The sequence below is a fragment of the Garra rufa genome, chromosome 5 (genome assembly GCF_049309525.1).
Source record: "Garra rufa chromosome 5, GarRuf1.0, whole genome shotgun sequence".
Taxonomy (NCBI): domain Eukaryota; kingdom Metazoa; phylum Chordata; class Actinopteri; order Cypriniformes; family Cyprinidae; genus Garra; species Garra rufa.
This window is the reverse complement of record NC_133365.1, coordinates 27,846,290-27,990,468: the sequence shown is the minus strand read 5'-3', so window position 1 is coordinate 27,990,468 and position 144,179 is coordinate 27,846,290. Positions and strand designations below refer to the sequence as shown.

The 144,179-nt window shown below is 38.2% G+C and overlaps 2 protein-coding genes, 2 non-coding genes and 1 pseudogene across 8 annotated transcripts; 3 read left to right on the top strand and 2 right to left on the bottom strand.

The window, feature by feature from the left end:
- The first annotated feature begins 35,548 nt into the window (after positions 1–35,548).
- LOC141335050 (uncharacterized) lies at positions 35,549–45,012 on the top strand. Its single transcript, XM_073840325.1, has 2 exons — positions 35,549–36,617; positions 41,314–45,012. Exons 1-2 carry the CDS (start codon positions 35,912–35,914, stop codon positions 42,309–42,311), a joined length of 1,704 nt encoding a protein of 567 aa, XP_073696426.1. The 5' UTR covers positions 35,549–35,911; the 3' UTR covers positions 42,312–45,012.
- A 6,877-nt stretch (positions 45,013–51,889) lies between these two features.
- Positions 51,890–108,736, top strand: ltbp3 (latent transforming growth factor beta binding protein 3). Of its 5 annotated transcripts, none has more exons than XM_073839729.1 (30): positions 51,890–52,557; positions 76,883–77,031; positions 77,261–77,375; positions 78,340–78,506; positions 78,615–78,720; positions 79,541–79,627; positions 82,432–82,551; positions 82,643–82,804; positions 83,338–83,451; positions 83,553–83,566; positions 83,726–83,795; positions 83,941–84,027; positions 84,133–84,258; positions 84,908–85,033; positions 85,135–85,263; positions 86,436–86,555; positions 87,883–88,005; positions 88,231–88,353; positions 94,893–95,012; positions 95,099–95,227; positions 95,323–95,493; positions 95,734–95,817; positions 95,909–96,037; positions 99,317–99,454; positions 103,614–103,754; positions 104,048–104,176; positions 104,419–104,580; positions 107,229–107,318; positions 107,408–107,539; positions 107,671–108,736. In XM_073839729.1, the coding sequence occupies exons 1-30, from the start codon at positions 52,317–52,319 to the stop codon at positions 107,820–107,822; spliced, it is 3,756 nt and encodes a 1,251-aa protein (XP_073695830.1). In that variant the 5' UTR covers positions 51,890–52,316; the 3' UTR covers positions 107,823–108,736. The 5 variants fall into 5 exon arrangements, with proteins under 5 accessions (XP_073695830.1, XP_073695826.1, XP_073695828.1 ...); XM_073839725.1 differs by having other exon boundaries at positions 104,018–104,176; XM_073839727.1 differs by having other exon boundaries at positions 82,625–82,804.
- On the bottom strand, positions 99,517–99,589 carry trnam-cau (transfer RNA methionine (anticodon CAU)). The gene has a single exon. It is a non-coding gene; the product is annotated as a tRNA-Met (tRNA).
- Positions 108,737–109,658: 922 nt separating the features above from the next.
- On the bottom strand, positions 109,659–109,731 carry trnam-cau (transfer RNA methionine (anticodon CAU)). Its single transcript has one exon. It is a non-coding gene; the product is annotated as a tRNA-Met (tRNA).
- A 13,914-nt stretch (positions 109,732–123,645) lies between these two features.
- On the top strand, positions 123,646–128,014 carry LOC141334811 (uncharacterized; annotated as a pseudogene).
- The last annotated feature ends 16,165 nt before the right edge of the window (positions 128,015–144,179 follow it).

Below are 144,179 nucleotides of genomic sequence, written 5' to 3'. Positions count from 1 at the left end.
GAGAAAGCCTGGCCCATACTTCATACTGTACAGTAAGTGTGCACTCTAATCAAGGTCACATCGTTTGATTTTCTATATTGACTGTGGCCTTATTCTGTCAGTTCATCGCATGGCAAAGATTTCCTACATATGGTTTTGCTGACTCAATCTAGATTGAATTGTATTTCACTGTTCATTTTCATTGCCATATATCAATATCAGTCTGCCATGTATTCAGTTGCTAATATATTCACTGGCCTTGAAATGTTTGTGGTCCGTAAGATTTTTTGTTCTGCAAAGATGCTTTCAATTGATCAAAAGAGACAGTAAAGACATTTATAATGTTGCAACAAATTCTATTTAAAATAAATGCTGTTCTTTTGAGCTTTATTTTCTTCAAAGAAAAAAATAAAACTTATCGAACACAAACCTTTAAACAATAATTTTAGTTAAGAATCACTTCATTTTCTTTCTCCTACACCAGTTAAGTATTAAGTTAATACCTTTATTTAACAAGGATGCTTTAAATTGATCAAAAGTTCTGTTCTTCTGAACTTTCTATTTATCAAAGAAACCTGAAAATTCTACTTAGTTGATTTCAACATAATAATAAAAATAATAAATGTTTTTGAGCAGCAAATCTGAATATTAGAATGTTTTCTGAAGGATCATGTGACTGGAGTAATCATGCTAAAAGATCTCAGGAATGAATTACATTTTAAAATATATTCAAATTGAAAGCATCTACTTTAAATAGTAAAAATATTTCAAAATGTTACTGTTTATGCTGTACTTTGGATCAAATAAATGCAGGCTTGGTGAGCAGAACAGACTTCTGTAAAATAACATTACAAATCTTACTGTTCAAAAACTTTTGACTGGAAGTGTATTTCACAAAACTGTTACATTTGGGTTGTGGTACTATGGTTGCTGTGTGATACTTATATATTAATGTGCACCTGAGCTATTGAATAACTTTTATTGGCAGATTAGTTTTCTCTATTGAGAATTTTTTCTGAGAAATCTAGCATTGGTTGTGTACATTTAGTCGGTCGTCCTATTTTCCCAGAAGTCCTGTATTTCCCTGGGTATCGGTCTTTGATGTGTTTGCTAGTGGGATGTTGATAATTAGCAGTGGTAATATCTAATTAAACAGGGAGAATAATATTAACCAACCTTCTCACCCCAATAACTAAATGCCATCTGGTGACCAAACATGGAACTACATGTTGGTATTCAGAAGGACAGCAGGAGGCACAAAAAGGCAACTATCCCTGGTCTTGGCATTTAAATTGGCATGAATGCCCACAGAGCATAATGAGATACACAGTAAGTGAATTCTTTCCAAGCTTAAAGTCTAAACTAGTAAGCTTTTTAGACAAATACTGTATCCAGGAGCAACCTAGCATTTAAAGAGAAGCTGTTTCCCATGTGAACAGCACCTGCACTACCTTCACCAACCCATAGGGGTTAAAATCACTGAAACGTGTACTCACAATCACACTATTAAAATTATTTGTGTTCTCCTGCTTATAAAGAGCAATTCAGAATTGCTAAAACTTATATACACCATTTTCATAGTCTTTTCTCTCAGGTCTGTTTGCTTTTTCTTACCCTGTCTGTGACAAAAGAGCAGTGAAGCATGATTGAGATTGACTGAACTGGGTCTGTGAGCTGTGTGTGTGCCAGCATGTGTTTGCACTCGCTAAACAGACTGAAATAACTCTTGATTATCGCTCCAGTCAAACCACTGCGGTTGTCTATTTTTTATAATTAGCCTCTCTTGACTCATATTTCCCTAAAGACTCAATGCATTGATAAGAACATTAGATCATTTCTGCTCTGTACAGCTTGTGTTTGGTGTGTGGTGAAACCTGTTTCAGTCAAACAGCAGCTGTTCGAATGTGTAGAGTTTGATTGTCTTATCTAGTATTCTATATCATCCTTAGTGGTTTCCTTTCACTCCCTGTCTCTCTGCATTTGGCTCCTTTGACTATAATCCGAATGAGAATCCTCGCTGACAATGTAATATGTTTTTATAGTGAGGTCATTAATAATTACCTTTGTTTCTATTTTGTTCGCATTAAAATTGTGAAATTACACTGTGTACTCTAGCTAGAATAACAGCAGTGCATTAATGCTAAGTAGGCCTATTTTACATTAGTGAATCCAAGAAAATCACTTTGAGGTCAGAATGTGCATATTTAATTGCCAGTGGTTTTTATATGACTAGACATAGGAAATGTCTACTAAGAGCAGTGAATAGCTCTAACCTCATGCACAAACTCTCCATGACCTGTCGAAACTAGACTGTCTGCCAGCTGCCTTAATAGAGTCTGGACAAGCTTGCGATTTTATCAGATTACAGTTTCTATGCTGATAACTTTCAGGAATTTTATTGCTCAATTCGCTGAATTACAAACCAATGCAATGTGTTACACAACCACATCCTCTAATTTGCGTTGAAAGAAGTATGTAGCTCTTTAAGCAAAAACATTCTAGCCAAGTGTCTTGAAAAAATAATTTTGCATAGGTTTATGTAAGTAAGTAATGAAGGGCTAACTGATTGCCATTATCGAAAAATAAACCACATTCAGATTCTGATGTGAAACTGTGGTAAAAAAAACATACCGCTAAAAGGTCCATAATTTAAATACTTTTTTTTTATAAACAAATGTTCTTTTAAATAACAACGACATTTAAAGCCATGAACAGTATTAAATACCTTAATTAGTATAAAAGCCTTAATTATTAAAGATGTCATAAATTTGGGCAAGGAAAGACAAGAATCGCATTAAGTGTGCTAGTCGTTTAAAGCGTGCCACACGGACCGTTTATCCTCTCGGATCACAGTTCAAACAGCAGCGGAGTGCAAATTCACAAGAGCAGACGCGTTTACTAGCGAGCTCTGAACAGCGCTGCAAGATCCACAAGCGCTTGAATTTAATGAAAAACACAAATGACTTTGCGACTTAAACAGGCAAAAAACAGCGCTGACAAACAGAAGAGACACTGCGCGACGATACAGTCAGTAAAATTTATTTTACACTAACTGCACCATGGTATTGCGGCAGAAATGCGGAATATTATATAATATTAATGTAGACATGTATTAACTGTAAAGAAGTAATGTAATATAATTATAGTATCTATCGCGTTTGTGCATTTATACTAAATGTATTCAGACCACTGTTCTTTATACAAATACATAGAAAATATGTAGTTAATTTTTATACCATGGTGTTAAGGCGCTGTAGGCCTACAGTATGTGTGTGTTTTTACTGGTTATCATGTATGCTACTAGCAAGGGTTCATTTTAATAACTCAAACAGTCAGAATAATTAAATTTCACCATATAAAAATGAGCTTGTTACAAATTTTACAGATGTTATTGTTTTTGATGAACATTATCTGAGCTGTAAATCATTATAGAGGTTTAATATGTTACTAGACATTGCTTTATCTCGCGCATTCAATATTAATTCTATTTCTGCAGGTCTTAAAAAAGGTAACAAAAAGCCTTAATTTTGATTTTAATAATCAAATATCATGTGGGCCTAAATAGTTAAATAAAATTCCTTTCTTGATATTTGTGTTTTGAAAAGGAGGGCACTGCATAGGGCCCAGAGGTTGAAAGGGGCCCAGAAAACTCAGTACTTTCTGACTAGAGGCAGTTCTGGACCCTTTTTAGATTGTCATCAACTTTTTTTATTTTTCTTGTTCAATTTGCCCACTGAACATAGTTGTAGCTCTTATTTTTGCACTCTCAAAATGCACCAAATTAATGAATTTAACTTTAAAATGTAAAAAAAACTTCTCCAGGGGGGCATGCCCCCGGACCCCCCTAGAGGGATACACATTCACCCACCACTGGATCAGTAAATCTTACATGACCATGATGTGAGCCCTCAACCATTACCCCCTGATGTTTTGGCTTAGGCCAAGTTTTTTATTTAAATCCTACAAACAGAAACTCAATTGGAAGTGTGTCAGTATAAAGGATCTGTGCATTTATTGCATTAACAATGTCACTTGTGGCTCTTTATTAATTGCTTTAGATATTTGTGTATATTTGCTGAAGAAGGTGATACATGATGTTGGTAAGTTTGAACTCATTGTAGTAAATATGTTCGGTGCATCAAAAATCATGCTTATTAAGATACCAACAGACATGCTAATCCAGCACAAACGTGCATGAGAAGTCACCAAAATGAAGTAGGCTATTTAAATCTCATAATTAAATACAAAATGGATGGGAACTGAAAAAGGTCCACTTTTTGAAAAAAAAAAAAAAAAAAGACCCCCCCCCCCCTTCTGCTAGGCTGGCATTTTTACAGAAGTTTAGAATTGTGAAAATAAATGTGTCTTCCCAATCTATGGTATTTTTTTGTATTTATTTGTGTGTGCGTGTGATTTGAAAAAATGACCTCGGTATTTGAAAAATCCTGGCTACGGCCCTGCGTGGGAACTTTTTCGCGAGACGCGAAATACGTACCAGTGAGTACATACGTACATACGTATCACTGCAGTTTTTTAACAAAATGAACTTTGGAAGAAGTGAAACAGTGAGCACTTGTAATTGTACACAGTTTACTACTACACTACTACTACTACAGTTTTGTTTTCCGGACATAAGGAACTTGCTTGGTAGATCAGCTGGCACGGAATTGAACTTAGGTTTAGGAATCATTGGGTACAAATCCCGTGAAAAAACATGACTTACGATTAAAGAGCTGAAAGGTGAGAGATTTGAAAACAACCTAAAAAGGCATGTTTGCAATTGTGTTTTTTACGTCACATTTGCTTTTGTTCATATTACTGGGGTTCGTTTAGGTGTAGTGCAGATGGTACATTATTTTAAAACGTCACGGAGCTTTAGAGTTATAGACACCTAAAAAAACAATGTCAAACAAAACGTGGCTAATACAGCTGTGGCCAGAAACTAACAATAAATAAAATGTTTTACCTGTTAGATTGTGTCCCCTATCCCTTACTTTTATCAGAAAACACCATATGTACGTTCATCTGTTCCAGGGAAAAAAAACAAACATTTTGCATCTCGTGAAAAATTTCCCACAGGTAGGCTACGTTTTCGCTATGAGACCAGGTTGAAGATGTGGGATGCCATCGGTCACATTTGTATGCAACAAGATTGTGAGACAACAGTGTGATACGAGAGGCATAAAACATTGGTATCAGTTACCCGGATGAGCAGACTGATAAACAGCGTTGCCTTGGATAATGGCAACCATAAGTAAATCTTAAAGGGGTCATCGGATGCCCATTTTCCACAAGTTCATATGATTCTTTAGGGTCTTAATGAAAAGTCTATGGCTGTATCCGAAATCGCCCCCTATACCCTATTCACTATTCCCTACATTAGTCTACTCATACAGTCCACTTGAAGGAGTGAATGAAAACGAGTGAGTGAATTCGGACACTAAGTGCACCGAAAGGACTGCCGCTTTTGCATAGTTTGTTTACTGTTTAATAATCATTTGAAATGGGCAGCTCCAGTAGTAAGATTAAAGGATTTATCTTGAACTCTGTCACGGAAATTATGTAAACCTAGTTAAACAATTTAAGAATCAATTCAGAATGAACTTTTACCTGTTGCACGCTGTATTACGGCGTGGATGAGCGCGTTGTAAAATGAACGGATGGATGATTAAGATGCGGCGCCATCTTCTGGTGAGACGCGGGTTAGGAATTCAATTGGCACACGACTGTCATACTGCATTATGGGTTATCTCTAGCTGTTGAGTGTTCATCGGTTGTACAGTACACTCGTTTTTGCGGTGCATTGTGGGATTGAATAAGTGCACTCGAGAACGTCCACTATGGTTTCGAACACCACTTAAAATGGCTGTCCCCTCAAATAGTGCCCTATTTGAGAGTATAGGGGGCGATTTTGGATACAGCCTATAATATACTTTGGTTAAAAATGATCAATAGTAGTGTAAAAAAAAACTTTTACACCTTAAAGCCTTTTACCTTGTCAAAATCAGCTCTGCAAAAACTCAGCTTATTTTAAGACATGATCCCTTTAAATGCCACTAAGCTCTGCTTGCCCTGCCCCTCTCTGGGATTATGAGACGTAATGTTTACTTTAGCCGCATTTAGCAGCGTTTAGCCGCATTTAGTGGTGAAACTTGCCAACAAGCACATTATTCTTATTATATAAGGCCATTCACAAAGATGCATAAAAAAACCTTTACACTTACTTCTACTGTGGATGAAGCTGTATCAGGAACGATTCGCACAAACATAAATGCATATGTCAGAATCAGCGCTTTCCTTTTAAAAACGAAAGTAAGGTTTTCCTCTGCGTCTTCAGCGGCTCAGATGTCGGGAGTAAATGAGACTGCTATGTTCATTATTACATCCAACAACAGCACACCTCAATTGCTCAATCAGAGTCAAACAATGACGGTCAGAGTCGGACTGTTTCAGCTCGGTGAGGGCGGGTCTAAGGTAAGGCGCTCATGTCAATCTACTATTGTGGGAGCAGCCTCTGTCAATGTGTCGTCACACCGACAAGAAGCTGAGAATGACCTGATTTTAAAAAGGGGATATTACTTTTAAAGATAAAAAAAAATACCACTGGGTGGATTTTTATTGTTGTAGGGTGGTTGTGTACACAAACTACCAACACACATTAATGTTCAAACAACATGTAAAAATTAGTTTTGCATCTGATGACCCTTTAAAAGGATAGTTCACCCAAAAGTGTAAAATTCTGTCATTAATTACTCACTCTCTGTTCTAAACCAATAAGACCTTCATTCATCTTTGGAACACAAATTAAGATATTTTTGAAGAGCTTTCTGACCCTGCATTGACAGCAATGGAACTGATACATTTAAGGCCCAGAAAGGTAGTATGGAGTGATGGGAATAATGGCGTTATAACTAAATGGCAGTACTAGTGGCATTACTTTTTTCAGTAACGAGTAATCAAATGAATTAGGGCTGAACAATATCTTGCATGCCATATCCAATGTGCATCTTGTCAATAAAGCCGGTTCTGTAATCAGTAGTATATCGCCGTCACCTGTGCATGTTCAGATAGAGCAGCGCTTACTACACAAAGCCGTAATTCACTGACAAGATTACATTAATTATTTAAACGGGAAAAACTGGAGCTTGCGTTGGTATCATACAGATTACTTTATCAGAGAATATTTTCAACATGACATACTTCATTTAAAAGTAGACATTTCAAGCTCTCTATCCATGTAATTCTTATGTCTGTAAAGTAGGTATTCACTGAGATTTAGGTTGTTTAATTTAAGTGAATGTGAAGAGAGGTGATGGAGACCAAGACGGCAGAGAGCACACCCTATTTGTTTATTTTCTATATTTTACAAAAGTACATTGTTCTGTTGTCATTATGACTATACACAAAGAAAAGTAAAGACTTTGCCATTTCAAACGATACCTTATTCTTATCAGTGGGAAGTTGAAGCGGCCCCAATAACATGATATTTAGCCCCTGGAAGGTGTCTCTCACATTTTCCCACAGCAACATTAAAATAGTGTAGATTAGTATACTGTTTTATTAATTTAACATATTTAATATTGGGGGCTTCCAAGTTTTTTTTGACATATTTGATTTTTTTTTTTAAGTAGCACAATAGTTACTTTCCTTGGTAATTAATTACTTTTATGATGATGTAACTCAGTTACTAACTAAGAAGTAACTAGTAACTATAACTAATTACTTTTTTAAAGTAACATGCCCAACACTGGTAAGGACATGGTTAAAATAGTCCATGTAACATCAGTGGTTCAACTGTAATGTTATGAAGCTACAAGAATACATTTTAACAATTTCTTCTCTTACGTGTTGCGTTATGATTGTACCACAATGCGTGCATGTGCATTCCTTTGCTTGTAAACAAGGCACAGAGCATTCAGGTTCTATGTCATGCATTGTGGTACTCCTGTGAACGTGCGTCCGCTGACACGGAAGAGAAGAAATTGTGGAATAAAGTCGCTATTTTGTTTTCTTTGGGCACAGAAAGTATTCTTGTATCTGTATTACATTAGGTTGAACCACTGATGTCACATAGACTATTTTAACAATGTTTTTACTTTCTGGGCCTTGAACTTGTCAGTTGTGTTGCTGTCTATGCATGGTCAGAAAGCCCTCAGATTGAATCAAAAATATCTTTATTTGTGTTCAAATATTGTGTTTAATATAACTGGTATGAGGAACACTCATCTGAACATAGTAGTTGTATTACCTTTACAACCATTAACTCCGCTTTACTGTTATGGCTCTCTAGAAATTAAACCTACATTTGATGTCTAATGAGAAATGTTTTAGCAAAATGTATTAAAATTATTCCTATTCTGTTGTGCTCTGTTCGACACACATCTTGAGAACTCTGTGAACTTTACAGAGACTTGCTAGCTTTCAGAACCAGACTGTATAAAGAAAATAATCAATTCCCCTATGGAGAAAATTTTTACATCCGGATCATGACTACTGCACTCTGTGTGAGACTGAAGTAAGCTGAATGTAGCAGGCAGAATGTGCTCTTAAATTATTTCAGACTTCTGATGACACACAGCGCCGTTCCAGTGTAACACTATTAAGTGCTGCGTAACGGGGACAGGATGTACTTCATAAACCAAACATCACAAACCATAAAGTGTTAAACAACAGGGCATTTCATAAACACACCCTCACATAAACTAAACATGCAGTCATTGAGAAACTACTGCCCCAAGTTGCATCCTTTTCTACTCGGCGTCACTGATGAATCAGATATAATAAAGCTCAAATACACAAATAGTGATGAAAACACACATCACACTTATTTCATTGTCCCAGCAAACACACCCTAGGTCTTGCGGGATGCATGACATGCGTGCTTGTTTTTCTTTGCAGCTGCTCCCTTTGCAGCTGCTTTCAGCACACCAGCTAATCACCACCAGATGTGATGGAGAGAGACAGAGACACAGAGAGAGAGAGGTTGAGGAGCATATGTGTGTGACATATTGGATGTACAGAAAAATGGAGAGGAAGATAAAGACAAGAGAATGACAGAGGAGGAAGGAAGTGAAATGGGACGGTAGAAATGCTCTCTTGTTCATCTAAAAGAGACAGAAAAGATTGGAGGATTGTGAAGAATAAAATGAGTAGTACGTTTACATATGTGACCCTGGATCACAAAACCAGTCTTAAAGGGATAGTTCACCCAAAAATGAAAATGTGATGTTTATCTGCTTACCCCCAGGGCGTCCAAGATGTAGGTGACTTTGTTTCTTCAGTAGAACACAAACAAAGATTTTGAACTCAAACCGTTGCAGTCTCAGTTATTTAATGGCAGTGAATGGGCACCAAACCTTTGAAAGTAAAAAAAAAACATGCACAGACAAATCCAGATTACACCCTGTGGCTAGTGACGATACATTGATGTCAAGAAACGATCATTTTGTGATCGTGATATCATGAACAGTATTAACAGTAACAGTAGTAGCGGCTATTCACAGATTTGTCTGTGCATTTTTTTATTTACTTTACAAGGTTTGGTGCCCATTCACTGCCATTAAATGACTAACAGACTGCAACGGTTTGTGTTCTACTGAAGAAACAAAGTCACCTACATCTTGGATGCCCTGGGAGTAAGCAGATAAACATCAAATTTTTATTTTTGGGTGAACTATCCCTTTAAGTAGCTCGGGTATGTTTGTAGCAAAAGCCAAAAATACATTATGTAGGTCAAAATTATCTATTTTTTATGCCAAAAATCATTCGGATATTAAGTAAAGATAATGTTCCATGAATATATTTGGTAAATTTCTTACCGTAAATATATTTAAAAACGAAATTTTTGATAACTAATATGCATTGCTAAGAACTTCATTTGAACAACTTTGAAAGTGATTTTCTCAGTATCTTGATTTTTTTTTTTTTTTTTTTGCACCCTCAGATTCCAGATTTTTAAATTGTTGTATCTCAGCCAAATATTGTCCTATCCTAGCAAACCATACATCAATGGAAAGCTTATTTATTCAGATTTGGTGTTCCAGGGTCACAGGATTACCTAAAAAATGTAAGGTCTGAAGTTGGGCTGAATTAATAATTTGTCCTTTTAAAATATTGTTTAATCTTTATTAAATTCAGTCAGTGGTGTGCGGTGGTGTTCTGAAATGAGGATTCAAAGGATTCAACAAGTTAATGTTTTTAAGCATTTTATATTTATTCCAAAATAAGAACTCAAGGCAGTAACAATTTAAACAATATATTTTATTTGTGAACTTATGTTCAGCTATTCTTTTTATTAGTTGACTTTTAACTATTTTTGAATTTCTCCAGTCATCAGTGACCAAAGTTAAATATTGGTCAAAGAAACTGAGATTTATGCTGTGTTCCAGGCAGGTTTTTGAGCCCGTAAATCACGACTTCAAACCATGACTCACGACTTTGTAATGTTCCAGGCAAGTCACGCCAAACTGTGTAAACACTGCGTCCGTAGGGGCTGCCATTGTTGTTTCTCGGGCAATGTGGCGTCAGAGCGTGGAACTGGGAGTACATCGATCTAGTACTACTTCATGGTGGGAAGTCACGGGTTTGACTGCCGTTCCAGTGCACATTCACAGGTAGAAGGTTGGAAAAACACGGGTAACGGGTTGCCTGGAACGCGGCATTAAATTAAATTTCACCAAGCTAATTACTCTAATCTAAGTTTGTAAGTAGATTACTTACTTTTTAAAACTAGTCTTCCCAGTAACGGCATTATTTTGTTCATTCAAACTGAATTGCGAACGAGCATGAACACAAGAGGCGGGATTTATTGCATAAACAATCACAGCCGATCAATACCACCGATCATATCACAATGGAGGCATTCTCAATTACCCACCACCAAACTCACATTTAAGAGGGTCTGTTAAAACTCAATGGGCTCAGGGGAGGCAAGAGAGATGCAGATTCTTGCTATAATGTTACCTGCTGGTGTCGCTGTTGGACAATGTGTCTTTAGAAAATTGAGTTATTTATACATGTACTAATGTTATGTTTTGTAATACTAGCATTGTTTTATTTTTGCACAACAAATTTTTTCTCATCCAATATTTTGACAAGACTCAGCCTCCCTTGCCTCCTCTGAGGAAACATCCCTGGCACAGACTGCAGCATTTATAAATGGTTAAAAAAAAAGAAGATTTGCTGGAAATTACTCATCCTCATGTCATCCAAGATGTGGATGTTTCTTCATTGGAACAGATTTGGAGAAATTTAGCATTACATCACTTCCCATTACACCAACGGATCCTCCGCAGTGAATGGGTGCCGTCAGAGTCCTACCAGCTGAATACATCAACACACTAATCCACAAGTAATCCACACAACTCCAGTCCATCAATTTACATCTTGTTAAGCGAACCTTTGCTTCTGGCCAAAATATGAGTTCATAATAATGCGTCCTCCAGCCTCCATTCTGAGGGTGAGCAAGTGATGTAATGCTAAATGTATCCAAATCTGTTCTAATGAATAAACAAACTGATCTACATATTGGATGGCATGAGGGTGAGGAAATTTTCTTTTTAAGATTAACTATTCCTTTCAATTATCCTAGTTTGTTTCTCTATATTCAATTATTTGACTACGCATGTTGTCATGTAGCCTGCTTGAACGGATAGCTCAACCATGCAAAAACCAACTATTATTAAAATATACTTATGAGCCATACCAGAAACAACCACAGGCATTTAAATTAAAAACTAAAAAGACTTATGTAATATTTTGACATGTCCCCCCCCTCCCTAGATGCCCGTGTGTGCAGCTTTCCCACAGAAAAATATTCCCACATGATCGATTCTCTCTGGAAAACACGTGCTGATTATTAAAAACATGTATTTTTAGTATTCATGAAGACTGATCTGTGAATCAGCAGCACATTTTAATGTACAAAAATGGAATGAGACTTAATATTTTATGTTGGCAACTAAAACTGTACAGTATGAGCTTCGTAATGTGCGGTGTGCCAGCAGCTCAGTAGAGATCAGAACTGGATGTGCTGTGGTTATCGGTGTCTTGTTGTGCATGTGTGGACCTGTCCAGTTTTTTTTCAGAGATTATAGAGAAGAAAAGGACATGTTTGACTGCAGGGATCCTTGATACTTGTTTTACACATTTTAGTTCTGAGGGAGCTTCACCATTCCTTTACAAAGTCGAGAAGGAATTTAGAGCTTGAGTTGAGACCCCGTAGGCCGCCTGATTCCTGTATTGTAACAAAATACTCTTGCACCATCAGTGTTTTTAAATGTACTTCATACTGGTAAGAGGCTTGCATCCTGTGATCAAGAGCAGTCATGGATGACAGAAAACATCTCTCAGTTTCCTAACTGTAGTTTGACCCCTGAAAAAGAGGAAAATCCTCCCTAAAAGAATACAAACAGATTTGTAATGTAAATATGTCACTACATATAATACCTCAAAACTCCAGTGGGGATTGTCTGTGTCAATGTATCATCTGCCCGGTGTTTCTAAAACACTTCCTTTGGAGCTACAAAACTCAGAGGAAAATGATCGTGACACTAGATGATTTGCTAATGCGCCATTCCATGTTAAACAGAGCGCTATTGTCACACATACAATTAAATGACGCAGAAATTGACGTGTTGCTTTAAATTCAGGCACTTTAATTTTAAATTTAATAAAACTAGCATGTTAACTATTAACTAAATATAAAGGCCACATTAAAATCTTGGAAAACGTTGTTACTCTTTTTCTGATCCAGATTTTCATTCTTAAAATATTAAAATCTATCACTTTTTGGGTAACACTTTACAATAAGGTTCATTAGTTAACATAAGGTAACTACATTAGTTAACTAAGAATGAACAATACTTCTCCAGGATTTATTAATCTTAGTTAATGTTGATTTCAACATTTACTAATGCATTCTTAAAATCACAAGATGTGTTTGTTAACCAGTGTTGGGGAAAGTTACCTTTAAAAGTAATGCATTACAATATTCTGTTACTCCCTAAAAAAGTAACTAATTAAGTTACTTAGTTACTTTTTATAGAAAATAATGCGTTACATTACTTTTGCTTTACTTTTGTGTTACTTTTTAAATCTGAGCAGGGCTTGCTTATTTGTTTTTAATATAAAAACTTAGATTTTTAGCAAATGTAAAAGCCCTTTCAGACCAAAAAGTGACATGATTAAGCCTAAGACTGAAGGAAAAGTAAATTTACGTCTCTACAGTAGAACTGTAGGAAAAAGAAGTTCAACACTCTTCAGCAATAAGAAAAATGAAGCACAAATGTTAATCTAAAGTAAGTTTTGCTTATTAGTATGGTTGAATTGGATCAACAAAGATCAGCAGCAAAGACATAAGTTAATAAAATAGGATTAAATACATAAAGGTAACAAAAAGTAACTGCCGTTACTTTTTTTAAAAAAACTCAGATTTTTTACTTGTAAATGAAAAAGTAATGCGTTACTTTAGTAGTACTTGAAAAAAGTAATCTGATTACGTAAATCGTGTTACTTTTAATGCGTTAACACTGTTGTTAAAGGGGTCATTGGATGCAAAACTAACTTTTACATGTTGTTTGAACATTAATGTGTTGGTAGTTTGTGTACACAACCACCCTACACTGATAAAAATCCACCCAGTAGTATCTTTAAAAGTAATATTCCCTCTTTAAAATCAGTCATTCTCAGCTTCTTGTCGGTGTGACGGCACACCGACAGAGGCCGCTCCCACGATAGTTGATTGACATGAGCACCTTACCTTAGACCCGCCATCACCGAGCTGAAACAGTCCGACTCCGACCGCCATTGTGTGACTCAGGTGCAGACAAAAATGTCTCAGATTGAGCGATTGAGGTGTTCTGTTGTTGGATGTAATAATGAACACTCAGTCGTCATTTACTCCCGACATCTGAGTCGCTGAAGACGCAGAGGAAAACGTTACTTTTGTTTTGAAAAGGATCGTTCCTGATGCAGCTTCACCCACAGCAGAAGTGAGAATATAGGTTTTTTTATGCATCTTTGTGAATGCCCTTTCTTAATAATGTGCTTGTTGGCAAGTTTCACGTCTAAGCGGCTAAATGCGGCTAAAGTAAACATTACGTCTCATAATCCCAGAGAGGGGCGGGGCGAGCAGAGCTTGTTTGTATTTAAAGGGACCATGTCTTAAAATGAGTTGAGTTTTTGCAGAGCTGATTTTGACAAGGTAAAAGGCTGTATTTTAAAACACTACTATTGAGAATTTTTAACCAAAGTATATTATAGACTTTTCATTAAGACCCTAAAGAATCATATGAACTTGGCATCCGATGACCCCTTTAACATTAGTTAATGGACTTTGAACTAACATGAACAAACAATGTACTGTACTGTATTTTTATTGACTAACATTAACAAAGATTAATAACTAGTGTAATAAATGTATTGTTCATTGTTCGCTCATGTTCATTCACAAATGTTAACTTCTTGTAAAGTGTTACTGTTGGTGACATAACATTTTAAACTTTGAATACATTAAACTTTCTTGTTTGATTACTTGGTAAACATGAGTCATGACTATATTTGTCTGTCTGCTGAAACATTTTCCCAATTGAAACTATGACTCAACAAAAAAAGGATATTACGACGAAAAACCTTGACTAAAGTGCTGTATGACTGTTCGTACGTGTGTACGTGTTAAGGCTGGTGCACAGAAATGTGTGACAGTGCGTAGATTTATGAATGATGTGAATTTTGCCTCTTTCTGTCATTCAGAGTATGAAAAAAAAAACAGACTTCCCTTTGCGGTCAGAGCAGCTGCACCAAAACCTCTGTCATACACAAACACACACCTGTTTCCGGAAAACAGTAAATCTTTTCAGTGGAGCACCAAATCCACAATTCTAGTTAATATAAACTGAACTTTCATTTGAGTGAATATCATATGAAGCTTTTCACTGAAGCCTAAAATATATGCTGACAAACACTTTCCAAATCTCTCTGTAAAATAAAGACCCTCTTGTTCGCTATCAAACCAGCATACCACAGGAAGACTATGACTGTGTGCTGTGTTCAATGTAAGTTGATGTTTAGCTAAAACATGTTTTCTGCTGCTGTAGGATTATAAGAATCTCTTTACAATAATGATAGCCAGTGAGTTCAAAAGTATCAGTTGCTCAACATGAACTCAGAAGCTCTGAATGAATGTGTGCCTGTGTGTGTCTCATCAGGTTTCTGACCTACACATGTAGCTGCAATCACTGTGATTCATTAGAGGCATGTGCACATACTTCACACACATGCTGTCAACCAGAAAGCATATTAAATGAGAAAAGGTGGAGCGATGAGAGAAACAGGGAGAGAGGGGGATGGGGTTAGGAAGAAAAAGGATTTGATTGTTGGGGAGTTAGAGAGAGTGTTGCTGTAGCAAGGGAATGAGAGCAAAGGAAAGAGGACACCAGAGAAATATTGTCAGATTTTAAGATCGTAAAATAATCTCTTTTGGACTACCAATAAAGTAGGTAAGAATTGAATTTTTTTATTTGTATTTACATTTTTGCTTGAGTTCTTTATTCAATACGCTAACCTTAAAGTTTCAGTTTTGCCACAAACAGGCTCAATACAAAAGCCTTTTACTTACTTAGCAAAATACCCTGAAACCCTGCATTCTTTTATCACATGGCTGTCTGGTGTTTTTCTCTTCAAAACTCGTACTAATGGCATCAGTGTTTTTATGTGCTCTGACTCATTTTAGATGAAGTTTATCCATGCAAAAGAATGTTAATCGATACTTTAACCAAGTGCAGCTGGCACCGCATGGTACACACACACACACACACACACACACACACACACACACACACACACACACACACACACATGTAGAAGTTTGCTAATTGTTGTATTTTGCAACAGAGTGATTTGGACGGCTGAGTTGTTTGTATTCACTCTGCTAAATGTAAATTGTTTTCTGGAGATAGCTCCAGAATGTCATTTGAGAAATTTACAGTATGAAGCAGGTTCTGGAGCTCCACTGGCTGTTTACTTAACATTCATTCCTCAGCCAGTTTGATCCCTAAAAGTACTTGATTCAGGTTGACGTGTAGTCACTGTGTTGCAGTAACAGAATGTGCAGCTATCAATGGTTCAAACTGCCTGTATCTGTAAAGGTCATTTACAGTACAATCTTTGCTGATAGAACAAAGGCCTTGACCTAAAACGCTGATATAGACATTCAAAGCACTGTAACAAGTGGTAACAGGCAATTGTTACACTAAGGGAAAACAAATTTTGGTGGCATAACCTAATGCAGTTAGGTTAATTTCACGATATTGAGTCATATTTTTCACTTTAATTTATACGTCTTAATTAGATGTTACGACATGACGTACTTTTTATGTTGCCTGACAAAACATTGTAAAAAATTATTGTGTTACAGTAATTCGATTTGCCAAGTGCTTAAATGTGACCCTGGACCACAAAACCTAGTCATGAGGGTATTTTTTGAAATTGAGATTTATACATCACCTGAAAGCAGAATAAATAAGTTTGTTAATGACAGGACAATATTTGAGATACAATTATTTGAAATCTGGAATCTGAGGGTGGAAAAAGAGAAAATCACCTTTAAAGTTGTCCAAATAAAGTTCTTAGCAATGCATTTAACTAATCAGAAATGAAGTTTTCATATATTTATGGTAGGAAATGTACAGAATATCTTCATGGAACATGATCTTTACTTAATATCCTAATGATTTTTGGCATAAAAGAAAAATCGATCATTTTGACCCATACAATGCTACTTAAGACTGGTTTTGTAGTCCAGGGTCATTAATGTCAATATAGTGGGAATTTTGAAACTGGCTAATTGTAAAAGTGTTAACATTAAGCTAGATTAAATTCTAGCTCATTAATAAAATGTTTATGTATATATTTTACTGTACACTCATATGTCAAGAATTATGGAGTTATTTATGTGCCAAAATTAAACAAACAAATACAGCATTTTGCAAACAAACACAATCTGCTTTGCAAAGAAAAAATCGACTTTCAAACAAACAAAAAGTACTATGCACAAACACAAGTCAATTTGAGAGAAAATGCAGAGGTATAACAAATATATGCATTGTGTGTCGCAAATATATATTGTGAGGAAAACTTGGCTTTCTCACACATGCATCCATATTTTCTCACAAATGCAATGGAGCAACTTCCTCTTGCAAAACAGCAGATGGCGCTATCGTTCAATTTGCTCTATTCTGCCCCCCCCCCCCCCAAGTAAAGTCATGACATAATGATACATTAACAAGTCATGATTTCATGTAACTTTATAAGTAAGTTAGCAATAATGTGCCTTATTTTGCACCAGTACATCCAAGATGATTACTTTATGTTACATATGTTACATAACTCAATATTAATTATAAAGTTACATGAAATCATGATTTGTTATTATATCATTATGTCATGACTTTACTTGGGGGGGCACATAATTGTCTACTCAATATTAATTACTTATTGACTAACATGCAGGAACTAACATGTAATTAAGGTGATGCTGCAGTACTGCATTCATGCAGTAATTCATATGACTCATGTTGTAGTTACGTTAGTTCTTCATTAGTTCTTGATTAATACATGTCTTAACTAATCATTAGTTCATAGTCAAGAAATTACTAGTTCACGTATTAATGCATGATAATTCATGTACTGTTATTGCAAAGTGTTACCTGCTAAATGTTCTGTGCAGCAACAAAAATTCGTGTATATATGGACAAATTACATAAAAGTATATATTTTATATCCCGCGTTCCAGCATAGGTACGGAGAACTGATAAATGTTAAAAAGGCCTAGCTTAAATGTTTAGCCATGCCAAGCCATTACCTGATCAGTAGCGTTAACCATTTTAAAGGAGATATTTTGAATTTCACTGACATCGTGGTAGAGTCAGCATTGTGAAAACATCAAATGTTTAATTATAAATATAGTAAGGCAGAAACTCACCTGCTCTCTTCTCATATTCCTCTGGGACATAGGGGTAAACCGGTTTTTGCTAGAAGGGAGACAGGATTCGCTACTGGGCATGCGCACATCAACCTAACGTTATTATCACACTGTACAACATTAGTTTTTGTATTATAGTAAGGGCTAGGTTTAGGGTTGGGATAGGTGTAGACATTAAAAAAAAAAAACACTAATAGGTAGAAAATTTAATTTCATTGTTAGTTTTCCGGTCGGAGATGTAAACCTTCTAGCCAACACCAGGTAAACCATATAAACACGTTGTTCGAGGTCTTGGGAGAATAGAGTAAATTGACCGATAGCACCATCTGCTGTTTTGCAAGAGGAAGAAGTTGCTCCATTGCATTTGTGAGAAAATATGGATGCATTTGTGAGAAAATCTGTCTGCACACGTGTGAGAAAGCCAAGTTTTCCTCACAAAAAAAAAATATATATATTTGCAACACACAATGCATATATTTGTTATACCTCTGCATTTTCTCTCAAATTGACTTGTGTTTGTGTCACAAACTGACTGGGTGGAGGAGTGATGATTGATGAGGAGAACCGGAGTAAATGAAAGAATAAAGTTTATTGAAACAAAACACTGAATAATGATAACAAATAAACAAAACCGGGAGCAGGAAACGAGCACATGTAACCAAACAAACGGAAGTAACATATACATTGACGGACAAACGGGGAGTGCAAACACAGACTCTAAATACTCTGAAAACAAGGCGTGGTCATAAACAAGATAACAAGATAACGAGGGGGAAATACAAATATGGGCAAGACTGAACTAACACAGACAAAACTAGAAGGGGGAAGACAAGGACTAAACCATTAGAACTAGAAACAGAGGGGAAAAAACACTTGGGAAACAGAACAGAACAGGACAAAACACAGACATAATCCTGATAGTTTGTGCATAGTACTTTTTGTTTGTTTGAAAGTCGATTTTTTCTTTGCAAAGCAGATTGTGTTTGTTTGCAAAACGCTGTATTTGTTTGTTTAATTTCGGCACATAAATAACTCCATAATGAATGGGTAATAAAATTTGCTAATAATTTGTCATGAATAGTTTGATTTGAATTTGAAGCTGCACTGCATATAAAATATTTTATTGTACATTCAAGAACTGTAGTTTTTAAAGTTCACCCACAAATAAAATTTCTGTCAGTAATTACTCACTCTCATGTCGTTCCAAAGTCATATGACCATTGTTCATCTGTGGAACACAAATTAAGATACTTTTAATGAAATTTGAGAGCTTTCTGAAAGCTCAGAAAGCTCTCGAATTTCATCAAAAATATCTTAATTTGTGTTCTGGAGATTTCCGAAGGTCTTATGGTTTGGAACGGCATGAGGGTGAGTAATTAATGACAGATTTTTTATTTTGGGGTGAATTATCCCTTTAAGTTTATAAGTCAGGAACTGTTAATAAAATCAGTTAAAATGATTGAGGATCTATTTCATCCACCCGAGGAATGAGTTGACTCCTCTGATCTGAAGCTCTATTCATAACTGGGATGTGAATGACTGATTTATTTTATATTTTTTTGGCAGAAGTCATGTTCGGGTGTGGACGTCATATCATCTTTCTCCTTCTCATCAAAATTCTGGATCTCTCCTTTGTATCGTCATCATCATCATCATCGCAGAATGGCACTCGACCCCGTTTTCACCCCGATGGGAGTGATTACTACAGTAATTATGATGACATTACCACTGAGCCTCCCAGCTCGTCCTTCACCATCTCTGAAGTCTACTGCAATTATGACTTATGTGTAGAGCATCAGAAAACCTGTCAGGAGCTTGCAGATGCCACAGGATGCCTCTGTCCAGGGTTGAGCAGTGCTTTCACTCCTCCGAGCCCACCGCACCTATCATATCTGTCTCAGAAGGATGGCAAAGATGTTGTGGTGCATTGGTGTGCTCCCACATCCATTGTCACCCACTACATTATCTTGGTGAAAGGGAATGGCAAAGCGATGGATAGGAAGATACAGGTAGAAGTAAGCAAGAGGGAGGCAGTATTGGAGGATGTTAAGGTTGGTGCGCACATATGTGTAGAAGCGGTAAATAAAGGCGGCGCTAGTAAAGAGGACAACCTGTCTTGTGCCACATTTGAACCTGAAAATTCAGGCTCTGGATTTGCGCTGAAGGTGGGCATCATTGGGGGTGTGGTGGGACTCATATTGCTGCTGATTCTGGGTCTGTTGCTGTGGAGACACAAAACACGGCAGAAATCCACAGCAATTCCTAAGACTGAGGAAGTTCTGTAACGTGTATATGTGTGTGTGGACAACAAAATGCACTTTTACTTATCTCGGTATGAATGATGGCAGTTAATGAATGACCCGTTGACTGATCGCTCACTGTGAGTGTGCTGGATAGAGGGAGTGTATGAATGACTCGATGAACATGAACAAAAAGAGGGACGCAGAGACGGTGGACAAATGACTCAGCACATTCTTCTCATTTGCTCGTCAGTGTCTACCAATGCAATTTAGGACAGACACAAATTGCACACTGCTGGTGTGCTGACTCCAACTATGGGCACCGTTTCAAGCCCACTTCCTGATCACAAACACACTTGTGTTACTTGTGTATGCCTATTTACTCATCCTGTATGTGTTTTCAAAGAAAAAGGCTGAATCACAGTTTCTCATATTTAGATTTGAGACCTAATCGGATTAAATGATTTGTACACATTTTAGGTCACTGTGGTAAGAGTTGATCTGTGTAAATATGAATCATACAAAATAAAAGATTTTTGTATTTTTTGGAAGTTTTGGAAGTTTTATTTCCTGAATATATGTATGTTCCCATACCATACCACATGTTCTCAAATCATAGACCTGAATATATTCTTATATCATGTGTTTACCATATACAAAAATCTACACTGAATTCTGAACAGCTCAAATAATTATATCATTATATGCTAAAAGCATATTATATGTACTTTATTAATTTTTAGGGACAGTCACCTGAACCAAAAATAGCATATGACTATTCACTCTACAGCCACAGGGAAATGATGTCATGGCAACACTGATTGGCTGTTGATTGCACAAAAACACACACACTGTTCCATAACCTTTAGCAACTATCCTGAGCCAGTATGTCACAAAAAGGGAAAAATATGCCTATTTCACACTTCTAAGAGCAGTCTAAACAAGAATCCAGCACTGGTAAAGCATCTACTATAATATAATAAGGCATTATTAATCATTTCTGTAGTCAGAATATGTGGTCAATATGTGGTCAATATTAGAACTGGATGGTGCAAACAGGGCATTCCTTACTTTCTGAAAGGTAGGGTAGGCAAATTTTTCCTAAACATATATTTTTTGTTATACTAGTTGAAAGTCTCTTCACGTCCTGATAACAATAAATGATTAATGTGACCTATATATATATATATATATATATATATATATATATATATATATATATATTCTTTCCATCCGAGATGAGGATCGCGTGAAGAAGATGAGTGAAGTGTCCTCAGCTGAACAAAGCTGGTTGTACTTTCGTGTCCTGTTTACAAATTCAACATAAACAGTTAATATAAATGTTAAAATTTATATACATTTTAGGAATTGAATCATCTACCTGTTGAGAGTGTTATATGTTAGATGGTTGAGTGCATAGATATATATATAGAATGACTAGATGTGTTATGTCGAGGTCTAGAGCGTCCGCACAGGTCGGCCATCTTACCACAGGCTGGCTTTCTGGAGGGATCAGTCGAACCTGAGGTAAACGGAGGTAAGGTAAGTGACCTGCACAAACGTTAACACTCTTATCTCGCTGAAATCTTGATGGATTTACAAACTGTTTTCTTACAAACATTATTAACGTGGTTATAATTCTGGATGCTTGAAGATGTTGAAATCGCAGCTTTTCTCCTCAAAAAAAAACCCGACTTAATCATGCAGTTTAGTTGTGTAACGTTATCACGGCTAGCTAACTGTTAGGTATCCTGAGGTAAAGTTAAGGTGAGTGATCTGCACAAACGTTAATAACGTTACTCTTAACTCGCTGAAATCTTGACATTTACAAGCTGTTTGTTTTCTTACAAACGTTATTAATACGTTATAATTCTGGATGCTTGAACATGTTGAAATTGCAGCTTTTCTCCTCAAAAAAAAAACTGACTTAATCGTGCAGTTTAGTTGTGTATCACGGCTAGCTAGGCTACTAGCTACCCAGTAATTTGGGGCGAGGCAGAATAACGCTTTCTTTTCAATATAATACACACATTATAAACATGATTTAACTGAATTTACACATGATTTCCTGTCTGGTCAGTTTGTTAAAACATCTTACATTATGATTTCTACAGGAAATTGCTGACAAGATGCCAGACTTCTGTGCCGCCTATGGCTGCTGTAACCGCCGTTGTCTCGAAACGAGAACCCGAGGGATCACCTTTCACCTGTAGGATATTACAATATTATGAATTATTTTTAGGATAATCGTTAGTTACTTAGTGGAAGTATGTACATATTACATAATAGTATTGCTAGATTGTTTTTGACACAAGGTTTAGAATATTTTGTTTACATAATCACTGAATGTTTGAATATAGTTTTTAGTGTGTTTATCTTATTCTTGAAGTACATACATGCATACATACTTACATACAGTTACCCCCAACATATGATAATCTTGGTATTTACTTGTGTCCTTGGCCTTAAATGGAAAGATGGATTTAAAATGTTGACAATTTATATAGTTTATTTATAGTTCTCTGCAAACCTAAGGTGCCATCATGCCTTCAGTGTGTCTTGAACAACCACACATAAAAGGTTGCACATATTATATTGGTATTTTATCGGATTTGGCTGTAGATAGATTTATGAGTGAAGTTACCAACACAGTAGATTGGCCGTAACACACTCACCCATTTTATAATCACATTCTCTCTCTGTCTCTCTCTCTGTCTCTCTCTCTCTCTCTCTCTCTCTCTCTCTCTCTCTCACTTTCTCACACATACAGACACAGGGAGAGAATGTTAACTTGTATCTATTATTTTGTCAGAATGCACCAGAATGCTTCGTTTGTATGTGAAAATCACAAAAAATTCACCAGCCGCCACTGATCATGAGTTATAGTAATGCTAACCCACTCTATTTCTTCCCCTCTTAACCTCACTTGTGAGGTAAACCTTTTCCAGTCATCAGCCATCCTTGTATTTGATGTCCCACTGGCCCTCATCGCACCTGAAGTCCCAACCCAACGACTGCCCTACCATCTCTTGTTGCTGTCCCCTTGTCCAGACTTCCTGGCCTGCACAGCCTAGCGACCCACAACCTGCCAACCTATTCACTTATCACTTCATCATCACTGTAACAGGGAGTCAGACTGAGACGTGCGGATCCATTAGCAAGGCTTTATTGAGAAGTGTCGACAGGCAGGAGTAAACGCCAGAAAACAGGATCAACGTAGGTAATCCGGGAAACAGTTCAATACTCAAGCAGTGGTCGCAATGGCAGGCAGCAGGAATCAATAACGGGGTACACAGTCCAGGGTCATACACAGGAAATCCAACACAGAAATAAACGCTCAGAATTACGACCATACGGAACAATAAGACTTCGCAGAGTGGCTGTGTGTGTGTGAAGCTTAAATGCAGTCAGTGTGATGAGGTGCAGCTGTGAGCAGTAATCAGTAAAGTGAGAGCAGGTGAATGCAGTGATTAGTGCAGTGGTTTGTGGGGAATGAAGTCCATGATGTGTGGTGCAAGAGTTCATGATGACAGGATAGACCAGATACGTGACAGAGCCCCTCCCCAAGGAGCGGCTTCCAGACGCTCTAACAACCTAATACAACCTGGAGGATGGTGGAGCGGAGGCGGAACAGGGGGAGGGATGGAGGGCCAGGTCCATGTAGGGGTACTGGAACCACGAAATGAGGCGGAGCCGACGGAGGGAGAAGCCATGGTGGAGGAAGGGTTGGCTCCTGCCTGGGGCCGACCGACGGAGGTGGAGCCGGTGGAGCCCGAGGCGAAACTGGAGAGTCGATGGTCCTGGGCGACACAGAGGATCCGGAGGACCAAGGCGGAACCCAAGGCTCTGGCGACCCCGGCGGAGATGGAGGTCCGGAGGTACGCAGCGGAGCCGGAGTGACAGAGGATCGAGGCTGTGCCCACGGGAGGGAGGAGGTCCACAGAGCCGGCAGGACGGAGTGACGAGGCGCAGACGGAGGAGTAGAGTCCAGAGGCGAAGGTGGGGCGACGACTGACCGGGGCGGAGCCGGAGAGACGATGGAGCCCGGAGGAGCTGGTGGGCCGACGGCCGACAACGGAGACGAGGGAGCACAGAGCCGGGGTGGAGCCGCAGGGTCGGAGGGCCGAGGTGGAGTCCAGGACTCTGAGACTGGAGGTGATGGTGAGGGATCCTTCAGTCTGGACACCGATGGAGACTGGCAGTCCCACGGCAAGTCCTCTGCACCGAAGGTGGGATGTGGGTGAGCAGAGGGACTGTCAGGAGACAGAGGTGGCGGGACTGGAGCAGCAGGGAGGGTGGGTGGGAACAGTCCATGCATGAGCTCCGTGACCAGAACCGGGCAGACAGGAATCTCAGGACGACTGGATGGAACCAGCGGAGGCTCTGGAAGACTGGGCTCAACCAGCGGAGACTCTGGAAGGCCGGGCGGAACCAGCGGAGACTCTGGAAGGCCGGGCGGGACCAGCGGAGACTCTGGAAGGCCGGGCGGAACCAGCGGAGACTCTGGAAGGCCGGGCGGAACCAGCGGAGACTCTGGAAGGCCGGGCGGAACCAGCGGAGACTCTGGAAGGCCGGGCGGAACCAGCGGAGACTCTGGAAGGCCGGGCGGAACCAGCGGAGACTCTGGAAGGCCGGGCGGAACCAGCGAAGGCTCTGGAAGGCCGGGCGGGACCAGCGGAGGCTCTGGAAGGCCAGGCGGGACCAGCGGAGGCTTTGGAAAGAAGGGCTGAACCAGCGGAGGCTCTGGAAGGCAGGGCTGAACCAACGGAGGCTCTGGAAGGCAGGGCTGAACCAACGGAGGCTCTGGAAGGTTGGGCTGAACCAGCGGAGGCTCTGGAAGGCTGGGCTGAACCAGCGGAGGCTCTGGAAAGGCGGCCATCTTGCAAACAGGCTCAGGGTTGGCAGCCATCTTGCTTGCAGACTCTGGCATGGCAGCCATCTTGCTTGCAGACTCTGGCATGGCAGCCATCTTGCTTGCAGACTCTGGCATGGCAGCCATCTTGCTTGCAGACTCTGGCGTGGCAGCCATTTTGTGCTGTGGCTCTACCTCACCCACTGTAAACGGAGAGCCACACAACAAAAGAGCCAGATCCATGTAGTAATGCAGAGTCCAGTCAGGTTCAAAATTTGACATGTGGGAAGCCAATGGCTCTGAGAGTCCTCCACGAAAAAAAATCATGAGGCACATCCATCGACGACAGATTTGCCAATTCAATGAAGTCCATAACAAAATCCTCGATTGTCCGCTCACCCTGCTTGAGCAGCATGATCTGTACTATGGGATTCATGCTGGAACCGGATGACACCATAAAGCCGCTGGATCCTTGTGTGAGGCGAAGTCTTCTGTAACAGGGAGTCAGACTGAGACGTGCGGATCCATTAGCAAGGCTTTATTGAGAAGTGTCGACAGGCAGGAGTAAACGCCAGAAAACAGGAACAACGTAGGTAATCCGGGAAACAGTTCAATACTCAAGCAGTGGTCGCAATGGCAGGCAGCAGGAATCAATAACGGGGTACACAGTCCAGGGTCATACACAGGAAATCCAACACAGAAATAAACGCTCAGAATTACGACCATACGGAACAATAAGACTTCACAGAGTGGCTGTGTGTGTGTGAAGCTTAAATGCAGTCAGTGTGATGAGGTGCAGCTGTGAGCAGTAATCAGTAAAGTGAGAGCAGGTGAATGCAGTGATTAGTGCAGTGGTTTGTGGGGAATGAAGTCCATGATGTGTGGTGCAAGAGTTCATGATGACAGGATAGACCAGATACGTGACAATCACTTATCAGGCCCAGCCGGATGAGGAACAGAACCAGCACCACTGGGACACCTTCGTTACTTCGCTAAATTTTTAATGAAAATGTAAAAAAAAAAAAAAAACCATCAAATGTCTCTAACACCTCTGTCCAAACATTGATTTTAATAAATCTTCAAGAATCTTTGAAAAGTGCCTTTAAACAAACTGGTTTACTACCATTTTATGTGTAAAAATATTTTTATTTACAATTTGGAAATATGGACTTTAGTTCTTTGTGCTGTGTTATTGTCATCACTGTACAATGTGGGGATTTCCACATGCAGCGTTTCCTGTATATTTGTTAAGGGAAATCTTGTAGGCTTAGTCTCTGTCACAGTTCTGTCAGTTCATGTCTGTTCTATTGGTTTCTCCCATTGTCTCCCCCTGTCATTTTGTCATCTTTTGGTTTAGCCCTTCGTCAGTGTGATTCCCTGCACCTGTCCTTGTATGATTAGTCACCCTTTATAAGTTTGTCTTTCAGTTCAGTTGATGTCGGTCTTTATTTGATGTTACTGTTTCATGTGTGTGGATTATCCTGCCTGTTCCTGTCTGTTCCTTGAAGAAGATATTAAATATAGTGTTAATTGTTGATCTCGACTTCGTCTCGTTCATCCAGCACGTCTATACCGTAACAGAAAGACCGACCGAAACAGTTTACCCGGCACGTTTTCCCTGCGTTTATTTTTTCCCGTTTTTTACTCAGTGTTTGTTTTTTCGGTTTATCATGGACCCTACTGTTCTCCTGATCCTCCTGAGGCAGGGGGAACGCTCTCTTGAGGACCACACACGTGAGTTTCTCTTCCTGGCGAACCAGTCACACTTCCCGGATAGCAGCCTATGCGTCCACTACTACCTCGGACTGAACTCTACCACCAAGGCGCTGCTATCCGGGGAGGGTCCTCAAGAGAGCCTGCCGGATTTCATCGAGTGGGTGCTGGCGTCCTGCCAATCATCCTGCACTGTCGACATCGTCAAGGAGGACGTCAGCCCCACTCCAGACCCAGAACCCAGCCAACCATCACCCCGACACGCGGAGTTACAGCCCGAGCCCACCGCTGATGGAGAGCCAGAGCCGAGAGCGACAGAGCCAGAGCCTGACCCATCTGACCAGGTGCGAGAGCCGGCATCAACATCCGTGACGGTGGATTGCCACGTGGAGCAAGAGAGGGCGATAGAGAGCCCTGCCCACTGCACCACCGCTGAGGGTGAGATTGGACCTCAATCTGGGGATTTAATTGACTTTTTTTCTGTTCTGGACAATAATTCTGAGGATTTAATAGACTTTGATACCGATTTACCTACCTGTCATGTCCAACCTGTCTGGGAGAAATTCCCACCCACCCTCCCTCTGCTGCCAATGTCTCCGTCTGTTTGGCCACCGCTGTCCCCTGACAGCCCCTCAGCTCACCCTCAGCCCACCACCTGTGCAGTGGGTTCGCCGCGGGACTGCCAGCGTCCATCGGCGTCTCGGCTGGAGGATCCCTCAGCTCCGCCTCCAGCCTCCGAGTCCAGGACTCCGCCTCGGCCCTTCGACCCCGCGGTTCCACCACGGCTCTCGACGCCCTCCTCTACACCGTCGCCCGTCGATCCACCAGCTCCACCGGGCTCCATCGTCTTTTCGGCTCCGCCCTGGTCAGTCGTCACCCCATCGTCACCTCAGGACTCTGCTCCTCCGGCTGTGCCTCGTCGCGCCGTCCCACCGGCTCCTTGGGACTCCTCCTTCCTGCGGGCACAGCCTCCATCCTCTGTCGCTCCGGCTCCGCCGCGGATCTCCGGGACTCCGCCTCCGCCTCGGGCGCCAGAGCCTGTTCCACCTTGGCCCTCCGGATCCTCGGCGTCACCCCGGATCATCGGCTCTCCGTCTTCGCCTCGGGCTCCTTCTCCATCTGCTCCGCCTCTGTCGGTCGGCCCCATGGAGTCGGCACGCCTTCGTCCACCATGGTTCCTCCCTCCGTCGGCTCCACAGTGGGCCGTCATCATGGCTGTGGTCTGGGTCTGTTCCTCCTGCCTTACGCCCCACCCATGTCCTCCCTGGCTCCTCCCTCCGTCGTCGCCCCTCTGGACTGTACTGTCTGTCACCTGGACTTTTGTTTTGGTCCCCCTCCTGGGGTGGCGTCCTCCGCCGAAGCCCCCATGGACATTTTCCTTTTTTTTCGCCCCTCTTTTCTGTTTTGTTTTTCTTTTTCTACGGCGCGAGGACGCGCCTATTCGGAGGGGGGCGTAATGTCAAAGTTCTGTCAGTTCATGTCTGTTCTATTGGTTTCTCCCATTGTCTCCCCCTGTCATTTTGTCATCTTTTGGTTTAGCCCTTCGTCAGTGTGATTCCCTGCACCTGTCCTTGTATGATTAGTCACCCTTTATAAGTTTGTCTTTCAGTTCAGTTGATGTCGGTCTTTATTTGATGTTACTGTTTCATGTGTGTGGATTATCCTGCCTGTTCCTGTCTGTTCCTTGAAGAAGATATTAAATATAGTGTTAATTGTTGATCTCGACTTCGTCTCGTTCATCCAGCACGTCTATACCGTAACAGTCTCCCTATTCTAGAACATTATTCTATTTTTTAGGACATAAGATAATTATTAAAAAGTATTCAGTGTCATAACTACATATTTGACGTTTATAATAAATCAAACCGTTTGAAAATCGATTAAAAATTGAGCACGTTATTGCTATTTAAAAATTACATGTTTTACTATCAACACAATATATTGGGTGAGCGAGCAGCCTGTGGTAAGATGGCCGCCATATGTGGACGTTCGACTCCGTTGGCCAGCAACGCAGACGAGACATCTAGTCATTCTATATATATATATATCTATGGTTGAGTGGCCTACCTCTGTAACTAGGTGGCTTTGACAGTTACAGATTTGAAAAAAAAAGGCGGGAATAAAGATCTGCCAAAAGCAAAGTTTCTTAAGATGATATGGTTCTAAATTAAACTGTAAGGAGGTGGCTTTGACAGTTACAGATTTGAAAAACAAGAAAATGGAAATAAAGATCTGTCAAAAATAAAAGTTTCTTAAGATGATATGGTTCTAAATGAAACTGTAATGAGGTGGCTTTGACAGTTACAGATTTGGAAAAACAAAAAGGCGGGAATAAAGATCTGCCAAAAATATTATAGTTTCTTAAGATGAAATGATTCTAAATGAAACTGTAAGGAGGTGGCTTTGACAGTTACAGATTTGAAAAACAAGAAAATGGAAATAAAGATCTGTCAAAAATAAAAGTTTCTTAAGATGATATGGTTCTAAATGAAACTGTAATGAGGTTGCTTTGACACTTACAGATTTGAAAAACAAAAAGGCGGGAATAAGCTTCTTTTCCATGTTTTGTTCTTGTTCCAAGTTTTTGTCCTAAATAGGCGAGGCGGCGTCAGGAAATTTTTATGTTAGAAACGGTTTCTATTCTGCTACGTTGTGCCTGGAACAACAACATACAAACCATGATTTATGAATTATAATCACAGGTACTGATTATTGCTTTATTCAGTATTAAAAGTGTCTAATGTGAGTTTGAATATTACTTTGCGTAACATTTATAGCCATACTAAAATCAATAATTTAGCCTACCTCAGATCTTGAAAACAAATTTAACCAAACATATGTTAAAACTGTCAACTCATTTGAACCATAATAAAGATGGTATCAGTCACTCAGTATGTAGTTTTAATTATGTTAAAAAGGTTTAATATTTATGATTTAGATTATAAACTTGGAATTGCTTGTCGCTGGAATCTTGTCACGGTTGTTCACGATACACAAAAGAACCATTTCAGTATAATTGAGTTCCTTAAAGGAGAACTCCGGTGTGATTTTGACCTAAAGTGTATTGAATCATGATACCGAGTGTGAACGTACCTTGCATATCTCATCTCGGTTTGTGTCCAGCTGTCCGAAATCTGGGGTCAGTTATCCGATGCTCACAACAGGCTGTCAATGAGAGTCAACAGGGCATCGGAATAGCCATGTAAATAAATCACTGTTTTACGCCATTTACGAGGCACAAAGTAGCTCCACACTTCACTAGTAGACTTCCAAGGGCCTTGACATTTAAAACGAGACATTTATAACTCAGAAAAAGCACCGTTAGTTTATTTACAAGAAGATTTATACAGACAGTACCTGGAAAAGAAAATCCAGTCGCCGCCATCCTGAACTTAGTCACGATAAGTCGAGTGTCGAGCACCAAGGAATTCATCAGGTTATCAACGTATCAGGTTGTAGTTTCCTTCTTGCTCCACACTCGACTTATCGTGACTACATTTAAGATGGCGGCGACCGGTCTGTTCCTGGTGGAAGATGTCTGTATAAATCTACTTGTAAATAAACTACCGGTGCTTTTTCTGAGTTCTCAATGTCTCGTTTTAAATGTTGGGGCCCTTGGAAGTCTACCAATGAAGTGTGGAGCTACTTTGTGCCTCGTAAATGGCGTAAAACAGTGATTTATTTACATGGCTTCTTCGATGCCCTGTTGACTCTCATTGACAGCCTGTTGTGAGCATCGGCTAACTGACCCCAGATTTCGGACTGCTGGACACAAACCGAGATGAGATATGCAAGGTACGTTCACACTCGGTATCATGATTCAATACACTTTAGGTCAAAATCACACCGGAGTTCTCCTTTAAAGGGGTCCTATTATGCTCTTTTACAAAGTCTTAAACTTGTTTTGGGGGTGCACTAGGACATGCTCTCATGCTTGGTGGTTCGAAAAATGCATAAATTTTTTACATAATTTACATTATTACAATAGCTTTCTCCCCAAGCTGGCACAAATGGCTCGATTAGTTCCAGGAAAAGCATAATTGGATCCCTTTAAAGGACTACTCCAATTCCAAAATAAAAATTTTATTAAAAAAGATATTTGTAGAAAACATTCCAGGACCTTTCTTCATGTAATGAACCTTAAAAGAACAATCTTTATTTAGAGTGTACTTTTGGAGCCAAAGTAATAATATTCCAACCATATAGTGTGAACTAAACTGTACTTAACTGTGTAAAATGTCACATTGATAGAAACTTAGAAAAACATTTTTATCCAGAAAAGTAAGGTGACAAATGATAAACAAAAATTTTCATTTTGTGGTATGGTATTTAATGGAGTTACTACTTCTTTATAAAAGCTTTTACTTAAAATGAGGCAGTTGTCTGGAATTTCCAGACTCCTGTTAGGGATTCCTGGGATATTTCAACTTTTTCATTTACCACAGAATCACCATAGATTATATCAAGCAGCAGCACCTTGCCATCAACTCAAGTGCAAATACCATCAACTCAAAAGAGGGCAGCAAAACCGTTAGTAAAGGTACAACAAACACTAGTAAATTGTCTCTGTATAGAGCACTTCTATCATTCTAGAACAGAACAAACAGATCCAGTCAGCCCTTTAACACGTGCTTCACATTATCTACAGTCTTTGTAATCCTCTGTATTTAAGAAAGCTAGAAAATAACTATAATTTATGAGAGAATTACCATAATAGGCAGGAATAAATAAAGTTTAGTATGACGTATTCAGGTCGCTGTTTCACTGGAAAGTTCCATTCTTTATTGTGGTTCGTGTGGCTTAAGAAAACCGCATACATCTCTGGATTTACTTAAAGCATATTGTTTAGCGTTTAGACTTCTGTCAAGTACGAAAACAGAACGCATGCAGAGAAAAGTAAATTAATTAAAATGACAGACACTGATATAGAGAAAATAATTTACAATATTTACATTCATTAAAACCTACATTAAAAATTGTTACACCAGGTGGCGACAAAACCGAACAATTCATTTTCAGAATTGATTTGCTCGAGTAACATTGCTTAATAAACATTTGTTCTCTCTCTCTCTCTCTCTCTCTCTCTCTCTCTCTCTCTCTCTCTCTCTCTCTCTCTCTCTCTCTCTCTCTCTCTCTCTCTCTCTCTCTCTCTCTCTCTCTCTCTCTCTCTCTCTCTCTCTCTTTAACTTTGTTCTCTGTACAGTTTGTTCTCTGTGCAGTGTTGCAATAAAAAACGCACAATATATTCTGCATTCCTGCACATTTTATTATCACACCTTCTCCCACAAGCTGGCTGAGATAGGATCTTTATTCATTCAGTTCGCATTTTTCACATTTTTTAAAATAAATAAATATTAAGAAATGTGTACAGGCTCTGTGCAGAGCTTGAAAGAGACAGATGTAACTAAAACCAGATGTTCTGGTACAGCAGAGCCTGATTCAACCACTGTTAAAAACAGTGAAACTTCTTGTGACTTTTCTGTCGTTTTTCTGTAGTATCAGTCACAAATTTTAATACATCATTCTAAGCTAACCGCAGCTAAGCCAGGAAGTGGGCCACACAAGCCCAAAGAAAAGGAGCGCTGACGCACATCAGCCCTGATGCATAACCAATTCCTGCTTTTAGAAAAGTTCAAAACTGCCCCTGTAAAGGCAAATCAGAACACGAAGTATTCATTGGGAGCTTCCTAAAATGGGTTTCCATGGGTGTGTGCTGCAGTCACACCAGATAACTGAGGCAATGCCAAATATGTGCTCGATGGTGTGAAGCCCAACACCACTGAACTCTGGAATAATGAATCACGGTTTACCATAAGTTAGGGAATGGCAGTATAAAGCCACTTGACCAAATTTATGTAACTATAAAGCTGGTCAAGGAGGAAAAAAGGTCTGTGGCTGTTTTCCCTGCTTTAGTTCCACTGAAGGGACACACATTTTGGAAACACTTCAGCAAAGGAACTTGTCTATTTTAGCATGGCAAAAACAACCCTAGACACACACTTTAAACATATTCCTCATTTTTGTAAAACTGTTGATTTATTGCATCATATATAATTGTGTAATTTACCAAACCATATTCCTTTGGATCAGAGCATTAGAGCTTATTGGCTGGTGTCCACTGGTGAGATATAAAATGAAACTTAAAGCTTTTTGGCTGTTTATACATGTGCTTAAATTGGCACATACACCCTGGTATATGTTTTGTACAACCCAAATGTGATTGTTATTATTTCTAGTTCCTGATATACTAAGATCTGCCACCAGATGCCGCTGCTGCTTCAGCACAACATGACCATTAACACAAAAAATCTCAATAGCAGCATTGTTTCATCACACGAAATGTAAAAGTTACACTAAGGAATTGGAAAAATCTTTAAATGCAGATATGTAATAATGTGGAATACATAGCTGGTTACATTTTTAAATAATTATCCAAGAAACTGAAGGATTAATGTAGTACACATTCACGTTTATTCTTTCCGCAGTCAGGATTTTGTATGACAATTTAGAGAAGTAGGGTGAATTTAGGTTAAAGTGGGTTGTAAGGTTAATTGTACTGTGCTTAAAGGGTTTACACTTTCAGAGCATGACAATGGTTCCTAATTAAAGGGACACTATTTCTCTAAATGATCAAATAGTTTTGTTCAATGCAATATGACACTGGTGGGGTGGCACCTCAAAGTAGGACTGTGTCATGGTGAAAGGTAGAAAACCCTTTGACATAAGATTTTTATTTGTAATTTATAAGGTTGCTCACTAAATGGAAACAAACATTATTGCAACAGCTGCTGTTTTAATCAATACTTCCATCAACAGGGAATAAAATGCAAAGATTGATTTATTTTTATTTGTTAGTTTTCTTGTAAGGTGTTTAAATATTGTAAAGTGGTCCGACCTTTAACCTTCAGGAATTATACCCAAATTCATTAAATAAATTGACGGGTTATTTTAGTTGACATGCATAATTTACTTTTTATAGAAAACTGAAATGAGACTCAGGAAATTTAAGTCAGAGATGGAAAAAAAGGAAAGATAAAATAGAAAGGAAGTTGAGGCATAAAGTTAATCTGTGGAATTAAAAATGAATGGACACAATAAAAATTGTTTAAAGTATTTAAAGAGCAAAGACAGAAAAACATTTTTACGGTTAGCATTTTAAATGATACTCTTATTGTTTAAATTATATTGTAGGTCTATTTGTCGTTGCTTGTGTTATAGTCACAGCTTTAATATATTGTATAATTTAATTTTTTTATTAATATTCTGATATTCAGATTTCCATCAAATGTAATGTCAACACAACACATTGTTTCAGTTGTTTGGAATTCCACACATGAATTGAGATGTGGATTTACACATGATTTATCTTATTCATAACCTGTAGGTTATATATTTTTGGGGAATGTTAAATATGTTGTTAAATATGTTTGTCTGATCATATGTGTTATTAAATAATGTGTTTTTAATTAAGATGATAAATAAGGTATATGGTCCACTTTACCAGACCAGCTGGCCCACTTTACCTGAAAAGAAATTTGAGTACATGACCTCAAAATGTTTATTGGTATATATCTCGCAAATAACACTTTATATGAACTGTATTCAAATTGGAATATTATTACTGGACCTTAAAGTTAACAAAATAAAATAAAAAGTGGCCCATTTTACCTGAGTTCACCCTATGCAAACTACACAGAAACTACAATATTCACATCGAAAGCAAAATAGCATATACTCATCATTCCCTCTTTTGTATAGTCAAAAAAGCCATTCTGCCTGCAGAGTGTCCCATATAAAGCTGGAACTAATAAGTATAGTCCTAGTAACTAGTACTTACAGCTCAGACATACACACTTAAAAATAAAGGGTGCTTCACGACACCATAGAAGAACATTTTTGTTTAAATAGTTCCATAAAGAACCTTTAACATCTGAAGAATCTTTCTGTTTCATAAAAGGTTCTTCGTGGCGAAAGGTTCTTCAGATTATAAAAAGGTAAGAACGAGATGGTTCTTCAAAGAACCTTTGACTGAATGGTTATTAGTGGAACCAAAAATGTTTTTTCTATGGCATCGCTGTGAAGAACCTTTTAAAGCACCTTTATTTTTAAGAGTGTAACCCATTAATGCCCAGATTTCTTCCAGACGCATCAAAATTCATCTACTTGCACAATCTATTATATGAACCATTCGCAGCATAAGCGAAACAAGTTGTAAACTTTACAAGCTGTAAAACATTCACTAGAAAGCATTGGTTTAGAGCAGTGGTTTTCAACCTTTTTGACTCCAAGGCACTCCCTTTGTTCAAGACAATATAGAAAGCTGTCTTATCTAAGCTGATATGTACCTCTGGCACTTTTGTTGTAATTAAAATAATCCAAAAATATGCTATTTATGTTATTTATAAATATTTTAAATAAGATTAACTCAAGTTTAAAGTATTATTTATTATTATTAGTATTATATTTTTTTACAGCTCCCTGGAGGATTGATGAGACCCCCTAAAGAGGGGTGGAGAACTGCTGGTCAAGGTCTTTCTTGAACTTTAACTTGACTTTCATATTTAATTTTTAATGATTTATTACAGTTGATATTTAATCAATTTTTTTGCACCTGCTAATGTTTGATATGTAAACTAAAATGGTGTGTACTGACTAAGAACTAAACAGCAATCCGTTTTTCGTTCTGAAAAAAAATCGTCATTTGTATGCGCTTTGTTTACGCGAGAGTATGTCATTAAGCCGCGACCAGATCTTTGACCAATCAAAAGTCAGGATTGACCCAGCGTTAGTACTGTGGAATGAAGGCTCTGGCTCAGGCGCGTAGCGAAAAAGCGATTCCTACATTATTGCACGTTAACAACTGCGTTGTCGTGAGCATTCAGTGCGGTTATTTATCGAGCTTTCAGTAAACCAAGTTAGCGAAAAGCTCAATTTGCAATAGGAATGTGTGGGCTAGTTTGCTAATGGCAATGCTATTGTAGCTCATCTGGCTCGTCTGTAGTTTTCCATTTCTGAGTGATTAGGAAATACTGTCGCAGCGAGACTCCAAAAGATGACCGTTTCCTTTTGTATTTCATTAATATATCACAGCAATAACTAATGAAATAGGTTTCCTTTTCGTCTGTGTGTACAGCAGAATAATTCGCAATGAACTCAAAGCGCAACAACGGTGAAAACGGGGCGGGCAGAATCAACCCAGTGTCGGTACCAACAGCAACAAACAGCTCGTCAGCGAGCGCCTCTCACCGTAAACAAACTATAATCAACTCATCCCATAAGGGAGAGAAGGATGAGTGCATGCAAAACACAGTCCGGGACAAAAACCTGTCCATCTCCACACTCAGAACCCGCCTTGGACCGACCATCCGGTCCACTCTGTCCGCGGCGGTGGACACCCTTCTGGGTGAGATCGTGGCGGTGCTGTCCGAAACCCAGCGGGAGCTGCTGACCAAAGAGCAAGAGAACGAGAAGCTAAAGGTTCGACTTGAAGTCTCAGAGAGAGAGCTCAAGACATTACAGGAGTGTTTGTGTAGCGCACAGAAATTAATCGATCAGCTTCAGGGACCCTTTGGGACCCCGTCCATGCCGGGACCTCACGTCTACGCCACCGCTGGACCCATAAACTCCAACCGCTTGACCCACCGGAGTGCGCCCGAGACGGATCCACGCTGCTTTACTGGAGCTGAACCCGAGTTGAGTGGCGCTCTGGGTGATGCCATACACGGCTTTGACTCCAGAGAGGAATTCAAGAGCTGCCACCTCTCCATTCAAGCGGATGGGACGGTGACGAACAGTTTTTATGATCCTATATCCGTCCATTCTTCTAACATCTGTTCAGATATGAACAGACCTGGTAAGACAACTGCATGTCATGTGAATTGTTGATGTGCTAACTCAGAAGAATGTAGGCATTAGACAGTGTGGCAACAACACTGGTGGTTTAGAATAGGGATGCACACTATATTGGTTCTAAAACAGTTATCAGCCAATACAGTTGCTTTTTATATTCAATTGTGCGTACACGCAGGGCCGTCCCAAGCTGACACGGGCCCAGTGCGAGGTAGGGAGCAGGGTCCCCCTCTGTCCATTTACCACAGGGCCCGGTGCAACCCTGAGGATGGCCCTGGCTGCATACACATCTCTTTCATTCTATATATTTTATATAGCATGTCTAATATTTATAATAATTAATTACTAAATAATTTGTGAACATTGTTAACTCTACTTTAGCTTTAGCTTCATACTTAATTTTAGCATTTCCAATTATAGAGGGTTTGCACTTATGTCATGATTTGGTCAGTTACCTGAGTACAAGGCCATACTGAAAATACTCAGACGTAAACAACAGCATAGACTGCTAATTCATGCTTTCTAAACCACAGAAAAAAAATATAGAGAAGGCCTTAGTGAGCAGGAAAGGGCGCAATATTTTGACAAACTAAAATTAATTGGTGGTAAAGATACGTACAAGCAGTATTATTTAAGATATTAGTCTAATATTTCACCTGCCTGACTGGAAATGATAAGAACAAACACAAATGCTGTCAAGATTCTTGATCTGGAATTCCTGGTTCAGTTTGGCCAGCCAGAAGCGACAGTTATTTGCACTCTTCTCCTTGATTTGTTGAAATTTTTGGCAGTCTGTATTACTCCAATTGTTTTTTCCGGTCCGGCCGATTAGTACAGCTCAAAACACGACAATTATTGACAGATTTTAGCAGCAATAATCAGCAAAATATTTTTTTGAGTTTCATTTGGTTTAGTGGCAATGTTTACATTCAGTGCCGCCAATATGGCCGATTGATGACGCATCAGGAAAACCCTCTATTAGATTTTATAATTGAAACATTAAATATTATAAATAGTGTTCTTTTAATATTATGTATTTATTGATTATCAGCCATAACCTGAAAATGGTGCTTTAATAGTTTAGAAACTGACAGTTACTCCTGTTTTGTAACTTATTCTGAAATGTTTTATTTATTGTTTGTATAACCATATCAATATTTCTTTGTTTTTTGATATAATTAATAGCCTGACTATTAATCTCAAATAATAAAATCACAAACAGCATGAATGTAACAGCAGTAATAAAGGTGGTTATTAGTTCTTCACTGCTATTTATGAATGTTTTGAGACAATCTGAAGAACCGATAATCCATTTTATTGCTGTTGTTACTTTTAAAATATTAAAAAAATGTCTACCTTTCATGCAAACAATGTCTACTATTCCTAACTGAACATTTTGCAGAGAACAGCTTATGGTTGACTCTACCAGTTGGATAATTGGTAGTTTACAGCTGTAAATACCTATAATTAAGGTGAACTGTTTGGTGTTTAGAATTATAATAATTTTCTCTGTGCAAATTACAGATATCACATTATATACAAGGATTCTAATATTCTTATAAAAAACACAATGAGAAAACCGTTTTACAAATTGTGAAGTTGTCATGCCAACTTTGACAAGTCTCATAGACTGCATTTACACTGGCACAAAAAATATTTTTTTTTTGCTCACATTTTTTTGCTCACATCTGACACATCTGACATATCTGATATCTGACCTACAGTTGTCAAAAGTTTACAATACACCTTATGGAATCTGCATTATTATTTTACCAAGATAAGAGGGATCATACAAAACACATGCTATTTTTTTATTTAGTGCTGACCTGAATAAGATATTTCACATAAAAGACATTTACATATAGTCCACAAAAGAAAATAATAGATGAATTTATAAAAATGACTCTGTTCAAATTTTTAGCACACTCCTCATTCTTAAAACTGTGTTGTTATCTGAATGATCCATAGCAGTTTTTTCAGTGGTAATTGTTCATGAATCCCTTGTTTGTCCTGAACAGTTAAACTGCCTGCTGTTCTTCAGAAAAATCCACCAGGCTCCACAAGGTTCCATCAGGTTTTTCAGCTTTTTTGTGTATTTTGAACCCTTTCCAACAATGACTGTATGCTTTTGAGATCCATCTTTTAACACTAAAGGTCATTGCATTTTCAAATGCGTTTTTTTTTCTTTTCGTATTTGTCATCCTTTCCTATCAAAATGCTTGCTACAGATGCGAAAACGCAGAAAATTTAACCTGATCTGAACTGTTTTTTTTTATGACAAACGGAAGGTGGAGGCAGTGTTCAAATGTGATTGACATAACGTGAGGTCGTATTTATTTTTTTAATGTGCGAAAAATTTGGATGAAAATTTTGGAGTGTGCAATGACCTTAACCCTTTATAGGGCACTCATTGAAATACTTGGAAATTCAAAAATTCAACCCCAGAGTGTTATTGGAGGTTATTACAAGACCTTTAAACTTTTGTGACTTAAATTTTTTTTTAATGTTTTTATGTTGAAAATTAGGTTGAATGAAGTGATCATATATAGTTACTTGCCGGTCTATGGTATCTTTTTCCCCCCCCAAAAAAATGTGTATACATTTTAAATATAAGGCATAAATAAATACATAAAACATATATAATATTCATAGAATATTTATTTAGAAACAATTTACACACACAAAAAAAAAATTATATATATATATATATATATATATATATATATATATATTCTCTCTCTCTCTCTCTCTCTCTCTCTCTCTATATATATATATATATATATGAACACAAAAACGTAACAGAATATTTATTTAGGAAATTAAAAATCTTGCTGTCTTCCTCGTCAGAAGCCTAGATGGGGTCAGCTGGCACAACAAAACTGACTTCTATCCATAGAATTGTTGAGTAGACAGCTGCGAAAGAAAAGGTTTCTGAGTCAGTATCAAGCCCATGTTGATTTGTTTGTGAAAGAAAAGTGCAGATCTACTGAAAACATATAATATTCACATAAATAGTAAATTTATAATAAGAACTGAATAAAATAGCATTAAGTACTGGTGGTACCACCTATTTTAGCAGAAATAATAAACACCAATCTATTGGTACTAAAACCAAAATTACAAATTTTTCACTGTTTATTTCTTGATCATTTCAATAAATGGTTTAAGTTTGACACTGGATTACTGCATCATGGTATACAAGCCTTTGTAATATTCAGTGGACAAAAAACAGGCATAAAAACAGCCAAACTATCACTTGCCTTACTTTTACCTGAACCGGGCGTATGTCTAAAAATGGACATTCTGTTGTGTTACCACAAACGGGCGTATGATCAAATATGATCACACCATTTTTTTTACCACATCGTTCACTAATTTCTAGAAATCAAACGCAAACAACGTCTATATCACCATATAACACAACTATTCAGCTATATAATGTGTGAGTTTCATTGACTTACCATTGTGCATTTCGATGCTTTCTCCGTTTTTGTGGGACAAAGTAGGAGCGTAAATCAGCATTTTCTCATTCCGGAAGCACGTTGAAGTTTGAAACGCCCCAGACAACTTCCGATTGGTCAGATGCCATTGTGTCGCTATCCGTGACGTAGACTAACATCTGTTGATTGGCTGGGACAAATCCATGTGCTTACACGATCTCATACAAGGGAGGCAGACGCTATTGAAAATGTTCGATTAAGTGATCAAATATGGTGCCTCGCCCTATAAAGGGTTAAGGCCAACTGAGGAACTTATGCAGCTATTACAGAAGGTCATGCAGGGATCATACAAAATGCCTGTTTTTTTATTTAGTACTGATTTAAATAAGATATTTCAAATAAAAGACATTTACATATAGTCAAAAAGAGAAAATTATATTTGAATGATAAAAGATGACTCACTGATGTTTCAGAAGGAAACAATGCATTAAGAGAAACTTTAATTTTTGAAGATTAGGGTAAATTTAACTTATTTTGTCTTCTGGAAAACATGTAAGTATCTTCTGTAGCTTCTGAAGGGCAGTACTAAATAATAAATATGATATTTAAGCAAAATAAGAAAATCTTTTTTTTTTTTTTTTTTCCAAAAATTTACACCCCTGGCTCTTAAAGCATTGTCTTTCCTTCTGAAGCATCAGTCATTTTTTATAAATTCAAATATTATTTTCTCTTTTTGACAATTTGTAAGTGTCTTTTATTTGAAATCTTATTCAGATCAGTACTAAATTAAAAATAACATGCATTTTGTATGATCCCCCTTATTTTGGTAAAATTATTAACATTTTGCAGATTCTGCAAGGTGTATGTAAACTTTTGACTTCAACTATACATCTAAACACAAATATTCGATTCCAGTCTTTATCCGTTCAGTCAGATTTTGTGCTGTAAAGCATCCATGACAGCTGTTGTCCATGCTGGGAAATAATAATGGCCACTTGACGTGAATTATATAAATCATTTTAATAGCACGGCCATTCAAAACCCGAGGGTCTCCCATGTGCATAGTAAAGCGATCACTGACAATCAATTTGTGGTGGGAATTAATGTAAACACAGATATTGGTTACCAGTCATGTCTAAAGTGAATGTAAACAGCCAAAATATATGGTCAAAAAATCTGATCTGTGCATTAAGACTTGCAGTGTAAATGCAGCCATAGACCATTTCTTCCTGTGTATTAAATGTGTGATGTGTTCCACAGGTGACATGGTGGAGGACAGCAGAAGACTCACACATGCCAGACCCCAAAACCCTCCCTCACACACTAGCTTTGCTGTTAAAGAGGAGCAGGTTCCTTCCTCTGGACAGGTGTGTTTACGGGGAAGAGAGGCTCCCACAGAATCCGAGCACACAGCACAGAGTGTGTGTGATCTGGCATATGTCCATGTGGTTGAGGAAGAAGGAGGCTCCCGTTCACACCATCACCAATCCAAACCTACACCACCGCCGCCCTCCAGGCCTCACAATGGACCCTCCTCCAGTAGTTCACCATCACAGGGAACCTCCGGACTGAGATCAGCCCAGAGGGATGCTCCTGGCTTGGGTATGACCACTAGCAGGAGCCCAGGCGTGGGTGGATCATCGCCAGAAGAGCCCATACGGCGCTCCATCTCTGAGCTAATGGGAGAGGCACCTGGAGAACGTCCTCACTTGTGTCTGGAGTGCGGTAAGACCTTCCGTCTGATCTCCAGCTTGAAAAAACACCTGAGGATCCACACGGGAGAAAAACCATATCCGTGTACAGTCTGCGGCCGACGTTTCCGCGAGTCCGGGGCTCTTAAGACTCACCTCCGCATCCACACGGGTGAGAAACCGTACTCCTGCTCTGACTGCGGAACGCAGTTTCGTCATCTCGACGGCCTGCGGAAGCACCGCCGCACACATACTGGGGAAAAACCATATGTGTGCAGTGTCTGTGGGAAAAGGCTCAGTCGCCTGCAGCATCTGAAACACCACCAACGCATACACACGGGAGAGCGCCCGTGTTGCTGTCCACTTTGCCACAGAGGCTTTAAAGATCCGGCTAGTCTGAGGAAACACCTCCGTGCCCATCAGGGTGAGCCTGGAGCGGATGAAGCAATGGGAATGGCTGGTTTGGGAGAGGGAGATGGAGGATCCATGGATGATGAGGATATGAGGTTCGGGATGTGGGGGGAAGAGGAAGGGAATGAAGGCGAGCCTGTGGTGGACTGTGTTTAGTCACAGAAAGTTACAGAAAGGGATAGCTCACCCAAAAATGTCATTGATTACTCACTCTCATTTCCTTCTAAACCCCTAAGACATTTGTTCATCTTCACAACACAAATTAAGACATTTTTGATGAAATCCAAGCGCTTTCTGACCCTGCATAGACAGAAACGCAACTGACAATGCTGCCCTCCAAAGGCAAAACGCAGTAACTACGCATTTGGTCAAAATTGAGTTAAGGCTTAAAATGGACTTTGTGACAACTGTTTTGTCTTGTGGCAAAGTCTCCTGGTTCAATTTTGTCCCGTTTCAGAGAAACATTCAGAGAAACAAGAGTGTCAACATGTTTGACTTGCTGTTGTAAAAACTTTAAAGGCATTTTTCTGAGTAATTTGTCAGTGTTCGCGTAGTTACTGCACTTTGCCTTTGGAGGGCAGAATGGTTCAACCGTAATTTACTGATGCTACAAGAATACTTTTTGTGTTAAAAGAAAACAAAAGTAATGACTTTATTCAACAATTTCTTCTCTGGACTATTTTAAAATTGTCCTTACTACAACATTTCAGTTGCTTTGCTGTCTATGCAAGGTCTGAAAGCTCTCGGATTTCCTCAAAAATATCTTGTGTTCCGAAGATGAATGATGGTCTTACGGGGTTGGAATGACATGAAGGAGAGTAATTAATGACAGAATTTTCATTTTTGAGTAAAATATCCCAAATTCTGTGATTTATTTACTTACCCTCAAAATGTTCCAATCCTGTATGAGTTTTTTTTCTTCTGTTAAACAAGATTTTTGCCGAAAGCCACGATTTCCATAGTATTTCCACAGGGATAAAAAAATACTGTTTAGTGACCAACATTTTTTGTGTTCAACAGAAGAAAGAAACTCATATAGGTATGGAACAACTTGAGCTTGAGTAATGATGACAAGAATTTTCATTCATTTGGGGTGAAAAAAAATATAATTTAAGGAACAGCTTTTTTTATTATTCTAAATCAAAATGTGGCGATGACCGTACAACAGATCTTAAATCTTATCCTGGACTTAATAAAACACTGTCTATGGCACACTTTCTTGCAGAGGCAGACTTTTAAACCTATAACAAGCGCATTATGTAACAATAGGGTTATGGTTATGTGAATTTATAATGATGACTCAAATATCCGCTTACTTTCAAGTACATATTATATCTCATGACATCTCAGATGTCACATCATATAGACTCGGACATATAGACTTGCAGCCTTTTCTTTTATTATGTGTATTGTGTTTTAGTGTAGGGGCTGTTGATGCTCCAGTGGGACTAACAGGGTATCACATGATCTGTTACTCACACGTTATGGGTGTTGTCATTGGTGTGATAATCATTTTAATGTGCCCTCTTTTAGAAAAAGAGCTACGATGAACACATTAAAGCCTTAACTGTGGTTTTATTGCACAGGCTCACACACAGATGTGTATCAAGAGCTGTAGTATTGTTTTAAATTTGCGTCTTCACCTTTATATCATTGGGTGTTTGCAAGATGCAAGAACATTCATTCAGTTTAATCTGGGTGTTTGGAGTCTTTGGGGGGTGTTGTGTTCAAGGTGAAGAATATCTCACAGGGTGCTGATCCAAAGAATCAGAATTGTGACTGCCAGGGTTAATTCATCTGTAAAAATGTATTTACGTATCCGACTTAGCTTATGCAGATTGGTTTGAAGAATAAAAGCTTGTCCTTTAGGTTAAGATATAATGAGCCAGCACAGAAATCAAGTAAACTTTAAAAGTGCTGCCCTCTACTGGATATATGAGGGATGGACTGTTACTGCCAAGTTGCTTTTTCGGTTGGTTCTTCTACAAAGATGGAGACACCATTTCTGTTGTGGCCATGGTGTCAGTCTGTGTGGTTTTGTGAATACTTTTCTTTTTTTATATTTCATGAAATGCCATTTTGTACATCATACTTGTATATTCTGTATATTGAATTCAAATAGATTAGTCTTAAAAAATACAAGCCAGAAACTGGAGCTTAAAAAGATCCATGACAAGTGTTTTAACTCTATTTAAACTGTTCACTTTGTTACAATATTTCATTTGTTTCTGTGCCCACGTGTGATGTTGAATTTAGAGATCTTGTTGCAGATGTTTGAAGGTTGTAGTTAATTCAACAAGTTCAGCAAAAATGATTGTAGTTAACAGACAAAAAACTGTAGTGTAAAAAGACTCATTGGATTCATCCTTAGTAAATATCCAGAACAGGATGTTTGATACCATATAAGGATTCATACTTTTTTTTGCTAGTATTAGACCTGTATTTCAAGCTGGTCTGCAACCTTTTACTGTAAGTGTAATGCTAAAATACAAGTTGAGGGACAGCAACACTTCAGCCAAATGGAGGTTTCAAGATTCAAAACAGTTGTTTGTAATGTTTCGTTTCAATATATGGTATGATCAATGTAATCTTTCATTCTCTATAATTGTACTTCATTGTAAAATATAAGTACAGGTTAGTTTTCATAAGAAAACGTTGAAATCTCCTGAGATTTCTTTTGCTATAACATCTCTACTTGCATATCCTTCAATATGTATTTTCTGTCATTATACTCTTTAATTAAGAAGGGCACAGTCATCATCTCTTTTGTCTGTAACAATCAAGTTCACTCATATTCAGAATGATGTACCAACAGTATTATAATCATTTAAAATTAAAACTTTTCAAATGCATCGATTACCAATGTTCTTTTGTGTTCAACAGAAGAAAGAAACTCAAACAGGCATGAAACAACTTGGTGGTGAGTAAAAATGACAAGATTTTTGTTTTAAAAAACAGCTTTTTCCTCAGCTTTTCTTTATTTAATTCAAAACCAAAACGTGGCAATGACTAAAGGGGCCCTAATTGTGCCAAAAAAACATCCGCCATGGCGTTGAACTGTTAATATACGGCAGGTTGGATCTACGACCTATGTTGTTTATGCCAAATTCTGACCCTACCTTCCGAATGTCACCGCAGAAATCGAGACTCATGAGACCAGGCAAACTTTTTCCAGTCTTCTATTGTCCAAATTTGGTGAGTCTGTGCAAATTGTAGTCTCAGTTTCCTGTTTTTAGCTGACAGCAGTGCCACCCGTTGTGGTATTCTACTGCTATAACGCATCTGCTTTAAGATTCTATGCGTTTCATGTTCAGAGATGCTCTCCTACATACCTACACTCTTAAAATAAAGGTGCTTCACCATGCCATTGAAGAGCCTGTTTTGTCTAAATGGTTCCATAAAGAATCTTTAACCTCTGAAGAACCTTTTTATTTCACAAAAGGTTCGTGTAGATTTTAAAAAGGCAAGAAAGTGATGGTTCTTTAAAGAACCTTTGACTGAATGGTACTTTGTGGAACCAAAAATGGTTCTTCTATGGCATTGCTGTGAAGAAACCTTTTAAAGCACCTTTAAATTTAAGAGTGTAGATTTGAGTTACTTTTGCCCTTCAATCAGCTCAAAGTGCTGGTCTTCTTTGACCTTTGGCATCAACAAGGCATTTCCACCCACAGAAGTGCTACTCACTTGATAGTTTCTCCTTGTTGGACCATTATCTGTAAACCCTAGAAATGGTTATGCGTGAAAAGTGGATCAGCCGTTTCTGAAATACTTCATTCTCAAAGTCACTTAAATCACATTTTTTCTTCATTCTGATGCTCGGTTTGACCTTCAACAGATTGTCTTGACCATGTCTACATTCCTAAATGCATTGAGTTGCTACCATATGATTGGCTAGATATTTAATGAGCAGTCAAACAGATGTACATAAATGGTGCGTGCATAATGTATGTATGTGAACAGGGCTCATAAACTTGGTCAAATAATCAGACGGTGTTATGGGTAGGGCCATTTGTGAGGGAGTTTATGGTTGGGATGAAATTAGACATATTTTCCTCTGACTGTATTCATATATATAGTCTTAGTTTACGGTTTTATGAATAGTCTTTCTTTTCTTTGTGTTGACTTGGGTTATGTTGGGGTGAGACAGCCTGACTCACAGACTAAAAGACTAACTTGTATTTTGAATTTTGAAAAAATATGTGTTGGAAAAATCTAAAATATCTAAGTTTCAAGAGAACATCCATTATCATTAGTGCATTAGTAAGGCTTAATTGGTTCTTTTAAGGATCAATATTGAAAGTTATCCTATAATGTTTACATTTTTTGTAGTCATAAAGCCTTTTTATGTGCTCTATAAAAGTTTGGGGTTGGTAAAAATAAGTCTACCAAATATGCATTTATTTGATTAGTAAAAGCATTAATATTGTAAAATATTAGCAGTGTTGGGGTAACTCATTACAAGTAACAAGAGTTACCCAGTCAGATTACTTTTTTCAAGTAACTAGTGAAGTAACGCATTACTTTAAAATTTACAAAATATCTTTCTTACTTTGTTTTCCTATTTATTCACTGACATCCTGACCCTGTGTTGAGAGAAATTAGTCTGCAGACCAGACTTCCTTTACCCTGAAGCTTATTAATTTCACTCTTGGTGTAAAAGGGCCTTTATGGTCACCAAAAATATAACTTTTGGGTTTTCTGTTATTAAAAATAAGTAAGCCCAGCCCAGGTGAGAAAAAGTAACGTAATGCATTACTTTCCATAACGCAATTAGTTACTTTTTATGGCTTAACGCAATATTGTAATGAATTACTTTTAAAAGTAACTTTCCCCAACACTAATTATTACAATTTAAAATAATTATTTTCTATATTTTATATATGTCAAAATGTTTAAACAGCCATTACTCCAGTCTTCTGTCTCACGTGATCCTTTAGAAATCATTCTAACACTGATTTTGTCCTTTAAAAAAACATTTCTTCCTGTCAGTCAACAGATATTTTTGTAGAAATGTTTTTTTTCCTCCACAAAACCAGTTTTAAGTCGCATGGATATACTTGTAGCAATAGCCAGTAATACATTGTATGGGTCAACATTATCGATTTTTCTCTTACGTCAAAAATCATTAGGATATTAAGTAAAGATCATGTTCCGTGAAGATATTTTGTAAATTTCCTACCATAAATAGTAATATATAATTAGTAATATGCATTGCTGGGAACTTCATTTGGACAACTTTAAAGACTTTTTTCTTAATATTTTTATTATTTTGCACCCTTGCATTCCAGATTTTCAAATCTCAGCCAAATATTGTCCTATTGTCCATTAATGGAAAGCTTATTTATTCAGCTTTCAGATGATGTATATATCTCAATTTTGAAATAAAAAAAATCGACCCTTATGACAGGTTTTATGGTCCAGGGTCACACATTTATTTGCTGAAGAAAGGTATTTTATTTTGAGAGAAAAAATGTGATTCCACAGCATCAGCTTTGCACCAGCCAGTTTAATTGGTCACACATCTTTTAAGTATAAAAATGTCTAGATTTGTACCTTCCACAGCTTTAACTATCTGTTGTCAGTCCTGTTTTTCTACCGTTCCCCATCAATCTCTTCAACCCCCAAAGATTTCCGTTGTAAAAATGCCACTGTGCTGTTTTGCCCCAGACGATGATGAGACATCGGTCAGCCAAAGTCTGTCCCACAATTAGTTGATGTTTGGCCAGACCTCTCCTCCCTTCTTGAATCTGAAGTGACTCATGTATCCACTCAGGCGTGATTATAGTCTCTGTGACGTAAGTCAGGACCACTCTGCTCTTTGAGCCCACACCCTGCCTTCAGACCACAGTCCTTGCTCTCCATGCTGCGGTAAGCAGGTTTTAATGTCAAATTGAGGGTAACGTTTGTTGGGCTAAATGCTCGTCCCACTGCTCTGTGTCATCAGACTGTTACAGTGCTTTTTCTGGAATGCATTGTTTTTCATTGACAGAACTAGTCATGCATGTGGTATTGAGGCTGTCTTGTCGTGAGAGCTCTAGATTATTCACTTTTAAAAATAAGGATTCTCTGTTGGCATCTATAGTTACCTGAAGAACCTTTCAATTTCACAAAAGGTTCTGGAAATCACTTCAGATTCTTAAAACGTTCTTCACATGGTTCTTTTTTTAAGAACTGTTAGTCAATTCTTCTATGTTGGGAAACCCCGCTTTTGGAACCTTTATTTTGTAAGTGTTGACATCCTGTTGCTGTTTTTCATGGTGCCAAAAATCTCACTAATTATTGCACTATAGTTTTAATAGGCTTTTTTCTGTAAAGGCACTTAGCAAACATTTTGTTAGTGAGAAATTATATTGACAGTATAATATTTTGAAAGGACTTGTTGCTTTTGAAATGCATTATATCTGTGTGTTAAAAAAATGTAGGCTGGCATGGAGTGCAAGTGTGTATTTTAGCATAAAATTTCGATGTGTGTTTGAGCAACTGCGCATGTCTGTTGTGGGTTTTAGAGCTGCATGCCTATGTGTAGCCAAAAATGTAAGATCTGCCTGTGAACTCAGTGTGTGTGAGAGAGAGAGGAGCTCTCATGCAGTCATTTCCTCAGTGACTGAAAGCAAACATTCTCACTTTTCTTAAAGGAAGTGACTCAACTCACTTTCTCTAACGTTGCCTCTCCATCATCCTACTCTCACAATTTTTTCTTGCCCACTGGCTGATTTTACTCTCTTTAATTTTCCCTCCTTTATTTCTTGTTTGTACACGTCCTCTAAAAAATCACATTCTCTTGTGTTTTCTTTTTTGGAGTCAAATTTCAAAACAATCATATCTTTAAGTTTTCTCCTTATCTGGTAAAAAGAACACACTAGGATTTACCTTGAAACAAGTTTAAATTGGAAATTGCTCGTAATGTTCACAAATAAAAAGTACTGACCTGAATAAGATATTTCACATGAAAGATGTGTACTTATAGTCCACAAGAGAAAATAATAGTTGAATTTATAAACATGACCTAGTTCAAAAGTTTACATCCCCTCGATTCTTAATACTGTGTTCTTACCTGAATGTTCCACAGCTGTGTTTTATTGTTTAGTGATAGTTGTTTATGAGTCTCTTGTTTGTCCTGAACAGTTAAACTGCCTGCTGTTCTTCAGAAAAATCTTTCAGGTCCCACAAATGCTTTGGTTTTCCAGCATTTTTGTGTATTTGAATCCTTTCCATCAATGACTGTATGATTTTGAGATCCATCTTTTCACACTGAGGACAACTGAAGGAAACACAATGCATTAAAACTTTTAGAATTTGAAGATCAAGGTAAATTTGACTTATTTTGTACATTTCTTCATTCTGTTTAAAAGTTCACACCCCTGGCTCTTGCATCATGTTTTCTTCTGAAGCTTCAGTGAGCTTTTAAACCTTCTGTAATAGTTGCATACGAGTCCCTCAGTTGTCCTCAGTGTGAAATAATCAAAATCATACTAACAATGTTTGGGGTCAAACATGGTAATCAAAAGAATGGCAGTTAATCCACCTTATTTTTCCTGTAAGAGTGGGCGTGCCATTGTAAATTTTATGGGTCTGGCTTCCAGTCTCATCTGCATCCTGCTATTTTTAGCTGTACAAAAATATTGCTGCTTGATATTGCAAATTGGTGTCTTACCATGTTATTTTACTGTATTATCTTAATTATGAGCACACTGGTTTGTAGTGCAAACAATTTTACCTTTTACTGCATGTTGTTATTCTCGTTTTTTCCATATAGTGGATAATGAACCGGAAGTCTCACCCATAGGCTTACATCCACGTTAAATAAAAGGTGGATACTTAATTGTATACATACAATAATACTTCATGGAATACCATTACACTATTAACCCCTATGCTTTGCTGGTTGAAGCAGGGCCAGAACCACCACAGACACTGACCCCAGTAATTAGAAATTAATTACCACCAATATTTGAAATTCCTGCACTGCTCTGCTGCACTCCATTGCGTAGCACTCTGTTTGTTGTAATGGATGACTAGAAGTTTGAAACGTTACATTTTGAGGTTGGTGTTCCTCTGCAGTTTAACAGCGCTAATTAATGTAAAAATTACTGAGGTGGTCAATCAAATCAAAGTAGGTGGGTTTACAGACGCTTTGACGTTGAAAGAGAGTGAGGTAAGAAATAGAAATGTTAAATGACAGTGATAATGCCAACTATTTTACATTTTCAGCCTACGTCAGTTTTGAATTGCGAAGTGACATTTTAGGTAGGCCTATACAAATACAGTTGAGGTCAAAAATTAGCTTACACCTCGCAGAATCTGCAACATGTTAATTATTTTACCAAAATAAAAGGGATTATACAAAATCCATGTTATTTTTTATTTAGTACTGACCTGAATAAGATATTTCACATAAAAAATGTTTACATATAGTCCACATAAGAAAAAAAGTTTAATTTATAAAAAATGACCCCGTTCAAAAGTTTACATGCTTGATTCTTAATACTGTTATTACCTGAATGATCCACAGCTGTGCTTTTTGTTGTTGTTGTTGTTGTTGTTGTTGTTGTTTTGTTTAGTGATTCCCTTGTTTGTCCTGATCAGGTCCTACAAATTCCTCAGTGTGAAAAGATGGATCTCAAATCCGTACAGTCATTGTTAGAAAGAGTTTGCTTCAAATACACAAAAATGCTGAAAAACCAAAGAATTTGTGGGACCTGAAGGATTTTTCTGAAGAGCAGTGGGCAGTTTAATTGTTCAGGACAAACAAGGGACGTATGAACAACTATCACTAAACAAACAAACAAACAAAAAACAGCTGTGGATCATTCAGGTAACAACACAATCAAGTGTATGTATGTGAACTTTTGATCAGGGTCATTTTTATAAATTCAACTATTCAACTATAATTATATGTAAACATCTTTTATGTGAAATATCTTATTTAGGTCACTACAAATTAATTTAAAAAAAACATGCATTTTCTATGATCCCTCTTATTTTGGTAAAATAATTAACACTGCAGATTCTGCAAGGTGTAGAACTTTTGGCCTGAACTGTAAATGTAAATGTATGCACATTTTAAAATATTATTTCTAACAGTTCAAAAGGATCACTTCCTAGCTAGAATTAGACCTATAGAATTTCCTAGTTCTTTATGCTTTATAATAAAAAAAACAGTAACCAACAGTGTTAAAGACATGGTTACTTAACGGCCTGAGGTTGAAGCCTGTCTAAGCTGACAACAAGTGCCCAAAATCTCTATAAAACCAGTCAACAGATCAGTCCGACCAAGCTGGAAGACCAACTAAGATCAGTGAACCAGCATAGGCCTTTTCAGCTGAGGTGTTTAAAAAAAAAATATATATATATATATTTTTTTTTTGGCATCTTGCAAGATTTGGAAATCGCGTGTGGTACTGTTCTCTTACTCTGCTCAAGTAGTAAACAATAGAAATTAGTGTTGCGCATACAAAAGTTACGGCACCGGGCACGCAGCTGGCATTTCCACCGTCATTTTTGTTTTTACTGATCGTGACTGCAGCGGAAAATCGCGCGCAACACCGTCATATTGCGCTCGATGAGTTCGAAATAAGGGGAAAAGAAGGTGGCGAGGAAAAGCACCGACATCAAAAATCCTGTGAGTCCCGCTCCTGTACTGCTCTGGCCCTGCTCCAGCTCGGCTGCCCGTGGATTGGCTCTCGCTTTGCCTCTCCTCCTCCTAAACTTTCCCAAACTGCAATACGCACACACGCCATCCACGCAGCGACTGAAAGTTAAGGAGAACTATGCTTTAAGGAATGAGGAGTTTTTCACCTTATTCCACTGCCAGGTTGCCTTCGAAAACATGTAAGAATTTTAAAAAGCCTTTTGGAAATGTCGCAAACGGTCTCGACGCGGATCATCTCTATTTTTTATCCACCGAACCGGACGTAATTTTTCAAGTTTCTCACTTGGAACTGGACAGGAAGGCATCAGGAAAACTTTCTGCGAGAGGGCTTTCATAGCCAGCGCTGCCTGGGAAAAGAACGTGCGCTTGCGTACATTTTCCAAACGCGGCTCCAGCAAAACGTCTTCTGCGGTCGTGCCCGGAGGGACTGCCTGATCCGCTCAGGCTTTTCGTGGATATACCTTGGGTGGTAGCGTGAATGCCCTGTGTTGGCATTGAGGGATGCCAGCATGCCCTCGCTGATTCTCTCCCATCTGCTCCTCATCTGGCTCGCGCTCCCGCGGCTGGCTCTGTGCGGCGAGCGCGCGTCCACTCGCGAGCGCTTCAAAGTGGTCATCGCGCCGCTCATCTGCAAACGGACGTGTCTGAAGGGCCAGTGTCAGGACACCTGCGAGCAGGGCAACAACACGACTCTCATCGGTGAAAACGGACAGTCGGCGGACACATTGACCGGGCCAGGCTTCAGAGTCGGTAAGCTCTATTGTTAAAAGTTTTTGCCACACTTGGATGAAGAAGGACCTTAAAGGTTTAGCTTACCCAAAAATAAACATTTCAAAGTGACTTGAATTACATATTTATGTCGTTCCAACTTTATTTCACAACAGATGAGATTTTAGAGACTGATGTATTCACTTTCATTGCGTATTTTTTCCATACGATGAACGTGAATGGTGACTGCGCCTGTCATTCTGCCTAACGTTTCTTTTTGTGTGTTCATGGAAGAAAATAACTCATGCAGGTTTAAAAATGACACAAGTGTGATTAAATTATGACCAATCCTTTTAAGTTTTGAGTGAACTATCCCGAAATGTACAAACTTTATGGATGAAATATGGCACGTGAGCCTGCAAGTGGAAATGCAATAATAACCCCCTCTCTCTTTCTCCGTCTATTTCTCTCTCTCGCTCTTGGTAATGGTTTCTGCATATTGTCTGGTTGGCAGGGTAGCTCTCGCTCTGAGCTGTATCAGATTGGATGTGGTAAGGCATGGTGCCATAAAGTCTACGCAGCAAGATCTGCACTGCTCACACACAAATTCTCATCTTAAACACACACATACTGTACATTCACATTCTCTTTGTCCACATAAACACACACACTCGCAGTCGACTCACCACTGAAATAGTTTGTATGTGTGTTAGCAAGAGAAACCCCCCTCTGCAAGAGCTGGTGTACCAGTTTGTTATTTCAAGTAAAGAATGCCAGGAGCTGATATGCTTAGAGAGTATATCTATAAGTGTGTGTGGGTATGTTAAGCTCAACATGTTTGTCTGGGTTCTTCATCAGTGTTGTGATGAAAGTGATGGTTATTTTAGTTCTGCCTCTCAGCAGGTTCATTTGCTGTGTTGTCTTTCTTTCTTTCTCTCCCCTCTTGCTCTCTCTAATTTTGTCTGCTGGATGCCCGTGTGCTTTTTGAATGTGTCGAGTCCAAAAATAAATAAATGCGGTAAAAATAAAGGAGGAAGCTGAGTCACTGCTGAGTGAAAGCTACATTTATGGAAGTCTGAAGAAGTCCACACACATCAGGCTCTAAGACTCTGACCAAGAGCATCTGTGGTTCGTGGTGTATGTGAGAGTATATGGATGTGGGAGAGAAGACTTACTTTCTGAATAATAAACATCATGTTTGACCCATATTCTCTGACCTATCAGAATCAAAAACAAGCACAGCTTTATAATTAGACATAGACCAATAATTTGTTTGACAGATTTATTTATTTATTTTTAACAGATATTCATACCTTTCAGTATAATTGTTTATTTGTTATCTTTTGCTTTCATTGGTCGTAAAAGAAAAACAGGAAACTTGGATCATTTTAAATTTGGATTAAAATATTTAAGAAGTAGAAAATAAATCTGTGACTTAGCAGAAATATATACTTAGTAATAGTATTAGTAGTAATAGTATTTATTAGTAAAATATTTATAATGCATGCTTTTTTTTAGTTAAATTGTAATATTGGTTAATAGACACTTTTTGTTGTTTGGGGTTGGTAAGATTTTTAAATTTTATGTTTCTTTTATGTTCACCAAGGCTTCATTTATTTGATCAAAAATAAATTGTAAATATATTGTAAAAATAGTAATATTGTGACAGTAATATTACGATTCAATGAGTAGAAATCTCAAAAGAACTGACTTTGAAATCAAAATCTTTTGTAACATAAATGTCTTTACTTCACTTTTGATCAAGTAATATGTGTAAGTTTTTATTTCTAAAAAAAATATTACTAAGCTTAAGCTTTTTAATTGTCTTGTATATAATCATAAAGTCAGTATTGATCCATATCTATTTATAGTAGTTCTCAAAACCATCTTTATTAGAATGGAAGCTGTAATTTGATTTGACAAAGTTAACTGAAAGTCATTTGTACATCATAAGTGAATAATGAATCACATCCTCACCATAAACTCTCACAGGCTCTTTTGGATGAATTTTGGCAGAATTTTTAGATTACAAAAACCCAACCTTTCTAATCCTAACTCTACACCAAAATGATTTGTCATGTCTGTAATGTGGACACATTCTCAAACTATTTTTCTTTCACACAGGTCCTGTTGTTTGCATGATAATCTAAGAATTTGTCTGTCTACAAGATTATGAGAACAAACAAGAATCACCCACAAGCTCTTTCACAATGCTACCCAACAGTCTGGTTAAAGATTTTGTTGTTGTTTAATTTTACCAGACCTGAATTTTTCTGTTCTCATAAAAGTCTTTTGGGGAATAATACTCTCTTCACAAGGCTTTTTTTTTTAGTTGCTAGCTTAGCCTTGACCAGAGTCCAGGGTTCATGGTGTTCAGTGGAAATAAGCACTGCAGCTACAGTCAAACTGTATAATCATCATCATTATGATAAGCCTTTAGTTTAATGCCAACAGTGAGTTCGTCATGAAGTGTTTTACCTTTTGCTTAAAGCCTGACTCACTTGTCAAAATGATACATATTACATTTTTCTCTGACATAGACTTTATGGTTTCAGTCATGAAATGCACAAACCGTCTGGAGGATCAGGCACCTAACTCACATGTCGACTCATCTTATTTCTTTTCTTTTTGTTAAAGGAATAGTGACCCAAAAATGAGGATTTGCTAAAAATGTACTCACCCTCAGGTCATTCAAGATGTAAATGAGTTTGTTTCTTCATCAGAACAGATTTGGAGAAAGTTAGCATTACATCACTTGCTCACCAATGCATTCTCTACAGTAAATGGGTGCTGTCAGAATGTCCAGAAAGTCCAAACAGATGATTAAAACATCACAAAAATCAACAAGTAGTCCACACAACTCCAGTCCATTGGTTAATATTATGTGAAGTGAAAATCTGAGTGTTTGTATCAACCAAAAAAAACATTAATGTGTTTTTAATTTTCAAACTGTCTGGAAAATATCCTCTATCCACACTTCTTTAGTGAAGTAGTCATCTCACTTAATTCATAAGACAAATATGCACCATTTACAAGCAAAAACAGCCCAAAACAGGGACAAGCAACAAGGGATGAATTTTTTCCACTGGTGTTATTTTAGATTTTGGACTTGTATTTTGGACAGAATGGTTGGTTTGAAATTAAAATGCCTTAAGGATGGATTTGTTTCTTACAAACAAGCAGACATTAATTGATGAACTGGAAGTAGTGTGGTGTATTTTGTGATGTCTTTATTAGCTGTTTGAATCATACTGATGGCACCCATTCACTGCAGAGGATTCTCTGGTGAGCAAGTGATGTAATGCTAAATTTCTACAAACCTGTACTCTCGGATGGCCTGTGGGTGAGTAGCTTTTCAGCAACTTGTCATTTTTGGGTAAACTATTTATTTAATATTTAATATTTACTGACAGTTTCATTAGCAGTTTGTAAAGTACAGAGAAAGTGGCCTCTTTTTCTCTTTTTGTGTTCCTCTGTGTGTCTGTCAATTCCAGGATCTGGGTTTTGTGGTTAGAGGTGTGTAAACCCCAAACCATCCTCCACTTCTGCAGAGTGCCCAGAATGATGCCAGCACGCCACAGAGGCACTACCCAATGCCTATTTCAGTCCTCGTTCGCACACACACACTGCCTCTCTTTCACATGCAAGCGTCACATATTTTCTTGTGTTTTGGTGACTTCTGGTCTTTTCTTTATTTAACTCTGTTCTACGTACAGCACATTCTGTAATCCCTTTTTTATTTCACTACTGTGGAGTGCAGTGATTAGAGTGCACACAATAGTAAGAGCCAGCTTTATTACATAACTAGATACATGAAGTCTTCAGGGCTAATCAGGCTTTATTCCTCCCCTGCTCTCATTTTGGTCCTATGCATGGAAAATCCATGCAGCAAGCCACAAAGGAGCAATTTGAGGGTGGAAAATGTGTCAGAAATCCAGTCGAACATTCCAGAAGCATGCCAATCCTTGTGTGTTTGTGAGCGTATGAGTCAGTGGTCATCTACCATTTGTTGTAAGTATGAAGTGCAGTAGTTATTACTTTGTGTCATCAACCTCTGGTTTTTCAGTCCTTTCCCCTTGTTATCTAACCTTTTGTGAATCATATTTCCCAGTCTTGCTTGTGGAGTTCCCCATGCATTTTGTACGCAGAGGATTGAAGAGCAGAGTGAGATGCAATTGGCATAATTGGTCTTGCCAGTATAAGACTTTGAAACCCCAATTAGAGGTTGTGTTGGAAAGTGATAAGAGAACACTGTGTATAAGTGAGTGTCTGTGTTCGAGGGAGAGGTGGCAGCTGTGGGCTTTTTTAAAGGGCAATATTGAAACTCAGGCCCTTAAACAAGCATTCTGGTTTACTCAGAGTAAACTCACTGCTTTTCACTGTGAGAATGTGGCCAGTTATTTAAAGCAGAGCAGAGGAATGTCTGTATATGTATGTGTATTTGTTATTGGCCGCATACTCTGTAGTTATTCAGAAGTGAAAACATCTGAAGGTTAATGGTAGACAGGGTTTTTATGAGTGATAAGGCTAATTCAATTATTTTTCAATCTTCATTGACACTTCTAGCATTATAGACATCCCCTTCATTGTGCCTTTGTGATGCTCAGTATTTAAAGAAAAAATAAACTTCTGTCATAATTTATTAACATCATGGTGACCGATTGGATGCAGTACATGCATGCTTGCGTTTTGTTTTTTAACCAATTAGACTATACACTTTAGATGTTTGAAAACCACCAAACTGCTCCCAAACCAACCCAAAGTTTGTCCAGCCACCCAAACCAATTTTTACCCACACAATTAAATTCAAAACTGCCCAATCTGGCAACACTGGGCATAGGGCTGGACGATTCATCAATGAATTGAAACCAAAATTCAGAACCTGAGCAAAACTGCCCGTAGGGCTGGAAGATTAATTGGAAAGTAATCAAAACCAAAATTTTAAATCTGAGCAACACTGCCCGTAGGGCTGGATGATTTATTGATTACTCTTCGATTCAATTACTTTATGATTAATCGAAAAGCAATCGAAACCAAAATCCAGAACCTGAGCGACACTGATCATAGTGCTGGACGATTAATCGATTACTTTTTAAAAAAAATTTTTTTATTGAATTTCTTTCTGATTAATCGAAAAGTAATGAAAACCAAAATTCAGAACCTGAGCAACACTGAGCATAGGGCTGGAAAATTAATTGAAAAGTAATCAAAACCAAAATTTTAAATCTGAGCAACACTGCCCGTAGGGCTGGACGATTTATTGATTACTCTTCGATTCAATTACTTTCTGATTAATCGAAAAGCAATCGAAACCAAAATCCAGAACCTGAGCGACACTGATCATAGTGCTGGACGATTAATCGATTACTTTTTTTTTTTTTTATTAATTTTCTTTCCGATTAATTGAAAAGTAATGGAAACCAAAACTCAGAACCTGAACAAAACTGCTCATAGGGCTAGAAAATTAATCGAAAAGTAATCAAAACCAAAATTTACAACCTCAGCAACACTGCCCATAGGGCTGGAAGATTAATTGAAAAGTAATCAAAACCAAAATTTTAAATCTGAGCAACACTGCCCGTAGGGCTGGACGATTTATTGATTACTCTTCGATTCAATTACTTTCTGATTAATCGAAAAGCAATCGAAACCAAAATCCAGAACCTGAGCGACACTGATCATAGTGCTGGACGATTAATCGATTACTCCCCCCCCCCCCTCCCCTTTTTAAAATTTATTTCCGATTAATCGAAAAGTAATGAAAACCAAAATTCAGAACCTGAGCAACACTGAGCATAGGGCTGGAAAATTCATCGAAAAGAAAAAAAAAAAGGCTATTGATTGAAAAGTAATCGAAACCAAAATTCAGAACCTCTAAACAATGTAATTTCCCCCTGTCGGTTATTTAGTTTTTTAAAAATCCTGTTAATACTTTCCCATTAAAAACATACAAACAAATGTGTAGTCTGCGTTATACAAACATGTATTAAAATTGCGCTTGCTTCTTTTGCAGGGTCTCACACGTGAGTGACGTGTTTAAGACCAGATAAGATGCAGAGTTGTTTTTGATCCCATTAATTTTTATTGTATAGGCAAAAACAGTTCTTCAGAAAATCTGAAAGTTAAAGTCATACAGGTTTGCAATTACACCAATGTGAGTAAATGATGACAGAATTTTTCGTTTTGGGGTGAACTGTATCCCTATAGAATTTTTCACGGATGAAAATGTGGCTGTGAGGGGTAGACTACAGTCTTTACAATGGTACACACTGTATAAAGGTACTAGATCATGTAATTTTTCAAAACTGTTTTTATGAAGTTTTAGTCAACGAAAGTTTCTTTGAAAAGACATTTTGTCAGCAACAGTACAATCCATTGAACACACTGTGCTTCTATCCCTCACAGCCTTGCTTTCATTCCTGTCAAAAATAAAATATAGCACTACCCTGACTAAGGAAAGGCCAAGGTGTTTTAATATTACTGGTTAATAACAGCACAGACTAAATCCACAGACTAATCATAGATCAGCAGGAGGCTGTGATGTCAGTCGTTATGTTTGGACCCCTGTTTTTACTTAATCTGCCATTGCAGGGACCCCCTCTTTTCGGGAGCCCGGGACATCATTTGTGGTTTTCTCTTTCACTGGTGCCCATGCAAACAGAGACACCAAAACATTAATATTTTCTCAGTCAGACTAAATCTTACAACTTCAGTTAAACACGGACAGATAAAGTACCACATCAAGACTCTTTTGATCACTCTGGATTCACAGTAGCACACTCAGATAGGTACAAATAGTCTCCAAATACATTTATTTTAAACTTAAAAAAAAATTCCAATGAGTCATTTCATCATAGTCTTAATGTATAGAATAAAAGTTAGTCTTTGCAATGTCTGGCCATTTTTCCATCTGTACATGAAATTTTCCGTAATATTCCATTCCAAATGTCCCCTTTCTCTCCATAAATACACAAATACCTGTCAAGCGCTGATGATGACATCACAGTCACAGTCTCCCGCCGGCATTCCATCAGTCCACGCTGCCTGAATTCTCACATCTGTTTGGCTTTCAGAATCTGGAACCTCTGCTGTTGCCAAGGTTATGACACGTTCTGGCCCCCATGCCACTATGTATAAGAAGCTTGCAAGACGCTGTGTCATAGCAGGAAAATGTAAACATTTAGATGAAAGACAGGGGTTGCCCTGCACTGGTTTGTGTATGTTTTTTGTAAGATCTGTGGATGAAAGGTATTTTGAAATATATTTGTAGCTCAGGTCAGACTCTTGACAAAAGTGGAGGTGCTTTGAAGTAAGTTGGCTGTTTTGGAGAGCTGTGTGACCCTGGACCACAAAATCAGTGTTCAGTAGCACAGGTATATTTGTAGCAATAGCCAAAAATACATTGTATAAGTCAAAATGATTGATTTTTCCATACATTTTTTGTTGAATTCTTTTCATTAGGATATTAAGTAAAGATCATGTTCCATGAAGATATTTTGTAAATTTCCTATCAAAACTTAATTTTTGATTAGTAATATGCATTGCTTAGAACTTCATATGGACAACTAAAAAGGAGATTTTCTCAGTGTTTTGATTTTTTTTGCACCCTCAGATTCCAGATTTTCAAATGGTTGTATCTCGGCCAAATATTGTCCTATCCTAACAAACATACATCAATGGAAAGCTTATTTATTCAGCTTTTAGGAGATGTATAAATCTCATTTTTGAAAAATTAACACTTATGACTGGTTTTGTGGTCCAGGGTCACATTTGTGCTTATTGGAAGTCAAACAGCTTTTAAAGGTGTCATCGCATGCCCATTTTCCACAAGTTGATAGGATTCTTTAGGGTCTTAATGAAAAAGTCTATAACAACACCCTTTTTACCTTGTCAAAAACAGCTCTTTTTACACTGACTCTTTTTGGAACATGTCCCTTTAAATGCTAATGAGCTCTGCTCACCCCACACCACTCTTCCATGGGGTGACGAACAGTTCTCTGACTGATAACTTTAGCCACAGTCATTCATACGATTCATTAAAAAAAGTATGCTCACTTCTGCTGGAGGTGAAGCTGGATCACAAATTATTTGTGCGAACATAAACGCATTCGGGCAGATTGGGAGGCGCATTCCCTTTAAAAACTAAAGTAATCCTCTGCGTTTTCAGCAGCTCAGATGTCGGGAGTAAATGACGACTGGTATGTTCATTACTGCATCCAACAACAAAACACCTCAGTCACTTAGGAGACATTTTTGTCTACTTCTGCTCCGGTGAAGAAACAATGGCGGACTGTTTACAGCTCACTCAGGATTAGAGGTCGACCGATGTATCGGTTTTGCCGATTAATCGGCACCGATAGTTGATTGGCCGACCTATTGGTTATCGGCAAAAATCCTTGCCGATAGTTTTTCCGGGTTGCTTCTTTGCTGAAGCGGCTCAGCTCCGCTCCGCTCCGCTGTCATAGAGTATGAGAGGTTAAGCCCCAGACCAATGTTTAATGTCAGGATTGTTACCATATATTTGTATTGATTTATATCCAGCTGGTGATATTCTTAGCCAGCAAAGTTGCAGATTTAAAGACATGACGTGAGAAAGCAAACTGTGTTCATTCAGCCGACCGAATCCTGCGAGTCACAGCACGCCATAGTTTTACATTACAGATCTGTCCCAAATCATTGTTAATGTTGATAAAGACTTGACCCTGGGCTGGAAGATTGAGTATTGTGCATTTAAGCAAAATAATTTTTTATTTCTGTAGCTCTAATAATGTCTGTATGCTTCATATAGAGCTATAATTTATGTTTTAGCCTTTTCGTCAGGCAGCGGAAAAGCATGGTAGTTACGCACTTTATTTTACAATGCCATTTTCCTGTTCTTATTTTATTTTAATAACTGATCAACAAAAATATCTATTAAAAATTAAGATAAAAATTATACAAAACGAAATTCGTTTAAGAAGGGATTTTCCACAAATAAAAACATACGAAGTGGTCAAATTGTGTCTGACCCTCTCCAATTCTCCCGGCGTATTGCCGTCCAATTCATACCACGTCCTTTATGACATTTACAAATTACACAAACTTCTTTCGTAATTAACACATTAAACTGAAACAAAACAAATAATATTTAAACATAAATGTAAAACAGAAACTAAATTGTTTCTGAAATGGCTGCAATTAACGATATAGATCGTACTTTCTCTTTCCGTTCGATCTGTTCTTTAATCTAACCTTTGCCGCTTTTTTTTATCATTCTTGAAGTAAACATTTGCCTGTTTGGTGATTAAATAAACTGTTTTAGATTTCTGCTTTAACTACACAACGTGTCCTGTGTGTGTTTGATACCTGCAAGCTATCCGTTAATGCAGCGCTGCACGTTTGTCCGGTTTCATTAAGGGTGGGTAAAAAAAAAAAGGATTCTCCGATGCATCACAATCCTCTCTTCAAGGAGCTTGTGTTTTTCCCGCATATGGCACATGTGCGCGCTAGAGAGGCGGCGGGCTACATTGCACAGGATTTGCACTGTGAGCTACATGTGCATTGTTAAACAGTGTGAACTTTCAACCGCAGTTTTTTACTTTACATTTGCCTTCATTTCTGCCGTTTGTAATGTAGTAGGCTACTATTAGGTGCACAAAACTCGCGCACTGACAGACTTTCACTTGTGCTTTGGGTTTGTTCGTCCTAAAAAGCTCGATTGCGGATGCGGTTAAATGCACTTGCATTTTCGAATACTTTTATACGAAACTGATGTACAGTACACACAGTCAGTTATGTTTTCAGAGCAGGACAAAACATTTGATATATCGAAATAGATCTGTGCATTCGTTTTAATGCAGCCTGTTAAAGAAGCTACTGTCTACGATCTCATCAGCAATAATCAAATGATAAAGAAAAAAGAACACATTTTAAATAAGTAATTGTTTAAAAAAGTAGCCTGCTTATATAATGGAAAAATCAATTTGATGTAAAATGTAAATGAAAATGTAGCCATGTGCAGTAATATTGAAAACTGAGAATGTGATGCATGGTTATATTTAGTTGATATTGAAAATCGTAATTAAATTGAATCTTAATTTTAAGATGGCAGTAGGCCTACGGACATACAGAGATTCCAAATATAAACAAAAGGCATAAAACCTGCAATTTTACATATTGTTAAAATGTAAAGATTCACACCACTTTACAATGAGCCCATTTGTAACATCAACTAAGATTGATGAAAGCTGTAGAATAGAAGTGTTGTTCCTTGTTAGAGTGTTAATTTCAACATTTACTGTAATATTGTTAAATTTTGAAGTTTATTTTGTTAACATTAATGAACTATGAAATAACTTTAATGATCAATATATAATTAATATTAATATTTTTATTCATTTACAAAGTATGGTTTAGTATTTTTTTTTAAATAGTACAGCACTATTTTAGTTGCTGTTCAGTATCCATTTTCAAAAACTATCGGTTAATTAATCGGTATCGGCCAGTGTGGTCCAACCTAGCTATCGGTATCGGTAAAAACCAATATCGGTCGACCTCTACTCAGGATGGGTCTGTGCTAAAACGACTGTGTCAGTCAACAAACGTGGGAGGGGCCTATGCAGAACTACGTCACTCTGCCAAGAGTCTGTGAATGGCTTGATCTGAGAAGGTGGTTATGATTTATGGGGATTTAAAAAAAAACACTGGGTGGATTTTTATCATTATAGGGTGGTTGTGTACACATTTATGTTCAAGCAACATGTAAAAGTAAATTTAGCATCGGATGACCCCTTTAATGCTACACTTTCTGAAATGTTTGAAAGAAAATGCCTCTGTATTCACAAGAAAAAGGCATCCATACATGCTAGAATGTTAATATTTGTGTTTGTGTGGTATGTTGTGTGGTATATGTGGGTGTGTTTATATATGTTGATATACAGTACAGTACATGCACATTCCCTTTTAGTAAACACTCTCTTCTTTTTTTCTAGACTCTAGGTGAGCATTTTTCACAGTCTCTCTGATGTTTTTATGACTGTCAGGTTTAACATACAGCTGATAGTGATTATATATAGTTTCTTGGGAAACTTGGGTTCAGTATTACAATGGGTGTGTGCGTGTTGTTTTTGTTATTTCGCTGCCCACAGAAATAAACAGTCCCAGGCTTTTGTCAAGAAACTGAATTAGGTTGAATAATCTTTTGCCCCACCTTCTGTTTTGACTCTAATGGCCACTTTTATATTTTCCGTATGCTTGTGTTTAGATCACTAAATTATAGTTGCTAACATACAATTTAATGGGAGGGTTTGTTGGTGTTTTTTCTCCTAACTTTGTTAGCAGATAAGTTAGTTGGTATTGATGTGTTAGCGGGTGTGTTAAGTGCTATGTTCGTAGATGTTAATTGAAGAAATGTGTGAGAGTGGGCAGTGTAATTCAGAGTAGAACTGTCATACTTGCGTACCTGCAGCTCTAATACACACTACTATCTTTTGAAAGAAGTAAGTTTTATTCAGTAAGGAAATACACTGCTGTTTTCAAAGACGCCTTTTCTGCTAATCAAGGCTGCATTTATTTGATTAAAATACACAAAATATACACAAAATTGCAAAATATTTTTGCAATTTAAAATAATGGTTTTCTATTTTAATGTACATTTAAGTAGAATTTATTCCTGGGATACAAAGCTGAATTTTCAGCATCATACTCCAGTCTTCAGTGTCACATGATCCTTCAGAAATCACTGTAATATGCTGATTTATTATCAATGTTTGAAACAGTTGTGCTGCTTAATATTTTTTTGGAACCTGTGATATTTTTTCTGGATTCTTTGTTGAATAAAGTGTTAAAAAGAACAGCATTTATTTAAACAACATTTTTAAAAATTGTGATATACACTATTGTTTAAAGTTTGGGGTCAGTATTTTTTTCTTTCTTTCTTTCTTTGAAAGAAATTAATACTTTTATTCAACAAGGATGTGATGAATTGATAAAAAGTAATAGTAAAGACTTATATTAATAGAAAAGATTTATATTTTGAATAAATGCTGTTCTTTTTAACTTTTTATTTGTCAAAGGAACCTAAAAAAAGTATCACAGGTTCCAAAAAAAATATTAAGCAGAACAAATGTTTTCAACATTGATAAAAAAATCAGCAAATTAGAATGATTTCTGAAGAATCATGTAACACTGAAGACTGGAGTAATGATGCTGTAAATAAATTATATTTTAAAGTATATTAAAATAGAAAACCACTATTTTAAATTGCATTAATATTTCATAATATTACATTTTTCATTATTTTTTTATCAAATAATTGGAACTTTGATGACCATAAGAGAGTTCTTTTAAAAAAAACATCTTACTGATCCTAAACTTTTGAACAGCAGTGTAGTAAACTGATATTTTTACATATAAAAAATTAAAAACAATAAAAAATCACCAACCCCACAAGTATAGGAATACCAGTAGATTTTGACCTTGTGGGGACATTTCTCAGGTCCCCATGAGGAAACAGGCTTATAAATCATACACAATGAGTTTTTTTGATGAAGTAAAAGTGTGCACAATCTCCTGTGAGGGCTAGGTTTAGGTGTAGGGTAGGTGTAGGGCGATAGAAAGTATGGTTTGTACTAGGGCTGCAACTAACGATTATTTTAATAATCGATTAATCGGTCGATTATTTTTTCGATTAATCGATGAATCGGATAAAAAAACAGAACTAAAATCTTTAGAAAGTGCACGAACATGTTGCTCCTTGAACTGTTATAATAATAATAATAATAAAATAAAAATGGACTAACACAAAAAACATACACATGTATGCTTTACATCTGCCAAATATATAGACTAAATAAACTAAAATTACTATCCGTCAAGACAGCGGCTTGCTGTGGTGTACATGCTGCATGGTTGGCATTTCCCATCAAGAAGCCTCTCAAATTAAATTCCTCAGTGCGCATTAAAAAAGGCATGTGACTTTGCACGCTGGAACGGGATAACTTGACTAACTTTCTGCTACATTCATTCTGCCATGGCGGTGTTTAGTGTCCTGCCATCAGCAGCGACCAGCTGGAAGAGTTCCGCATTCAAATGCACGCAAAACTGGCCTCAAAGCCCCAGCAAAAGTAATTACCATGAATGAGTCAAGGCAAAAATTAAGAAAATATTCGAATTACTTATTAATAAACTAGTATTTTCTGATTCAGTGTTGCAAAGATGAAATTGACGATCCTGCCATCTGCTCATTAATGCCCAATGCATCTTTATGGATTAGCTAATGAAAGAGTTTTGTTTTCGATTTTAATTATTTCGTTTTATAGTAAAATAATAATTTAAAGCTTTCTATAGATATTGTGTTTGTGAGGCAATTACCTGGGTTTCGGTTAATTATTGTGAAGCGCTCCTGTTTAAACCAAAGATATCAAGCGTATTCTGTTTGTTTTCTTTAAGAGCACATTTTGTTGATACTGTTAGTACACACAAACTAAGGTAGACCCTTTACAGTTCCGGCCCGGGTGGTAAATTACTCTTACCTTTATGAGCAAAAAAAGAAATTCCACATTGCACTGGCGTCTCAATGTCCTGCAAAGCGCGCTTCTCTCCGCACAAACTTTGGAATTATCTTGATTGAATGATTAAACTAATATTGTGATATGTTTTAAGTTTTTTATATCAATGGATTTTAATTTAAATCGCGATGAATTAAGCAGGCTTTAGATCTGTCTGCCGCTGTTTGCTAGGTATAACTTTAAAAAACAAAAACTTGAATTTAACAAACAAAAAGTGTTCCAAATATATCTCTAAATTAACTTTATAAACTAAAGGAACGAAAATAAATGTAATCACTTTGCTATTAAAAACAGCAGCTGTGTAATGAGGAAGAGAAAGAGAAAAAAAGACAGTCGGACTGGAAATTCAGTCGGCCAAAAATTGATGAGCTGTCGGACATTTTTACAAGGAATGTTTGTTTAATAGCCTATTTAATACTCTTAGGCTACTTTCTTAATTAAATATATTATTTCTTTGATTTATTTTAGCGTTTTTAGGCTGCTTGTTTGCTGACTGAAGTGTAGGCTATATATAAAAAAACAACGTGCCACCGTCACAGCCCTATTCAAAACTGAGACGATTTCACCTCAGCAGAGCTCCTCTTTCTCCTTACGGTTGTGGTATGTTTTCGACACATTATACAGACAGACAGTGTTACAAAAACTATAGAAGTAGTTTTCTCCATCTCCACTATCCAACGACCCGTACAGCAGCTGTTTTGCGATCGAGCATTGGCTGCTGTGAAAGTACGCTAGCCAAAGTAGGCTTAAATATCAAACATGTTTGATATAAATCGGGGCAGCATAGGCCTATATATATAATGTAGAAACGGTGCTTTATGCTCAAATGTTCCAGTTTTGCGCATAAGTTAAATTCGCATTTTTGGATGGAAACACAGCTTATGAGGTGCCGAACTCTGCTGGCATCAGAGCGGGAGAGAGACCGAATGTGTCCACTCCGCTCTGCGCTCAATTTTTTTTTTTAAATATATATAATAACAACCAAATGTCTCTGCGTCGCGCGACACAACGAATCGATTATGAAATTCGTTGCCAACCTTTTAGTAATCGATTTTTATCGATTTTATCGATTCGTTGTTGCAGCCCTAGTTTGTACAGTATAAAAACCATTACGCCTATGGAATGTCCCCATAAAACATGTAAACCCAACGTGTGTGTGTGTGTGTGTGTGTGTGTGTGTGTGTGTGTGTGTGTGTGAATGTGTTTTTGTTATGTTTTTATTTACAGTGCATGTTATAGCTAGGTAGTGTTTTTCTGATGTTGTTTGGATCAGCCTCATGACCATAATCAGTTTGTTTGGAGCATCAACCACTAACCACACGTCTGAGAATTTCTGCTTAATTGAGCGTTGACTTTATAATGTTTATAATATATATTTTTAAGCATGGCCTTATAATGACCTGAAAATTGTAGGCTCATCAATATTAACTGGATTATGTAACAGTTATTCAGTGGTGCTTACTAATTTGCTGAAAGGCGAGTCAGTGCTGGTTGCCCATCCTTTTTAGGATTACTACCTAATGCCTGTGTGTTTATTCAGTATGTTACCAAAGTAACCTTTTGGCAAATGTGTCTGCTTGGTTTTAAAGTTATTGGTTTGCGTGGTCACCTGTAGTTTTTTCTTGTATATTTTAAATCTTAATTTAGTGAGCTAATTGGGCAAAATTTAACTCTAGGTTGGTCTTTTGTTCAACATCTGAACAATCCCCTTCCTTTTGTCATGTTTAAATGAGTCGGTCATTATCCACTCTCGAATGTAGGTGTTGAAGTTTATCCGAACTGAATAACCCTTAGGCTGAAGCATTCATGACTAATGTTGACTGGTGCTAAAGTGATTCATCTGTTTGAGGAGGTGGCTGGGGATAAAAGCACTGGTGCTTTAATAATAAAAGAACTACTCTCTTTCTCTCTCTTTTACTCTCTCTCTTTCTATGCATATGTGGGCCTACGTAGGCCTACATAGAGAGAGAAAAAGAAAGAGAGACTTGATGTCTATATTAGAGGTCGACCGATGTATCGGTTTTGCCGATTAATCGGCACCGATAGTTGATTGGCCGACCTATTGGTTATCGGCAAAAATCCTTGCCGATAGTTTTTCCGGGTTGCTTCTTTGCTGAAGCGGCTCAGCTCCGCTCCGCTCCGCTGTCATAGAGTATGAGAGGTTAAGCCCCAGACCAATGTTTAATGTCAGGATTGTTACCATATATTTGTATTGATTTATATCCAGCTGGTGATATTCTTAGCCAGCAAAGTTGCAGATTTAAAGACATGACGTGAGAAAGCAAACTGTGTTCATTCAGCCGACCGAATCCTGCGAGTCACAGCACGCCATAGTTTTACATTACAGATCTGTCCCAAATCATTGTTAATGTTGATAAAGACTTGACCCTGGGCTGGAAGATTGAGTATTGTGCATTTAAGCAAAATAATTTTTTATTTCTGTAGCTCTAATAATGTCTGTATGCTTCATATAGAGCTATAATTTATGTTTTAGCCTTTTCGTCAGGCAGCGGAAAAGCATGGTAGTTACGCACTTTATTTTACAATGCCATTTTCCTGTTCTTATTTTATTTTAATAACTGATCAACAAAAATATCTATTAAAAATTAAGATAAAAATTATACAAAACGAAATTCGTTTAAGAAGGGATTTTCCACAAATAAAAACATACGAAGTGGTCAAATTGTGTCTGACCCTCTCCAATTCTCCCGGCGTATTGCCGTCCAATTCATACCACGTCCTTTATGACATTTACAAATTACACAAACTTCTTTCGTAATTAACACATTAAACTGAAACAAAACAAATAATATTTAAACATAAATGTAAAACAGAAACTAAATTGTTTCTGAAATGGCTGCAATTAACGATATAGATCGTACTTTCTCTTTCCGTTCGATCTGTTCTTTAATCTAACCTTTGCCGCTTTTTTTTATCATTCTTGAAGTAAACATTTGCCTGTTTGGTGATTAAATAAACTGTTTTAGATTTCTGCTTTAACTACACAACGTGTCCTGTGTGTGTTTGATACCTGCAAGCTATCCGTTAATGCAGCGCTGCACGTTTGTCCGGTTTCATTAAGGGTGGGTAAAAAAAAAAAGGATTCTCCGATGCATCACAATCCTCTCTTCAAGGAGCTTGTGTTTTTCCCGCATATGGCACATGTGCGCGCTAGAGAGGCGGCGGGCTACATTGCACAGGATTTGCACTGTGAGCTACATGTGCATTGTTAAACAGTGTGAACTTTCAACCGCAGTTTTTTACTTTACATTTGCCTTCATTTCTGCCGTTTGTAATGTAGTAGGCTACTATTAGGTGCACAAAACTCGCGCACTGACAGACTTTCACTTGTGCTTTGGGTTTGTTCGTCCTAAAAAGCTCGATTGCGGATGCGGTTAAATGCACTTGCATTTTCGAATACTTTTATACGAAACTGATGTACAGTACACACAGTCAGTTATGTTTTCAGAGCAGGACAAAACATTTGATATATCGAAATAGATCTGTGCATTCGTTTTAATGCAGCCTGTTAAAGAAGCTACTGTCTACGATCTCATCAGCAATAATCAAATGATAAAGAAAAAAGAACACATTTTAAATAAGTAATTGTTTAAAAAAGTAGCCTGCTTATATAATGGAAAAATCAATTTGATGTAAAATGTAAATGAAAATGTAGCCATGTGCAGTAATATTGAAAACTGAGAATGTGATGCATGGTTATATTTAGTTGATATTGAAAATCGTAATTAAATTGAATCTTAATTTTAAGATGGCAGTAGGCCTACGGACATACAGAGATTCCAAATATAAACAAAAGGCATAAAACCTGCAATTTTACATATTGTTAAAATGTAAAGATTCACACCACTTTACAATGAGCCCATTTGTAACATCAACTAAGATTGATGAAAGCTGTAGAATAGAAGTGTTGTTCCTTGTTAGAGTGTTAATTTCAACATTTACTGTAATATTGTTAAATTTTGAAGTTTATTTTGTTAACATTAATGAACTATGAAATAACTTTAATGATCAATATATAATTAATATTAATATTTTTATTCATTTACAAAGTATGGTTTAGTATTTTTTTTTAAATAGTACAGCACTATTTTAGTTGCTGTTCAGTATCCATTTTCAAAAACTATCGGTTAATTAATCGGTATCGGCCAGTGTGGTCCAACCTAGCTATCGGTATCGGTAAAAACCAATATCGGTCGACCTCTAGTCTATATATATAATGAATAATAACACAAGTGGATTGTGGTTATGTCATGTGTGTTTCTGCCAGGGAGAGCCAGTGCTCTTTATGTATGTGTCTGAGCTTGCTGGCCTTTGCACCAGGGTATCTGAGGAATGTGAACATTTCTTTGCTTCTGCACCACTGTACCAATGGCACTGTACCACTGCACTCATGGTTGTCTCTCTTCCACTCTCTCTCTCTCTCTCTCTCTCTCTCTCTCTCTCTCTCTCTCTCTCTCTCTCTCTCTCTCTCACACACACACCCCTAATGGTCTAGTTCCTGCTTAACCACTGGTGCATTATAGAAAAACAGCTTGCGCTTCTTTGTGTGAATTTTCTAAACAGTCTCATTTTTTCCCTTTTCCACTATCTGTCATTTACTCATTCCTCGATTTATTTTTTCTCTCCTTCCTTCTAAACCTCTGCAACAATTACACCTAGTTGTTTCCTTTGTTTTGAAGAAATAGTTTATGGCCAGCGGTTTGCTGTGTAACTGTTTAAAAGCTTTGTGTGTCTAAAAAAGCATTAACTGTGTTTCTCCGTGAGTGAAGTGTGTGGTTTCAGAGAGAAGTCAAAGCACATAAAGTTGTTCATACCTCTGCTTGTGAAAAGTACATTTTTGGGTTTAGAACATTTATTGAGCACAAGATGGGATAAACACTAACAGACAGAATGAGGGTCAACACTGAGGAACAGAGATACAGAGCTGACTGACAACAATATTGTGTGTTAACAGTTTTTGAGGGATAGTTATAAAGTCTGGCTTCTTTGATTTGTTCACATACACTAGCATTCATAAGTTTGGGGTCTTAAAGGGATAGTTCACCCAAAAATGAATTACTCATCCTCATGTGGTTCCAAACCCGTAAGACCTTTGTTCATCTTCAGAACACAAATTAAGATATTTTTGATGAAATCCAAGAGCTTTCTGACTTTGCACAGAAAGCCACGTTCAAGGCCCAGAAAGGTAGTAAGGACATGGTTAAAATAGACTAGTCAAGACAATTTTTTGACAAAAATAATAGACAATTTTTTTTGCCTATAGCCTTACTTATTTGAACCAGAATATACAGACGAAGAACTAACAGAGACAAACATTTTACGTCAGAACGCCGGCTCCAGCGTCAGCAGCACAACACACATGTTATTTTTGCTTTCTTTGTGCACAAAATGTATTCTCGTAGCTTAATAACACATATGGTTAAACTAACTGACTATTTTAAGAATGTTCTTACTACCTTTCCGGGCCTTGAAGGTTTTAGTTGCGTTGCTGTCTCTGCAGAGTCAGAAAGCTCTTAGACTTAATCAAAAGTATCTTAATTTGTGTTCCAAAGATGAAAGAAGGTCTAACGGGTTTGGAATGACATTAGGGTGAGTAATAAATGACAGAATTTTCATTTTTGGGTGAACTATTTCTTTAACAACCCCAAACTTTTAGTGTATGTGAATTTAATATATAATTCGCGGTGTGCTCAACATGTGTTGCTCCTCCATCATAGAGACACACAGAGATTGCAGTTTTATTGCTCAGAAGTTGCTCTGTAATATTTTAAGATAATTAGTTCTGAATAATTTAAATTAATATAGAATCTGATAAGAATTTTTTGAGTTCTTAATGAAACTTCAGACACAGGGCCAGTTTTACTCTACGGTGCAATTCTATAAAAGCACAGATGGAAGGGGAGAAATTCTCTGTGTGATTTACTGACAATGCACACATTAAAGAATAGATGCAGCCAAATCATTTCCCTAATGACAAGCGCAATCTACCTAGAGCAGCGCAAATTTCGCCTGCTTCAAGACTGCTTTTTTTGGCCATTAAATAATTTTGCAAATACCAGTAATTTGACGAGCGCAACCGTTAGTAAATCATGTTGCCTGATTTATTTTAGTACTCTCGTCTCATAAATTTTGTGTCTGAAATGGAAACATCTACAAATGCATATTCAATAAGGTCAGGCGCAAAAATAACGCAATTTTAGTCTATCCTGACAGTACTTTTTTAACGCCAAAAGATGGTTAGCGCTGGCGCAAACTGTTGGTACAACTGCCTTTATGGCAAACTTTGGTTTCTTGGTAAATCTGAGCATAGTTTAAATTATTATTGAGATGGCATGGATAAGATACTTTTTTATTTTAGATTGAAAGCAAAAGTCTTAGTTTGCTCTCTGATTGTATGGCTGGCTAGAAGCAATGACATATTAACGCCATCTCATATGTCATTTTGACTTGGCACAGGATGCTATTTTAAATGAGCTTTTAGCTAGCATTTGACTGAGGCTAAGGTTGCTTACTCTCATGTGATTTACACTGAGTAGTTTGACCTACACCCACAATATTACCTTACATCAACCCAAGAGTTTACTAGTATGGTGGCTAAGGCAAAAATAAAAATATTTGAAATATCTTACTGGTGAGCAAAAAGATGTTTTAAGAACGCAATCAGTAAAAGGTTATTTATTTTCATTGTGTGTCCTAGATAGCAGTTCAAGGACCTGATGTGAACCCAGTGAAGCTGATTTATCCACTGCTGTGGCAGGTTTATGGATTCAGCTGCCTGCTTTTTAAACTGAGGTGTGAGAAAGCTGGTATGAAGCTTTCAGCTTCTTACTGTAAATACATAGTGATTTTCAGACAGGCAATGGATTAGATGAGCACAGCAGACACACCCCCGACTAACCCACAGAAAATCATCACACGGTCTGTCCTATCGCATACACCCCACCCATTAACACACACACATACGCACACATATTGGGTCTGTTAAATCCATCAACATGCTCTTTAGCTCAGCTAAGCGTAAGAAAGTATTTGACATTCCTCAGAAATCATAAGCACACAATATGTTGTACAATTTCTAGAGCGTCTGTCAGTTTTCTGGCCTTTCTGAGATTAAAGTAAATATTTTATAAGCAAAACAAAGATAGATTTAGACAATCAAACTAACATTTTGGGTATAAGAGGGCAAGATATACTACAAAGGCACCACAACCCCAGTAAACTAAATGCTGCTGGGAAAAGTCACATGTATGTGTGTGAGTTAGTGGTGTAGTGAAGTCTAAAGCTGTATTTTTGAAACCTCTGTCTGTCTGGAGTACTGCAATTAACTCAGCAAGCACAGACACACTGAAGCATTCCCACACACACAGACAGCTTCACACACACATAGTTATGAATACATATGCACATCATAAGCAAAATCATAAGCTTCCACACAGAAAATCACTCACAGCCATATATACACGCCCTATACACCCACATAGGCATTAAAGCTTCACGGTACACATGCAGACACTGACAGAATGGCACTTTACATTCAGTATGTCTCTACTGTGAATACTGGATCTTTAGAAAGGTAGGAAGAAAACAGTAAAAAAGAAAGAAACCTTTTAACCTTTCATTTTCTACTCATATGGCTGTTTGTTTTTGTTTTGCTCGAAACGTGGTTGGTTGTTTATTTGTGTCCGTCATATATGTTTATCTTTTGGTTTGGTTTTACTTCAAGTGTTTCCCTCTCTCATAAGCACATTCTTATAAAGTCATCCTATTTTTATGTAATGTAAGAATGGTGGTGGTGTGGGAGCTTGAATCAGTGTGAGCATGTGTGGGTGGTAGTCATACGCATGCAGACAGTCTCCGGCCAGCTGTAATTGTTTCCGTGTGTTGTCCTCATCAAGCTACAGGCAAGCCGCAGTTTGCTACTGCCAGCCTGATCATATGCCTTTGTGCTCTTCAAAATTTCCCCTGTTTGTCTAGAATCAATAATCTGGAATTTTTGTATTGTTTTGCACATGTGCTCTCAAGGTTTTCTCAGTCCACTGACTTTACAGTTGTTGGTTCAATCGTAACTTGTTTTTCTTGGCGTAAAAAACTTTTAAATTGGTTTTTTTTTATGTTTGTCTATTAAATTGTGTTCCTGAGAACCATTTTCTTCCATATTCTTAATTTAACAGGGGCTAAATATGAAAATACTTGTTTACATATTAAATATTAAAAAGCCTAAAGCTAGGTTGATGTTACAATACATTTTTAAATATAAATTCTTGCTGAATATGGGCTAGAGGTCTAAGGGCCAGATTTATTAACAGCAAACAGCAAAGCCCACGCAAACTGTCTTTTGGTTAAAGGGTTAGTTCACCCAAAAATGAAAATTCTGTAATTAATGACTCACTCTGGTGTTGTTCCAAACCCATAAGGCCTTCATTTGCCTTCAGAACACAAATTATTTTTGATGAAATCCGAGAGCTTTCTGACCCTCCATAGACAACAAGGCAGGCCCGGCTGCGGAATCAAATCACTGAGGGTGCTTCTTAAATAACTGAGGGTGCTCTAACCTTATATAACCTAACCTATATATATATATATATATATTAGCGTCTGTTTAAAATCACTAAAAAGCTGTAACTCACCTTATTCATCGCAATCTCACAGAGACACATTATAATCACTTAAGTTTGAACCATCACCTCTGTTTTTTTCATGATTAAAATTTAAAAAGTTAAGAGACATCCAGGCCTTGATGTCATCCAGACATTTCAGCAGTGCAGCGACAGAGCTAGTGTCATTTTTCTTAAGTTTGAATCTCTCTTATTTGCATGCTGTCTACTTTGTTATAATGAGATGATTCGTGCTGAACACAAAAATGTTACCTCAACAAAAACTCAGGCGATTTGAGCTGTGAGTGGATTCTAACTTAAATGACTCTGATTCAAGAAATCAACAGATATGTCTCTGATTGCTACATTGCTCAACGCAGCAAAAACACGTTGAAACAGGAAAAACCATTACACGCACTGGATAGTTTGCTAAATCTGCAATGGATTGCCATTATTACAGCTTTAACTGAGTAGAACCGGGCCTACAGCAAGGGTCCTTCCACATTCAAGGCCCAGAAAGGTAGTAAGGATATCAATAATGTAGCCCATGGGACATCAGTGGTTCAATCATAATTTTGTAAAGCTATGACAATGCTTTGTGCGCAAAATAATAATAATAATAATAATAATTTTTTTTTCTCTGCATCACCCTAGGGCCATTTTGAAGAGTACCACGATGATACTTTCCAAAATGGCGCTAGGGTGATAATTACGATTGCGAAATTACGATTGATGCCACTGATGTCACATGGACTATTTTGTCAATGTTGTTGGTACCTTTCTGGGCCTTAAATGTGGAAGGACCCTTGAAGGGTCAGAGAGCTTTTGGATTTCATAAAAAATATCTTAATTTGTGTTCCAAAGACAAACGAAGGTCTTGGAACAAGATGAGGGTGAGTAATTACCGACAGAATAAAAATTTTTGGGTGAACTAACCCTTTAAAATAGTACTGTCAGGGTTTAAGACTCACAGTGAAGAATTAACGCTGAAAACGTGTGGACACAGTTATTTTTACGCCTGACTGTATTGAATATGCATTTGTAGGAGTTTCCATTTCAGACGCAAAATGTATGGGAGGAGAGTAATAAAATGAATCACGCAACATGATTTATTAACATTTGCACTCGTCAAATTAATGGTATTATTTAACATCCAAAAAAAACAAGTCATAAAGCAGGTGGCATGCTAAATCTGTATGTGTGATTTACAAGATTTTAGATACAAGTATTTAATAAATATATTTGTCTGTATATTTTAGTTGAGATTAGATTTTGCTCATTTATCTTCTTGCTATTTAAATTCATTGCTAGTATTGTAGTAATATGGAGTAGTGCTGTCACTAATGTTTGTTTTGGTAATCAAGTAATTGGTCGATTATTCGGACGATTAATCGAGTAATCAGATAATTATAATAATTTTTAAGGTAATAAAAATAGACCTAAGCAAACAATAGCCTTTAAAATAACTTAAGATACATATGTAATAGCAATGAGCAAAGAATGCGCCACTTCCGGTGTTAGGGCGGTTACTCGACATAGGCAAAATGCAATTGATGATTTTTTTTGTAATTGAGTACTTGCACTGAATCGAGGAATTGTGTCAGCCACTACAGCATAGTTTTTTTTTTTTTTACAAAATAAACTAAATTAAATTAATTTTAAAAGCTATAAAATCAATAACTTTAAAAACTCATTATTGTCTCTATTATAAATCATCAGTTTTTAATAAAACATTATGTTTGCCTTTTCTCCTACCTTTCATTCAACTGTCACTAAATATACTCTTGAATAATTTATAGAGTAGCTCTTCACAAACAGAACACAATAACAGACAGACACTGGATTTTTCCCTCTAAAACCACCATGGGCTGGTATTAAATAGTGCTGTTACTTGTGCCAGTGTTCCAGAATAATCTGGTTAAGCCTGGCTTGATATTTCAGCCCACATAAGAGTGCTCTAACCAGACCACAGTCTGACACGCTACAATATAAAGCAGATACTCTGAATCCATGTTTAAACCAGGGCTTGTGCTTTTGTGACAGAGAAAAATAATTCAAATACAGTCTGCAAAAGCCTCTGCCCTCATAAAGAGTTAGTATGTGCTAACTTTTTTTCAGTTTTCACTCTATCAATCTTTTAATGATGTGATTGTATATTGACTATAAGATCTAAATGTCTAATCTGTAATCTGTCTATGTTTGCAGTGGTGTGTCCTCTCACCTGTATGAATGGAGGAGTATGCAGTACCCGCACACACTGTCTCTGTCCACCAGGCTTCACCGGACGCCTCTGCCAATTCCCACTTCGGACTCAAGCCTCTCGTGGCAACAAGCAGCCCGTCTACAGCGTACAGGTGAGTGTCTCCTTCACGCTGTGTGTTCCAGTAATTCAATAGCAAGTGCACCCTTGGAAATATTGTTAAAGTATTTTTTTTCCAATTGTCATCTTAATTCTGAACAGACAAATTAATGCAAAACCACGCGTGAAAGAAAGAATATACTGAATGTGTCTCATGTCAGGTTTTTGTCCTAATATTTGTTTAGATTTTTAATTATTGACTGAGAATAAATGAATCTTTCTAGGTGATGCCTGAGTCCCAGGGTCTGTCAGAGTCAGGTGGCACAGGTGGGCGGCAGCAGATGACACAGACACACTCTGTGTTCACTCTGCAAGGGACTGGACATCACTCTTCTGAAGGTAATTGGCCACAGGACATTTTCACTTTTAATTTGACTGAAACGTGGTCTTATTCACATGTGTACAAAAGTAAAACAAAAGTGAGAATCTTTCCATGCTAAAATAATGATCCAAAGATGGGATGATGGTTTGAAACATGGTCATATGAAGAGTGAATAATACATTTATAACACTATTTATTTATCTTTGTTAATGTTAGTCATTCAGTGTTAATTTATGTTAGTTCACAGTTCATTAACTACAACTGTATAAAAAAGTTGTTAATTAAAACCAAGCTGAATAAAAAATAAAATGTATAAATATTGGAATAAAATAAATAATGAAAAAATAATAATAATAAACAAAATGACTAAAACTTAGATTAAAATTGAAATGAAAACTGAAAATATAAAAATAAAAAGCTAATTTAAAATATTCATTAATATTACAGTCAAACCAAAATGTATTCAGACACCTTCAACATTTCTCACATTATCACGGATTATTTACTATTGTTTAGAAAATGGTAATAAAATATGACAAGAACTCAGAGTTAAACTGTGTCAGAACAAATTCATCTTGATAATGTCAGATAGCTTTGATAGAAAGGTATATAACAAATCAAAGCGTCAAAACAAATTTTGGTCCTGAATTTTTTATTAATTTTACTGGAAGTCCACTGTATGAAGAATTTTTCGGGTATAATATGTCACAGTTTACTTTATTTTGCTATCCTCACTTACAAAGATGAACTATAGTGTCCTGCACCCACTAGTGAAAAAAATATCTAAAATTATATCTGATGTCTGAATAATTTTTGTTTTGACTGTATAATAGTAAATAAATAATAGTAAAATTACATTTTATTTCAGAATTTGTGATATCATTTACATTTATGCTTTTCTGCACTTCATTATTATTAAAAAGTTATTTAAAAATAACTGTATTTCCTTCTTTTCGGTCTCCTTTTTATTCATCTTTCCAGTGCAGGTCAATGTCCGTGTTGTTCACACGCCAGACACTTCAGTTGTTATTCATCCTCTTGACCAATCAGAGAACAAGCCTCACAGCACCAAGACTGTGACCCGCCTCCCTCCACAGACGCATAAGCCTAAGGGGAGGTGCTTCCAGGAAACCACACCCAAACAGGCTGTGAGTGACAGAAGCAGATGAGACGATACAGAAAATCTGATTTTCCTATGAATTTCTTTTTTGAGATATATTTAACAACACACTAATTCTTACTTTTTGTTTTTGTAGTGTAGTAGTAACCCTCTCCCTGGTCTGACCAATCAGGAAGATTGCTGTGGCAGTGTGGGTAATTCCTGGGGCCAGAATAAATGTTACAAATGCCCATTACTACCTTGTAAGTTCAAATAATTTCTCTTATATAATTGAACTGTTCTAAGGGAGTTGAATTTCATTGTTTGTGTCCAAGATCAAAGCGTGCGTCAAGCCAAAAACAACCCCTTCTCATTACTAATTCTTTAAAAATGACAGTTGATCTCACAGGCCCACTGCTCGAGTCTGTTTTTCCTTATAAATTCGCCCTGGCGTAGCTTGACAGGTGGGAATGTGTCATTGCAGTCTTGGAGTTACTGTAAGTTCCAATATGTGCTGGGAGAAAAATGCTTTTTTCCACTCCCATTTTCTTTCTGTAACCCATTTGATGTCTCAGAGCTCAGTCAGACGGTGATCCTGGCCTGGTGAACGCTTGTGTGTGAGCGGATATGTGTTAGTGTTTGCGTACGAGTGTGTGTGAATGTCTGCGAGTGTCTTCGTGCCTCAGCAACATCACCATATTTTCCAATGACACACCCTTTGCAGTAAAAGGAGACAAAAGTGAAGGCTGGAAAAAAGGATGAAAAAATGTTGGCTTTGGCAAAAGGCTTTCTGGAAAGCCACTCTGTCTCTGTTCTCACATGTTCTTATACAGAAGAGAAAATATCAGCTTGCGAGAAATGTTCCCACTGCGGCTCTTTTCTCTCTTTCTCACACACACAGCACACTATGCTACCAGTTTCTCTCTGACTTAAATCCCCTCACTCACTTCTTTCATCAATTTTCTCAACGTCTTCCACCACTTTCATTTTTGTTGTTTCATTTAGTCAAACAACCAAAGCAGCTAGTACAAAGACTTTGGTACTAGAAATGATTAATAAATTCTCTGAATTTCTTTCATTCAGATGCTGGGAAACACCAGACTATAGTAGAGGACTTTGGCTCCACGTGCCCTCAGGGATACAAGAGACTCAACAGCACTCACTGCCAAGGTAATGTGTGTGTACATGCTGGATTGTGTGTGTTGTATAGGTTTGACAAATTGTAGGTATGTTGGTTGTCATAAAATTCACACATCCATAAGCATTAAATTAACACAAACAAGACGGCTGCCAAAACATTTTAGGGGAAATATCACAGCCAACCACGGGCAGAAAAATAGTTTTTATTTGCTACATAGCCAGATCAGTGGTTTTTGTTTTGTATATTAAAATGGTTTAAAGGAATAGTTCACCCAAATATGAACATTTTGTCATCATTTACTCACTCTCATGTCGTTCCAAACCTGTATTCGTTTTTTTCTTATGTTAAGCATAAAAGATATTTTAAAGAATTCTGGTCATCAAAATACTATGGAAGTTGATGAGGACCAACAGCTGTTTGGTTCTTCAGAATTCTTCATAATATCTTCTTTTGTGTTCAGCATAAGAAACAAACCTATACAGGTTTGGAACAACATGAGTGTGAGTAAATTATGACAAAATTTTAATTTGTGGGTGAACTGTTACATTAAAGGCACTTGATATTAGGGTTTTAGTTTTAATTGAGACATATAGGAGACATATTATGTGTGCTCCTTATTTCATAATTATATTAAAAAACATTTTGACAGAAAATACAGTTGAGGTCATAAGTTTACCTTCACCTTGCAGAATCTGGAAAATGTTCATTATTTTACCAAAATAAGATCATACAAATACATGTTATTTTTTATTTAGTACTGACCTGAATAAGATATTTATATATTTATATGTTTACATATAGTCCACAAGAAAAAATAATAGTTGAATTTATAAAAATGACCTTGTTCAAAAGTTTACATACACTTGATTCTTAATACTGTGTTTATTTGTTTAGTTGTTTATGAGTCCCTTGTTTGTCCTGAACAGTTAATCTGCCTGCTGTTCTTCAGAAAAATCCTTCAAGTCCCACAAATTCTATGGTTTTTCAGCATTTTTGTGTATTTAAACCCTTTCGAACAATGATTGTATGATTATGATTTTGAGATTTTCACATTGAGAACAACTGAGGTACTATTACTGATGCAACTATTACAGAAAATTCAAACGCTCACTGATGCTCTAGAAAGAAACCCAATGCATTAAATTCTGAAGATCAGGGTAAATTTAATTTATTTTGTCTTTTGGGAAAACGTATCTTCTGTAGCTTCTGAAGGGCAGCAGTAAATGAAAAAAATGTGATATTTAGGAAAAAAAAAACACATCTTCATTCTGTTCAAAAGTTTACACCCCTGGCTCTTAATGCATTGTTTTCCTTCTGAAGCATCAGTAAGCATTTAAACCTCAACAAGACTTGAAGCTGCTGTGTTAAAAAGGTTTTTGTTCTAGAAATAGTAATAGTAGAGGAGTCCTGATATCCATTCCAGACACAGAAGTCAAAGACTTTCTGCCAGTGAGGAGACAGTTTGGATTACTGTGGTATATAGTCCTGCATAGTTTCAGATTTAGAATAATAGCAAAAGGAACATAAAAATATCTGATAATTTTGCGATAAGCTCCATTTATGATCCCGTTGAGGGAGGCGCTTGGTTGGGATGAGGCGAGTGAATAAATTGTACACTAGCAAAATGACTAACAACGTCTGTCAGGTTTTAGTGCAAGCAGATGCTTCAGACCTTCGATATACTATAGGTGCCCTCTTCAATGAAAAACATTTCTCAGATTTAGGAGAAATCAGAAGAAATGAAAGGTGAACAATGGGATCAGAGCATATTGCACAAGGTGAAGAATTTAACATGAAGACAACAGCGGTTAAATTGCATCATTTCTGCAGATGATGATCTTCCAGATGAACAAACTGGAAATACTGTATGAGGATGGATATTATTTAACTTTAATGTAATCCAGAAAAACAGAGAACTACACAGTTGCCTGACTGAATGCATGAGAACACTAAGTTAAAAGTTGTGGTTCAAAGGAAAATCTAATTATTTTTTAAGATCATTGGGAACATTAAACCTTGGCTGAGATGTTGGACGCACTAATCAGTATGGAAAGAAAAGGTCTGTGCTGTAACCTTTCCATAGAGTTCAAATGAGGCTGAGGCTATTATCACTGGCATTTCATTACAAAAAAGTCAGATTTCTCTCATAATGTTTTGACATTGAGCCTAAATCATCTACTAGAAAAGTTAGTGAATAGCACTGTTAAACTGCAGGAACTAGTGTACAATATAATACTAACTCCTGCTTCTCAATTGGAAGAAGTTAAAAAAATGAAAAAGAAACAATTTTTGGCATCACCATTTTCATTGTTAGTAATCCAGCTTTGGAAATTCTCAGATGATGGGAAACCCATCAGCAGCATCTATGACTGCAATAGAATTACTTAACAGCCCTAACAATGGCAGCTGGAAAATCAGTTACAAAACTGTATGACAAGAAGAAGAGACTTGAGAGCTTTCTCACTGACATGAAATGTCTCAGTTGGTTTACCTTGATTTGAAGTGGTCATGAACTGCCATTTTTTATTATTTTGTACTGTCCACTTATAATGTTATCAAGATTTTTACATAAAAAACATAATTTAGCAGTAATAGACTATGTTCTGTCCTGTTTTGATCCCCTCATCAGAACGCTCTGTTTGAATATGTGTGGCGAATTGTAGACTCTGAAGTAAGCGCCCACTGCTATGATTGGCTAATACTTGTGTATGTTTGACAGCCTACATCCTTCACCCTGATCCTAAGCCGATTTCATATTTTACATATCTTTATAAACTTGTCACAAATACTAATGGTTTTTTGTATTGCATTTTTTTCCATTTCTCTGCCATAGACATAAATGAATGTATGATGCAGGGGCTGTGTCAGAACGGAGAATGTTTAAACACACAGGGAAGTTTCCGCTGCACCTGCAAACCTGGTTATGTACTGACAGAAAGGACACGCTGTGTTGGTAAGACATAAATATGTGTGCAAACTCGCATAAATTACACAAGAAAGAGCGTGGCCAACAAACCATCATAAAGATCTTTTTACTCTCTTAGCATCGACGGCAACCGTTGAGCAGGGGCTCTGTTATCGAATGGTTACGGAAGCTGGGAAATGTGAGCATGCTCTTCCAACACGCCTTTCCCAGGAGATATGCTGCTGCACTGTGGGTAAAGCATGGGGAAGCAACTGCGAGAGGTGTCCACAGGATGGGACAGGTAAGTGTACCTTGTGAGTGGGGATGTGCACCATTCAGAATTGATTGGAGAATGCCTTTTAAATTGCAATCAGTTTCTTAATTTGAATTGAATTTGAAAGCAGTAAACACGAGGTAGAATTGCAATTGTATGGAAGTAGAATTAAAATGATTTGAAATTTGAATAAATTCAAAAACCTGTCATTTTAAACTTTTTTTTTAATCAAAAAAAAAAAAGTTTTGGAAAATGTTTAAAACTTTGATGTTTGAGTATTTAAGAGATGTTTGAAACACTACCTATAGATATTTTTTATTTAGTTTATATGTTTTATATTTAACAAATTAGTATTTAAATCCAGTGAAATCCTCCTCTTTTCATTCCCATTCAAATTCTAATTCAACTTCCTTTATGCCATTCGAATTTAAATTCTAGCTCATGAATTGAAATTCTTCAATTCTGAGTTTTGCTATTGACACTTTTGGTTTTGACTCTTTGACTAATGATTTGCTCTTTCTGTCTCTAATGCTTGCTTCTCTCTTGCTCTGTCCCTCTAGCTTCCTTTAATAAGATCTGTCCAGCGGGGAAGGGGATGTCTTTCCAGACCTATCATGGCACTCTGTCCATTCAGCCCTTACTGACCAGTATTGAACACATTAATCCTGACACTGGTACAGACATTTGAATCAGTTCTGAGATAAAGGTTCTTTGAGGATGATTGTTGTATTTTTATTGACTGATTATTCATTGCATCTTTGTGTTTGTGTTTCAGAGGTCAAGCCACCGGTAAGATTCTGGTTTTATGCCTAAACTACCAATCGAGAGAAGAACAGAAGTCAAAAGTCATCCTTAACAACAATTTAAAAGTCACAGTTTCAATAAATAGTATTAAGGGAGATCAGCTGTAGACAGTTCTCTTAATTGATTTTGCTCTTATGTCAACAGGAAGTCCCAATTCAGACGACCACGCCCATGCAGCTCTCACCAATCAGCACGCACGGGCCTCGCCACCCAGGTACATTTAAAAAAATCAACACAATATTAATTATCTGCATTTCTTTTTCAATCTCCACTTTTTTCATTCATTTTTGAATATTTATTTATTTTCAAAATGTGTTTTTTTTCTACCTGTCTCTTTATTTTTGTTTCAATCTCTTCAGTCATTGTGGCCAGACCAACAACTCCTCCCATAGTCCATGTGCATCCAGAGAGTGATTCACATGAAGTGGCCCAGACGCAGGTCTCACGTGAGTTCTATGACAGCTTGTTAACTCTGCAATGTTGGTCTATAAGTTCTATTTGGTAATTTTTTTTACAATTATGGATGTGTGTTTCGGGTTTGGGTATTACAGCAATGGATGACTGCAAGCTGAACAGGAATATATGTGGTCATGGAGAGTGTGTGAACACGCAAAATGGTTTCATGTGCCACTGTTTCCTTGGATATCGGCCGCATACACAGAGAAAGAGTTGTGTGGGTGAGTACATAAGTACATATATGTAAATACACACACATACTGTACAAACAGTGAAATCACAGATGGATGTACTCTGCATTTGTAGTGGATAAAAATATTGTACACTACTGTTCAAAAGTTTATATTTTCAATTTAATTCTTATGCTCAGGAAAGGTTGTATTTATTTGATACAGTAAAAACAGTAATATTGTTAAATATTAATACAGTTGGCCTAGCTATTTTCTATTTGAATAGATTATAAGTAGCATGTGTATGTTTGTAGCAAAGGCCAACGATACATCGTATGGGTCAAAATTATTGCTTTTTCTTTTATTCCAAATATCATTAGGATATTAAATAAAGATCATGTTCCATGAATATACCATGAAGTGTCACATGATCCTTCAGAAATTATTCTATTTTGTTGATTTTGTGCTCAAGAAAAAAAAAAAACTTCTTATATTATTAACAATATAAACAGTTTTTGTGAAATCCATTATACATTATTTCAGGATTCTTTAATCAATTGAAAGTCCAAAAGAACAGCATTTATTTGAAATAGAAATGTATGGTAATTGAATGGTAGTTTATAATATTTAATAAAAGTATTATATAAAACAACTATATCACACAATAAAGATTATATAAAAATGTTTACTCTTTCTGTAGATGAAAATGAGTGTGACTCGGAGCCATGTGGTAGAGGCACCTGCATTAACACCGTGGGTTCCTACAGATGCAACTGTCATCCTGGCTACAAACTTGTGGTGCATCATGGGAAACGCAGATGTATTGGTGAGTCACTAGCATCGTCTGTTCAAAGGCAGTGGACAGCTATTATACATATGCACATATTAATACAGATGGCCAACACTTGTTTGCATGCATGTTTTCAGATATAAACGAGTGCTCTAAGCCCGATATCTGTGGAGTTGGAGGGCATTGCACTAATTTGCATGGCTCCTATAAGTGTGAGTGTCTGCCAGGCTTCAGGAGCAAATCTCGGAGACAGCCTCTCTGTGAAGGTGAGGACACATACCGATACTATACATAGACACAAAACACTTAAAGGATAACTGTTGCCAAAATGCAACCTGGGCTGTTTTTTTTACTGTAAACGAGACAAACTTATATCTAAAAGCATAATTACGACAAACGAGCCGTTTTTGAGATTGACCGTGATTTAGTTTTGTGGTCAGTGGCGCATCAAAATCGATATTTTTACAACACTAAGAAGGCTCGACACACCATGACACTTTGCTCGAAGTATCACCTGGGTCTCTACACATGAACTCGAGCATTGAGAACATTGTTCGTGTACACACAGTTTACTAAAAAGAAAGGTTTTGAACAACTCACTTTCACTGTTTGAGTTTCCGCTCGCGGCCGTCTTGCCAGTCAAGAGGTGCCGATCTCCGAATGCGAGGATGGATAGCTCCTAAAGCATATTTCCATATAAATGCACGGCTAATTCGTTGTTTTGTCGCAAGTGAAAAACAATATTAAACTTCTAGTTGTAAAAAGAGCCTCATATAAGCCTAATATTTCGTCCTATGGAGTCCATTCATTCGCATTCGGAGATCGACACTTCTTGACTGGCAAGACGGCCGTGAGCAGAAACCCAAACAGTGTAAGTGAGTTGTTCAAAACCTTTCTTTTTAGTAAACTGTGTACACGAACAATGTTCTCAATGCTCGAGTTCATGTGTAGAGACCCAGGTGATACTTCGAGCAAAGTGTCATGGTGTGTCAAGCCTTCTTAGTGTTGTAAAAATATCGATTTTGATGCGCTCAAAGTTATGCCCCTAGTACTCCCATTCACCGGCCACTGACCACAAAACTAAATCACGGTCAATCTCAAAAACGGCTCGTTTGTCGTAATTATGCTTTTAGATATAAGTTTGTCTCGTTTACAGTAAAAAAACAGCCCAGGTTGCATTTTGGCAACAGTTATCCTTTAATGTTAATTGTAGACATCTAATATCAAGTCAAGTCAAGTCACCTTTATTTATATAGCAAGATCTTTTTACAAAGCAGCTTTACAGTATTTAACAGGAAAATATTGTGTTGATAATGCAAAAGGACAATAGTTAACACTCAGTATGGCTTATTCTGATTTTTATTAGCAGTGTCTGTAAATGTTGGTTAATGTTTGTGAGACCTTCATTGTGTATACGGTTGCTGTTTTTCAAATGCAGACATTAATGAATGTTTGGACCCGAGTGTCTGTCCTAGCGAACAGTGTGAAAATATTGTTGGATCCTATGAGTGTATACCCTGCCAACCTGGATACCAAGCACAGGGAGGAGTGTGTTACGGTCTGCATACTTACACACATACATATAAACAGAGACACACATGTGTAACCAAACAGTGTAGCTCACATTCTTAGAAATACAGTTGAGGTTAAAAGTTTACAGAATTGTTGCAGAATCTGCAAAATGTTAATTATTTTACCAAAATAAGAGGGATTTTACAAAATGCATGTTTATTTAGTACTGACCTAAATAAGATATTTCACATAAAGGATGTTTACATATAGTCCACAAAAGAAAATAATAATTTTAATAATAGAATTTACTAAAATGACCCTGTTCAAAAGTTTACGTACACTTGATACTGTGTTGTTACCTGAAAGATCCACAGCGTGATCCACAGTGTCTTTTTTGTTTAGTGATTGTTCATGTGTTGTTCATGAGTCCCTTGTTTGTCCTGAACAGTTAAACAGCCTGCTGTTCTGAAAAAATCCTTTAGGTCCCACAAATTTTTGTGTATTTGAAGGTTCAAATGCTCACTGATGCTTCAGAATAAAACACAATGCATTAAGGGACGGGGGTGAAAACATTTTGAATTTGAAGATTAGGGCAAATTTCACTTATTTTGTCTTCTGGGAAACATATCTTCTGTTGCTTCTGAAGGGCAGTACTAAATAATAATAATAAAAAAGATCTTTAGGTAAAATAAAAAAATCTACACATCCTTATTCTGTTCAAAAGTTTACACCCCTGGCTCTTAATGCATCGTGTTTTCTTCTGGAGCTTCAGTGAGTGTTTAAACCTTCTGTAATAAAGTTCCTCAGTTGTCCTCAGTGTGAAAAGATGAATCTCAAAATGATAGTCATTGTTAGAAAAAGTTAAATTACACAAAAATGCTGAAAAAAAACAATTTGTGGGATCTGAAGCATTTTTCTGAAAAATAGCTAACAGTTTAACTGTTCAGGGACTCATGAACAACTATCACGAAACAAAAAAAACAAACAAACACAGATGTAAATCATTCAGGTAAGACCACAGTATTAAGAATCAAATGCATGTAAACTATCAACTATTATTTTCTCTTGTGGACTATATATGGAAGTCCACATATTTTATGTGAAATATCTTATTCAGGTCAGTACTAAATAAAAAATAACACGCATTTTGTATGATCCCTCTTGTTTTGGTAAAATAATTAATAGTTTGCAGATTCTGCAAGGTGTATGTAAACTTTTGACCTCAACTGTACATAGCTAAGGCCATTCTGACTACCATAAGCTCCTCACACAGACAGATTGTACCTGATTGTAGAAAAGGTGATGAATGTGTAGTGTTTTCACAAATAAAGCTGTATAATCTTACAAGAGATGTCTGTCTTTCTCTCTATCAGATGTCAATGAGTGTCAGAAGCGTGGTGTGTGTCTAAACGGCCGTTGTGAGAACTTGGCAGGATCGTATCGATGTTTGTGTAATGAGGGCTTCCTGCCTGAGGCTGACAGCAAAGGCTGCAGAGGTCAGTGGCATACAGCCAACAAAACTAAACGACATTCTGTGAAATGGAAACTTAATCTTGTCATTCTAAATGGTTTAAAATGAGATTTTATTACTTCCTACATAGGTTCATTCTAAAGAGAATAAATATACTATGCAAAAACAACTTCTAAACATTTACATAAGCAGAATTGAGTTTGTGTGTGTATATGTGCGTTCTTGAAAGTGTCTGTTCGTCTCTCCACAGACATCAATGAGTGTCAGGATAACCGTTTGTGTGCGAATGGTCACTGCATTAACACTGAGGGATCATTCCGCTGCCAGTGTTACCCTGGTTACCAGCCTACACAAGAGGGAAGCCACTGCGAAGGTCAGCTAGTAATTACTATTCCAACGCTGCAAGTCTCATGAACTTAATACTGCACATAATACTGCAATATCCCTACAGAACAAATTGTATAAAGACTGTAATCCACTACACAACTTTTGCCCTGATTTTTGCACTCTTCAACTCACACTTTGGGTAGTTGGAGTTTTCACAGAAAACCACATAGTGTGTTACTCATTTTTGATATTTTAAGCCGATTGTAGAACACATTGTTTTTGTTTGTTATACATCTCCTCGGCACATGTTTCTGCACGAGTTTGTTGTGTTCAGAATGTGGTGTGATCTGGTGGTGTGATCCTCGTTTAGTGTATGATTCCCAGTTTTTCTCTGTTACCATTTACATCTTCAGATTTTGAAAGTTGTGTAGTGTATTTCAGTCTTTAGCATGGCTGAAACACAGTACTAACCAATCAGAATTAAAGACCAGAAATGTCCTTCTTTATAATATACATTTACAATAGTTAAAGGGATAATTCACCCCAAAATTCTGTCATTAATTACTCACCCTCATGTCTTTTCAAACCTGTAAGACCTTTTTTTCATCTTTGGAACACAAATTAAGATATTTTTGATGAATTCTGAGAGCTTTGTGACCCTGAAAAGACAGCAACTACCACGTTTAAGACCCCAAAAAAGGTACAGTGGGTACGGAAAGTATGTTTCACTCTTTGTTATATTGCAGCCATTTGCTGAAATCATTTAATTAAATTTTTTTTCCTCATTAATGTACACACAGCACCCCGTATTGACAGAAAAACACAGAATTGTTGACATTTTTGCAGATTTATTAAAAAAGAAAAAATGAAATATCACATGGTCCTAAATATTCAGACCCTTTGCTGTGACACTCATATATTTAACTCAGGTGTCGTCCATTTCTTCTGATCATCCTTAAGATGGTTCTATACCTTAATTTGAGTCCAGCTGTGTTTGATTATACTGATTGGAATTGATTAGGAAAGCCACACACCTGTCTATATAAGACCTTACAGCTCACAGTGCATGTCAGAGCAAATGAGAATCATGAGGTCAAAGGAACTGCCAACAATTCTGTGTTTTTCTGTCAATATGGGGTGCTGTGTGTACATTAATGAGGAAAAATGAAATTAAATGATTTCAGCAAATGGCTGCAATACAACAAAGAGTGGGGTCTGAATACTTTCCGTACCCACTGTAGAAAGCTCAGAAAGCTAGGCACCTTATGGAGTTAATAAAGTGGTCTGTTGCAGATTTTTTTTGGGTGTTATAAAACATAAAGCATTTGAGTATTAGTGTTTTTTTATGCTTGTCCTTGTTTGAGTTTTTTTTTCTATGAAGATCTGGCAACACTGATATTTTACCGCAGGGCTCGTGAGCGCAACTAGCCCCATGTCAAAATGTGCTAAGGTTAAGACTTGTTTCACTGTTATTTTCTTGCTTCTCGCATACAGACAAAGACACATTTCTGATGCGCATTTAAATATGTTAAATACTAGTTGTTCAGTTCGGCTTCGTACACACTGCATAGAATTTCTGTAAATGTGGTTGTCACTACCTATATTTTTCAGGAGTTTTTTCAGAATGCCATTGTCACTCTGGTATTTTAGCGAATTATGTGTGTACAGAATACGATTAAGGAATAAAAGGTGAACTGACAACCGAATTCAGCTGCAGTGTGTACTGCAGTGTACCAATATCAGATTTTGAGTGTGAACAGATCATGGTTCTGAACTGACCCGTGTGCGCCAAAAAAAAACAGGGTTTCCATGTTTTCACAACAAAATCCACCTAATTGCTTCTCAGAAGTAATCCAAAACTAGCCACATTTGGGGGGTATATATTGCATTAGTGGGGTTGCTTCAACCCAGGAAGTTGAAAAACAACATGTGCCAACAGTGAAAAAGTAGTTCAATTTCATGGGAAACTATGGATTTGGTAACACTTGTGCAGTGCGCTGTCATACAGAAATAAACACAGAGAACATAATGTAAGCCATTATGCATTTATTTATAGTGTGATCTGCTGCAGAAGCCAGCAAATTAATGCGCAGGCAATATGAAAAATAAAGACAAGGATGTGACAGAAGCGTTTTTAAACTTTCATGATACGAGCCATGTTTTGCTTGTATATAGTGTTGGCTGACACATCACACTTCCACTGACTACCTTTCACATCTGTCTTGATAACTTTGGGTATGTAAAATCTTTAAAGCGACTCCTATGAGTGTAGGATCATGACGAATGTTAATCTAGAAAGACGTAAATGTTGCATGAATTCCGATTTGACTGTTCACACTGCGGTTGCATTGGAAAACATCTGACTTATAACAGATTTAGTACCACATATGGATATGGTACAAATCGGAATTGAAAAGATCAGATTCCATGTGGTTTGTGCTGTTCACACTGTCATGAGAAAAACAGATCTGAGTCACATGTGAGCAAACAAAAATAGATTTTGGGCCATATTTGCCTGCAGTGTGAATGTAGCCTATGCAGGGTCACAAAGCTCTCGGATTTCTTTACAAATATCTTAATTTGTGTTCCGAAGATGAACAAAGATGTTATGGATTTGGAACGACATGAGTTATGCTGTTAAAACATTTTGTGGAAACAGTTCTACATATACAGTGCCTTGCAAAAGTATTCATACCCTTTCATTTTTGTCACATTTTGTTTTGTTGCAGCATTATGTTAAACTGCTTTAAATTAGTTTTTCCCCACATGAATTTACACTCCATACACCATAATAATGACAAAACAAAAACCAGATTTGCAAATTTTACAAATGTATTAAAAATAAAATACTGAAATAAGTACATTGCATAAGTATTCATACCCTTAACTCAGTACATAGTTAAAGCACCTTTACAGCCTCAAGTCTTTTTGGGTATGATGTGACAAGCTTTGCACATCTGCATTTGGCAATTATCTGCCATTCTTTGCCTCACCTTTTCACCTCTCAAGCTCTGTCAGCTTGGATGGGGGCTGGCAGACATTTTCTAGAGTCCTAGTTGTTCCAATCGTCTTCCATTATGGATAATGCTACTGTGAACCTTCAATGCAGCAGATTTTTTTTTCTGAACTCTTCCCTTCATCATTGCCTTAACTAGGGTGACCATATTCTGAGAATCCAAAAAGAGGACACCCTCCCTTTATTGGCAACAGACACATACTGCCCTCCAAAGGCAAAGTGCAGTAACTACGCATTTGGTCAAAATTGAGGCTTAAAATGGACTTTATGAAAACTGTTTTGTCTTGTGGCAAAGTCTCCTGATCCATTTTGTCCCAAAGAAACGAGAGTGTTTCCGAGAAACAAGAGTGTCAACATGTTTGACTAGCTGGCCTAAAAACTTTAAAGGCATTTTTCTCTGTTTCACCCACTAAACATTGGACGTCGGATAGACGTGCAGATCATGTCTATATTGGGTCCGTCGGTCCATGACCAATTCTGGACATCTATTCGACGTCCAAACTAGGTCCACTATTTGGACGTCTATCCATGACCCAACTTGGACGTCACTTTAACGTTCAACATTTGACCTAATCTGGCTTATTTTTTTGGACGTCATTTGGACGTCTATGGCAGTTGTGATATACACATTGGACGTCGGATAGACGTGCAGATCATGTCTATATTAGGTCCGTCGGTCGGACCAATTCTGGACATCTATTCAACGTCCAAACTAGGTCCACTATTTGGACGTCTATCCATGACCCAACTTAGACGTCATTTTGACGTTCAACATTTGATCTGGGTTTTTTTGGACGTCATTTGGACATCTATGGCAGTTGCAGTAAATGTGTTTTACAAAATAGAACCTATTAACATGATTATACATACGAATACAGATTATTTATAAACAAGATTTATTATCTGTATGACTATTTATTTATTTGGTAGTCCATATGTTTTTTTTTTTTACATTTTTTTTTTTTTTACATTTTTTTTACATTTTCCTGTTTTCCTTTAACAGTTTTTATTTTATTTAAAGTAGCCTATAATCAAGTTTTTTTTTTATGCTATATATAACAGAGGCTATCTAGTAAGTGATGAGTAGGTAAACCGCACTTCCTGATCTCAAGAGATGCACTAGCCTCATAGTGAGCGCGTCCGCCTCCCGTGCCGGAGACCCGGGTTCGAGACCCGAGCGGAGCGGGTGCGGTAGGATCTGTGTGTGAGGGGTTACATACACAGTGTATATGTATATATATATAAATTTATATATTTTATATATTAAAAAAATCACGTTTGGACCACTTTTGGAGTAGCCCTTACATGGAGGTCCCACCAACGTCAACATTAGACGTGCGGTAGACGTCGAAAAAAGACGTCGCCTGGCGTTACAAAACAACCCCATCAATGGACGGAAATTGGACGTCCAAAAATGACATGAAAAAGACGTCACTACGACGTCACATTGCACAGTGGGCAGTGTTGGTGTAGTTACTGCACTTTGCCTTTGGAGGGCAGCATAGGTGCAGATTGTGCACAATGCTTCCCATTTATCACGACCACGAATGAACATCGGGTATTTTTTTCAAGTACTGCTCACTGCAGAGCCAAATGGCCTCCAGCTCCACCTCAGAGTGAACAAATGGGTGGAGTTAAGGTTAGGGATAGGGTAAGGGGTAGGGTTAGGGTGTGGTTAGGTGTCTATCTCCACCCATTACCTCCAGCAAGGGGGAGCTGGAGCTCCAGCTCCTCCCATATGGCTCTGCAGCGAGCACCCTCTCATTTTGTTTGCAATTCGTCTGTGACATTACATTTGGGTTTCGGCATGTTAGTGACACACAGCTCTTGCAGCGCAGCTCCTCGTTTGTTTTGACAACTGGGTCTTTCACGTCATCAGACAGATGTCCGGCTAAAAGAGGACGTATGGTCACCCTACCTTAACGCAAGTCTGTCACTGAGCTCTACAGGCAGTTATCTTGACCTCAGGACTTGGTTTTTGCTCTGATATGCATTTTCAGCTGTTAGACCTTTTCTGAGAGGTGTGTGCCTTTCTAAATCATACTCATTCAAATGAATTTGCCACAGTTTAACTGCACTCGAAGTGTAGTAACATCTAGAAGCAATATGAATGCTCCTGAGCTAAATTTTTAGTGTCCCAGAAAAGGGTATGAATACTTATGCAACGGGATCTTTTCAGTTTTTTATTTTTAATAAATTTGCATAAATGTTAAAAACCTATTTTTTGCTTTGCCATTATGGAGTAGGGAGTGTAGATTGATGTGGGAAAAAAGAAATTTAAAGTAGTTTAACATAAGGCAGCAACATAACTGTCAGGGATCTGGAAGGAGGACCCAAATGCAGAGTGAATGACAAGGGATATATTGACAAAACAGATTGATCCAAGAGGATAGTGAGGTGCACAGGTAATACAACATCAGGAATACAGTAAACGAAGAGACAGCTAGGGAGACCACTGGAACAGCCTCAAACATCCACTGGCAGAATATAATAGCAGCAGAGGGAGCGGCAAGGCCAGACAGGTGGTGGGAACAGGGCAAGGCACCTTAGAGCCGAGCTCAGATACTTGTGGACTGCACACTCTGAAGTAGATCAGATGCAAGGCAAGGGAACCAGAGGGCTGGAACAGGTCAGGGCAGGAACTCAAACACCACAACAAGACAAAACAAGGCTCCACAGGGACACAAATTACTGCAAGGAAGGTAGGAGAATAAACAATAAATAAACAAAATAAAAATAAAAGTAACAAAACAGGGAGGAAAGGTTACTAAATTAACCACATAAAATTCTTAAATCAAAAAATGCAAACAGAAAACAAGACTAGAAGGACTAGGGTCATACTAAAATACAAAGAAAAATAATAAATAAAGAAAATCTCAAAAGAACAAGTTGCAAGACAAAAACATAGAATACATTAGACTAGACAGGGACTGGACAAGACTAGGGAACAAGACCAACCAAACAAGAGGGAAGAATATACTCAGCCACATCCACAGAGACAGAAATAGTGAGGGTGAGAATGACAACGAACCGGCAAAAACAAGATGACAAGAGGAACTATAAATAGGGAAGAAAGCAGACGAGGAACAGGTGAAAATGATTAGACTTAACAAGGGCTAACAGGAGGGCGTGATAAAAGAAACAAGGAGGAGGGGCTAAAGGCACATGACTGACAAAAACAATAACAAAGCCATGTGCTCACACAAAAGACAAGCATAGACAAAAAGCAAAGACAAAACAAACAGGGTAGGACCCTGACAATAACAAAATGTGAAAAAATGAAGGAGTATGAATAATTTCGCAAGGCACTGTATTTTCAGGATACTTTGATGAATAGAAAGTTTAAAAGCACAGAATTTATTTGAAATAGAAATCGTTTTTACCATTATAAATGTCTTTGTCACTTTTGATCAATTTAAAGCATCATCGCTCAATAAACTGATTAATTTTGTTGAAAAAAAAAAGTTTTGAATGAAAGTGTATACCTTTTGTAGCCCTTCTAATACAGCTAAAACAATTCACTAATGCTCACTACATGTAAATCAGTAAGAATGTTTTTGATGTTTTAGATATTAACGAGTGTGAGCGAGCTTCCAATTGTCAGCGAGGACGCTGTATTAACACGATGGGCTCTTACCGCTGCGAGTGCCAGAAAGGATACACACTCGTCAGTGGGCGCCGGTGCCAGGGTATGGGATTTCTCACTGTTTACATCAGCCAATTCCCCATCTTGGTCTTGGTCCTCTTTTTCACTCTTTTACATTTTCTCTCTCAGACATAGATGAGTGTGCTTTGGAAAGGAGTCTGTGTCAGCCTCACGGTGTATGTGAAAACAGACAGGGTGGATATGTGTGCGTGTGCAACGATGGTTTCAGACTGTCTGAAGACAAACACAGCTGTGAAGGTTAGAGTTGGTTTAGTGTGTTTGCTCACATGAATTTCCTGTTTTGTTCCTTCTACAAAGTTTGGTTTATTTGTTTCTGTTTTTTCCCCACATAGAGGTTGAGGTCATTCGGGATGATAAGAAGGAGTGCTACCTAAATCTGGATGACACTGTGTTCTGTGATAGCGTCCTGGCAACAAATGTTACTAAGCAAGAGTGCTGCTGCTCTATCGGTGTGGGATGGGGAGATCACTGTGAGATCTACCCCTGTCCCGTCTACCACTCAGGTTAGATTACAGATGAATACATTTGTGACCCTGGACCGCAAAACCAATCAGGGTCAGTTTTTTGAAATTGAGATTTATTCATCATCTGAAAGCTGAATAAATAAGCTTTCTATTGATGTATGGTTTGTTATGATAGGAATCTTAAGACTGGTTTTGTGGTCCAGGGTCACATTTATTTATAAATGGATGAAAGGTAAATTGGTCCATCAGTGTTTGATTGATCTTGTCTTTGTTTTCCAGTGGAGTATGTCTCTCTGTGTCCCGTTGGCAGAGGATTTTACCATGAGGAAGGAAAGATTGAATATGGACTGCCTATGCACAGAGGTATATGTGCATGCAAATGTGTATTCAAGCAGACAAACATACACTCCCTCACATAATAAATTAAATCCTCTCTTTCACGCTCTCTTTGCAGATATTGATGAGTGTGTTTTGTTCTCTAATGAGATCTGTAAGGAGGGACGCTGTATGAACACTCAGCCTGGCTTTGAATGCTACTGCCAACAGGGATTTTACTATGACAGCAATCTACTGGAATGTATCGGTAAAATCAAACGCAAAAACACACATTTTACTGTCCGTATACACATTTACAAGGACATCTACATTGCTGCTTGAAAGTTTAGTTTGGTTTTAGTTTTTTTTTTTTTTAAAGTAAGGACTGACAGTACTTTAGAAGCCCATTTCCACCACTGAATAATAAAAAAAGGTTATTGTGATTTTTTTATCTTACAATTCTGACTTTTTTTCTTAACTTTGTTTCTCAGAATTATGAGATATAAATTTGCAATTATGACTTTTTTTTCAGAATTGCGTGATACAAACTCGCAATTGCAAGTTACTGTATGAAGTCAGAATTGCACGTTTTTTCTTGCAAATGCAAGTTTGTATATCGCAATTCTGACTTTTTCTTTACTTTGTTTCTCAGAATTATAAGATATAAACTTGTAATTATGACTTTTTTCTCAGAATTGCATGATATAAACTTGCAATTGCAAGTTACGAAGTCAGAATTGCATGATATAAACTTGCAATTGCAAGTTACGAAGTCAGAATTGCGAGATATAAACTCAGAATTGCGAGAAATAAAGTCAGAATTGCACGTTTTTTTCTTGCAAATGCAAGTTGTATATCACAATTCTGACTTTTTCTCACAATTCTGTCTTTTTTCTCAGAATTGTAAGATAAGAAGTCAGAATTGTGAGAAATAGTCAGAATTGCAAGTTTTTTCTCGCAAAAGCAAGTTTTTATCTCACGATTCTGACTTTTTTTCAGAATTGTGAGAAATAAAGTCAGGATTGCAAGTTTTTTCTGGCAAATGCGAGTTTGCATCTCGCAATTCTCTCTTTCTCTTAATTCGGATTTTTTTTCTTGCAATTCTGACTTTTTTTTCTTAGAAATGTGAGATATAAACTTAGAATTGCGAGACAAAGTCAGAATCACAAGAATAAAGTCAGAATTGTACATTTATTTCTTGCTAATGCGAGTTTGTATCAAACGATTCTGACATTTTTTCTCAAAATTCTTTCTTTTTTCTTAAAAATGTGAGATATAAAGTCAGAAATGCGAGAAATAAAGTCAGAATTGCAGTTTATTTCTCACAAAAGCAAGTTTGTATCTCACGATTCTGACCTTTTTCTCACAATTCTGACTTTTTTTCTTTACTTTGTTTCTCAGAATTATGAGATATAAATTTGCAATTATGACTTTTTTTTCAGAATTGCTTGATACAAACTCGCAATTGCAAGTTATGAAGTCAGAATTGCGAGAAATAGTCAGAATTGCACGTTTTTTTCTTGCAAATGCAAGTTTGTATATCGCAATTCTGACTTTTTCTTTACTTTGTTTCTCAGAATTATAAGATATAAACTTGTAATTATGACTTTTTTCTCAGAATTGCATGATATAAACTTGCAATTGCAAGTTACGAAGTCAGAATTGCGAGATATAAACTCAGAATTGCGAGAAATAAAGTCAGAATTGCACGTTTTTTTCTTGCAAAATGCAAGTTGTATATCACAATTCTGACTTTTTCCACAATTCTGACTTCTTATCTTACAATTCTGAGAAAATAGACAGAATTGTGAGAAAAAGTCAGAATTGTGATATACAACTTGCATTTGCAAATAGTCAGAATTGCAAGTTTTTTCTCGCAAAAGCAAGTTTTTATCTCACGATTCTGACTTTTTTTCAGAATTGTGAGAAATAAAGTCAGAATTGCAAGTTTTTTCTGGCAAATGCGAGTTTGCATCTCGCAATTCTCTCTTTCTCTTAATTCGGATTTTTTTTCTTGCAATTCTGACTTTTTTTTTCTTAGAAATGTGAGATATAAACTTAGAATTGCGAGACAAAGTCAGAATCACAAGAATAAAGTCAGAATTGTACATTTATTTCTCGCTAATGCGAGTTTGTATCAAACGATTCTGACATTTTTCTCAAAATTCTTTCTTTTTTCTTAAAAATGTGAGATATAAAGTCAGAATTGCGAGAAATAAAGTCAGAATTGCAGTTTATTTCTCACAAAAGCAAGTTTGTATCTCACGATTCTGACCTTTTTCTCACAATTCTGACTTTTTTTCTCAGAATTGTGAGATATAAACTCAGAATTGCGAGAAATAAAGCCAGAATCACAAGAATAAAGTCAGAATTGTATGTTTATTTCTCGCAAATGCGAGTTTGTATCTCACAATTCAGACTTTTTCCTCGCAGTTGTAAGTTTATATCTCACGATTCTGTCTTTTTTCCCAAAATTCTGTCTTTTTTCTTAGAATTGTGAGAAACTCGCAGTTCTGAGGAAAAAAAGTCAGTTTTGCGAGAGCTGAACAATGACAATTGTCACAATTGCGAGATATAAATTAAATTCTGAGAACAAAGTTAGAATTGTAAGTTTATATCTCGCAAATCTGACTTTATTTCTCAGAATTGCAAGTTTGTATCACATACTTCTGTGAAAACAGAAAAAAAGTCAGAATTGTGAGATACTAAGTCACAATTACCTTTTTTTTTTTACATTTTTATTCAGAGGCAGAAACAAGCTTCTACACAGTACAGACTTTTTCATTGTTACATTGTAATGTTGGAACTGATTTCTGAAGCATCATGTGACATTGAAGACTAGAGTAATAGCACCTGAAAATTAAGCTTAGCCATCACAGAGATAGATTACATTTTAATATATATTAAAGTAGAAAAGAGGTATTTAAATTGTAGTAATATTTCACAATATTACTGTTTTTTTGTGTAAATGCTGCCTGGGTGAGATTTATTTCAAAAATATTTGATATACTAGCCCCAAACTTTAGAGCAGTACTGTATAAAGGCACAATATTTTGTACAATGCCATGATGTGTTTAGAAATACAATAAAGGAATGAATTCTTTGGTAAACTACTATATAATAATTGTAAATCTTATGTGTAGTTATTTTTGTCATGCACTTTTAGGGGCTGTATAATTTAGAATTTTGCAATGGTTCAAATAGTTGTTGTTACATTGGATTATTTTATAAAATGCACCAAAAATAGTTAAAGCAATTTTCAAATAATTAACATGCTATTAAAATAATTTAAATGACAATTTTCATAAAACCAGTGTGATGCTGATTTTGAAAATCAAAGTTTTTCTGTGCTGTTGTACTGCCCGCTAGTGGCAGAACGAAGGTTTTTTTGTGTGTCAGCCACTAGGGAGCAGTAGAATGACACAGGTACAGCACCGCTATTTTACACCTTAACACATCAATAAACCTTACATCTTTCATATTCATCAAACTCAAATGCATTGTAAAAATCCTTGACAGTATTCTCTCTCTCTTATTTCCCCTGTAGATGTGGATGAATGTCATGACGAGTCCCTGTGTACCAATGGTCATTGTGTGAACACTCGAGGCTCGTTCTACTGCACCTGCAACCCACCCTGGGTCCCTGACGCTTTTAACAAGAAGTGTGTCTTTCCCACAGTTACAGGTATGTGTTTCTAATCACGCGTATCACACTTGGTTGTAAAGCCACCTTTTAAGAAAAACATCTGCCCCGTGTGAGGCTCGAACTCACGACCTTCAGATTATGAGACTGACGCGCTGCCTACTGCGCCAACGAGGCTGTGGCCCAGAGGCACATGGAACTGTTTGTGTAGTGACACAGCAGCATGTTTCTGTGCAAAAGAAAAAGAAAAATAATGTATCTGCTTATGTTTGACTAGATTTTGATTAATTTGGTAGTTTTACGTACCTTTTAACTTTTCTTCTCAAGTGGTTCACAAATGTTTCAGTCATCCGTCCTCAGTGGCGGTCCTAAGCTTCAAGGGCCCTAAACAAAACTTTGTCAGGTGGCCCCTGTCAATGTGTTTATAAAAAAGCTAAAAGGCAGGAGACTTTATATTACGTCAGTCACATAACGTTACATGATTTGACTGATTTGGATGTTACATAGGAAGAATTGAATGTGAATGATGAAGCCAAACACAAAAATTACTAATTAGTAATTAAAGTAATTAGTAATTAGTAAAGTTAATACAATTCAAACCAAAATTTATTAAGACACCATCAACATTGCTCAGAACAAATTCATCTTGATAATGTCAGGTAACTTTGAATGATAGGTATGTAATGAATTACAATCAACCAAAAATTCAGACAACTGTTAGTATGACAATATTTACACAACTATCAATACTTTGTTGATCAATTACCAAGCAATGCTTAATTTTGTCCAGTATGTGGTGTAAAAAGGTCGCATTAGCAATTAAAGAAAAAACAGTTAAGCAAAACATGGTCATGTCGAAGTGTCTGAAAAATTTTTGGTCCCAAATTTTTATAAATTTTACTGGGAGTCCACTGTATGAAGAATTTTTATGTTACAGTTTGCTTAATTATCACAGTTTACTTAATTATTTGTTTCAGTTTTTTTACTTAATTATTTTTTTCTATCATCACTCATATAAATTAACTCTAGTGTCCTGCACCAACTAGTAAAAATATATTCAATTATTAAAAATATCAACAATTATTTTTAGGGTCCGAATAATTTTTGGTTTGACTGTATATTTTATACTTATGTTTCACATTAAATATATTAAATATAATAATTACAATATTTACACAGTACTATTTTATATCATTTAATTTTTGTATTCAAATATAATAAATAATATTTACAGTCAAGCCTGAAATTATTCATACCCCTGGCAAATTTTGACTTAAAGTTACTTTTTTTTGACCGGAAATGACACAGGCTTCTTTAAAAGATAATAAGTTGATGTACAAGAGGCATCATTGTGGAAAAAAATATTTCTCAGCTTTTATTTACATTTGAAAAAAATGGCATGTCCAAAATTATTCATACCCTTTGCAAACTGTCACAGTCTATAGGTGCGTTCCATTCGACCGTAAGTGGACTGCGAAGTGGACTTTACAGGGTATTCCGCCATCTTAAGTGAGATTCCAAATCGAAGGGAGCGAACATGTTCATTTCGAAGGGCACTGCGAACGGCATAGGGAATAAGGGAACATCGGTACTTCACTTCACAGGAAGTGGACGGGGAAAACTACCCAACTGTCATTGCGCACCGCGTCACTAGTTAGAAGTAATGATGGAGCAGAGGCGTTGAAGTTTTTTTAAAGGCTCTGAAGTGGAGCAGTTGCAATAAATGTTGTTATTATTATACAAATTAAAATGTTTATGAATGGTTATGGCGATTCATGTTACATTTGCATATTGTATTTTATGAATGAAAGTAAAACTGGCGAGGTGAAGATCTGTCTTGTTTTATTTAATGTTATCACAGGATAGTTAAATATAGGCTGTGTGGGGGAAAAAAGTGCGTGAGATAAGACCACAAAAATCTGTTAATCTGTTAACGCTCTAAACATATACATTTGGACTATATTTTTTAGATACATGCGTTTATATGTATTTTATATGTATTTAAATTTTAAAGTAAAATAAATTACAATATTTATTTACGTTAAATCATAATCTGCGTGACCCTGCCGTTGATTTGCTTTGATGACGTTCCAGGGTATTCCAAATGAGCGATTATTGTCAGCGAAGTCCACTTCAACAGATATACCGTGCTAAGGGAGTAGGGAGCAGTGAACACTGCGTAGGGACCCTGTCGATCGGAACGCACCTTATGGGAAAATCCAAAGTTCTATACCATTCCAAATAGTCCAAGCTGTTCTAAAGCATCCTAATTACCCTGACTCATTGGGAACAGCTGTTTTAATCAACTCAACAGGTGAAAAACAGAAGCTCTCTGCTGTTGGTTTGTGGACAGTCATGGCTAAGACAAAGGAGCTCACTGAGGACCTGTGGCTGCGCATTATGGCTGCTCACAAGTCAGGAAAGGGCTATAAGACCATATCGAAATGTTTTGAAGTTCCAGTAGCTACAGTGCAAAGTATTATTTAAAAATACAAGACCTTCCGCACTGTGAAAAATCACAGTGGCGTGGTCGAAAGCTAAAAGTGACACCTGTGCTGGCCAGGAGGATAGTGAGAGAGGTAAAAAAGAATCCAAGGATCACCACCAAGGCCATCCTGATGAATCTGGGCTCTGCTGGTGGCAACATCTCAAGGCGGACAGTCCAACGGACATTGCACATCGCTGGGTTCCATGAATGCAGACCAAGGAGGACACCACTTCTCCAGATAAGGCACACAAAAGCCCGCTTGGCCTTTGCAAATGCTCATCTGGACAAAGAAGAAGACTTCTGGTCTTCTGTTTTATGGTCAGATGAAACAAAAATGTAATTGTTTGGCCACAATGATGTAGCCTTCATTTGGCATAAAAAAGGAAAAGCCTTCAATGCTGAATAACTGAATATTAAAAATTAATAATTTTGGACATGCCACTTTTTGTTCAAATGTTAATAAAAGCTGAGAAATATTTTTTCCACAACGATGCCTCTTGTACATCGTCTTATTATCTTTTGGGAGAAGCCGGTGTCATTTCTGCTAAAAAAAAAAAAACAAAAAAAAACTTGCTGGTTGAATAAAAGTAACTTTAAGTCAGAATTTGCCAGGGGTATGAATAATTTTGGGCTTGACTGTATACACTACCGTTCACTCGTTTAAAGTCAGTACAGTTTAAACAAACTATTTATAAAAGTGACAAAAGGAAAATTTATAATGTTACTAAATAATTCTGTTTTAAATAAATGCTGTTCTTTTGACATTTCGATTTATCAAAGAATCCTGAAAAAGTGTATCACGGTTTTCACAAAAAAATGTCAAACAACATAATTGTTTACATAATAAGAAATGTTTCTTGAGCATCAAATAAGCATGTTAGAATTATATCTGAAGGATCATGTGACACTGAAAACTGGAGTAATGGCAGCAATGGAATAAATTACATTTTAAAATATCTTAAAAAAGAGAACAGTTATTTTAAACATTTATTATTATTAACATTTCACCACTGATCCTTCGCAAAAACCCGCCCCCTTAATTACTGTTGCTATGGTTGTGTTGTGGTAGATCACTGTAGTGCCTCAGTTCAACCCATCATCCTTATACACTGCCCTCCAAGTTTGGAAACGCCCTAGAAAAGTGGGGTTTTGGACAATATTGGCATGAATCAGTTTATACATAGAAAAAAAAAAACATTAGCAGCTATTACAGATCTGCATAATCTAGGCATCCGAGCTGTTCAAACATTGACTTGATATATTACTCCAACCCTCCTGAAGGATTGCCCAAAGATGATTCACACTATGCTGATATTGTCCAAAACCACACTTTGCCAGGGGTGTTTCCAAACTTTTGGAGGGCAGTGTATATTTACTTAAAGCACAAAATTAACATGAATGAACATCAGAATTTATTTAATATTAACCGCATATTTCAAGTTTTAGTGCACCAAAGTTAATCTACTCTCTTGTGGTTTGTTTGTTGTACAAAATGGCAGATTCAGCGTTATGATTGGTCAGATCGCCTGTCAATCAAGCTCTTTGCGAAGGGTCAATTTTTTTTGTATAAATGTGATATGTAAAAAATGTAATAAGCCTTGGTGAGCAAAAGAGACCACAAATCTTTGTCAATGCATTTTAGCTTTAGTTAAAAAATCAAATATAAATGCAATATAAATTATAACGTTATAATGTTAATATTTTTTGCTTCAGGTGTGGATGAATGTCAGGACCCTGCTAATTGCAAAAATGGCCGCTGTGTAAACACCCAAGATTCGTATTATTGCATCTGCACTCCTCCCTGGATTTTGGCAACCGACCGCAACAGCTGTGTCACACCTGAGGAGCAGGCGGGTGAGTATAGTTTTACAGGAACATCACAGTCATAATAAAAAAATGGCATGCGCTTTTATAATGCGATGTACAGAATGCGTTTTATCATGGCAGAAAATGTGTTTCAAATTCAGCTGCTCTTTCTGAAATAGTAAAGATGAAATAACTCCAGGCATTTATTGAAGTTCTCACCCAAGACTGTGTGCTTCTGATATCTCTCTCCTTGTCTTCCTCCCTCCTGCTTTTTTCTCTCTATCTGTCCTTCTCTCTGTATATCTCTTTAGTAACGGGTGTGTCTGTGGTGCACCTTTCAGATGTGAATGAGTGTGAGGATCCCTCCTACTGTAGGAACGGGAGATGTGTCAACACTCCCGGCTCCTTCCACTGCATTTGCAAGCAGCCACACACCTTCAGTGCAGCCCTCAAGCAATGCGTCTATGATGGTGGGTATCACAAGTAATCAGCATGCAGACTTGTGATTAGTGGAAACAGTGTTTTGGCAGTCCACAAGTTATTTCTCTGAGCCTCGGTTCACCACATGACTGCTGAGCATAGACCATTAAAGATAGCGGTAGAGTTGAAGTTGCCTTGTTTCCACCTACTTTTCCATTTCTTTCTTCTTCTATCCCTTTGTATGTTTATTTTTTCATGTCCTCCATCATCTCCTTATCTCTGTCCTTCTCAGACCGCACTGCAGCACATAAGGACATATGTTTCCAGGAGGTTGATGAGGATCTTATGTGCACTATGCCACAAAATGACATAACCGTGACATACTCTGAGTGCTGCTGTCACTACGGACGAGGCTGGGGACCGGAGTGCCGGACCTGTCCTAATAGAAATTCAGGTATTGCAAAAAAGGCTGCGCTTAGAAGGCTGCATTTATTTCATCACAAACACAGTAAAAACAGTAAAATTGTAAAATATTCTTACACTTTAAAATACCTAGGGAACCCTGGGTATTAAAGTGTTAGTTCGCCCAAAAATAAAAATGAGCTCATTATTTACTCATCCTCCAGGCATCCTAGGTGTATATGACTTCCTTTCAGACAAATCCAATTTGAGTTATATTAAAATGATCCTGGCTCTCAAGCTCTATCATGGCAATGGGCTGGTGTTTCTCTTCAACAGTCCAAAACAAGTCCAATAAAGCGCATCCATCCATAATAAAAAGTGCCTCACACGGCTCCGGGGCTGAATAAAGGCCTCCTGTAGTGAATCAGTGCGTTTTTGTGTGAAAAATATCCACATTCTAAACTTAATAATCACTTTAATCTAGCTTACACCAACAGGTTGTAAACAGAAGCGGAAGACAAATGAGAATGATGTCAATGTTGCGCATGCCCCGGTGAGAAGTGACAAATGCGAATGCGGCATGGAGAAACTAAACCAAAACAATGGTCACAAATTAGAAGTACAAAATAAGGATTTGTAAAGAAAAATGTCTGTGGATTTCGATACAAAACAAAGGCGGGCTGGTTTTCCTTTCCTGAAGTCAGAAAGTTTTCACAAGACTTCACATGTGTGCAATGCCAACGTCATCCGCCCAGAGCTACTTCCGTGTACACTAGTTGGTGCAAGCTAGATTAAAGTGAACATTACGTTTTAAATATGAATATTTTTCTTACAAAAACGCATCGATTCACTACAGTAAGCCTTTATTCACCCCCATAGCCATGTGAGACACGTTTTTTTATTATGGATGCACTTTATTGGACTTCTTTTGGACTGATGAAGAGAAACAACCGCCCATTGCCATGATAGTGCTTGGGAGAGCCAGGATAATTTTTAATATAACTCAGATTGTATTTGTCTGAAAGAAGGAAGTCAGGATACCTGGAGGGTGTAAATAATGGGCTCATTTGAATTTTTGGGTAAACTATCCCTTTAAGACTCAAATGGCTTAATATAACATAAATGGTGTCGTTTACTGAAATATGTAACAGAAAACCCATAAAAGATTTATGTTATTTAAAAAATCCTTATCGTTTTATGCATATTTTGGACTATGGGGGGGGCGCCATTATTTTGATGGCGTGAAATGGTTACAGTTGGTAAGCTACTGCCTCTGTCTGTTGCTATTTTTACCACAACACAACTCGGAAAATAAAATGCTGATACAATGACTGCAGTCAATGAAAAAGCTTACAGGTGGCAATTGATATAAGTGTAGGCTTAAACCAAATTCCATACCAGAATTTTTTTCCCACAAGGAGTCTAAACACCCCTGGATATTAAGTGAAATGCGCACTGAGAAACTGCACTCCTTCAGTGGTTGCGGCTTCATGACAAGCGTCAACATGTTTACATCCTGTCAGGATGGCATCTAGCATTTCTTGTCTCTGCCGTCGACTAAAAGCCTCAAAGGCATCAGGGCTAACCTGGAGAGAACAAAGATGTGGGTCTTTAGAAAGTTTTATTTGTCCACAGGCATCTTCCCATTCTTTTTTCCCCTTCTTATCACTAGGAAAGCAGTAAAGACTTCAACTGAAAATTACAACCAAAAGCCGCACAATATGGCACTGTATCAGTATTTTATTTTCCAAGTTAAAACAACAACAGGTAGCGCCAGTAGCTCACCCAGTATAACCATTTTACGTCATTGACATAATGGCGCCCCCAATAGTCCAAAATATGTATAAAACAATGTAGATTTTTTAAATAACGTAAATCTTTCATGGGTTTTCTACTATATACAGTATTTGTGACTTTGGACCACAAAACCAGTCTTAAGTAGCAAAGGTATATTTGTAGCAATAGCCAACAATACATTATATGGGTCAAAATTATCGATGTTTTTCTTTATGGCAAAAATCATTAGGATATTAAGAAAAGATCACTTTCCATTAAGATATTTTTTAGTGCTGGGCAACGATTAATCACGATTAATCACATCCAAAATAAAAGCTTTTGTTTATATATGTGTGTGTGTGCTTTGTATATTTATTATGTTTATATAAACACACACACACATACTGTATATATTTTGAAAATCTTTACATGTATATATTTATATTCATATAATTTATATTATATATAAATATATTTGGTATATAAACATATTTTCCTTAAATATATACATGCATGTTTGTATTTATATATACAAAATAAATATACACAATACACACAAATATATTATGTGTACACAAAAACTTTTATTTTGGATGCGATTAATCACAATTAATTGTTGCCCAGCACTAATATATCAGAATGTAATTTCTGATTACTAATATGCATTACTAAGAACTTCTTTTGGACGACTTTAAAGGCGATTTCCTCAAGATTTAGATTTTTTTTTTCTGCACCCTCAGATTCCAGATTTTCAAATAGTTGTATCTCAGCCAAATATTGTCCTATCCTAACAAACTAGTTTTGTGGTCCTGGGTCACATTATGTTTGTTTTTGATAATTATCAAAAAAGGTATAAACAAATGAAATTGTGATGTACCGTGATAAAATTAAATATCAAACAACTTTTTTTTCTTGTGTGTTCAGTGCTTTTTAACAGGTTGTGTGAGATGCATTTGGAGACCGAGTCTGATGGAGAGGGCGACTTCCTGGCGGCTTTCTCCAATTACAACCCAGGTGACCTTGCCAGTGTTATTCACTTTGAGCTAAACAGAAAAACTCAAAGCTCCGTTTTTCATGACTCGTTCTTTCACTCACATATTCAGAGGGAGACAGTTCAGAGGAAGACTCAGACGAGTGCAGCTGTGCTAATGGACGGTGCGTGCGGTCCTATCTGGGTACGATGTGCGAGTGCAATACTGGATTCTTACTGGACCACTCGCGAACACGCTGTATAGGTGAGTATGAATGCAAATCATCAAACACACCCACGCTTCATCATCTTTCTTAAAAACTGAGGTCATGTTTCATCATCTGTAAGTGTATGGACAGACATATTCTGATGCTCCTTCTCACTTTCTTCCTGTAGATATTGATGAGTGTGCGGCCCGAGGGACAGGGCAGAGCCCCTGCAAGAATGCACGCTGTATTAACACCCTCGGTTCATTCAAATGTCACTGTAAACTCGGATTTGTAGCGGCACGCCGACCAAACGTGTGTATACGCTCTAGGGCTCAATAACAGCACCGCGGCTCATCCACACAGCCCACACTTGCTCTCATGTACATACAGAAATATTCATATGCCACCACTAATACATATCAGCAAATCTAGTATAACTGCAATTATGAACATTTAAACATAAACACACAAACAAGCATTTCATGTTTCACTTTCTCATTTCCTGTTAATCTTTTTTTTTATGTCGGGAATTAATCATTAACTTTCATTGTAATGTTGCTTTTATTGTATACTTCTATTCATATTTGCACCCATTTTGAAAATGTGTTTGTTGTTGGATGAGGGATTGTCATTGGATGAAATGTGTCTTCTAACTTAAGTGGATTCATTTTTTGTAATTATGTTGCTGCTCGGCACGTTTTATCATAGCTTACCATTTTGTTAAATATTGTGCGATTTCTGTGTTTCTTAATTTTCTTTTCCTACTTTTTTAAGACTTTAAAGTGATTTTTTTCTTGGTTCCTGCCCTCGTTCAGTTTGATATCAACGATCATTTGATTTTTGTGATATTCCTTTGTTTGTATTGATGTCTGTTTGTTGTTCACCATTGATAGTGTTTTTTTTTGTTCTATTAATTTGCTTTGTACATTGTTTGTACATTTATTTGATAATGCAACCGTTGTCATCTTCCTTTGGTTGCATTGAGCACATTATCGTTTTTATATGAAGTTAGTCATTGACAAAGATGGCAGTGATGATTTGGTTTTCTAAACCGTTAAATTGTGCAAAAAATATTCTACTGAAACAATGAAAAAAAGTTTTCAGTTTCGTCAATAACTTTTGCTTTTGTAATGAGACAGAACTGTGAGGTTATGCTTCACAGAAAAAAAGACCTAATAACTACACAAGTGCATTTACCAAAGAAATGAAGATAAATTAATAAACACAAATAAAAAAAGAAGTCAAACTCTCAATGCTGAGTGCAGCTGACTGAATTTCTTTATGTATTTTGGCTTTTTATTTCATTAATTATGATTGGGCTCTGAAAACATATACTATATACTCTGAAAACAGCACAAAGATTTAATTTAGCAGCAGCTTCACAGTGAGGGAAACCATATTTGTCAGCTTGGTTATCTTTCTATAGACATTATCCCTAATTGAACACAAAATTTTGGGTCTACTTATCATATCAACCACTTGATCCAAAAAAGGTCTAATTTTACTTTGAATTATAATAGCTGCTTAAAAATTGCATCATTACACTTTCATTCATTTATGAACTACCATCTGTATTATCATCTGCTTAGGCACTTTTGAAAAAGAAAAAAATCAGATATAGTAATAGCAATAGTGCTACTAGCCTACAGATCAGCTCTCGGATTTGTTACAGAATGATGTGATTGGTTTACAGGCTGTCAATAACCTGTGTAGAGAGAGAGACAAAATAGACTACATAAACATGTACCAAACTGAAATTTAAAAGAAAGTCTGTGGTGTTCTACCTCAGCCTAGTGGCAAAATAAAGAACAATCTTTTTTGTTTTGTTTATTTTTGGCACTAGGGGGCAGTAGAGCAGCACAAATATAACATCGTGTGCGCTCTTTCTAATTCAAACACATCCATAAAGACGCCTTTCACGTTCATAAAACGCTTACATCAAACCGTTTTTTTTTTCATGTCATATATAAATCATATAACGCTTCATATTACCAAAGCGTTTGTAGTTGAAAAGTCTGTAGATGAAGGTCGTGAAGTTTCTGTGTAATACACTCGGTACTATGTGAGTGACTTCATTTGCATCCCATACTACATACCTGTTGCAGCCAACAAAAATACGTCTTCACTGGTACGTGTATGTGAGTGTGTACTCGTCGTGTAATGACTAAAAACTTTTGCCCCGTGTGAGGCTCGAACTCACGACCTTCAGATTATGAGACTGACGCGCTGCCTACTGCGCCAACGAGGCCATGTGAGTTCTGCGTGCAGGGGCGTGTAATGTATTTTCTCACGTGACTATTGTGATTAAACTCTATTACATTCTGTTGTATTTACGGGCGTACAATATCTGGTTATATTTCAAACAATAATAGCAGCCGGAAGTCGTAAAATTGTGGCGGTCAAAAAAAGCATTATTAGTTCAGCTCGCTACCAAAAAAACGCTAACGTTACCAAGATTTAACCCAAGTGACCAATCACAGGCTCTGACCAATCTGTTACAAGGCATTCCGCCAATCAGAGGACTTCCCGGGGGCGTAGCATCTTCGCAGATTGAATTTAGTTTACAACAGGTAGCCAGTTTTCACAATTGTGACCCTCGAACTTTTTTTTTGTTGCACATAATCTAAAAGCTGAATAAATAAACTTTCCATCGATGTATGGTTTTTTAGGATGATTTGGCCGAGATACAACTATTTAAAAATCTGGAATCTGAGGGTGCAAAAAAGAATCAAGTTCTTAGCAGGGCATATTACTAATATTTTTTTATATATTTACGGTAGGAAATTTACAGCATATCTTCATGGAACATGATCTTTGCTTAATATCCTAATGATTTTTGGCATAAAAGAAAAATCAATAATTTTGACTTATACAATGTATTGTTGGCTATTGCTACAGACATACCTGTGCTACTTACGACTGGTCACTAATGATCATGATTATTGTGGTTGAATTTTTTTCTTTCTTAAGCCGTTTAAGTCTACTCAAATTTAAACAAGTTTAAAAGCAAGAGTAGGCTGGTTTTAGATGTTTTTTTTTTAGCAAGGAAATTGTAGAAAACAAACACAAAGTTATACAATTTGTATCTTTTTGTTTCTTGTACAGTTTCTTTTTCTTTTATCGAAAGTGGGCATTGTTTCCATTGAGAATAGGCTACACAAAACCTTAAATTAAACACCAAGGAGTAGTTTTTATTTTTATTTTTTACTTTTTTTCCGTCTTTTCTACTCCAAAAGGCCTGTGGTGGTTTATGAAAATCCACCTTATATTTGCCTTATGCACATTATATCCACCTTATTTTTCCCGTAAGAGTAGGCATGGCCATTTGTAAATTCTATAGGTCAGGCTTCCGGTCTCATCCGTGTCCAGCTATTTTTATCTGTACAAAACAGAGCATTTTGGTGCTTGATATTGCAAATTGGTGTGTCATACTATATTGTTTAATGTATTATCTTAATTATGAGCATACTGGTTTGTATTGCAAACAGCTTTACTGTTTACGACACATTGTTATTCTTCTCGTTATTTCCCTATAGCAGATAATGAACCGGAAGTCTCACTCATAGGCTTACTTCTGTGGATGTTGGCTTTGTTGTGAGTGTTATGCTATTTACAAGCATTGACGATTTTCAAACACTGGTTGATCAATTACATGAGACATTCCTTTTTATTAAGTTGTTGTGATCTAGCTGGGTTTGAATTATAAGTTTAAAGTGTGTAAATCAAGACAACAGCACCACAATAATCATTCCGTTTCAGCTCTGAGTTTATTGCACTCCACTGAACATCATTTAATGTATTTTGGACTCTTTGGTAATTTATTTTCTTCATAACTTTAAATATGTATTTGATTTCTATCTACTCATAAATATGGTTTATAGCAGGTGTTAACAGTGATTAACAACCATTACTAATGAAGGGCGGGGTCGGGTGGGGTTGCTATAAACCATAAAAGCTTATTTGGTTAGAAAGAATACCACCCAGCCCTCCTTTTGTCAATCACCGTGTCACACCCCCCACTACACACAACACACTACACCACACCGGTCATTTACGACTCTACCCGACCCCCCTGCACACCTACAGACCACTGCAGCCCGGCAGGGGGGGCAACTATACCGAATGTACGTGCTTTTACATACCACAGGGGGTCTGCACTTGAAGCTGAGTGCCAACTCGTACCGGTTAGGAGGTGAAGTACCACGGAATCGCAATAATGCCGCGAGGGAAACAGGTACACCATCCGCTGAACTTTAACTCTGTACTAAAGAGTCTTTTAGAACGCTTTTTTTCCAGATCGCTTTATGACGTCATATTCAGTCGTCTCGGAAGGCCGATTTTTTAGTTTACTTTTTTAATCTATACGAAATTTAAATGACTTACCGTTAACTGCTGACATGTTAGGCCATAAACACCAACATAAATAAATACCAAGAACACCTGCATACCTCGTGTTATAAGGGAATCATATTTAGCTATAAGAATAGGCCTATGTGGGTTCTCAGTCAGGTTAATTTTTATTAAAAGTTTATTCTTCTACTCTTTACTCTTTAAACTTTCAATTAACTATAGATTGTTTATAATTGTGACATAAACAAAGGATAAAACAAACAATTTCTGTATTTATTATTTTAATGTGATTTACATACAGTTTATGAACAAAAAGCTCCTCCAAAATATTGGGTGGCTGGCACACTACAAATAATGAATAGACTTAAAAACGTTAAATATTACTTCCAAGCATTTATACTGTCAGCAAAAGAGCTTGTGAATAGTCATTTAATGTGATTTACCTCAGAAAAGCCCACATTAACCTATATCATTTAACGCCACTGCATTAAACTAAATAAATGTATCTCTTTTATTTTGAGGAATGTTGGTAATGAAATAGTTTTGATTACCATTGATTTATATTGTGTGGACAGATCTTATACTGAAAAAAAGTCAGCACTCATGATTTGAATTCATCTTAATGGATCAGTCATTTATTAATTTAAAGGTTTATTTACATTTTAAATCAAATACTCAGTTTTAAGTCATGATACAATTAACCAACATCTGAATATGCTGAGCCTCTTATTTGGGCAGAATAAAATCCTTTATAAACACAACAAGTGCTAGAATGCCACATATCACTAGGATGCTGCCCATAGTGATGGCAGAATAAAAGGTTTTATCAGAGGACAGGGGCTTCTGTACCGGACCTTGCCTGCTTGTGGTATTCGTAGTGGTAGATTTGGTTTGACAGTTACCTCTACATGGGGATAAAGTCTTGTGTGACCGAGTTGTCGACTTGTCAGCAGTCTGTCTCTTTGGTGAAATTGTGTTTAAATCTTTTCTGGTGGATTTAATTGTCTTTAATACATTTGATTTTGTTGTTTTGCCTGTACCAGCTGTACTTAATTGATTTCCTACTGTTTTCGCTTGTTTTCCAGTGGCAGTTTGAATCATAGTTAGAAGATTTATTGTGGGACCATTTGAAGTTTTTATAGCTTGAGATTTTTGTGGTTTAGCTGTGTTTTCTTCACTTGTTTCAACTTTAGATGGCTCTGTCTCTGCTGTTTTTAGTCTTTTTATGAAGGTGCTTGGTGCTGGTTTTCCTTCAGTTAAATCTACTTTTGTTTCAGTCATAACCGCTGCTGTCCTGAATGTAATGTCAGGTCTAGGTTTGGTTGTTGCTTTATTTTCAGGCATGATTTTTAAAGTTTTCATTTTACTGGTAATGAAATGTGTTGCTCTGTCTGTCACTGGTTGTGGTATTGGAGTTGCACTCCTGATATCAGCTGTGGCTGTCCCTGATTCTTGTTTTGGTATGATGCTTATTTCTGCTGGTTTCTCAAATATTGTCACACCTGTTTCACTTTTATGTGTTTGTATGACATCACTATCAGTTATTCGCTCAAGTTCAGCTGTGTTTTGAACTGTATTTGTCAATGTTTCCACATTGGTGCTTTCTTCTATTTGTGTGCATGTGGTGACTGTTTCACCTGGAGTTGTTTCTGCTGTTTCTTGTGTTTCGGCCTTTTTTGTTCCAGGTAAAGTGTGTATCTTAACTTGCTCTATAGTCTTAGTTGAGAAGATTGTTTCCCCAGCTGCACTTGCTACTGCTGTCTCAGCTGTTGTTTGCAGAGAGGGTACAGCAGTAGCAACGGATGATGCTCTTGATACCACAGATGATCCAGATATCCTATTTACTGATGCAGTTCCAGGAATGTTTGTGATTATTTGTGCCTTCTTTGTGTTCAACACACCGTCTGTCACATCGAATGCTAATGTTGTCGTCTTTGCTTGAGCTGCATCTGAGTTGATTGTGAATGAATTTATGGACGACTTCATTCTAATCGCAGATCCTTGAAACCTAGAGATATATATTAAAAATCCCAGTAACAATTAAGAATTTTTACTAGACTAATAATTAATATATTTTTTTTAAAGGACTATAAACATTCGCACCTCATTATCCAAAATGCCACCATACTGATCACCCCTACATAAAGAACATAAAGAAGTTATAAACTGGCCAGTTAAGATGTAACAGGTACTGATGGATCTTTATCTTTTGATATTCCATGAAGCCACCAACCTGCAGAGATGAACAGCACACAGACATATTTCGCAGACATCTTCTCTATCTCTCTTTCTTTGTGTGGCCTGTGTGGGACATGAAAATAACTCCCACAATTAGTCTTTCCAAAATTTAAAGGTGACATATCATGAAAACCAGACTTTTTCTGTTTTTAAGTGCTATAATCGGGTCCCCGGTGCATCTACCAACCCGGAAAACGGGAAAAAGAACAACCCAGTAAATTTTTTTTTTGGTAAGCCTTTCTCTGCAAGCATGTGAAAAAACAAGCCGCTCAGATTTCGCTCCGCCGTAACGTAGAAAGGGGATCTTATTATAATAATATGCCCCTTAATCAGCGCGTTTCCACCCATGGTGCCGTCATTTTGTTTTCTCAAGCAAAAACGGTATACCAGTTCTAATGCCATGGTAAAAGTTTAAACAAAGCATGCTAACTGTTCTGTTTTTGGCTGCACAGACAAGCACAGAACATTATTTAGAGTCCCAGACTCAGAGGAGACTAAAGAGCAGTGGATTTGTAAATTTATTTACTGTATATTACCAGTGGCGGCTGTTGGCGGGGGTCAAATTAATGTCCAATTAAAGGGGCTAAATGCAACTTTTTCCCCAAAATAAACATAATAGCCTTTTTATTTGACCATTTATGACTCAAACATCTCCTGATGAGCATACGGACACCTTGTCAGCTCACAGTGGGTGCACCTATAAGCCTGTATCCTATTTTTCCTATTTTCTGTCGGGTCGGATTTTTCGAGCGCTGTCAGCGGATGTGACGTCAAGCGCGTTCATGTTAAACGTTTCAGATCACTCTGCCCCCACCGCTAGTCAGCAATTAGCCTACACTCGCAAGCAGTGCAATGGATTGTGCGAATACACAGAAGAGACCCAGGACAACTCTGACACAAAAACAGTAACTCCACAGAAGACTAAAAAAGTTAAACCCCTGACAAGTGCCCGAAAAAGATCGAAGATTGAGAGCGACCGGCGCCGAGCAAGGACTAGAGTGAACATCGGCTTCGCATTTGAGCCTTGGAGGGAGCTTAGATCTGTGTCATTTTGTGACACGTTATCTTCATTTTATGTTACGATTTATAAAACACTCACACTATTCTAAACAAACACTGAAATATACAAACACTATTACTATATAACTCCGAAGCACTACTGTGCATTTTGTTGTGTCATATATATTGCAAACAAACTTAGTTTCTCAAACAATATATGTATTTGACTGTTCTTACCTCTGTAAACATAATGTTGACTTCTTTGCAGCGGATGACTTGTGAAGTGTGCACGTACGAGCGCGCGCTGCGAGAGCGAGCAGAAAGGAAGAGCAGTTCCGTTTTTTGGCCACAGGTGTCAGTCGCGAGTTTAAATTTCAGAAAATTGCATATAGCCCCTTTAAAGAAGTAACACTATATTATTTATCTATTTAATATTGTGCATACAATAATACTTACTTAAAGACTCATAATTTACTTGAAAAGAGACATGTCGATTGTGTAACTGAATCATCTACACAAGCCATTGTGCTTGGACCCCGACGATCACCTCAAGTTAAACTGCATTGTTTCAGTTACTAGTCTGTGTCATTGCCCACAACGCTTCGGTGACAGGACTTTAAAATAACAAACAGGGAAAACGATAAAAGGCATGACTATCATTGCATCTAGCGAGTAAACTCCATCCAAGCTCCATGATCCATATTTTTATAATTTTTTTTTTCATTTGAACGGCTTGTGAAAGGTTTTTTTAAAAGATAAAATCGAATTTACTTTCATCTGTGAAAAGATATTGTGCATATTTGATAGCCGAGAACGGTCCAATCACATGAGTCCAAAATATATAACAATATATAACAATATTGATTGGCTAAGATCTTATGTGCTCAGCACCCCGAGGATATTCTGAAACAAGCCAATTAGAGCTCACCCTCAAGTCATGTGCGTTTCAAAAATACAGACCTAGTAGACACCATAGACTGTAAAAAATATGGACGTAGTGTCCGTGACGTCACCTGTAGGTTTCTGAAGAGCAATTTTGAAGCTCATAGTGGGTGGGATTTGGCCGTCGCCATCTTGGAATCGCGTCATCGCGCGTCACACTCGGATAATCGAAAATGGGCAAAGAGGCGGGACGTGGGTGGAGCTGGTTGCTGAAACCACGCTCGCCTAGTGCGACAGTGGTGACAACATCGGCAATCTGCATGTCACTCAAGTGGCCACGCCCTTAATTATGCAGAACTTTAAGACTTAAAATAACTTAAACGGATGAGTTATAAAAAAAATCACCCCCCTCACAGTTGACATGAAGAGCGAAATTAGCTATATAGACCAAAGCCACTTTTTGGACCAGGCTGTAAACATTTTTTTTTTCTGCTGTAAAGTTAGGCATTTTAACATGGAGCGTCTATGTGATTGACTCCCTTTTGCAGCCAGTCTCCAGCGGCCAGTCGATGAATTGCAGTTTAAGCCACTTCCATGTTGGTTTCAATAGAGAGAGTGGGAGGTTGCTGCTTGGTAAACACCCATTGGGACGGCGCCCCGCACACACAAACAAACAATAAAACAGTTTTGGTTTTGATTTTTTTTTTGTTTAATAAGTGCTAACATGACTACCAGTCGAATAGTATGACTAAATTATGAAATTTTGTGATAATTTTGCAATTTGTATTAAACATATTTTTAACATGTTGAAGTAGTCTTCTTCCTTGGCTAACTTGATGGCCCGGTGCCCTAGCTCCCCCTATTGACCAGCCGCCACTGTATATTACGCTGCTTCCACACATATCTAATATAAACATGCAATTTCTTTCCCTACTGTTTACCTTCACAGACATAGCCGACATAACTCATGTGTTTTTAACATAAACTTGTGTGTATTTAACAGTTTAAGCTTAATATGACACGGGCACTTCAGATGCACTCAAAAAAAACTTATATCAGAAGTTTAAACTAATGATGGTTTAAAACACATTTTCAGTGCGATAGACATGATAATCAAAAACCAAACTGATGTATTTGAGAGTATTTGAAGTACGAGCTTTAAAGGCATGCATCTACTGTAAGGAACGAGCTGTAAAGGCTTTCTAAAAAAGGGGGCAACAGCAGCATATTTGCATTTAAAGAGGCATGCATGAAAACAGCATGTTTCTGCTTCAACTCAAAATAAGCATTTTCAAAATTATATAATAAATAACCTGTAGGGTATTTTAAGCAGAAACTTCTGGGGACACCTGAGACTTATAAAACAGTTTCAAAAAAGGGGGCATAATAGGTCTCTTATAAGAATGATTTTTTTTCTTTAGTGAGTGAGTTACTAAACTATAGTTACTGATAAGTGATAGAAGAATGTATTTTTAAAGACTTTTCTTAAATTAAGCTTAACATTTTTGATTTAAATTATATCATATCCAGTGCAAACACACCAATAACATTTGTTGATTTTGAAAAGATTTTTTTTTTTTTATATTTCCTTCCAGATTTGAAAAAAAAAGGTCAAGGATTCAACATATATCAGACATTTTTGCACATATTAATGATGGGTATTCAGTATGAATTCAAGTATACCGATTAGCCCTAAACAGCGTAATATGCCCTAAAAGTCTTAGAATTTGATTTACACATCCTGTCAAAAACCCATTGTTTCCTTTATATATTCTTACAGTTCAGATTGTATGATTTCTGTAAAAGCTATTTGTTAATTCATTATGGACAATGTACCATATGTTAAATCCCCTCTATCACAAAACAGCCTTTCAACATTTGAACACCACTCAAACCACAAATAGCATAGCTTCTTATAAAATCACACATTTATAACAGTGCTAACAATGAAACATAATAATTAATAAACATATTTACCCGTTGGACTATGCAAGAAGAACTGAGCAACGTCTCCAAAGGTCTCCTGTGACACTGAACATTAGGACTCATGCATCTCATTTGATTTGCATGTTAAATAGAAGTATCAAGGCACTTTGTCCTCTAAGAACATAGAATATGCATGTGACTGTTTGACTGCTGCTGCTCTCTTATTTATCCTTAAGTCCTTATTTGTAGTTAGATGTCAGATTGTAGCCAGATGATCTTAATGTAAAGTGACTCGCAGTAGACTAATTACAGAGACAGTTTGTGTGGAAACACCTGGGGTTTGGTGCCTTGCTCAAGGACACAGTGATGACAAAGCAAGATTCTGATCTCTATATTTCACCAATTCTTGATGTGGGAGGCAATATAAAATACCATGGAGACTCAGATACATAACAGCATTATAGCCACTTGGCGAAAATTGTGTATTTGGACTCAGAGGCTGTGTTCAGTAAACAAGGTCATTATGTTCCACTGCTCTAAATCAGTTTAGCCGCTCGGGGGAGCCATCGCCACGAGCCACCGCCAACCATGACTGAGTGCTGCGCCATGTGATGATATTGTTAGAGAAAAAAAAAGATGATACTCATAATGAAATGAGATATTTAAGATTATTTAAGTTATTAGTTTCCTTTCTAATTTATCCTTCCATTCATCAGCCTCCGCATCCCACTTGTCACCTATAGCTTTCTCTTTTTGTCATCCCTGAGCATAGCATGTGATTAGATCTACTGTGAGTCATTCCTCAGCTCAGAAATACTTTTTCTTTTGTTTCATTGTGCAGTATGACTCACAGTCCTTAATCGGCTATGTAGAAAAGAGCCTCAGTTTGACAATCTGTTTATCTACTCAGCTGAACTCCACTTGTATCTCTGGTTGATGGTAGGCATTTACTGTCATTCAGTGGGATTGTGGTCATTCGTTTCGGAATTATCCTCTGTGTGTCTGTGTGTGATTATTTTACTGGCTGCTGTCAGGAACCAGCCCACAACAGACATTATGTTTTCAACCTGCTCAGAGCTACAAAATTAAAGGAGACCTATTTTGTCCCTTTTTATAATATGTAATATAAAACCCAGATGTCCCCAGAGTGTGTCTGTGAAGTTTCAGCTTAAAATACCCCACATATCATTTATTGTATCATTTTGAAAATGCCTATTTTGAATGGAAGCAGTAACAGGCTGTTTTCATGCATGCCTCTTTAAATGCAAATGAGCTGCTGCTCCCCCATTCCAGAATAGGTCTGTGACTTTACAGCTCATACCTCAGATATTCTGCCAAAAAACATCAGTTTGGTTTTGATTATCATGACTATCATGCTGAAATCATGTGTTTTAAAGCCATATCAGTTTAAACTTCTGATATGCGTTGTTCTTAGCGCACACACATTCGAAGCACATGTACAGAAAAGAAGCTGTCTTTGATGTCTTATTGTGCTTGAACTGTCAAATACACACCAGATTATGTTAAAAACACATTGGTTAAAAAAACAGTTATGTCTGCGAAGGTAAACTGCTGGGAAATAAATCGCATGTTTATATTAGATCTGTTTGGCAGCACCGTAATATACGGTAAATAAATCAATAAAACCACTGCTTTGAGGCTGGGACTCTAAATAGTGTTCTGTGCACATCTGTGCAGGCAAAGACAGAACAGTTAGCATGCTTGGCTCGAACTTTTGCCATGGCATACTTGCGAAAACAAAATGGCGGCACCATGGGTGGAAATTTATAGATTAAGGGGCTGTAATATTTATAATAACATCCCCTTTCTACATTCCTCATGCCTTCCAAAAAATTACGGGGTTGTTTTTTACCCCTTTACTGGGTTGGTAGATGCACAATTTTCATGATATGGTACCTTTAAGAGTGTGAATGTGTTGAATTTGTGCATAAATTTGTGTTTTAAAACAATTTGTTAGATTGAATGATTCAGTGACTCACTGTGTATACTACATTTGATAAGTATGTTCTATACTGTATACATGTGTGTATGAATGCACTCTGGACATATTACTGGACATTAGCCTGGGTTCTTCCATGCTGCCTTGCGCGCAGCGCGATTTTATTCACGCTGCTAGGCAGCCTGGAGTCCATGGACCAAATTTTCACCTCAGATAGGGAACCAATCACAGAACGGGGAGGGAGCAGTAAGACGATGACGCCTTCTATGCGACTCACCAAAGCAGTTTGTTTATAACTATGGATCCAGCATGGCAGCAGACGCGAAGTTATCTTTCGATGAAGCCTTAGGGCGTGTTCACACTTCCCGTCTTTTTTGACGAAAAAGTTGACAAGGGCGTTTTTTTAGTTGCAAAAAAATCTGGAAGCGTTGCAGCAGAGGGCGTCTTTTTGTTGCTATAACAACAGCTGCAACAGTAGCCTATGTGTGGTGCAGAAATGTCGATAAAAAAGGAAGCTGGCTCTTTTCTTTTTTTATTTGATGGGACAGTATTTAGACAGAAAGCGAAGTGGGAGAGAGAGAGAGCGGGGGACGGGATCGGGAAAGGTCTGCGAGCCGGGACTCGAAAAAGGGACACCCGAAGCGCAACGGCGCTACTGTACAAGTCGATGTGCGGCTCAAGAAGCTAGAAATGCTGCACGTCGGTTTTTGAAGTTAACGGGAGGCAAATCCGGTTCACAACAATAAAATAAAAGTCTATATAACGGCACCTTTCCCATTTTTTCTTGTTGTTATGGAAACGAAAGGTCTAGCAACTCGCTTGTCATTGGTCAGCTGTCAAAAAAGCGCTTGACGTAGGACGTTTACTTTAGAAAAGTTCAACTAACGCCGGCGGTGGCGTTTAAAAAAAGCGCTCAGGGCTTTTTTGAAAAGACGGTTTACTGCATAGGGTTATAATGTAAAACAGACGCTGGCAGTTAAAAAAAAGACGCTAAGTGTGAACACGGCCTTAGATAGTGTTCTAAGTAGTTTAGAATGCAAGTTCTACATACGTCATCCGGTATAATTGAAACGATTGGCTATGAGGTACGCACAGGCGCATTTGATAGACATTCGTAACGCCCAATAAACAACTTTGGACATTCGTAAACCACGCCTCAAATACGAGAAAATGAACATGTGGTTCCCAGACCGTTGTCGTTGGCGTGGTTTGGCGTTAGCCAGGCTAACTGGACATCCTCCATGCTGGCAAAAACAAATGTGCTGTGTGTAATTTTTTGACTGTTCTTAAGCATAAAATTACCATAATATGTTTTCAGATATTTAGGAAACATGCTAAGTTCTAGGGCTGCACAGTAAATCGAAACAAAATCGCAATTGCGATTATGGAGAATTGGCGATTAGGCGATTGTCATGCATATCTTTCAATGAAGCACGGTTCTGTGATCAGCAGTAAATCTCCACCTGAAGGCCAGAGGGCACTCTCACGCAGAAACTCCAAATACGGCCGCAGAAAAAAAAATGAAAATGCCTATCACTGCAGCTGAATAAACAGAAGATTTAACTGCTTTCATTAATTCAGCGTGACTAATAAACACATGACTACGACAATGTATAGTTTATCAAAGTTCTTCTTATTATAATTTACTTATAATACAATATATAATAATGCAGTATCGCTGCAATACCTTTATTACTAAATAAAATACTATGAATACTATGCGTGCCTTATTCTGTGAAAAAAGCCACATCATCTCACAGAAGGATTTATTTCAAACACTCGACTGATGTTATAAGTGATGTTTTATTAAACTAGTTTCGGGAGGAGCTCGCGCAGATAATTAACACGGCCAATACACCATTAGTAATCAGTCTCCCTATCTAATCAACACAGGGTAAATCCCTATAAATAACACAACAATCCTACCTTCCTCATCTCTTGTCTCGTCAAGCAATGGCTCACCCAAGCAACACGAATCTGTCAGAGATCGACCTCCACCCAGAGGACAACGCGTTCGAAGCGGCACCGGATCCTCCAGCATCCCCCGCCGCAACGCAAGCCACCACCGCCCAGCAGGATCATCCAACAGAGTCCGCGGCCGCAGGCCCTCTCGCACCGCCGCCATTTACACCCGCCGACGCCAAGCCACGCCATCACCGGCACCTCCCAGGCGTCAGCCATCTTCCCCGGCGTCCTCCTTCGCCTCAGCCCTGTCTTCAGTCCCAGCTACAGGGAAATGGACCGTAGCTGGACTGCGGCAAACGCTCACCAGCGCCGGCGTCATCATCCCGCGCCGAGCTACCAAAGCGGATCTTCTGGATCTGCACGCTTCCCTTCAACTGGGAGAACCTTCCAGTTGCACCCCTCCAACCAAGGCGGACAGAACGAGCAAACGCCGTTCAACCCCTTACGCTCGACCAGACCAATCCGCTAGTCCCGCAGTAACGGACTCCCGGCCAGAGCGCGCCAGGAGACCGTCTGCGAGTTTGGGACGAGCCCCGGTCGGCGAGGCCGCCAGACCTCCCCCACTTCCGTGTTCAGCCGAACACCAGGCCGCCACCCACGGCCTCAAGAGTCACTCCGCGGCTTTTTCAAGTCGCCGCATCAGCGCGAGCTCACTGCCACAAACGGCAATTCCCCACACACAGCCCGTGCCCCATCACACTCCCCTTGCCTTCCCATGGCCGACAGCGCCGCCATCTCACTCCAACGCGAGTAACACTCCACCAACGGCGCAAACCCCAGCGCCCGCCATCCCTCCCCTCTTCCCTCCTTCGTCCTTTACAGGTTTTGCGTCCGGCACGTGCGCGCCGCCGCTCACGACGCAAGCCCCCGCCCCCCTCCTCCCCTCTCTGTCATCAGTCCCAGGAGTCGCTCTAAGCACAAACATGCTTCCACAAACAATACCGGCCGGCAGCCTGTTTTTCATCCGCCCAAACCCGCTCCCCCTTCTCACTCGCTTCTGCAACACCCCTGCCCATTCCCCCTAATGCCTTAGCCCTAGAACCACCTACCGTACCCATTGCCATCAGGAACCAGATCCTTTCAGGTGCGGACGTAGATCTTTTTTCACTCCTCTCTCCTATATCACACACTTCTTCTGATCGCCAAATTAATTGCGGCGATTTTTCAGTCACCTTAAAAAATTCAAACCACAATCCATCACGCATTTTGTCTTTCGCTGAATTCACCATTGCTTTCACTCACTATGCAGAAGTCATTTGCACTGCCTTTCCCCACAGGAGACGCGAGCTCAGTGACTACCTCGCCATAATCGCTGAGCTCGCTTTGTCATACGGGGGATCTCACTTTTATACTTACCACAAGCTTTTTTCAGCTAAATGCGCCATCCGGGTCGCCCAATGGAACCAGTGCCCTTACTGGGGAGCTCTGGACCCCGAACTCCACAGTAGGGTGTTTTTAGGCTGCCGAAACATCACGTGCGCAGTCTGTCGCTCATTTTCCCACTCCACCGCCACTTGCCCATTTGTCAACCCATCCATCCCCCCCCGCCCCGAACCTTCTCAGCCTAAATCTACCAGCTACGTCCCACGCCTCATGGATACCCTCGCCACCCCCACCCCCTCATTTCGCCGCCGCCCCCCCCCTCCCTCCACTGACAGCCAGGTGTGCACCAGTTTTAACAACGGCAGGTGCACAAGGCAGCACTGCCGGTACATGCACGTGTGTAATTTTTGTGGCGGTGCACATGCACGCCTAATTTGCCCTGTACAAAAAGCTGCAAATAAAAATTCCAAATCCTATTTATCGACTCCTGTAAATGTTTTTCGTTTGTCCAAAGAATTGATGCATCACCCTGACTCTCAGTTTACAGATTACATCCTAACAGGTCTCTCACACGGCTTTCATCCTGGCGTCGAAAGTCTCCCTTCCGAAAGCCTCATTTGCCCCAATCTCCAGTCTGCTCTGGCCGAACCCAAATCAGTCGACCTCTTAATCAAAAAAGAATTAGAGGCAAATTTCATGATTGGTCCTTTCTCCGTCCCTCCCTTCAGCGTTTTTCGGGTTAGCCCCATCGGCATTGCTACCAGAAAATTTTCAGGTAAAAAACGGCTAATTATCGATCTATCATCCCCGCATAATTCCCCGTTTCCAAGCATTAACAGCCTCATCCCGCTCGATGAATTCGCTCTCAACTATCACGACATCGACCAAGCCATTTCCCTGATTAAAAAATACCATTCCTGGTCCATCTATTGGACGACTTCTTGATCATCTCCCCCCCAACTCCCCCCCAGCCGCACATCTTACGACTACCCAAAAGCTTTTCGCAGAGCTCGGGATTCCCCTCGCCCAAGACAAAACCCTAGGCCCCAGCACTTCCATCGAATTTTTGGGCATCAACTTAGATTCCCAAAAATTCCAGGCCTCTCTACCCAAAGAGAAAATCGATAGAACGATACTGGTGACTTCATCTCTCCTAACCAATCCAAGCTGTTCTAAGCTCGAGCTTCTATCCGTTTTAGGCCATCTAAATTTTGCAATGCGCATCATCCCGCAAGGCCGCCCCTTCATCTCCCATCTCCTCTCGCTCGCATCCTCCGCACACGCCCTAGAGGATCAATTATCCCTAACTGACCCATGCCGCAACGAACTTCATCTATGGATTTCTTTCCTTAAAGGGTTATGAAACCCCAGGCAACTTTTTCTGAGATTTTAGCAGAAGTGTTTGTGTTGCACATCATAGAAAGCAACGTTGGCATCTGTTAATATTAATTGTTAGAAATAACTGGTTAATTTTGAGCTTTTTTGTGCTATTTTCATCTTCCGGGTTTAAAATCTACATTGTCCTGACGTCACCTTTTGTGACGCGGCGATGGACTATAGTACATCGATGACGCGTCGGTGTCTCATAAATATTCATGCTGCTGCGTGTTCTTATCCTATGAGAAGTCGATTTCGCTTAATTATTCACGACAGCACGTGCTGATTTGCTGTGGCAGGCGCTTCAGTCTCAGTCTATGAGATCGCCCAGAGCCGTTTGTTTCTCTATGGCTCTGAGATCGCTTACATTAACTAGGGTTGTTCCGATTCCGATACTAGTATCGGAAATGCCGCCGATACCACAAAAAAATCTAGCATCGGAATCGGCGAGTACTTGAATCCACGTACCGATCCGATACCATTTTCTTAAAATATGTTATTCCCGCTAGCAAATCAGAAGCCAGTTCTTCTTCGCAGCTCAGAATGCAAACAGTGTTGCCACAAGCAACCACTGTTTAGAGCAGCGAAGAAGAAATACAAATGTGCTAGCAGTTTGTCCGCTAAAACGGCGGCATGTCTCATATGTAGGGCTTTATGATTTCTGCGATGCGGAAAACACGGACTCGCGGAATCCAGTCAAAATGGAACTTACAGTTTAACGCGGAACGTCACGGAATTTGTCAAAGTTTGATGCATTAATCAAAGGTAGTTCATTACACTTAAATCAAATCGTTATATGGACTAATATTAAGCCAAAAACCGACTGTTTAAATATGAATTAATGCGTGGTTCTGTGTTAATGAATTGTACAGGCGCGTGGTTTGTTTACTCCTTGTACTGAAGCGCGCGGGACACTTGAGGTAATATTAAAGGGCTCCAGACTGTGACCAATTTTTCTGCCAGTGTTACTAATTTTCGTGAGCGGTCACACTGGCGCGACCACCGCGTTGTTCAACTCATAAGCTCTGCCATTTCTGTCTCAGATGAGAAACATAAAATGGCATGCGAAACGAAAGTGAAACTAACACGACACGTTTGAGCTGCTCAGCGCTGACCGTTTATCAGCTTGGACTGCAATGCAAACAAACTTGCACAAACCCCGAACAGCTTTATTCGGGAGCCAGTGAGGAGCATTTGAAAATGCCGCACAATGAATAAGGTTGCTGCGAGATCTAGTGAGAATCTTTCAAATTCTGGCCAAAATTCTCTGTTATAAACAGGGCTGATGTACGTCAGAAAACCAGATTAGTAATACTAACTATATGAAAAAATATTACTGTCAAATGTATGTCATATAATAAAAATACTCTAGTTCACTGTATATGTCATATAATAAAAGTTCAATGTATGTCATATAATAAAAATACTCTAGTTCACTGTATATATCACTGTATATTTGTTTTATTAAGGAATAAGTCTGAAGCACACAATAAAATAATTTATTAGTATTATCTACAGCTGATATACAATTACACACCCAGGTATCGGATTAGTACTCGGTATCGGCCGATACCCCGAGCCCAGGTATCGGAATCGGTATCGGGAAGGAAAAAAGGGTATCGGAACATCTCTAACATTAACTGAGAGGAACGTTCATGAGTGAAAGAGTCTGGCACACGCGATTCATTCACAAAGTAAGTGTAAGCGGTTTTTCTTTGACGCAACCCATCAAAAGGCTTATATAAACGTGCCAAAATAAGCCTTAACAGTTATTAGTGGTTCAACAGTGTGTTCATATATAGGTTTTCGATGCATAGTGCAAAAGGATGTACATTTATTTGTGTTTTAAACTCGTGGGGAGCGAAATGAAACTGTCTGAACCCAAAGTTGTCTGTGTGGTCTCTCTCCCCGATCTCCCCTCTCTTCTCCATGCAGCGCTGTGAGCGCGCCACGCCCACTTCTGGAGCATTTTTCAAAACTTTGGTGAGAGTAGCCAATGCTGAAACGGGGGTTTCGTAACCCTTTAAACAATGGAACGGATTATCCTTCTTCTATAATAACTCGATTTCTTCCCCAATCGATATCCAACTGTTTACAGACGCTGCCCCCTCCATAGGTTTCGGTGGGTTTTTCCAAGGCCGCTGGTTCGCTTCCACATGGCCCCCCCAGCTAGCCGATCTGCCGCTCCAGCTAGCATCCTCAGCGCTATTCAAACTTTATCCCTTAGTCGTGGCAGCCTTTCTATGGGGTAAAGAATGGTCCGCCACTAGCATCCTCGTCCACTGCGACAACGAAGCTACTGTGCATTGTGTCAACAAGGGCCGCTCCCACTCTCCCACCCTTATGCCTTTGTTAAGACGCCTAATTTGGATTTCGGCTTGTGACCAATTCATTATCACTGCAAAACACATCCCTGGGTCAAAAAATCAAATAGCTGACTCTCTTTCTCGTTTCTCCTTTCAGAAATTCAGATCCTTGGCACCAGAGGCGGACCCGCTCCCGACCCCAGTACCTCCCTATTCAGAGCTGATATTCCCATGAACCACCCCCTGAGACCTCTCCTGGAAGCTTCCCTCAATTCCATTCTCCAGTCCGTTTCCCCCAGAACCCTCCAGCTAACAGCTTGGAAGTGTTTTAAAACATTCCACATAGCCTACAAGCTGCCGTTTCCCGACTTCTCATTACTAGCCATTACCTCCTTCATCTCCTATCTCAACACCATCAAAAACCTCCAAGTCAGCTCCATCAAAGGATACCTTAGCGGGATCCAATTTTTCCATAAACTCGCATACGGCTCACCTTCAGCTCAAATTACTAATTCCCAGACTGCCCTACTCATCAAGGGCATACAAAAAACCCACCCCACCCGCCCAGATACCCGCCAACCTATAACACTAAAAATACTAACCAAATGTATCTCCATCCTCCGCAAAGGCTACCAATCCATCCACACCGCCCGTACACTAGACGCCATGTTCATCCTGGCTTTCTTTGGCTTCCTCAGATGCTCCGAGCTCACCATAACATCCAACTTTAACCCAGCCATCCACCCAACTGTCTCCGATCTAGCAGCATCAGGTAACGAAGCCATCTCTTACTTCATAAAACAAAGCAAAACAGACCAGTTAAAGCGAGGCCATTTTGTGTACAAAAAAAAAAAAATCTCCAGTCACCCATTCAACCTTTCCAAACCCTCCTAGCCTTCCTCCAGCTCAGGAAATCACAAGCAAAAAACCCTTCCGACCCCCTTTTTACAGACGACTTCAACCGTCCTGTCACCCGTTTCTGGTTTCAGAAACATCTCAAGTCTGTCATACGCCTTTCCGGCACCCCCGCCGATAATTTCTCCAGCCATTCATTTCGAATCGGCGCAGCAACAACAGCAGCACAAAAAGGCCTCTCACAACAGCAAATCCAAACTCTTGGACGCTGGTCGTCAGAAGCTTTCAAAAGCTACATTCGATCCGACCGCTCCCACATTAAAGAAGCCCACCAGACCCTAATCAGCTAAAGCATCTATCCCTTTCCATCCCTTTCCACCCGCACTATCCACACAGCCCCTCGCCAACAATCCCATAGTACCCTCTTTTAGTTGATCTTCAAACCTTTCCTTCACATCCCGCCACAGCAACGTCCACTCCCGCAGGAGCTTTAACCAATTTACTCTCAGCCACCGCAGCTCCGCTACCAATAATTCCCCGCTGATTTCAGCACCGCCAGTTCCCACTGAAGTCCCTAGCCTTATTCCCACACTGCAGCCGCAGCGTTCGCTCCCGCTAGAGCCCCCCCTTTTCTTCTTAACCTCCCTCTGCCGCAGCAGAGCCTGCTTCTGCAAAAGCCTCTACCCCTTTCCCCTACACCGCAACGTCAGCTCCTTCAGGAGCCTTAGCCTTCTCCCCACTCTGGACTAGCAGCGTTCGCTCCCATCTCTATTTATAACCGCCCTCTGCCGCAGCAGAGCCCGCTTCTGCAAAAGCCCATAGCACCCCCCCCCACCCCCACCGCAGTCTTAGCTCCCGCAGGAGCCCCTAGCCTTCTTCCAACATTATAGCAGCAGCGTTCGCTCCCGTCGGAGCCTCCATTCATAAACCTCCCTCTGCCGCAGCAGAGGCCACTTCCGCAGAAGCATGTAGCTTTCTTCCAACATTACAGAAGCAAAGTTCGCTCCCGTCGGAGCCTCTATTTATAAACTTCCCTCTGCCACAGCAGAGCCCGCTTCCGCAGAAGCATTTAGCTGATTTTTCCCGCACAGCAGAGTCAGCTCCTTCAGAAGCCCTTAGCCTTCTTCCCACTCTGTACTAGCAGCATTCGCTGCCGCCGGAACCTCTATATTTTAACCCCATCTGCCGCAGCAGAGCTCGCTTCCGCAGAAGCCTCTAGTCCTCTCCGCACCGCAGTGGCAACATCCGCAGGAGACCTTAGCCTTCCAACATTTCAGCAGCAGAGCTCGCTCCCGCCGGAGCCTCTATTCACAAACCTCCCCCTGCCACAGCAGAGCCCGCTTCCGCAGAAGCCTCTAGCCCTCCTCCCTGCACCGCAGTGCCAGCTCCCGTAAGAGCCCCTAGTCTCATTCCAACATTTCATGACCTTTCTCACACGCAGCAGCAGCTTTCACTCCCGCTGGAGCCTCAATTTACAACTTTCCTCTGCCACAGCAGAGCCCGCTTCCGCAGAAGCCTCTAACCATCATCCCTACACCGCAGTGCCAGCTCCCGCAGGAGCCCTCAGCTTTCTTCCACACTGCAGCAGCAGCGTCCGCTCCCGCTGGAGCCTCTACTAATAAACTCCCTCTCCCGCAGGAGCCCCATCCATTTTCAAAAGTGCCCCACTGCCGCAGCAGTCGCCTTTCCTTAGGAGTTGTCCTATTTTACCCCAGCAGCACCTGCCGGAGCTCCTCCCTCATCTCCATCACGCACCAACGCCCGCAACTACAGCGAACGTCCAGCATCCCTTATGTCCAAGCCTTCTTTGGGGTGCCGTTTTGGCTGCTGTCCTGCAAGTAATTACTAGCCTTTTGGGGAGCGCTTATAGGGTTCGGGCCAGTGCTGAGCTCGGACCCCTCCCCCTGGGCGGGGGAGAGCCCCGGGCTCGGGAATTACCACCTAGCTCGAGGCCCTCTCCCGGACAGCACGCCAAACACGCACAACCTTTCGCTCAGTTTATTATCTGTAAGAGGGAACTCGTGAAAGTGAGTTTGGAGTAAAAAAGTTATTAAATGTGTTTTTTTTACATGCTTTTAGATGTAGCACCATTTACTACACAGAGCCGTAGTTCACTGAGAAGCTACGCAAACAGGTGTCATTATCGCGAACAATTTCTTTCGATTTAAAAATTGAGTGATTAAATCATCTGCGATAATGAACGCGATTTAGCGTGGCTTGTCAGTGAACTACGGCTCTGTGTAGTAGATGCTGCTACATCTGAAAGCAGGGGCTGGAGATTTACTAATGATTACACAACCGGCTTTACTGACAAAATGTGCATGTCAATCGCCTTCAGTTAATTGTTCAGCCTTACTAAGTTCACATACTAGTTTCTCCGATTAACAATCCTATTCTGCTTTGAATGTGCATTCTGTGTTTAACCAATAGTATTTCAAAACCCAGGGTTGCCACTTAGTGGACAACAGAGTGTATTGGAGCCATGGAAGCCAAAAAATGAGCTGATCTGGGTTCACAGATTCTACCGGACCTAAAAAGCTTTGTCATCCATCTAAATGTTTTATGACCAGAGGAATGTTAAAACACGGATAAATTAGCTCTACAACTTACAGTGTGTAAGGATTGTCGCCTTCCATTGTCAACTGCGTTCGTTCCTCCTGCGTATCCTCAATCTGGCAACCCACATGAGCGTTAGAAAAACAATATTTTGAATTTGGACTGCAGTACCCATTTCAACTGCTAGCTGTCAATATTACATACTGCAAATTTTAAATAATCATATACCTTTTGTAAAACTGATCTTAAAGGAGAAGTTCACTTCCAGAATGAACATTTCCTGATAATTTTTACTCACCCCCATGTCATCCAAGATATTCATGTCTTTCTTTCTTCAGTCAAAAAGAAATTAAGGAAAACATTTCATTTCATTTTCTTTAATGGGGATCAACAGTTTGAAGGTCCAAATTGCAGTTTCAATGCAGCTTCAAAGGGCTCTACATGATCTCAGCCGAGGAATAAAGCTATTATCTATAGCAAAACCCTTAGTCATTTGAAAAATGAAAATTTATATACTTTTTAACCACAAATGTTGCATTAAAATCTTGCACTAGCTTGACCTCGTGCATTATGTAATCATGCATAGGTGACGTAAGTGAAAGTACCGACCCATTGTTTAAAGGTATGGTTTTTCACTTTACCCTACCTTTCTGAACCTTTCCAACATGATTACACAATGTGTGAAGACACGCATGCACATCACAAAGATAGTGCAAGACGAGTATTTGTGGTTAAAAAGTATATACATTTGTATTTTTAAGAAAATTACCAATTGTTTCACTAGATAAGACTCGTATTCCTCGGCTGGGATCATGTAGAGCCATTTGAAGCTGCATTGAAACTGCATTGAAACTGCAGTTTGGACCTTCAACCCTTTGGCCGCCATTGAAGTCCATTATATGGAGAAAATACCTGGAATGTTTTCAGCAAAAAACTTAATTACAAAAAAAAAAAAGAAAGATATAAACATCTTGGATGACATGGTGGAAGTAGTAAAACATCCAGATGTTTTTTTTTATGTGTTTCAGGAATACTGAGGATTTGGATGTAAGGATTTTCACATTCTATACAGTATAGTAAGGAAATACTTGGTTTCAGATACAGGCAACTAGTCACTTGTTTCATTCCTCAATTAATTAGTCTGTTTAAACTAATTGTTTAAGTGAATGATTCAAAGTCAATGTTGATTCAGTGATTCAATGCCAAAAACAGTCACTTACTGAACCTGCTCAAAGACTCACTGAGAAATCCCCACTATTAATGCACAAACTGACTGTCAAACACACTGTTCTAAATTTGAGGACCGGAACTGTAACTGTAGTCTGAGTATCTGAATATAAGCTGTGCCATCAATGTAAACAACACCTTCCTCAAATCTCTATTTCTGCACAATTTAAATGATTCTCTAATTACAGTTCTATTCTAATATTTTTCAGAGAGCTGCACCACAGAATGACAATCCTTCTAGAGTCCGTCTGGCGTTTATTTAAGGATCTCACATGCATTACCTCATTGTGCCACTAATGCAGATGGATGTGCATTTGAATGGTTATGTACTGCCATACACAGCACAGAATAATCAACCATCCCATATACTGGTTGCATAGCAACAAGAAACATCTCATGTTCTGATAGCCTGTTCTCATTCCAGTTGTAGAGAGAGGGAGAGAGAGAGAGAGAGAGGTGGAGCAAATGATATTTTAACATACAGAAAGGCATAACTTGGTTATGTAAGCTGCACAGTCTGTTGCGTGGTGGTCTATGTTTTCAAATTAATAACGCGTTATTTAATTATATTACATTCATATTAATGTGCCTGTGTGTACAGCTCATCCTCATGATATAATGCTTGGCTTTGCAGGCCTCAGCCCTGTTAAGTCTTTATTAGCATAATTAGAAACACACTCATGAATAGGTCAGCAAGTCCCTCGGTACCAAACCCAGAGGTCCCTAAAATATAGAACACACATCTGAGTGACTTAAATGCGCTTAGTGAATTAAACACGCTTGCTGACACACATAAAAGTGCAGAGTTGAATGATTTGACATGGTTTTCAGCCACTATATACAGTTGAAGTCAAAAGTTTACAAAAACGCTGCATTAAGAGCTGGGGGTGAAAACTTTTTGAATTTGAAGTGAAGGTAAATTTAATAAGAAATAAGAAAAATGTATACATCCTCATTCCGTTCAAAAGTTTACAGCCCTGTCTGTTAAAGGAACACTCCACTTTTTTGGAAATATGCTCATTCTCCAACTCCCCCCGAGTTAATAAGTTGAGTTTTACCGGTTTGAAATCCATTCAGCCGTTCTCCTGTTCTGGCGATATCACTTTTAGCATAGCTTAGCATAGATCATTGAAACATATGAGACCAATATAGCATCACGTTCAAAAATGACCAGCGAGTTTCGATATTTGTCTTATTTAAAACTTGACTCTTCTGTAGTTATATCGTGTACTAAGACGTGTCCGAATCTGCAAAGCTGCGATTTTCTAGGCCGATAAGATTAGGAACTACACTCCCATTCCGGTGTAATAGTCAAGGAAGTTTGCTGCCGTAATACAGTGTTGTTTTCGTCAACGATGACGATGACGAAATCATTTCGTTGACGCCACTTTTTTTCATGACGATAATGAGACGATGACGAGATAAAAATGGCTCGTTGATGACTAAAACATGACGAGACGTGTGTGAGTTTTCGTTGACGAGACGAGAATAGACGAAAATGTTAGTGGGTGGTCCATCAGACATTTAAAATGCATGACATTTCTGCTTATTGTGCATGCCAATTAAAACCGAAAAAGTATCTGCCGCTATGGAAAGCCGTTTTAGCATTAAATACTCTTTGCCATACTAGTATAGCAAGCCGTTTTAGCATTCTATCCTTGTTTGGTTACGCTCAATACGTCACATTGTTGTCACTCAGACAGACAGACGATTAACCATGATGGCGGCAGTTTGCACACAGGGTGGTCGCAAACGGTGAGAGGACCTATGGGTGTATTTCAAATATATGTCTTTTATGTCTAAAACCATTCCGGAAGCTCACATTGTGTTGAACTATAGATCTGCTATTTTCACAACTTATAAGTGACACTACCAAACAGCAAAATACTTACTGACCTACATTAATTTGTTAAAAGACTTTTTCCCCTTTTTTTGACTAAAACTAGACTAAAACCTTTTTGACTTTTCATCAAAAGTTTTATACATCATTTTTACTTCTAAAACACCAGTGAGCATTTGAACCTTCTGTAATAGTTGCATATGAGTCCCTCAGTTGCCCACAATGTAAAAAGGTGGATCTCAAAATCATACAGTCATTGTTGGAAAGGGTTTAAATACACAAAAAAGCTGAAAAATCAAAGAATCTGTGGGACCTGAAGGACTTCAACTGTTCAAAAAACTGTTCAAATTCAATGGACTATATGTAAACATGTTTTATGTGAAATATCTTATTCAGGTCAGTACAAAAAATAACACATTTTGTAGGATCCCTCTTATTTTGGTCAAATAATTTATTTACCTTGGAGAAAGATGGAGCCGAACAAATTTTGCGCCTCATCTTGCTAAATCTCAGTTGACCTGATTCGCATAGAGCCCTGCCTCAAAATCTATCTGTTTCTCTTTCTTGCTCTCTCCATGTTGTTTAATTCTCTTTCTCTTTATCCCTCTGCCACTCTCTCGCTCTTTTTAATGAGGTCAGAGATTGAGTTTGTACCAAAGTCACAGTTATTCAGCGTGTGAATCATGCAGGGTGTGTCTCCAGGCTCTTAGTATTAATGATAACAGCGTCAATGTCACACTACCTATATAGTATTACAAAATTCAGAATGGGACGCTGTAATGAGCTTGTGTCTATGTAAGAGAGAGACTGAGGGAGGGACTCTATGCATATAGAAGTCTGTGTGCCCTGGTTTAAGATGGCTATTTTAGGTCGGTGATTGATTTAAATAGTTTTCAGCTAAAGTTTGAGGGCAGAACTTTTTTGGGATATCTGGGTTATTCATGTAACTTTGTCTAAAATAATAATAGTATGTGATAATGTGAGAATGCATTTAGGGAATAATGCTGCCCAGAACACACAGCGTGAGAATGTGTGTCCTTTTTCCTCCTCTCATCTGTTCATCATTTTTTTATTATTTGTGTAGTTTATCCACTGTCAGATATCTGTGTTAGGTTAGTGTGCTGGTGAGTGATAACATTATGCAATGTAGCCTTCATACAGTGCCTTGTAAAACTATTCATACCCCTTCATTTTTTTCCACATTTTGTTATCCCTGCTGAAAAAACCCCGCTAAAACCAGCCTAGGCTGGTTGGCTGGTTTTAGTTGGTCAGCAGGGTGGTTTTAGAGGGGTTCTGGCCACTTTCCCAGCCTGGCCAGGCCAAACCAACTACTTCCAGCTTAAACCAGCTAATACCAGCCAACCAGCCTAGGCTGGTTTTAGCTGGTTTTTACAGCAGGGATGTTGCTGCCTTATGCTAAACTGCTTTAAATTACTTATTTTCCACATCAAATTACACTCCATCCACCACTATGACAAAGCAAAAACAGATTTGTCACAACTCCGTAAATGTATTAAAAATAAAAAAATCTGAAATAAGTACATTGCATAAGTATTCATACCATTAACTCAGTACTTAGCTGAAGCACCTTTACAGCCTCAAGTCTTTTTGGGTATCTATTTGATGCAAAAAGCTTTGCACTTCTGCATTTGGCAATTATCTCCCATTCTTCTTTTCACCGTTTCAAACTCTGTCAGATTTGATAGGGGCAGATGCACATTTTCAGGTTTCTCCAAAAATGTTTGATTGGGGTCAAGCCAAGGCTGTGGCTGGACCACTCATGGACATTCAAAGAGTTGTCTATAAGCCACTCTTGCTGTGTGCTTGGGGTCATTATCCTGTTGGAACATAAACCTTCTGCCTAGTCTGAGGTTCTAAATGGTCTGGACTGGGTTTTCAATAAGGCTATGTCTATATTTTGCTGTGTTGAGCTTTCCTTTTACTCTGACGAGTCCCTCGTCCCTGCCGCTGAAAAACAGCCCTGCTACCAGCAAACTTTACTTTTGGGATGGCACTCTCCAGGTGATGAGCAGTGCCTGGTTTCCTCCATACATGACGATTGGATTTAAGGTTCATCAGACCAGAAAATCTTGTTTCTTAGAGTCTGAGGGTCCTTTAGGTGCTTTTTTTTTTGCAAATTCCAAGTGTGTTTTCATGTGTCTTCACTGAAAAGAAGATTGAGTCTTGCCACACTGCCATAAAGCCCAGATTGGTGGAGTGTTGCAGTGCTGTTATTTTTCAGTAGGTTTCTCCTATCTCCATATATGATCATGGAGCTCAACTAGAGTGACCATCAGGATCTTGGTCACCACTCTAACCAAAGCCCTTCTCCATCAATTGCTCAGTTTGGTCAGGAGGCCAGCTCTAGGAAGAGTCCCCGTTGTTTCAAACAGCTTCCATTAGGGATAATGGAGACTACATGCTTCTGTGAACCTTCAATGCAGAAGAATGTTTTCTGAACTCTTCCCAAAGATCTGTGGCTTGATGCAATCCTTCTCTGAGCTCTACAGGCAGTTTTTTTATCCTCAGTGCTTGGTTTTTGCTCTGATATGCATTTTTAGCAGTTAGACCTTTTATTGAGAGGTGTGTGCCTTTCAAATCAAACCCATTCAATTGAATTTGCCACGGGTTAACTTCACTTTAAGTGTAGTAACATTTACAAGCAATATCAATGCTCCTGAGCTAAACCCAGATCATTTAATTGTTTTTATTTCTAACAAATTTGCAAATATGTTAAAACCTGTTTTTCTTTGCTTCACCATTTGCTGTATGGAGTGTAGATTGATAAGGGGAAAAATTTAAAGCAGTTTAACATACGGCAGCAGCGTAACAAAACGTGAAAAAAAAATATGGGTATGAATACTTTCGCAAGGCACTGTTTTTCTATTATATTGTGGATTTTTCTTTGACTGAGCAAATAATATTTTCTATTCTGTAATCTTACTCTTAAATCTTACTTAAACATTTTATATAAAACTGTTGGAGCATTGGCTATTCTCCTCCCCATAATGTAGGTGATTTCAGGTTTTACTATCCTTGCGTGGACATTTGGTTCTCACAACGTAGGCAAAACTTGCCCCACACACACACTTGCGCAGCCATCTGTAGCATCTTGTAAGGGCTATATCATTTGCCACTGTCCACACAAAGCATTCTGGGAAGGAGCCGGAGATAAACATACCAGAGATATAAGCTATTTGTCATCTTCCCGCTGTTCTCATCGCATTTCCCTTTCTTTTATTATCCTGTTCTCTTGCCAATTTTGTCAAACCCTCATTTCTTTTTTATCATTTGGATTCATAGCCATTAAAACAGATACTCACAGTATCCAGTTATACATTTAATAATAGCTGTAGCCTTCTGCAGCCTGCTGCTTTCTTCATGTTGTCGTTTGTTTCTGGGTAATTCTGAGGAATTACTGCTGTAACTGTTTTTAGAGTTGAGTGTAACCTGGTTTCTTTAGTAATATAAGCCACATCTACTTCTTCCTGCCTCAAATGTCATCACCTAAATTACGGTGCAGTCTCTTTGGTTTCATCCTGATCTCTTTTTTTCCACTCTGCCTCTGTATCTCCTACATCCATTCTATGTTCTATTTTTATGGCAACAACTCTTGTGGTCTAAACTGGAACAGCTAGGTGACCTTCAAAAACTTGTTTCTGGAGGATAGGTAGAACTTGGTGGTGTGAGAATGAGAAAGAGAGGGAGAACGGAAATAGTTTGCTTGTCCCAGTGAGATGACTCGAGGAGGTTGTGAGAGGAATATAAATATCTTTTAGTAGGTCGGAGAGAGAGAGAGAGTGTGGAAGAGAGAAAGATACAGGGGAGAAGAAAGAGAGAAAAAGGGAAAAGGATGACCATCGTAGTTTGCGTTTAATCATATGGTTTCTCTTGGGCACGGTTGTGACTTCAGCATCAGGGTACATCATCAGTCAATGGTATCAAGAAACAAGAGCTATCGACTACACAGTCATCTATTTGATCTACACAGCGTCAGCGCTGTGTGAGTGTTGTGCACAGCAACAGACTTGAGAGTCTCCATCTCTCTTAGCAAAATCTCCCTGGTGGTCAGAGCCAACAGATTTGGAGATCCAAAACTGGACACATGCAATAAGCTTGAGGCAAAAATAATTGCTTCTGCACACAAAACACACAAATACACACAGACTCAACTGTGTGCTCATAATTCAGCTTATTTCTGTTTGCAGTTGCAATGACAATTGCAAATGTTATATCTAAGTATAGAATTCATTTTGACAACCCCACAACCTGTCCCATCTTAAAAGGATAGTTTACCCAAAAATGAAAATTCTGATTACTCACCCTTATGTCTATCCAAACCTGTAAGACCTTTGTTTATCAGAACAGAAATTAGGATATTTTTGTTGAAACCAAGGGCCTTGTATAAGCCGCTTTTTTACACATACAGTCTTTACTGGTAAATTACTGTTAAGAGATCATGTGTGAAAATTTGTTCTGGCAATTTACCGGTATATATGAGAACTTGTAACGTTACCAGTAAATTGCCGGTATGTGAAGGCAGAATGAAGATTACTGATATGAGCACGTAGAACGAGCTGACAAATAAAGTCTGTTTTGGTCCAATTTTGCCAATCTTTTTATGGAGATTACATGATTACTCTGAGCTATTTACAAAGCTCTGCTGCTTTTTTAAAAAATGTTCTATGTAAATATGCGGTAGATGGACATCTTTGACCGTGGCACTGAGGCTCTGCAATTGGCTACTATTATGTGCGTCTTGTGTTTATAAGAGCAAAAAAAATGATCTTTTTGATCACTCCCTTTATGGCATTTTTGTGCTGTTATATGAATGGTCTCTTACTGGTAAAAAGCCAGAACGCCATTGCCTGTGTGAACAGCATGTTTGTGTATTTACCGGTAAAGTCATACTGGTCATTTTATGACAATTTACTGGGATTGCTGTGTGCAACGCAACTACCACGTTCAGGGCCCAGAAAGGTAGTAAGCTATGAGAATACTTTTTGTGTGCAAAGAAAAGAAAAATAACAACTTTGTTCAAATATTTCTTCTCTTCCATGTCAGTCTCCGCCGTGCATTCACCATAGGCATGCATGTGGTGCTGCTGACACAAGATCTTATTTATCTTATTTAGTTCATAGTTCATCAGTTGAGGTCAAAAGTTTACATCCCCCTTTCAGAATCTGCAAAATGTTAATTATTTTACCAAAATAAGTGGGATCAAAAAATAAATAAATAAATGCATGTTATTGTTTATTAAGTACTGTCCTGGATAAGATATTTCACATGAAAGATGTTTATAATAGTCCACAAGAGAAAATACTAGTTAAATTTATATAAATAATGACCCCACTCAAAAGGTTGATTCTTAATACTGTGTTCTTACCTGAATAATTCACAGCTGTGTTTTTTGTTTAGTGCTAGTTATTCATGAGTCCCTTGTTTGTCCTAAACGGTTAAACTGCCTGTTGTTCTTCAGAAAAATCCTTCAGGTCCCACAAATTCTTTGGTTTTCTAGCATTTTACTGTATTTGAACACTTTCCAACAATGATTGTATGATAAGAGCCAGGGGTGAACAGAATGCTGATGTGTACATTTTTCCTATTATGCCTAAGTATCATATTTTTTCATTTAGTACTGCACTTCAGAGGCTACAGAAGATGGGATGTGGGACCTGAAGGATTTTCCTAAAGAACAACTATCACTTAAAAAAACAAAAAAAACAGCTGTGGAACATTCAGGTAAGAACACAGCATTAAGAATCAAGGGGATGTAAACTTTTGAATGGGGTAATTTTTATGAATTCAACTATTAACACAGAAGAGAAGTTGAATAAAGTCATTATTTTTGTTTTCTTTGCACACAAAAAGTATTCTCATAGCTTCATAAAATTAAGGTTGAACCACTGATGTCACATACTATTTTAACAATGTCCTTACTACCTTTCTGGGCTCTCGGATTTCATCAAAATTATCTTAATTTCTGTTCCAAAGATGATTAAAGGTCTTACAGGTTTGGATCGACAGAATTTTCATTTTTAGATGAGCTAACCCTTTAACCTTTCCACACCCACACTGCTATGTCTTTTATAGAGTACAGTAGGACAGATTTATAGAGAAACTGTAGACGGACAGACATTAAAAGATAAAACTGAAAAAAGAGTGAGACATAGTGAGAGACTGAATGTGCTGTAGTGAGCAGAAAGCAGTTCTATGTTAGCAGAGCTTCAGCCAGTTTGTCCCAGCTAGAGAGGGCCCCAGTCCACACAGATACACAGTGCTGCCCACTCAGCTTTTTTCCTTTGTCTCCCATACTATTGTGTGCTCTTTCAAAAGAGGGGACCAGGTAGGGATGGGGACCACTGTAGGTGGGAGGGGTGGAGGTTTAGATAGAAAAAGAGTCAGACAGACATTAGTAAGAGAGAGACATTTTTTCACTACATAAAAAGAAAATTCAACCTGGGTAAGAAAGATACCTGATCTGCAATCTATGATCAGAAATCAGTTTTTATCTGATTAAAAGAATATCAGTATCAAAAGAATACTTGGGCATAAACTTAAGATGCTTGTGTTGGGCCTGTTTGAGCCCATTATGAAAGTGTGTGCATCTAGAACAAGACTAAGCAATATTCTTGTTCTCTTCAAACAACAGAGAACTCAGATAATGAGCAACGGCTAAAAAGATCTCTAGTATATGTAAATTTAAAAGTGAATGACATGTGAGACCCAACGGAATTAGATAAAGGCATGAATGTGCTCAGCTGGCATACATAAAGGCTATGTTTGAATACCTATCTGCTGTTATGTAAATGTCAGTGACAGTGTCCATTATATGCTTCATTGGCAAGAGTGTTTTTTTTATGTGGGAGCATGCTAGATTAATGTTTCAATAATCTCTACCAGTACCAGTACAGCACTGCTTGAATGTGTTAAAATATATGCTTTGGTGTAAAATGCTCTTCATCATCATCCTTCATGTCTAGGTATAACGACCCGCCATCAGATCTGGCATGTGATGGATGTAGCACTTGCATGGCCTGACGCATTGCTTATGTGCTGGGTTTGTGATTATGTCCAGCATGTGGGGCACATGCCCAGAGGCCCCAAGCAGTCTGACTCCTCCATCCCAAATGGATCGAAGACCCCATCCCCCCAATCACCTCTGGAAAAACAGAAGGTCCCCTGTTTCTTTCATGTATTTACTAGAGTTTATGTAATAAAGGGCCACATTTCCAAGCCCCAGTCAAAAGCAAAGTTGCCTTGAAATTTTAAAATGCTATAGAGGCCACAATGTCCAGAAAAGGGGCCCATAGCTAAAACCACTGTTGTTGAAGTCAGCATAAAACAGAGTTCTGATTATCTTTAATTCTCTATTGTGACTTATTGTATCTGAGTGAAACGGCTTCTCTAACCAGAAAAACTGTAGGACAGGACTTGATTTTGTCCAATAAAGGGGGACCTACTATGCAAAAATTACTTTTATGTTTCAGGATCAATACCAAAGCTTTGTGCATGAATGTCAGCTCCAGACAAAATAGGTAATGGGTATCACACGTTTGTTTTCCAAATTGCCTTTCTGAAAGAGCTTCTTGGCAATCTGTAAGGCTAATGTTGCTAAAGCTACCATTGTCACCGCCTGTTTTCACTGATGCTGTCTTCACATGCTACCAGAATGATCATAAATAGGAATGTGGTAGTTAAAAATTGCATATGAAAGCAATATGAAGTCGACTGCTTGAATTTGTCGAGTTAATCACAAGTGTGACAAACATTGTGACAGCATTGCGATGGCACCATAAGACCAGCTATGCCATTATATCTATTGCACGGTGCTCCCCATCTGTGTAACATTAATTCATAAATGCACTTTTTTTATGCACAGTACAATCAGATGACTGACCTTAAAAACTATTCCAGTTCGAACATATAAGGCTGAACCACCACTACTGAGAATTTCTGACATTTTCAGTGCGTGAGATTGTCCTGTTTTGTTTTTGCTGGCTCTTGAAGCCCCACCCTCTTCTGAGTTGCTCATAGCTAATTTGCATTTAAAGGGACAAACACAAAAACATTTTGCATTCTGGCTCATACCCTAAAAGTGTCAATTTTAACAAGCTATAAAAAAATTGTCTTTTTAGGTATTTTGAGCTAAAACATCACATTCACACTGTGGGCATCAGAGACTTATTTAACATCTTGCAAAAAACGGGGCAAAATAGGTCACTTTTAAAAATGTATTGGATTGTTGTTGTTTGCTAATTTTGACTGACAGGTTGATAGAAGGAAGGGACTATTGTACCGCCCTCACATTGGTGTTCACATCATCAGAAAAGAGATGTCATTGCAAGGGTGAGGGGATGATAGAGTTAGTTCACCCAAGAACTGTCAATAATTACTCATTACTCAAGCCTCTTGTTGTTCCAAACCTGTAAGACCTTCGTTCTTCTTCGGAACACAAATTAAGATATATCTGATGAAATGCAAGAGCTCTCTGACATCAGTGGCTCAATCATAATTTAATGAAGCTATGAAAATACTTTTTGTGTGCAAAGAAAACAAAAATAATGACTTTATTCAACCATTTTGGAGAGTATGACGCATACACTTTCCTTGCATGTAAAAAACACATGCTGCTGATGTAGAACACACGTGCGCCATGCTTTGTTTACATTTAGAAGAAATTGTGCATGCGTCATGATACTCTCCAAAATGGTGCTAGGCTGATGCAGAGGAGAAGCATTGCTGAATAAAGTTATTATTTTTGTTGTCTTTGCGCACAAAAAAAGTATTCTCGTAGTTTCATAAAATTACAATTGAACCACTGATGTCACATGGTCAATTTTGTCAATGTTCTTGGTACCTTTCTGGGCCTTCAATGTGGTAGTATCCTTGCTGTCTCTGCAGGGTCAGAAAGCTCTTGCATTTCATCAAAAAAAATAAATAAATAAATTTGTTCCGAAGACAGGTCTTACGATTTGAAACAACATGAGGGTGAATAATTTACGACAGAATTTTAATTTTTGGTTAAAGATTATGAAGGCACATTTTTCACTAAGATCCTGTCATTTTTAATGGTGACTCTACAAAGGGCCCAATTTCCCCTGGATGCCACCTTGTTTGGGTAGACGCTGCTACCGTTGAACCTGTGTATGTAAACAATAACATACAGTATATTTTGACAGATTACACTAATAATATTATCATATTAACTCCACATACAACACAAATTAGTCTGTCACAGATGGTACCTACAAAGTCTGCTTACCTCACCCTCTTTCTATATATAATTTGCATCATGGTGGCAAATATCCACCCGCAGGCAGACAAGCAAGTAGTCTAGTCTGTCTCGTCTGATGTTCACCGGCACAACTGTTGTTTTAAAGCATCCAAAGGCTTTACAAACACCGTCTTTACGAGAAAGGAGCAGCGAAATTATCAGATGTGCCCCTCTCACGCTGCTGTCTTTCGTGTGTAGGCGCGCGCTCGCGCTGTATGTATGAGCGCGATGATGCGACCGAGCCCCCGCAACCCCCCCCTCGATCATTCATTCTTTCGTCTATCAGTCGGACTATAGAAAGACAAGAGCGACGCGCCGGAGGTCGCGTGGACACAAGGCTGTATGACAATAACGAAGGGATTCAGATATTCGACGAGAACTGAAATAAAGGTTTGAAATCTGCGTGGTTACCTGAGCTCACCGTCACGCGAGGGATTCGCTTTATGTTTCATAACCGCCCGCGCTGCTCGGGCTGAGAGAAAAAATCCCACACATAAGGATGCGGATTTAACGGAAAAACCATCGAGAGCTATCTGGCTTCTAAAAACGGGAAGAAAACAGAAACACCTATGTGAGCTGGACGAAACCATTCCGCTTTGTCTTCGTCCGAGAGAAACGTTAAGATTCGTTGGATTTGAAAATACAGCCACGCCATCGGTAAGTCTGCTTTATGTGTAACGGGCTGTGCATTTAAAGATTAAGCTTTAGTCATCGCAAATTAATAATGGCCACCACACATTATACGGTTGTCAAAATTGTGAGGCAATGTACCGTTCAGTTATCTCACACAGGTCGCGTGTGTGAGTGAGTGTGAATGACCATGCTGCTCGCCTTTTGTTTCGGCGTGTGTCTGAGCGTCCACCGCGCACATTCACTCCTGCCCAGACTATCATGTGAGCTTTCCACCCAAACATTACGGTTCAACACACTAATGTGAGGGATATGTGTGTGAGCGGAGGCTATCTGGCGTTTTAAATTCAGTGCAATGCAATGTGATTTAGCTCGCATCTTGGGCTTCTTGCATGCCATCTGCTGTGTTATTTTGATTTGTCATAGGCGGTGGAGGGGGATGCATGGCCCTCACTAGCTGTTGCGCTGTCTGAATCCAAGACTAGAAAACAAGCATCACTACGATATTGCCAAATTGTCGTGGAAATGGAGGAGAGGTAGCTTCTAAACCTAAAACATTTAACTGTACTGCACAACAACGTTTACTGCTTGTGTTTTGGACCGCTATCTTTGGCAGATTAGAGCGTTTAATGGTTGAATTAAATCGGACATGGCAGTGCCTGCTATTGCATGCTGTATAAATGGAGTGATAGGGCGAGAACACGGGATTTGATGACATTAACGCAGCATGCGGCGGAGGATGGAGGAGGATTACGGCCGGATCTGTGGTCAGCGTTCGTGCTGCTGTTGACCGGCAGTGTCTCATATGGTTGGACAGGCTCTCATCTCGTCTGGATGGGGATTTCGAGGCGCTGCATAGTATCCCTTCTGTTTTGAGCCCTTCGTTTGAGCACATTTGGTTTATTTTTAGTCTCTCTGCAGGTAACGTTAACGTGACAAAATATCCTTCCATTAGAACAGCAGCTAGTGCTGAGTGTTGTTGAAC

Coding starts and splice junctions, on each gene's coding strand:
- LOC141335050 (XM_073840325.1), top strand. CDS start 35,912: ATGAACTCAAAGCGCAACAACGGTGAAAACGGGGCGGGCAGAATCAAC. Junction 36,618..41,313: donor TTCAGATATGAACAGACCTG/GTAAGACAACTG, acceptor TGTGTTCCACAG/GTGACATGGTGGAGGACAGC.
- ltbp3 (XM_073839724.1), top strand. CDS start 52,317: ATGCCCTCGCTGATTCTCTCCCATCTGCTCCTCATCTGGCTCGCGCTC. Junction 84,259..84,907: donor ACAGAGAAAGAGTTGTGTGG/GTGAGTACATAA, acceptor CTCTTTCTGTAG/ATGAAAATGAGTGTGACTCG. Junction 88,006..88,230: donor TGACAGCAAAGGCTGCAGAG/GTCAGTGGCATA, acceptor GTCTCTCCACAG/ACATCAATGAGTGTCAGGAT.